Genomic DNA, 144,179 nt, shown 5'->3' with positions numbered 1-144,179 from the left:
CTGGCATGGTGGCTCATTCCTGTAATCCTAGCACTTTGGGAGGCTGAGGCGGGCAGATTGCCTGAGGTCAGGAGTTCAAGACCAGCCTGGCCAACGTGGTAAAACCTTGTCTCTACTAAAAACATAAAAATTAGCCAGCCTTGGTGGTACGCACCTGTAATGCCAGCTACTCGGGAGGCTAAGGCAGGAGAATCACTGGAACCCGGGAGGTGGAGGTTGCAGTCAGCTGAGATCACACCACTGCACTCCAGGCTGGGCAACAGAGCCAGACTCTGAAAAAAAAAAAATTTTTTTTTACCATGCTAATGGGTATGAAATGGTATGTTTCTGGGATTTTAATTTGCACTTTGCCTAATTAGCAGTAAGGTTGAGCACTTTTCCATGGCTTGATTTGAATGGCTTATGTCTTTAGGTATCTCCCTGCAGGAGATCCAAGGGGAAGTGCAAAATAGTTGGAAGTGGAATCTTTGTCCCAGCCCTCCATAGCTCCTGAAACTCTCCTAAGCCCTGGGTAAGAAATTCAGTGGCTTGAACAGCCTGGGGGAGTTGCTCTTGTGGAGGCTGAAGAGACAGAGTTAACGAAGGAGAAGGGGCCAGTTCCATCCCACCCATCCACCCACCCACCCACCGACTGGAGTCCCACACAGCACCAAGGAAGCAGGTTCAGTGTCAGAAGTCCACCCAGAGTGGGTTGGGGAACAAAGCGGGGTGAAGGAGAGCAGAAGGGATGTGTAGGTGCCTTTTCTGACAAGCTCGACTGGGCAGGAGAGTAGAAGGACAAGGAGTTGAGGGAGGTTTTCTTTCGCCATGGGGGAGGCAGAGCATCTTGATCAAGGAGTGAGGGGGAGTCAAGACATGGGAGAGGGGGCAGTTGACCATGGGAGCAAGGCTCAGGGTGTCACAGCAGGAAGGCAGAAGGAAAGGCAATGAGAGAAGGCCGGCTGGGAGGCCCGGCACGTGCTGCCATCTGATGGCTGTTGAGCACAGCGCTTGGTCCTCAGGTGCCCGTGAGGGGAAGGCACACAGGAGAGTTGAGGAAAATGAGGAAGGCTTGAAATAGTCATGGAGAGTGAGCGGGGAGTGGGGGAAGGGTTGTTCAAGAAACCCAATAAGACTGCCAGGCTCCGTCCCCAGGCACCACTTTTTGAATGCCTCTTTTAATCCCTTTTTCCAAACCCTGAAATCATGACTGTTCATTGATGGTGCAGGGAGGTCCCTCAGTGAGGATGCCTTGAAGTAAAAGATCATTGGAATCAGCTGGAAATCCCAGTGACAGTGAAGAGGGAAGACTCATCTCCCCCAGAGCCAGAGGCCACCTCTGAGCAAGAGACAGTGGGGACAGTGCCCCCGGAGTGAGGCGGGTATTTCTGAGCGTGGCAAAGGCTCTGTGGAAAACACCATAATTCCAGAGTGGAGAAGTCAGAGAATAACATAGCCAATGGTGATGGGCTTGGCTTGCTCTTTCAGTGATTTATTTTCTGTTTATTTTATAAACAAACATTTTATCATAGTCTATTTTTCCATAGACTATGTATTTATATAATAATATGGCAGAATGAAAAAAGGCAAGTGACATTTTTGTTAACTATTAGCACAAACCTCTTGCTTTTTCATGATTGCTTAAGAAAATTAATCTCGGCCTCAATATTTTTCATTACCTCCCCTTTATAGGCTTATGTATCCCGTAATGGCTGTCTCTTCTCAAGGTCGGGATTGCCCAGAGACACACAGGATTACGATGTTAAAAATAAAAATAGCTGCAGCCTTGTATCTGCACAGTGCCCTGCACTTTCTAAGCCATGTCTCCAGCCTCAGCTAATGTGGGCTTCACAACAGGCTCCTGCTCCACAAGGTGGGCAAGACAGGGTGGCATTTTTAAATTTTTTTCTTTTTAACCCTCCTTTAACAGGCAGGGAAGCTAGGGGCTGGTGAGAAGTGATTTGCAAAGACTACCCAGCTAGGGAAAGGTAGTTTCAGCTGGAATTCATCATGGCTGGCTCCCAGTGCAGGGCTGAGAGAGTCAAGGGTTAGGATCCGAGGGCAGGAAGCTGGGGCATTAGGGGTCGGGCGGTGCAGGCAGGACCCCAGGGAGCGAGCTTGCTCCAGGACACACCAGCAGCTCCTTGGGCGCTCTCCTAGCATCAGGCATTGCTAATGGCCACGACTGGGTAGGAGCAGAAAGCCTCCCCAACCTCCAGAGACAGTGGCCCCTCTCGGAACGGAAAGCTGCGGAAAGCACCATGGCTGCCAGGAGAACCAGGGGCCCTCGACATGCTCGCTTAGACATGCTCCAGGCAAAGAGCCAAAGAAAAGAATAGTGGGACCCCCACCCCCCAGAAGCCAGTCCCCTGCCCCCCAGACCTGTTCTAGTGACTCATTCCTCCCCAGGGAGTGGTCTTTGGAGGAAACGGCCACAGAGTGCCTGGGAGAAGTTTTGCAGGGACAAACCTCAGGAAGGTCCCTGGTCTCCAGGAAGGAAAAACAAAGCAAGGATTAAAATCACAACGGTTGGCAACAGCAACAATCTCCAGGGCACGTGGGTACCTGGTGAGGGACGTGCAGGAAGTACGATGAGGGGGAAGATGGTGTTTGCTTGGCTGGAATGCGGGAGCCCATTTTTCCTCTGGCCCGTGGCAGGGACAAGGCCCAGGGGGGCCTGCCTGCAACCCAAGAACAAGATCACGCAACCAACTGGCCGGAGTGATGAACCCGTCACATCCCTACCTGTGAGTACCCATGGATAAGATAACTCAGATTTTGCTTGCCCCAGGCTAAAATTTTTAAGGACTTATATTTTAGACTTCTCACTCAAAGAAAAGACTGAGGCCTGGTTCTCTTCTGTATTGAATCCCATCTTTGCAGAAAGTCACACATAAGGGAATGACACAAATGGAAACAATACAGACATTCACTCATACACTCTCATTGCCAGGGCCCACCAAACCTCATCCCAAACCCTCAAGGTTTTATCCAAACACACATTTTGGGCCACATGTGATGGTTCATGCCTGTAATCCCTGCATTCTGGGATGCTGAGGCAGGAGGATCGCTGGAGGCCAGGAGTTTGAGACTAGCCTGGGCAACATAGCAAGACTCCATCTCTTAAAAAAAAATTTTTTTTTTAATTAGCTGGGCATGGAGATGTGTGCCTTGTAGTCCCAGGTGCTCGGGAGACTGAGGAGGGAGGATCACTTGAGCCCAGGAGATTAAGGCTACAGTAAGCTGTGATTGCACTGCTGCACTCCAGCCTGGGTAACAGAGCAAGAGTCTGTGTCTAAAAATAACAAAGTAAAATTAAAATAGGCCAGGCAAGGCGGCTCACATCTATAGTCCCAGCACATTGGGAGGCCAAAGGGAGTGGATTGCTTGGGTCCAGGAGTTCAAGACCAGCCTGGACAACATGGCAAAACTCTGTCTCTACAAAACATACAAAAATTAGCTGGGCATGCTGGCATGCGCTTGTGGTCCCAGCTACTCAGCAGACTGAGGTGGGAGGATCCTTTGAGTCCAGGAGGCAGAGATTGCAGTGAGCTGAGATCGTGCCACTTGCACTCCAGTCCAGGCAACAGAGTGAGACTCTGTCTCAAAAAAAAAAAAAAAAGGCCAGGCACGGTGGCTCATGGTGGCTTACACCTGTAATGCCAGCACTTTGGGAGGCCGAGGGGAGATTAAGACCATCCTGGCTAACATGGTGAAACCCCGTTTCTACTAAAAATACAAAAAAATTAGCCAGGCATGGTGGCGGGTGCCTGTAGTCCCAGCTACTCGGGAGGCTGAGGCAGGAGAATGGCATGAACCCGGGAGGGGGAGCTTGCAGTAAGCCGAGATCGCGCCACTGCCCTCCAGCCTGGGCAACAGAGTGAGACTCCATCCCCCTGCCCTCAAAAAAAGAAAGAAAAAATTAAAATAAACACACATTTTACTCTCTCAGCACTGGCACAGTTAGGAAAAAAGAATGAACACTGGCAGTGTGGAGTCCCAGAGAAGCCACCCCCGTGACCTGCTTCTGGCTGGAGAAGAGAGTCACAAGTTGGGGTCACAGAGCACTGTGGCCGGAATGTAAGGCTCTGTCCTGCTTTACTGGGGCAAGATAACATTAGTGGACACCTGACGACAGGTATTTGCACAAGACCAGAAATGCATTCATCTCTCCCTTTGTCCCTACATTTGTTCATTTTGCCACTCTACAGGCATATGCCAATTGCCCACAGGAGCCCGACACTGTGCTGGCCACAGAGAGTTGCCAGTTACTGCTGCAGGCTCCAAAGGGCCCTCTTTTGCCCAATCCCCCTTGCAGGTATGTGTCGGACATACCTACATGCTGAGCACCATGCCAGGATGAGGAATCCAGAGACAAGGGACACATGGCTCCATCATCAAGGAGATGCCTGTAGTGGGCTAACAATCTCCATCCTTCCAGAATAGGTTGAGTTTTTGGAAATACTACAGGTTTTCTTGACATTCATTCATTCATTCATTATGTATTTCTTGAGAACCAGCGCTACTGTAAGCATGGGAATACAAAGTGGACACAACAGACATGGTCCCTGCCCTCAGGTAGCTTACACGCTGGTGGTGGGGAGACAGATGATACAATACAAGCTCACCACAGTCAGCTTATTTGCTCCAAGTAAGCAAATAGAGAAAAACATACAAAGGCAGTTTCTCATGATGCTTGCTAGGAAGACAATACGAAGAATCCGGGATGTACAACCATTGCTGAGTGAGGGAGTAACATCACTCCGGGGAGGGAGTTTGGGGTTAAAAACAGGTAAGTAAGGATCTCAGAGGCCAGGGAACAATTCATGAATCTGAAGCAGCCTGGGAAGCCACCTCCAAAGAAGCATTCTGGAGTATTCTTGGAGTAAATGTAGGGGCATCTAAGGGACTTGGAAGTGTTTGACACTCATCCTGGACAAAATGTGGAATTAATGGATTCTAAGGTATCACCTAAAGTTATTTAACTTTATATCTAAACTAGGTTTTTAAAGTAGTCTTAATTTTAGATGTGTGCATGTCTTTTCTCTCTAATTAGTTGAAAATTCCTTTAATACAAAAACCAGATGTATCTTTCCTTCTTTCTCTCCTCCCCACAGCCTCGCTCAAGTCCAGAAATCCGCTCATTCTTTCCCCATGTTCAGGCATTCATTCATTGTTTTAATCCACAGGCGCATGCCAATTACCTGCAGGTGCCTGATGCTGCATATGGCTCCAGAGCACAGATTCAGAGAGTAATAGGACACATCCTTGCCCCCACGTGGCTCGAGAGGCCAGGGGAAACAGGCTAGCATAACTACAGCTGTGACAATATGATGCACAACTGGCCCCAGAGCTGTCCCAGTCATGGAGCTTTGTTTTGGGACACACGTGGGCATGTCCCCGCCCCAGTGCTAGGACACTGCAGCAGTGACCTCTCCCTCACTTCCTTCAGGTCTCTGCTCCAATGCCCCTTTGCCATAGGGGCCTTCCCTGACCGCTCCCCTTTGCTCCCTCTCCCTTTACCCTGCCCTGTGTTTCTCCACGGTGCCATCACCTCCTGACAGCGCATTTCTTTACTGTCTTTGCAGTTCTGTGAAGCAGAGATCTTGTGCTTGGCACAGATGGTGCTCAGGAAATATTGTAGGAAGGAAGGAAGGAAGGAAGGAAGGAAGGAAGGAAGGAAGGAAGGAAGGAAGGAGGGAGGGAGGGAGGGAGGGAGGGAGGGAGGGAGGGAGGGAGGGAGGGAAAGAGAGTGAAGAAAGGGAGGAAGATACTGTGAGTCACCAACCCTGAGCAATCTGAAAAGAGCCTCCCTGGGCTGAGAAAACAGGAACAAGCAGTTTAGGCAAAAGGAACCAAAGTTAAGGAGGCTGGAAGAAACCACAGTGCAAAGTGCTAAGAATTTGGAGCAGAGAGGCAGGAGGTGAGGCCAGAGAGGTGGGTGGGGACATCTTCTGAAGGGGCTTGAGACCAGCAAAGGTGTCCTTGGGCTGTAGGAATGATCTAGAGCAGTAAAGCCGAGGACCGGGAAGAAGGCGTGCTGGAACAGAGAGAGATGGAGACTGAACAGAGGCTTGCTGGCAAGGGCCTACTTGATCTAGCAGCTTTCAGACAGTGCCAGCAGAGCAGGGAGGTAAGAGAGTCCCCAAGCAGAGGGTACAGCCGGGGTAGTGTCTGGGGAGCTTCGTGGAGGAGGTAGGTGAGCCTCGTGAAGCCCATACCAGAAGGAAAGCAGGCTTGGCATTCAGGTGGGCCCTTGGTGCACCTCAATCAGCAGGACAGTGGGAAAAGGGAGAGAGCGCGTAAGGTCCCAGAGGCAAGCTCTCTGAAGCTGGGCGCCTGCTCCTCCCATCTCTGCGTTCCAGATAAACATGCTCTTCCACCCCCACCATGGACTTATGCTAATAATCCAGCCAGGAAATTCCTGCTTAGACAGGACCCCACCTTCCAGGGCTTTACAACCAGACCTTCCTCTCATTACCTATCCCCCACCCTGGCTCCCACACCTCCTGAATTGGCCTTGAGTGGTCTCCGCCCATCCCCACCCCTGCCATGCCTGTTGCTATCTCAAGGCCAGGAGGCGTCCCAGACACAACTCAGCCCCCACCTCTCCTTAGCCTTGGAGGAACACTGGGGTTTGCTCTCTCCGGGCTCAGCAAGGCCTGGGGGAGAAGAAGGTGTGGGGGCTGGGTTTACCCCCATCTTTTTGTAGCCTTCTGGGCTGTTCTGCCCTGTCCATCCCTCCTTTTCTACCCCCACAAAGGAGAGGAGGGCAAAATTCACCCCAGGGCAGGGGTCTCTCCCTCAGGACTCCTGCCAAGAAGTAGACACCTGGAGAAAGGGCACAACCTGTCCAGAAATGAGGAAGCCCGTGGAAGCCACCCCACCCCACTTAGAGGGCCAAGGAAGACACATTATTCTTATATAGCACTGCTCCTTACAGCTCTAAAGTCACTTTCTGGTGCAAAAACATAAAAATGTATTATGTATGACTTGGTATCACATTTGATATATTTAGATAGTTTTTCAGAAAAGCAAACCAATAACACCTCACTGAGAGACAAGAAATTCCCTTTCCCCCAAATTTCCAAGTTATTTTCATAGCCTTCCCAGCTCTCCTTTGGAGAGGAGAGGCAGAGACCCCCCTGCTCCCCAGGAGCCGGGCTCTGGGGAGAGGCTGTGCAGCAGCTCTTCTGGTGCAGGCACACCCGGCCCTCGGTGGGATGTCAAATTGATTAACTTCATCATGGTCGTGAGCTCCCTAATGTTTTTCTTTGAAATGTCTCGGCTCTAAACGATCGTGACCCAAGGCAATTTACAGTTACTTCCATTTTTTTTAATGAAGTCTGATTTAATAGTCGGAATGGTTAATGGCCTCGTCTGTCACACATAATAAAACAGAGCCTAATTGTATTTTAAAAAGGCCCTTTTGGTATGAACAGAAGCAACAACTTGATTGAATTGTGAGATAGGGCTTTGGTGTGTACTAAGATGTCTTCCCAAGGGCGCCAGACACTCTCTTCCTGGGTCGCCATCTCCCCCTCTCGCCCACTCCCCACATGGTTCCTTTTACTAAAGGAATTTCATAACTCTCCCAAGCAGTCATGACCCATGGCTGTCTGCAGCCTCCTTGCAAAACCCCATCGAGGGCTCCCAGGACTTCACACACCCTCCCATAATTATAGCCCTCCAGGCCCTCCCACAGAAGCAAATGGCCTGACACCCATTTTACACTTGGGAAAATGGAGGCTGGCTGGCTAGACTTGCTGAGAGCCCCAGGGCAGGCAGTCAGTGCCTCAGTGGACCCTGTTGCCAGCTGGCACTCCCCACCCGGCCAGATGGCCTGCATGCCCTCCTCCACTGTGGCAGAATGAGGCCCATGAGCCAGGCCAGGCATCATGCAAACTATCCTCTCAGAATCACTGTGGTCAAACCCTGAATCCAAAACCCATGGAGAAACTGAGGCTGAGAGAAGTAATTTCAGAGCCCAAAGCTTCCTCCAAGGGACCTGAGTTTCAAGTTTGGGTCACTGAGCGAATAACAAACTTATCTTCCATAAAACACAAAAACAGGTTCCTCCCAATGCCCACCACCCCTGCCGCAGGAGCACCTGGGAAACCCCACAGAAGTCTGGCAGGGACTCCCCATCTTCCACCCTCGCCTGGCCTGACCACTGGAGTGTTCCAGCAGTCCCTGAGCAAGCCCAGCATGGAGCTGTGGGTGAGGTTTACCAGTTAGCCAAGGCCTGAGGGTCTGCTGCACTGCAGGTTAACACCACACTGAACGACAGTGGCTCTCCCTGGGAGGGGCAGTGAAAAGAGCATGGGACTTGGTGTCATAAGGCCACGGGTTGGTTAGCCACCAACCAGCCATGTGACCTTGGGTGGGTGCTCCCCTCTCAGAGGGCCAGCTTCCCGTCTGTAAACCTGTCCTGGCCTTTCCCCTCATTGGGCCTTTTTGAGGGTCACTGAATATAAACACTGCAGAAATTGAAATATCACACCATGACATTTCCAGCACCCTCAGCTGTGTGGTCACCTCACACATGCCCTGACTTCAGTGGGAGGCTTGCTGAGGACGAGCGAGGGGCCAGGTGGGCTCATAGAGCCAGACTGAAGCAAGGCTAGACTCCTGTGGGAGAAGCACCCAGATCAAGGGGATGGCTCAGCCCTGCCAAGGCCTGTACCCTGCAATCTTGGGAAATGAGGCCCGTCTGGACCTCCCACTCTTCATCATAAAGCCTCTTTTAAGTGCTGATGCCCAAATGAGGGGGAGTAAGGAGTATATGGGCTCCTGTCCAGTGTCTATGGCCGGAGGGACAGGTGGCTGGGAGAGGCAGCCAGGCAGGACTGCTGAGGTTCTCCTGCACTTGGCTGGGCAACAGTCCTGAAGGCCAGAGCCAGAACTGGCAAACAGTCTCTAGGGGCAGGGTCCACAGCTGTGCAGTTCTGTCTGGCTTCTCTAGTAAGGGGAAGGGGGGTCATGAGGATGGAAGCCTTCTAGCCTCTGGGCAGGAAGGTATAGGGAATTAATGGGTTCCAGTCAGACAGACCAGGTTCCAGCTTGCCCAGCTTCCAAAATAGGTGATTTGGACCTTATCCCCATCACGAATGGGTAGGCAGCAATTAGGACTTGGAGGATATGAGCAGACCACACAGGACCATCCTTACCCAAACATCAGAAACTCTTACTGGCCCAGGAACAACCTCTCTCTCTCTCTCTCTCTCTCTCTCTCTCTCTGTGTGTGTGTGTGTGTGTGTGTGTGTGTCCAGTTTAATTCAATCTGAAAAGGTCAAAAGGACAAACAAAAGCAGATACCTGAAATGTCAGGGGCAGAGGCTCTGCTGGCAAGACAAATTAAAATAAGTCCTTTCAAAAAGAAATTCTGGTGACTCTTTGTCGCCAGAAGTTCCAGCTGGACACAGGGACACGTTATCCTCAGGGACATGAGCAAGGACACGTGTAGTCCTGACTGCCCCTGGCAGCCGTCTTGTCACTATAAGAAACGAACCCAAGGATGACTCTAGCACGTCCCTTGCTTCCCTTCTTCCCCAGCTCAGGCTCCTTTAAATACACCCTCAGTTTCCTGGGCCCTCGCTTTCCCTGCTCTGCCCCTCTCAAAGCCCCAGTGCTGACTGAACTGAGTCGATCCTCCTTGCACCTGCACAGAGGCAGAGGGAAGATAGCTGGAGAAAGGCGCACAGTGGGCTGTATCAGTCAGCATGGACCATGCCACGTAACAACCAACCCCAGTCTCAGTGCCCGGCTGCTTCAAAGGTGCATCTTTCACTTGTAGAATGTGCTCACTGCACACTGGCTGTGGTTTTGCTGCTCATCGTCTTCACTCCAGTCTCTAGGATATGAAGCAGCTCTCCCTGGGATATGGCCAGTTGGGCAGGGGTTAAAGAACATGGTGAAGACATGCTGTTTCATAAAGCTTCCACTTAGACGTGACACACATCACTTCCATCCACATTTTGCTGATCAATGCAAATCTTATGCTCAAGCCTGATGTCATCAGAGAAGGAAAATATAGTTCTACTCCAGAGAGGACTGGTGAATTTTTTTGCAGAATAATAACAGTCTAGCAAACAAGCATACTGTCTTGCCTAAAAGGCGTGACCACTCACATCAAATGGGCTCTTGATGCCTTCAGGAACTCTCCTCCATTTGCCCAGTCCACTAAATTCCCAGATTCCTTGACCCCTACTTTATGCCTTCTCCACTTATCCCAAATGCCCAGCACCTCCTTCCTCATTTTCACTCTAGCTAATTAATGACTCGCTTTCGTACATCCCTGAGGAGGTAGAAGCAACCACGAGACAGCTTTCACTCACCTTGGCCACCAAGTCTACTTGCTCAGCTGTGCCTGAGTGCACGCCCTCGGCCTGCTCTCCTTTCACTGTGCTTGAAGGCTCCACGCTGCTCTCAAAGGCCCTTCCATGTATGCACTCAAGTCATCTCCTATCACCTGCTCACCGTCATCACCCCAACATCCTGACATCCTCCGTTTTCCCTTCTCCTTAGGATTGAGCATGCTGCCTCATCCCTCATCTTTAAAAACTCCTGCTTGACCAACCTCCTTCTCCAGCTGCCACCCATTTCTCTGCTCCTGTTTACAGAAAATGCCCCCTTCGAAAATCTCTGTGCTCTATCCCAAATTCCTCAGTTTCTATTCTCTCGGCTTATTCCATTCAGGGATTTTGTCCACCACCCATAGAAACTGGTCTTGTCTAGTCACCAATGACCTCCACGTTGTTAATCTAATAGTTAGTTCTTACCTTTCTCATCCACCAGCAGCATTTAGACACAGACAAATCCCATCTTCCTGAAACTTGGTCACAAGGATGGCACTGAGACCCTTTGTTCCCCTCGTATTTTGCTGGTCATTCCATTCAGTCTCCTTACTAGTTTCGACTCATCTTTCTAATCCTTAAACTTGGGAGAATCCAGGAATCTACACTCTTTTCTCCCATGCTCAGGTCCTGGGTGTGTGGCACATCAATCACACAACATTGAACACCCCTGCATCCTACAAACTTAGGTTTCAAGCCCCATCATCTCCCCAGAATTCAGATTTGCATCTTCAATTGCCTAATCAACAGTTCCTCTTGGACAAAGGTTTAAAAACATCCAAAACTCAACTCTTGATTTTAACCCACAAAACTACTACTCCCCTACTGCCCTCCAGTCTTCTGCCTCAGTTATTAGAAGCTCCATTCTTCAAGTCATTCAGGTCCAAAACCTTGAGTTTTCAATTAATCCAATTCATCAGCAAACTGTTTGCCCCACCTTCAAAATATATCCCAAATCTGACCATTTCTGCTACTACCCTGGTCCATCATCTTTCACCTGGCCTATTATTTTCCCCTGTTGGCCTTTTGCTTTATTTTTCTTTCTTTTAGAGATGGGGTCTTGCTGTGTTGCCCGTGTTGGATTCAACCTCCTGGGCTAAAGTAATCCTCCTGCCTCAGCTTCCCAAGTAGCAGAGATTACAAGTACATGCTACCACACCCAGCTTGGACTATTGCAAGCGCCATTCAACTAAGCTTCCTGGTGTTGCACTTGCCCTCTTCCAGAAGGGAGTGATTCTTTAAGAGTCACAGTCAATCCAGGCATTCCTCTTCTCAAAATCCTCCAATGGCTTCAGTACATCCAGCATCCTCACCATGGCCTCCACAGCCTGTGTGAGCTGGCCCACTGCTCCCACCTCCCCATCTTCAGCTCCCAGCACACCTCACTTGCAGCAACCCACCCATGCTGACATCCCCAACTCACCAAGCCACTCCGCCCTCTGCTGCGGTGCTTGCTTTTCCTTCAGCCTGGAAGGTTCTTCTCCCAGACACTCATGTGGCTTGCTTCCACTGGTCCCTGCCTGAATGCCATTTTATCAGAGAGGTCCTCTCTGACCATTCTATGTAAAAGAGACTCCTTAGTTCCTGTCACTTTCTACTCCTTGCCCAGCTTGATTTTTTTTACATAATTTATCACCATGTGCACTTGTTTTGTCTGTCTCTCCAAAATAGAAAGTAAATGGCAAGAGAAGTGATTTTGGTTGTTCATTGATATGACTCCAGCCCCTAGAGCAGTGCCTGACATGAAGTATTCACCGAATAAATATTCATTGAATGAACAAATGAATGGAGGATAGTGGAGCACAGAGACAGGAGTAACTCCTTTGCAATACGGGGCCTGGGCTACTTTGGGGCTTCTATTTGTAAGACATTATTATTCCTCACTATTTAGGCTATTGTAATTTTTTTTTTTACAGTTTCCATATTTCTCCTAAAATTTTCTATATCTTTATCAATTAATTCATTATTCCTTTTCTTTTTTTTTTCCTTTTTGAGACGGAGTCTTGCTCTGTTGCCCAGGCTGGTGTGCAGTGGTGTGATCTTGGCTCACTGCAACCTCTGCCTCCCAGGCTCAAGCAATTCTTGTGCCTCAGCCTCTCAAATAGCTGGGATTACAGATGTGCACCACCACACTTGGCTAATTTTTGTATTTTTAGTAGACACAGGGTTTCGCCATGTTGGCCAGGCTGGTTTTGAACTCCTGGCCTCGTGTGATCAGCCAGCGTTGGCCTCCAAAAGTACTGGGATTACAGGGATGAGCCACTGTGCCTGGCCAGTTCCTACTGATTCTTCAAAATACTTGTCAAATTTGTTTTAAAGTTCTTGTCTGATAATCCCAACATATGCAATATGTGTGTGTCTGCTTCTGTTGCCTGATGTGTGTTTTGTTTTTTACTGTGGGTCACGTCTTCCACTTTTGTTTTTTGGGTTTTTTTCTTTTTTTCCATTTCTTGTCATTTTAGATGGTACATTGGCCATTATGGAGGATTTACTGTAGAAACTCTAGGATCTCTTATCTTCTTCTGAAGAGGATGGTTCTAACAACCTTTTAAATTACTAGCAGATCATCTAGAATCTGAGACGGCTTGATTTTAATTCTATTGTGGTGAGTCTATTTCAGCTTGGTCCTTAGTCTTAGTGTGAATTGCTGAGTCCTGAGATGTGTCCTTACTCTGAAGGTGTGGGCTCTCTGAAGTTTCAATGAAGTTCTGAGATCCTTACTAAGCTCCTCTAATTTGAAAGGACTTAAATTGCCCTGGGAAGCTGAAATCTCTGCTCAGCGCTTCCAGCCTGGTAGCTATTGCTTTTCCCCTGGGAATCTTGGGAGTTTTTGACCCCCACCTACAGAGTTAAGGAGTCAGGCAAGGATTTAAAAGGAGTTTATACAGAGATTATGGGACTCCCTGCTCTATGACTTCTCTCCTCCTCAGTTTCCAGCCTCTCTAGAAGCCTCAGAACAGTAGGACTGCCACTTTCTACTTGAGTTCTATTCGCTGTGTATTGTAGGGGCTAGTGAGTACCCTCAGAAGAAAAGGTAAAAAACACCCACCGTGGTTCCTTTTTCTCAAGATTTGAATCTCCTCCAGCATATGTCTGCTTTGGGTCACTCTCCCATGCCTCTGGAGTTTATACAATTATTATTATCAGCAGAAGAGTTAGTCTGACTCAAGATACTCTGTGATTACTTAGCTGGAGGTTCACTCTTCTGGTTTTAGAGACTATCTATAATCTGACAACTCCCAAATTTATATCTACAGCCCCATTGTCTCCCTGATATCTAGACTTGTATATTCAACAGCTTCTGGAATGTCAAATAGGCATTTCAAACCATATGTACACAGAAGGAACTTCTCAATCATTTCTCTCACATTACTCCACCTACAGCCTTTGTCATCCCAATAACTTGTACCTCCATCCTTCACAACAAACTGGAAGACATGCTTGACTCCTCCTTTTCTTCACATTCAACCAATCAGCAAATTCTTAAACGCACATCCAGAATGAAATGATTTGCATACAAATAAAATGGCAGGGGGAAATAGGTGGAGTATAAATAAAATAGGTGGTGTGTAAAGATCAGCCACGAGCTGAAAATTGTTGCAGCTGGGTGATGGGTATATGGTTGTGTGATTCTATTCTCTATTTTTATGTTTAAAGTTATGAGTATCTCAAACCACTTCTCATCCTGGTCTACATCACTACCATCTTGCCTGGATTGTTGCAATAGCCTCATAACTAGGCACATAGCTTCTGTCCTTGCCCCTATATAGGTTATTCTCAATCCAGCAGCTAGAACAAAGCAGTCATTTTAAAATTAAGTCATACTGGCTGTGTGTGGTGGCTCATGCCTGTAGTCCCAGCATTTTGGGAGGCCAAGGCAGGTAGATCATTTGAGGCCAGGAGTTCGTGACCAGCCTGGCCAACATGGTGAAACCCCGTCTTTACTAAAAACACAAAAATCAGTTGGGCATGGTGGTGCATGCCTGTAATCCCAGCTACGTGGGAGGCTGAGGCACAAGAAAAGCTTGAAACTGGGAGGCAGAGATTGTAGTGAACCGAGATCATGCCACTGCACTCCAGTCTGGGCAATAGAGCGAGACTCCGTCTCAAAAATAAATAAAATAAAATTAAGTCACATTATGTCACTCTCAGCTCAAAACTCATTAAAGGCTTTGCAGCTTATTAGGAAAGCAAAGAACTTCGAATAGTCTACAAGGCTCACGGTTACCTTTCTGTCTTTATTTTACTTACTTCCCTACCCTCTTGTTCATAATTATTTTGTAGAATGTCCCCAGATTTGGCTTTTCTGATGTTTTGTCATGATTAGAACCAGGTTCTATATTTTGACAGAAAACTCACCTAAGTGATTGATGTGTATCTTCCCAGTACTTCGCATCAGGAGGCACATGCTATCTACTTGTCCCATTACTGGTGATGTTAAACTTGATCACTTCGTTAAGGAGCCTTCCACCATGTCTCTCCACTGTATAGATGTCACTTTCTCCCTTTGCAATTGATGAATAATCAGTGCAAATATCCCAATCACCAAATAACTTTCACCCAAGAGTTTTAGTGTCCATTGATCCTTGTGGAAATGGTCAAATGTGAATCAGTTATTACTATGGTAGCTACATTATGGTGACTTTTTTCCACATTTACTGGTTGGTATTATCTGTAAGGACATGATCTCTTCTCACCAAGTAGGAACTATTCTAATGGCTGAGGTTAGCGTCATGAGATAAAGTCAGAGAGATAGTGAGTCAGATCATGAGCACCTTCTGGACCATGCTAAGGGACTCTGGCTTCATTGTAAGCACAATAAGAAAGCAGTGAAGGTACTGAGCATGGGAGAAACATGATTACCTTTTGAAAAGATCAAATTTTCTTACCATTTTTCAGCTCTCAGACTGAGAGTTAATTTTTTTTTTTTTTTTTTTTTTTTGAGACAGGGTCTTCACCCCGTCTCCCAGGCTGGAGTGCAGTGGTGTGATCTCAGCTCACTGCAACCTGCAACCCCCGTCTCTCAGGCTGAAGTGATCCTTCCAATCTAGCCTCCCGAGTAGCTGGGACCACAGGTACATGCCACCATGCCCAGCTAATTTTTGTATTTATTGTCGAGATGGGGTTTCACCATGTTGCCCAGACTGATCTCAAACTCCTGTGTTGCCCCAGCAGGTCTCAAACACCTGGGCCCAAGCAATCCACTGGCCTTGGCCTCTCAAAGTGCTAAGATTACAGTCATGAGTCACAATGCCTGGCCTAGAAGAGTTAAATAAGTTTGATAATATATTGAGTTAATCAGGATATGTGGCAAGAAGGCATTCTTATTCATAACTAGTGACAGTATACACTGATACAAATTTAGGTGTCCTGTGCTACCTGGCACATTGGCTACATCTATAAGACCACCTAGGTATGTCAGTGAGCTTTGCTCTGCTCAAAGTATTTCTGACTTCTCTTTTAAAAACTATTACCAGAATTAACTTACGAACCACAAAGAAAAGTAGTCTCATTGCTTCATTTCCACCTTTATTCTTTATTACCAACACCAAACAGCACCTCAGATGGTAGTCAACTAAGTAATTCCTGTTTCCTGCAGCGGACCTAGTGAAAAACCAATGGTGCGTTAAGGCGGAGCTGAAGGAAGAATTCTCAGCAGCAGTTCTCAACAGCAGATCTCAGAAACAAGGCTGTCCTCCTCGGGCATATCTAGGGAGATGGAGGTTAAAGGGATGGAGACATTCTGTGTTGCTACGGAAAGAGGCAGTGCCTGTACTTGGGGCTCAGACAGTAAACACTCCAGTTTCTCTAGTTTCTTCTTCCCCCCCCCCCTTCCTTTATTCAGTTCCTTGAGGCATATGGCAGATGCCTGCTGGTGGTAAAGGAAAGACAGTTTTCCAGGCCACAGCAAGCAGGGTGAGGGGTGGGGATGGCATTCTATATCCCCCCAATCTGGAACTGGAACCAGGTAGAGGTGGGGATAATCTGCAGGGGGACTGCGAAGTAGACTAGCCAGTGTAGATGAATGCACTCATGCAGAGTGGCTTACCTCCCCCACCCCACCTCCTTCCTAGTGAGCTAAGGAGGACTTGGAACCAGAAAGACAATGAAGCACTCAGGTCTGTGCCAGGTCTTCCAGACTCCTCTTCCCTCCAGGTCAGAGCTCAAGAACCGGGCAGTGATTCCAATCTTATAAGAGCTTTGTTGGATGACAGCCAATGTTGAGCCTTGTCTGTCTGTAATTCTCTTTTAAATCTTCTGAGGTTTCCCCATTACTAAGCCCCCGCCCCCGACCCTCTCTTTGCCTGAAGATTAAGCTTTCAGGGAGATGTTATTTTTTTCCCACTATGTACCTGTTACTTGGGTGGAGATTTCTTTTTAATTCTCCAACCAGAAAGAACTACTCATTTCCTTTTGACTCATGGCCTGGGACACACTTTGGATACAGAGTGGGGTGGACTAACTGAGGAACCTTTTAAAGAGAAGATGCAGTATCATTTAAATGCAGAATAGACTTCTAGCCCATTTGCCAAAAGCCATCCCAAAGAGGGCTGATATGGTCTGTTAAATGCTGTAATTATAGAGTTGAAACACGTACTCTTTCAGACATGAAGTCAGAGGGCTTCTGCCATCCTGCCTGCCTAGACGAGCTGATCTGAGTACAATCACAGAGGAGCACTGGAAGATACCATAGCCCAAGTAGCTGGCCTGGGAAATGGTTTCTCAGACTGGAAAGAAGTCATCTGACCCAGGAATACTAAGAACCAAGTGAATTCCAAATTGTACACATGTGAGAAGAAACTAAATGGTGACTAACCAAGTCATTTCCCTGTCCCAAAACCTCCTGAGCCTTCTCCTTGCCCCCCTCCCACCTCTTCCCTACCACTTACCTCTCTCCCTCCTCGCACTGCACACTCACTATCCCCACTGTGCCTCTGCTCAGGCTATGCTGTCAAAGTCAAATGCTACCCACCCTCCCTGCCCACCTTACTTGCCCCCACTGGAACCCTGCAGCAGTTTATGTTACAGACTGGGCTTTCAATCACCTGATTCCACACAGCCTTATAATTGGCATTAGTGGCACCTGTGACAGCAAATCAAGGTCTTCCCAATACAGAGTATTTTTTTCCTACAGTTCCCACAAGGTTAGGCACAACATTGGTGCTTAAAAAGACTGATTGAACAACTAACATTTGACTTGGACATATAAATAAAGCCCGGGCATGGTGGCTCATGCCTGTAATCCCAACATTTTGGGAGGCCGAGGCAGGAGGATCACTTGAGCCCAGGAGTTTGAGATTAGGCTGGGCAACACAGCAAGATCCTGTCTCTGTTAAAAAAGAAAAAAGGAAATGTAAATAAAATAGCCCCATGCATCAGCAACAGTCACCACAACTGAACTGTCACACTTTTTGCACCATCTTCTGAATTCAGCATTGTCTTTCTTACACTGTGGGATGCAAATCATGGTATTCTTATGCCAAAACAACTCCTGTGCCTGTCTTGTACTCTGAAGACAGTAATTACTGGCCTTGAAGTTTTCTGTTGGCATGAGTACTATGATCCCCGAAGGAGTGGAATGCAGTAGCTACAGTTTCAACTGACACACATATGACTCTATCCCCCAAGCCCCAAATGTGCAATAAAGAAGGTAAAAAATAAGCTGTCCACTTGGCTTCCAGGAACAGCGTGGAAACCTCAGATCTTATGGCCTGCCACACTGGAAGGCCTATGCTGATTTGAAAGAAGCGATCTCTAAAATCCACAGCAATGCTTCAGTGCTCCTAAGGGGCCACTTTACTTTTATAAGCTGGGTTGGGTGAATTGGTCCTCAACCTGCATCTCCTCCAGGCCCCATCCTCACTCCAAACATATACATATTCCAAAGCTCATCAGAACCTTTGATCACAAAACAGACCATGATAGCAGCTGATCAAGATGGAACCCTATGAAAGGCAAAAAGAGCAGGGTGGAGGAAACATACCATACATTTCAAGGAAAACAACTTAAAAATTAATGAGCTCTCAGGAAAAGACGGCATCACAAGAAAATCAATCAACCTAGATCTTCTGAGCACCTGTCAGTCGATCAAGAAGCATTTATTGCATGCCTACCATATATAAAGCACTGCTGGAAACGTTGAAGCAGACACAGAGACGTAGCATATATAAAAAGCAAATGTTTGGGGAAAAGTGATTTTAGCCTCTGATCTCAAGGGGCTTGTATTAGTCCGTTCTCACACTGCTATAAAGATATACCTGAGACTGGGTAATTTATAAAGGAAAGAGGTTTAATTGACTCACAGTTCCACCTGGCTGGTGACAGTTTGGCTGTGTCCCCACCCAAATCTCATCTTGAATTGCAGCTCCCTTAATTCCCACATGTTGTGGGAGGGACCCGGTGAGAGGTAATTGAATCATGGGGATGAGTGTTTCCCGTGCTGTTCTCATAATAGTGAATAAGTCTCATGAGATCTGATGGTTTTATAAAGGGGGGGGTCCCCTACACAAGGTCTCTCTTGCCTGATGCCACGTAAGATATGTCTTGCTTCCCCTTCACCTTCTGCCATAACGGTGAGGCCTCCCCAGCCATGTAAAACTATGAGTCAATGAAACCTCTTTCTTTTATAAATTACCCAGTCTCAGGTATCTCTTTATTAGCCACGTGAGAACAGACTAATACAGCTGGGGAGGCCTCAGGAAACTTACAATTGTGGCAGAAGGGGAAGCAGGCACCTTCCTCACAAGGTGGCAGGAGAGAGTGTGAGCGTGTGAAAGTACAGGAAAAACTACCATTGATAAAACCATCAGATCCTGTGAGAATTGACTATCACGAGAACAACATGGGAGAACCACCCCCATAATACAATTACTTCCCTCCCTCAACACATAGGGATTACAATTCAAGATGAGATTTGGGTGGGGACAGAGACCCAAACCGTATCAGAGGTCATAACCTAAGTGGTGGTAATCAAATCTAAAGCACATTTTGTAGCACACACACTCACTATTCCAAGGTTTCTTTCGTGAGTGTCCGTGTCACTGTCTTCCCAGGACCCCCAAAGGAGCCTTGTGCATGTATCTCATGAACATCCAAGTACCACTTGCTGTGGCAAGCAGGCGTAACTTTCAACAGGGGTGGTTAAGGAAGACTTTGCAGAGAGGATGGAATTTAAACTGGGTTCTGGCCAGGCACGGTGACTCACACCTGTAATCCCAGCAGTTTGGGAGACCAAGGCAGGTGGACCACCTGAGGTCAGGAGTTCAAGACCAGCCTGGCCAACATGGTGAAACCCCGTCTCCACCAAAAATACAAAAATTAGCCAGTGTAGTGGCGGGCACCTGCAATCCCAGCTACTCGGGAAGCTGAGGTAGAAGAATTGCTTGAACCCAGGAGGCAGAGGTTGCAGTGAGCCAAGATTGCGCCATTGCACTCTTGCCATTGCCTGGGTGATGAGAGTAAAACTTGGTCTCAAAAATAACTAAATAATAAAAATAAATAATAAATAAAATAAGCTGGGTCCTTATTTTATTTTTAGACAGGATCTCACTCTGTCATCCAGGCTAGAGTGCAGTAGCACAATCACAGCTCACTGAAGCCTCGACTTCCTGGGCTCAAGCAATCCTCCCACCTCAGCCTCTCAAGTAGCTAGGACTACAGTTGCCTGCCACCATGCCCAGCTAATTTTTTTTTTTTTTTAGATGGAGTCTTGCACTGTCACCCAGGCTGGAATGCAGTGGTGCGATCTTGGCTCACTGCAACCTCCGCCTCCCGGTTTCATGGGATTCTCCTGCCTCAGCCTCCAAAGTAACTGGGATTACAGGCGCCTGCCACCATACCCGGCTAACTTTTTGCATTTTTAGTAGAGACGGGGTTTCACTATGTTGGCCAGACTGGTCTCAAACTCCTGATCTCATGATCCACCTGCCTCGGCCTCCCAAAGTGCTGGGATTACAGGCGTGAGCCACTGCACCTGGCCCCACCCTTTTTTGTTTGTTTGTTTTGAGAGATGGGGTCTTGCTATGTTCATCAGGCTGGAAACCTGGGTGTTGATACATTTGGAAGTGCAGAGCAAAAGCCAGATTGATTTCCAAGGCAGAACGGAGCTGAGAATTTAAAAAGAAAGTTAGACATAGATAGGCCTAATTGTAATATGATGAATGCTCTCTTACCAGTATAAACAAATTACAAAGGGAGTGATAAGAAGGGGCAATGAAGTTTGGGGAGGGAAGGAAAAGTCTGTGGTGGAGGTGATAACCTGAACTTGGCTTTGAGGAATAAACAGTTTAATATCAGGGCATCAAGAGAAGGATATTCAAGGTACTTAGGATGAGAATAGGCAAAGGCACTGAAGCCAGAAAGAGACTTGGGGCAAGAATGTCTCTGTTGGGTCAAGACTTTGACAATGTTAAAGATTCAATTTTCTTCATATATGCCCCCCTGCTGTCTTTCCAATAAAGGTAAGCCCTGAAGCCTGACAGCCACAGGAAAGGAGAGGGTGTGTACTAGAGTAACAGCACAGTTGCTACTCAGCTGTGACCCTCAGAGCCTGCCTTTTATTATTTTGATTATTCTTTGGCATCTCTAGGAAGATGACAAGTAGTCTTCAAAGTCAAGCTTTACTGAGAATGAAAAGGGAGTTCTATATTCTAAGAGCTCCATTCACATACTAAAAGCAAAGCTTGGACAATTGAACATGAGTTTTACTCTAAGCCATGGATAAGAGAAACTCATAATATGATGTGAGAAGAGTCTCTTCATTAGGTAGGAAGTGGAATGACTCCCAGGGCAGGGAGAGAAAGATTCAGAAAGGAAGAGGACATAGTAAAGAGAGAGAGAGAGATTGATTGAGATTACAATTGCCCCGTTGGGAAATAAACAGAAACTGCGGGATGGGTATGCGAGTCTTAGAGCAGCAGGGTTAGTTAACTACTTTCCTGGCATAGCCTGGGGAAGACTGCAAGCCACTCAGAAAAGTCTACTGATGACTTAGAGGCTTACCCAGTATGGCACAGGAGCACTAGCTCAGCATTAGTGGAAGGAGGTGTCTAGTCAGTCTGAGAAAATGTTGGCTTCCCAAAGCTTGAGCAAGATATTCAGTACATCCCAAAGTTTCACCATCATCCCTTCCCACCCACTCCAAAGCCCAGCAGATTAATAGTCCCATAGTTGGGAGATGGAAGCTATTTAAGGTAGAGACCTTGAGACCAAAGGCAATGGCAGAGTTGTGGTCAGCAGAAGGGCATGACAGCATGTTAATAAAAGTCAGGGACTCACTTACATTAACCAGTAGATTCAGTGACATCCAACAAAGATGGCAGGATGAGCACCAGCAGGATTGTCAAGCACCTCAGCACATGCATTAGAGAAACTGTTTCCTATGTCACATGGAGATGACTGTTCTCCTCACCCACTAAATGCCATCATGAGGAAGATAGGAAGAACCTTTGAAAAGCTGAGCATTTATCCAAAGAGTTGGTTTTAAGCCTGAGATAGGCTATTTGAATCGAAAGAGAATGTTATCTTTGATTGGCAAGTTTAAGGCCATCCACCTCTTCCCACACCCTCCCAAAACCAGATGGGATGCATGAGAAATTGATGTGAAATGAAGGAACTGTAACTTATGTATGATCCGAGTTTTAATGTGTGGGAGCTGGGAAGAGGGAAGAACATTGATAGAAAATCTGAAAGCTCACAGGGAATGTGGTCTAAAGCAGAGGTTTAAGTCCTGGCTGATAATCACTTTGGGTTTTCTGAAAATGCAGATCCCAATGCTCTAATTTCAGACCTGCTATATCAGAATCCCATAATTGAGACCAGGGAATCTGCATTTTAGAAGCTCTCCTTGTGACTACAATTTGGAAACCACTTATTTAACCACCAGTACAAAAACTGGCCTTGAATAAGACAGTACTTCCTCCAAGTCTGAGTACAGCACCCAGGGGCAATTGCAGCAAATGGAGGGGTGATTCAGTAAGGAGGGAGTGAAACTGAAAATCAACATGGTTTGTGTGAACTGGTCTCGACACACTTGGCTGTGAATAGCACGGATAGAAAGTAGTTATGGGGGTTGCAAGGACGTTGTCTCAATTTTCCTGTTTCCTGTTGTATTAACAGAGGAGGATTTACTGAGCCCATGTAGGTGCCAGAGTTTAAATTTTCAGAGGAGGAATAATTGACATACATATGAGTTCTAGAGAAGCCTTGCAGACTTACCCAGGGCTCAGAGCACACGGCTTAGTCCCGACATAAGAGACCATTTTTCCTCTGCCATTTGGCTAAGAAGCTGAGGAGAAACTGGCAGTGAGGGAGGAGGTTGAGAATGAAAGTTCTGGAGAGTCACCTAAGAGATGGTAAAGACATACCTCATGTCTTGGCTTCTAGAGCCCGGAGATAAGATCAGCTTCCCTTGAAAATGTTAGCTCCCATGCCACATTTAGTCAAGACAACAGTAACAAAAGGCTTTCTTCAGGGATGCAGTGGAAATGAGTTTGAGATAAAAAGGAATTTATTTATTTGCACCTATGTATTGTTCAGAAGTTTTAGGTCTTATGAAAAAAAGTTCTTTATAAATTATACACAATTGGGTAGCTTTAAAAAATACCAAAATATACAGTGGTCACCCTAAAACTAACACTTTTGGATAATGCACTTATAAATTGGAAAATGAGAAAAGATAGAGTCTAACTGCCTAAACAACTTATTAAAAACATTAACAAGTAATAACATATTTTAATGTAATACTGCTGATTAATTTGTCACATTTAATACATGTCCAATATATTTTCTATGTACTGTGAAAGTTTTTGGGAAAATAAAGTAACTTGGGTTGCAGAAACTACAACTTTTCACAAAGATTACCCAGAAAATACTTTTGCCTAGGCACTGCCTGTCCAACTTCAGACTGGCACCACCCTTGCTATTGATCTTTGTAACCAAGGACAATTATCTCAAAACAATTATGCAACCCTCATTTTTCTTTGAACTCTTTGTCTTCCTTTACTTCCCTGAATACACACATAGTTTATCACGACATGGGTCTTTTTTTTTTTTTTTTTTGAGACGGAGTTTTGCACTGTTGCCTGGGCTGGAGTGCAGTGGCACATCTTGGCTCACTGCAACCTCCACCTCCCAGGTTCAAGTGAGTCTCCTGCCTCAGTCTCCCAAGTAGCTGGGATTACAGGCAACCACCACCACACCCATCTAATTTTTTGTATTTTTAGTAGAGAGGGGGTTCCACTATGTTGGCCAGGCTGGGTCTCTGACTCCTGACCTCATGATCGGCTTGCCTCAGCCTCCCAAAGCGCTGGGATTACAGGCGTGAGCCACCGCACACAGCCCATGACATGCGTATTTCTACTGCAATGCTATATTCCCAAATAGAGTTTTCTTTTAGAGAGCCTCTCTGTGTTGACATAAATGGTGTTCAGCAGTAGGACCTGAAGTAGGACACATTTCAGAGGGAATTGGTGATCTCAGAACCAGTATGCAGTACTCACAGGAGCCCTTTGGGCTCTCTACTTACATAGCTTATCTGTTCTGCCCTGGTGAGTCATCTCTCAGGCGGAGGCTCCCACTTTTGGCAGAGGCGTTTTGACTTGACTTTGGAGTTGTCTTGGTTCTAAGACCACTTTCATAGAGGACTTTACATCCCTCCTGGCATGACAAAAGACTTTTTGTCTTTCCTGGCAAGTGTCCCTCTGGTTTGAGTACTCTGGATTAAAAAAAAAAATTGTTTTAGAGACAGCATCTCACCATGCTGCTGAGGTTGGTCTTGAACTCGTGGGCGCAAGAGATCATCCTGCCTCGGCATCCCAAAGTGCTGGGATTACAGGCGTTGGCCACCACGCCTGGCTGAGTACTCTGGATTCTGAGGCATGCCTTTTCTGGTGAATTTACTTTGGGTTCTTCTGTGTTATTTATTTATTTTTTAATCTGCATGACTGGGTTAAAACGTTTGGGAACACTGATTTTGGTTTTGTTTTGGTAACATGCACCTGTAAGTGATTTGGCTCTTTTCCCATTTCTGAGCATCTCCCAGAAGTGAAAATAAACATTCTAAATTTTGGGTACAGGATGGCTCGTTAAAAGTCACTAGGGCACTTGCCACCAACTAAAACACAAGTCCAAACACCTGACTTCTCTGTCAGGATTTATAGAATTTTCTTTGCTCTTAAGAGATTGAGAAGAAACAAAATGGAAATTCTCCAACATTAAGGCATGCCCGCTTTTCTGGGACTTCAGATCAGCTATGTGGCTTTTCTCATGCATGTTTTTGGATCAATGACCATTATAGAGATTAAACTCCCCAAGCTTGTTTATTCTTAGTACCCAGAGACTACAGCTATAGAGTTGACATGTAGAATCTTCTAAGTTCTCTGTTTTGTTTTTATTTTCTGCCTACTTTAAATCTGCTGAAGTTTCTGCAGGTGTTGAGATAAAACTCATTCCTTACAGCATTCCAGCCAAGACCAAAAAAAGAAAAAAAAAGGTCTTAAAGGGCCTTCAAATTAATGGCTTTACAAATTACAACAGCTCCAAGTATCCCTTTTAATGTAAATTCAGGTTTTCTTAATTACTGCTTAGGGTGATGGAACAGTTAATTAAAGGATTAATAGCCTAGAAGAACTAGATAAATATTTATAAAAATTAGGCTCTCAACCAGTTCAAAATCTTGAGCTCAGGGCAATAACACAAGGTATCTCTGGTCTAGCATAAAAATTGTTTGCCTGCTGGCCGGGCGGGGTGGCTCAAGCCTGTAATCCCAGCACTTTGGGAGGCCGAGACAGGCGGGTCACGAGGTCAGGAGATCGAGACCATCCTGGCTAACACGGTGAAACCCCGTCACTACTAAAAAATACAAAAAAACTAGCCGGGCGAGGTGGCGGGCACCTGTAGTCCCAGCTACTCGGGAGGCTGAGGCAGGAGAATGGCGTAAACCCAGGAGGCGGAGCTTGCAGTGAGCTGAGATCCGGCCACTGCACTCCAGCCTGGGCGACAAAGCGAGACTCCGTCTCCAAAAAAAAAAAAAAAAAATTGTTTGCCTGCTATGCAAAGGCCAAAAAAAACAAAACAAAACCCCCCATCCACAACTGCTAAAACGCTTCCCTGCCCGCACTGACTAGTCAAAAAAACCAGAATGGCAAATAAAAAATTCATTACTAAAAATTCAAGGCCACTTGGAGATTGTTTTTTCTTATACAATTCAGCTAGTCCTAGCTAAAAATGTAAGCATTTAAATATTTAACATTAAACTCATTTGAAACTGAAAAAAGGGAAAAAAGGGGTTGGGGAGGTGGGATGAGAGGTTTTTAAAAAATCCAAACTGCTATTTACTGAAACTTTTGGTTCACAGCCATAATAAGATTACCTATTCTATAAGTTGACCCAGTTGAGCAGGTCCCATTTTCTCAGAAATACAATTTGAATCCAGTAACTGTCTTTTATAAACCAGCAAGTCTGTATTACTATCGTATGACTAAAATTCTAAAATAAAAGCTATGTTTGTATATGTGTATGTTTAGGTGTGTTTACACATATGTACATATATTATGTTGTATGTTGTGTCTACATAGTAAAATCTGGTATAGTTGGCCACAAATCCAAGGAATTCTATTCATGTTGGCTCAGATAAATGAGGGCTAATATAAAATATATAGTAATTAACACAAATGCCTTTTAGTTCATATAACTTAAGTAAACATTTGATAAGCTGGTTTTAAAATAATTGGTAAATCAAAAATAAGTGACTTTAAAATTTTTGCCTGAATTAATATACTACTCAGTTTTATATTTGTCTCTGTTAGACATTTTAAGGTCATAAAACTATAAACTCAACTTAAAAACAGAATGATCTTTGTATAACTGTAAGTTGGACTAATTTAGTATTACTGATTTAATGAAAACAGCTGTATCCTCTGAGTTACTGGCAAAATACCCACGTATTTCATTTTTATGGTTCTTAATTGAACACGATATTCACAGGTAATAAAAATGCTTAACAGGAAAATCACTTGAAATGATTAGTTATGTCTAGTATCTGTTTTTATAAGTAATCTAAGAATAACTGTTAAAAATGAATTGGATGGGTATACATGGGATAAGCAAGGGTGAGACACGGTGGTATGCATCTATAGTTCCAGATATACTCAGGAAACGGAGGCAGAGGATTGAGTTTGAGGATGGAGTGTGTACAATTGTGCCTGTGAATAGTCACTGAACTCCAGCCTAAGTAATACAGCAAGACCTTGTCTCTAAAAAACAAACCAAAAGAATGTTTTTAAAAATAGGATGTTAATGAACTTTTCATGTATTTGAAATCTTATAAATTAACATTCATTAAATGGATCATTTCCAAATAAAATAAAAACCAATACATAAATTGTTGAAAATATTAGTTTGTTCTTGGCTTCCTAAATTATAGAAAGACTAAATATATTTGGGTCCATTAATACACAAAGTTATAAGGAAACATGTTTCTAAAAATTATAAAATGGTTCTCATCTATAAAATGCTGATATAACAGTTCAAAATTTTGCTTCCTAGGTTTTCACTAAAAATTAAGGTTAATAAGAGTTAAAATTGGAAAATAAAGAATTCCATATATAAAGTGTACTAAAAAAGATACGTTTTGATGAAAAAAGTTATAAGGTATAAAAATTGTTTTTTATTGGGAAAAAATAGTTGTTTAAATTCAGAGTTTATTAGAGGTTGTTTCAAATATGGAAACAAGACAGAAAGGAACCACTAAATAGGAGAAGAAGAGAAATATGAAGGAAGTTAATGGGTGTGAGAATGTACCTTTGGTAAGGAAGGTTACAAAGTTAACAGAATAATTCTGTATGAGTCTTGCACAGTAAATTTTTGTCCTAAAGCAGGATGACCAGTTGTTTAAGGGGAAGTATAAAACAAAGCAGAAAGTTTAAGCATGTCACTGAAGGTCTGTGCAGGTCACGAAAGGTTCATGAAGGACATATTTATGAAAGGAGTTTTGTGTGTAATTAAGTTGGCTATAGGTTAGAATGCAATCATAAGATATTAAGCTTACATATATATTTACACATATGTATACATACAATAACACAGTATATTCTATACATATGCTATGTATTTGTATATACACTATCGTGTAAATGCTATACATGCACATTATATATACACACACACACACACACACACACACACACACACACACAAATACTAAAAATTCGGTCCCCAATGTTAGAACAAGGTTCTTTTTAAGGATCTGGTCTTAATAAGATTGAAAGAGGTTTTAATTTTTTTTTTTTTTGAGACGGAGTCTTGCACTGTTACACAGGCTGGAGTGCAGCACCATTCTTTAGGCTCAACCTCCCAAGTAGCTGGGACTACAGGCGCCTACCACCACGCCGGGCTAATTTTCTGTACTTTTAGTAGAGACAGGGTTTCACCGTGTTAGCCAGGATGGTCTTGATCTCCTGACCTCATGATCCGCTCGCTTTGGCCTCCCAAAGTGCTGGGATTACAGGGTGAGCCACTACGCCTGGCCGAGGTTTTAATTTTTAATTCTAAAATCAGCCATCTTCTAAACCGTAGTTTTAATTTCTGCCATATTTCCTTCTGAGATCCGTTTAATTTCCCCTGGATTCGGGTTAGAAAGGCTTTTTTCATTTAAAATGGTCATTTCATTTCTTGAGGTAGAGTTTTCTTCTTGAAGATCTTGATTTATATCTTACAAGTTCAACCTTTGCTGTATCTTGCTGCACCTTATTTGCAAGTCACACATCATTGCCTTCAGCTTTTTCTGAAGGCAAAAAGATGTACCCTTAAGAAGGTACATCTTTTTGTTTGGCGGGGGTGATAACTCAACTTTTTCATTAGCTCCTGTAACCTTTTTTTCCTCTGGTTCTAACTCTTGCTGTTACGAATTGATACTGAAATGTTCTGTAGAAGGCCTAGAAAAAGCAATGTTTTCCTCCCGTATAACTTGATTCTGAGTTCTTGGCTTTTCTTGTTTGAATTGTTCCACGCAACCAGGACATTTCTCGTAATATTTCCAAGAGCCATGTATTCTACTCAACATACTAGCTTTCTTTGCATTCCTCTATAATAAGGCATACACTCATAACCTTGGAAATACTCTTCCTGTGTCTGATTAAATTCAAGTACCTTTTCATCAGATTCAACTTTCAGAATATCCAAATAGGCTTCCTGTAAGGAAAGGCAGTCACACTGCAAGAGGTTTTTCTTTACCATTTTGGTAACTGGCCTAAGAAAGATTTTATGTTCTATCAAGATAAATTCTTGTGTTTCAGTTTTTTTTTTTTTTTTTTTTTGCTTAGGAAAAATGAAGCTTTGAAAAGATGAAGGTTTTTAAATGTATGTAACTTTCTGTACTGCTTCTGGTCTTTTGGTTATCGTTTTTGTTAAATATTTTACAGTGACCTGTGATTCTGTTTTGAACCCTTTGACATCTTTGACAGCCTTCTCTAGGATCAAGTTCTAAATTAGGTTTTTGACTTAAAATTACCTTTGGAGTTTTCCACTCGGGCCTCTGGAAAGCCTCAGAGTATGTGTATGCCATCTGGTAGAGAAGTTAGCTAATTAGGCTTGTTTGATGTATTAAATTGTATGAAAAGCATTGTCTAATGATGTAATACTAGACACAGTTACATTTACGAGTATGTTATTGATATGAGTGTTCCAAAATTGTATAATGCCGTTAGAAATCTATCATCAGTCATAATTCTGATTATGCTGTTTGCCACAAAAATAACCAAAACTACTTGTCTATTTTTGGTTATGGTAAACTCTCATCAGATTTTTAATCATGGTTATTCTAAGTTTTTGTCATTCCCAGTTATTGCTTTTTCTCTAAAAGTATTTGCAATCAGATTCATGAAAAAGATGCTAGCACATTTTAAATACAGGTTACTAATAACTTTAATGCCAATGGACTAAATATTTTTTCAGAACTTGAATGGGTCCATGTAACTACTAGTTAAGATCAACCACAACAAAAAAGTTACATGAGACTGAGTAACTGAAGATGTTTGTAACTTTTATGTGAAGCATTATTGGTTTTTTACTTAAATGTTTTGTTTTTCATATTAAAGGAAATTATCTCATGCTATCTATAGTTTACAGCAATTTGGAATACTTTTGTGAACAAAGGTGGAAATATTTGCTTTTCCTTTCTTCTTGATTCCTCCAATTTGGAAACTGAGTATTCATTTGTTTTTGTTTTTGAGACAGAGTCTTGCTCTGTTGTCCTGGCTGGAGGGCAATGGCACGATGTTGGCTCAATGCAACTTCTGCCTCCAGGGTTCAAGCAATTCTCCTGCCTCAGCCTCCCAAGTAGCTGGGACTACAGGCATGCACCACCACGCCTAGCTAATTTTTGTATTTTTTAGAAGATACGGTGGCTGGGCGGGGAGGTTTCACCATGTTGGCCAGGCTGGTTTCAAACTCCTGACCTCAGGTGATCCACCCATCTTGGCCTCCCAAAGGGCTGGGATTACAGGCATGAGCCACTGTGCCCAGCCTATTTGTGAGTATTCTTAAGGCAATATGATTTGCTTAAGTTAAATAAAAATCTGCTCTCATTATAACAGGATACAACTGGAAACACTGGTTGTATTACCAAGACTTTGACTGAAATGTCGTATTTGATAATCTGTAGAATGCCTGGCTTCAATGTTCTCAGCATTACACTGAATTAAAAACTGTCATCTCCTGGCAGGCCCAGGAACCTTAAAACTATAGGTAAAATCTAAGTCTACCTTGATTTAGTTTCCTAGCCTCAAGGAGGTTTTTAAATCTGAGATTACTGTGACCATACTACTATTCTTGCAGACAAAATCTGATAAATTTTACAAATCTGTTTTATTCTGAGTATCTTCGGTAAAAATCTGGATAACTTTATGTTTCTGAAGGAAGCTATATGTACCTGTTATTAGATCGCAGCTCTGTACTCTGTTTTGAAACTCCTGTTATCCACCTGCAGACCGGATTTGCTCCTGAACTCTCCTAATTTCCTTCAACATTTGGCTATAACTCTCTAAGAAAAAAAAAAACAAACAAACAATTCCCATGCTCTGAGGCCTATAAGCTAAGATGTGATGAATTTTTAAAGGAGCAAGTCTCATGGTGATGTATGGGTCACACAAAAGTTCACCACACCAACCAATGCCACAGCTAGAGACATTCAAACTGCAAACCAGGACAAAAAGTTGATGATTTCAGGCTGTAGACATTTTCCCCAAGACATCAGAGCAAGAATCGTATTATAATTTGATTTATTCAATTGGTTGCCTTTAAGCCTAGATTCAGGGCTCAAAACCATTATGCAAACTGGGATTGTTACATTACTATTAATTTTACTTTGTATATTTCCTTTTTAAACTTTTTATCTGTTATTTGTCAAATTTTTTTGCAGAAGAAGTACAATTCCTAACAAATAATGCTAGAGCCCAGCACTCTGAGGGGACAACGAGAGACTAAGGAAAAAAATTTAAAAACTTAATAATAGACTCCAGGTGGACTTAGCCTGAGTGCCACTCCCTTCAAGCCTCCCTGCACTCAAAGGTGGCTAAAAGGGTTTTAACACTGACTTTTAGTTGCCAATCACTCCTGCCAATGCAGGATGCACGACCAGACCAATAATCTGGGAAAGGTCTATTCTGTCACCAAGGGACAACCAAAGCCTAACTACAAGATGACTGATCATAGATACTTTTGGAAAAATATATTGATCAAGAGAGGGAAAGGTGAAAGCTATTAGAATCAAGACGGAGTCATGTTTCCAAAAGCCCTGACAAATGGAGCCAGGGAAGTCCATGAAGAGAGGGTTCTTACACACTACCTCAAAGACCCAGAAGAAACCACGCCAGCTTGCACGAACACTATTCCCAACCTTACACAGAAAATACTTTTGCGACACCTGCCTAGAAGCTCATTGTCCAACCCCGAACTGGCAGCATCCTTGTTATTAATCCTTGTAGCCAAGAACTATTATTTCAAGAGAATTATATAATCTTTATCTGTCCTTTAAAAACCTGTCTTACTTTACCTTCCCGAATACACACAGTTTACTACAGCATGCATATTGACTTCACAATGCCCTATTCCCAAATTAACATCATTTTCTTTTAGAAAGCCTCTGTTACTTAGGTTGACAGTTATTACACCTGAAGACTAAATGCTAACTGATCAATAAAATTCTTTGGTTCTACTGTATACTTTTATTTGGGGACATCTGTTCCAAACACACTAATTATAGTACACTCACTTTTTAATATAGACAGTATACATTTTTTAAAATCACACAAAAAGTATGTCTAAAATTTTTATATTTAATTTCAAACACCAAACTTAAATAGACCAATAACACAGATCTTCCGTGGTCCACAAATCATGGTAAAAAACTTTGTTTTCATATGCCCATTATGGCTTGCTGACTGGCTTACTGCATTTTAGATTTTCCTTATGATTTTAGTAGCTTTCTCTAATGGAATGTGCTGAGTGAAGCTTCAAACATTTTCCATTGAACATACACAGATATCCAAATAAAGACTGGAAAAAATATACACCAAACAGTCATTTTCTCTGGTTGTTGGAATCTGGGTGATTTTTTAAAGTCCCATCCACTGTGCTGCCAGTAAAAGACCACAAAATATTTTTGTGTATTTACAGGAACGTGATAATCAAAAGTTGTTGTGGGACCATTCAAGATGAGTGCAGGGAAGGGAAGCCCATTTAAACATATATTCAAGGAAAAATAAATTAAGTTACCTGAACATTTGGGTAGAAATACTGAGCACTGCTATGGTCTGTCTCCCAAACTGTCCCTCAAATGCATCATGAGATTTTATCTTCATTGTGGTGGTGGTTGAGAGCTGGGGCCTAGTGGGAGATGTTTGGTTCACGGAGGCAGATACCTCATGAATGGCTTGGTGCTGCTCTTGCAATGAGTTCTCACTCTCTCAAGACTAGATTAGTCCCCATGAGTGGGCTGTTAAAAAGAGACTTGTTTGGTTGTTGTTAAAAAGTGGGTCGTTTGCACTTCTGCTTCCCCTTTGCCCTTCTCCATCAAGTTATGAACCAGCAGCAAAGCCCTTGCCAGAAGCCAGGGTCATGCCCTTGAACTTCCCAGCCTGTAGAACTGTGAGCTTTTTTCATAAGTGATCCTGCCTCAGATATCCTGTTATAGTAACATAAAACAGACTAAGGCACACAAAAGCTGAGGACTGATGTCAACTCCACTTTTAAGGGCTACCAAACACAGCCACATCACCAAAGAGAAGCTCACTTCCTGACCTCCTTAGAAGCTGAAACTTGACTCTCCGGGCAAGATAACTGTTGTCTTTTAAAAATTTCAGCATCAAAGTTAAAACATACCTTGATCAGTCAACCAAATTACTGCTAAACCAGTACTGGGAAGCTTCCTAAAGCACTCCAAGCTTCTAACAACAGCCAGCATGAAGTAAAGCAGATAGCATCTTTGCATTTAAGAAGTCAAAGAAAGGTTTTGGAAATGACATTAACGTAAATGTTCACATTAAGAGAAAAAGGTTTCCCTGAATTGAATGATTCTTTCTACTTTCTAGTGCTGGACAGGATAGGCTCAGACTTAGAGTGTTAACTTCCAGTCATGTGATAATGGCCAGGAGCAACCACAATGCTTAACCTTTAGATAGAAAACACATTCCTTTGCTTTTGTCTTCCTTATGTATGTTAGATTAGGCTTCTATTCAATCCTCTATGAGTTAAAACATTTAGAACCAAATAGGCCATTCTATTGAGACCCAGCTTGAGCACTCTTCAGCTTCTCCACATTTTCCATTATTTGCTGGCAAACTAGTACAGTAACCTGTTAAATACAAAGCAAGGGTGTGGTAGATTGACTGCATTTAAGGCTCCAATTCTTCACCCCTCCTGTGTTCTCTCCCTTGGTCTAATAACTCTGTAGTGCCTTCTCACACTGGGTTTAGCCATGTGGCTTGTTTCTGGTGAATGCTGGTTAGCATGAAGCATGCAGACGTGAAAGGGAATTATGGGATTGGGCTTGGTTGTTACTGCCTTCTACAACCTCCACAAAAACATGCTTGTTTAATGGAGGATAGGAGGCACATGGAAAAATGCCAAGTCTTTCCAGTTGAGGCCAATTCCCTCACGAACGAGGAAAGAGTACAACTGTTCCAGAGACACCTAACCAAAATCACTTATCTAATTCATAAACTCTTTATTGCTGCACACCACTGGGTTTTTGTGGTTGCTACAAGTTACTTTTGTGGCAACAATTGCTCCAGTATGTTTTATGTGACATTTATGAATTTGACATCTTACTTGCAAACTTTCTTAGAGAAAGATTTGTTAATTAGCAGAGTAACCTTCACCTGGTATTCTGTAGACTGTGCAGATTCAGTAATCCGATATTGAGTACCCATTTTGAGCTGAATGATCTCTCAAGTGCTCTCACTTAATTATCATAACTACCCTGAAAACTAACTTCATTTTAGGAAACTGGAGGAAATGAAGAACTTTAAGGCAGACTGATGAAAAGATTTATCTAAAGTCACATAAATTGGCACAGTCAGGGTCCAAACCCCAGGCCTCTGATTCTGAGTCAAATTGCATTTTCCATTACATCGGAAATGACCAAGGATTAAAATTAGCAGAATGTTATTCTGTCCAGCCATTAAAATCCAAAAAACTTTTGTTCTAAGTAGGCAATTTTCATTCCATTATCCAAGATAACTGACTGTATAAGACTGTTTGCTTCAAGCGTTCCATCCTTAGTATTCTTGTTAAAAATGGCCTTTAAGATATTGCTATTCCCAGTCAAGAAATACCCAGACAACTAAAAAGACTCAAGTCATGTAAATCATCCATTTCCCAGTTTAATCTTGAAGTGAAATTTATGTTCAATATCCCTCTCCAGCCAGTCACTATGTAAATTTTGAATTAAGACATTACTTTGTGGCAATATTGGTTAGAAAAAAAGCACATCCGCCTTTACAATGGTCACATAACAAATGCGGAAAGAGTGGCTATAAAAAAATAACGCACCCACCTTCAATCAAACGCAATCTTTTAAAGAATACAAACAAGCCAGATTCTCAGATATCTCTCCCTTTTGCAATTTTGATTCTGAAAAAAATATTTAAAGGAATCAATTAGGTATTCTAAAAGAAGGCAGTTTTCTAGGAGTTTCTTTAATTATGGGGGTTAGGCGTAGAGAGATAAAAATGGGAAGCAGTGCATAGGTAGTATGAAGTAGACATTTTGGCAAATAAAAATTGCACCGTATGACATGTCACATAGAAATTGTTAAAGACTTTGAATCCTAAAATTTAGTTTACTAAATGTAGCTTTTTATATTTTATATATTTTACCAACAAATAATTATGTTAAATTTAAGCATCTGAATCCTGAAACGATAAAGAACAGGAAAATAATGACTAAGCTAATAACTACACCTTCGGAGTATAAAATGTTGTCAGTGGTTTTCATTTTAGAATTAAAAATTTGAATTTCCCTTTGCCTACAAGTGTTAAGTAACTTGCAACAGCAAATTCCCCCATTAACAACTTCAAAGCATAGCAAGAATCCACAGTGGTTTACAGGCCACTAATTCTTTCACAGATGAAAGCATTCAATTATCTCTATAAAATTCAATTCCTTAGAATATGTGTTTGTGATTGACAATATACATTTTTAAATGTGGTGATAACACATGCTATTATTCATGATTTAAAAGTTGAAACTTTGATTTAACATGATTTAAAAGAAGTAACTTGTGGTTCTTGGGTAAAACACACACTAATATGTTTTTTTCAATATAAAAGAGCAACCTAGACATTCCTATAAAACATTTTTATTCCAGGTGGTAAGCTAGGCTTAAATTTTCACTTTTCAGCCAAGTGCGATGGTTCACGTCTGTCATTCCAGCACTTTGGAAGGCCGAGGCAGGCAAATCACCTGAGGTCAGGAGTTCAAGACCAGCCTGGCAAACATGGTGAAACCCCGTCTCCACTAAACATACAAAAAGTAGCCACGCATGGTGGTGTGCACCTGTAATCCTGGCTACTCAGGAGACTAAGGCAGGAGAATCACTTGAACCTGGGAGGAGGAGGCTGCAGTGAGCCAAGATTGCGCCATTACACCCCAGTCTGGGCAACAGAGCAAGACTCTCCGTCTCAAAAAAAAAAAAAAATCATTTTTCCCACAGCAGCACATTTTTAAACAGCAAACCATTTAGAAGTGAGTCATCGTTTGTATTAAAACCTTATTTACATGGTACTTATATTTTAAGTAGTTTGATCAGATACTGCCACAATATAGTTTAGAGATAAGGCCTCTCATGAAGGAAAACTTTACAACATTTAAAATCAGAGCAAATGAATTTCTTAAGTTCATGATATGTACTCTCAATGGAGAATCGCTGTTGGGCAGTGGTTAAGGCCTCTGATTTACTACTTATCAGAAAAATCCACATACACACAAAACTCTGCTAAAATTCCAATGGCTTCTCTAGATGAATAATCTTTGGCTGTGAGCAAAAAAGTTAACTACGTTTCACTTAATACACATACACACACACACACACACACATACATACACACACACTAGGGTGTATATGCAGCAACTTCCTCATCCTCATTCCACATGTAGCCCATTCTTGGCTGGGTTATGGCTTGTAATCTCAGAACCACTGCCCCCAAAATGACTGCTCAGTAGCACAATCTCACTGTAAACTATGGAACCCAAACTATACAGCTATCCTTGGCTTTTAACTCCAAGCTATCTAGGCCTTGTGATTTTATGTGGGCTTCACAGCAGAACCTACCCAGCTTGTGGTTATCGATTTTCTGCTCACCACGTAAGCAGTAGCTCAGTAATACTGTCCAGTTTTCATGCATATCCAGACACACAGGTGAGAGTTCTGTTCCAAGATCTCATTTTGACCTCCTTCAAAGGTCTTCTCCAGCTCTCCAAATTGAATGTATTCTTCAACCCGGGGCTTAAACTGTACTCTGCCCATCTTCTTCCTGGACCAAACTGTTCAGAAGTTAACTTCTTTTTCTTGTCATCACATCTCCTTCCTAAACTACTTTAGAACTTAAGTAATTTTATTTTCACGTAACACTTAGAAAGGTGCAGAGGCAGCCAACAAAACTACTGAAGACAGACTGTAAAAACTGGCAAATCTCCATCTCAAATTCCATTTATTCTATAACCAATAAAGTCATGCAGCTTGGACTGGGGCACAGTAATACATTCTGTTCTCATGTAGCTTCCTAAAGAGCTTGCTTAGTCTATTGTTCATTTATCACTGAACCTGTTATCTGCTATGTCTGATTCAATGTTCTTGCCTTCTATTAATGTCATTTTAAGAATTACTGCATGTCTCACTATGGCAAAATAGCATGACATTTGTTTTACAAAATCAGTTAAACCAATTCTACAAATATTTCCATACCCATTTATAGCAGCAGAAGATAATTTTTATGTGCAAATTAGCTTTTTGGGTTTTTCTATTCCTATATTTGTAAACTTGTAATTTTTAGGTTGGGCTTACTGTATATTTTGATGAAAAGGGTGACTCTGTCAAAGGGGAAGCTAGATAACTGTATGTTGCAAACATGTTCATGAACACATTCTTCATCCAAACTTAGACAAACCTGGAGCTTACAATAATTGCATTGGATGACATCAGTTTGATACTGATATGCCTGCTTCCTGCACTAAGAGGCTTTCAATCTATTTTGAAGAGGGAAAAAATATGTCAAGTGGGGAGAAGCCCAAACACAGACCTTAATACTTCTCTCATACTCTTCAGCCACTTGATGAACATGTGGAATTATGGATGCTAGGGCCATTAGAAAAATCTCCTGATACAGATCAGTGTCACTACTTCAAGCTAAGCCGTGGCAGGCAATGCAAGGGTGAGGTGACAATGTAGAAGGATCTCCTCTAGTTATCCCTCAATGTTGTTGTTCAATGTTGGGAGGTCCCTTTTAGATTGTTTATATAGTGGCAGGTGGTAGCAATTATAGTAAATCTTCTTGGGTTTCCTCGTAATAAACAAGTGTTGATAAAACTGTACCAGTCCCAGGGCTATCCAATGCCATGCAGAATAGTGTATTTTAGCATTTGAGGTCCCTTTTTGTTGCATACTAAAGCATGTTTAAAATGGTTTGCAGAAAACAGTCTGCTAACCAGAAAAATACTGATTCATCCACAGAACTGAATTCTTGCAAGGCACAGAGGAAGAGTGGCTGACCTAAATATTTCTCATTTTTAAAATTATTTCATATGATTATATGAGATTATATCTTATCTAGCATTTTTCAATGGAGCCTTAAAAATGTTATTTTGTTAAAAATATATTTTAGCAAATTTCAACTCTGAAGATTTTTTTTTACAGCATAGATCTTATGTATTAGAGCACTAATGTGGCATAGGCAAACTCTAAAATAAATAAAAATGTATAAATAGCACTGTGCAGTGTGTGGTGTGTGCCTGTTATGGGGCAATATTAAGTAGTATAAATTTATCTGCCGGGGGATAGGATAATCTTTTACATAACACCAAATTAAAAAAACAAAAACATGCACTCTTAAAATCATAACGTCCATATGTGAAATACACTTTTTTTGGTTTCCATATAATTTAGGGAGTGAACACCAAAATGTAATCCCATATAAAAAAAGATCAGTTTAAATAAAAATTAGAACAATTAAAAATTAGTCCCATAGTAACATGGTAAATAACTCAAATGGCTTTCTTTTAATGCTAGGAAAACTGTCCACCTTTCAACGGTGACAGGGCTGTTAACACAGGTAAGAGCAAACAAGGTAAAAAGTGAAAGCACATACAGATGATGCACACAAATATATATAAAAACTGACCAGAAATCACAGGACATGTCAGCAATGTTTTCTTAAGCAGAACTTTTTTTGTACTTTAAATAGACTAAAATATTTGGTGTAGGTGGGGGAAGGACAGCAGTATTCAACAATCTTAACTTGAAAACCAGCTGTAATAAAGCCTCAGCTCATTGTTTAATAAAAATAAAAAAGGAACCACATCATACTTTTGACAGTAATAGAACAAAAGCTTACAAAGAACATATTTAATATCTCCATCACAGTGCACCAAGGATGCAGCCACTGAGGACTATCAGAGGGAAACAAGGAACAGGGTCTGCATCCATCATATTGCGTTACAAAATTAATGCCATCAGAGAAAAAAATCTCACCTCACGTGCTCAGTGTTCTAGCTGGTAAGCACCTTATGAGTATGAGGCTAGAATTGAGAGAAACTGCTCAGTCTGCATCAGGACACCCAATTCCTTCACTTGCCATTGGCTGATGCATTTAATCATTTCAACACAACATTCACGGAGAAATACACCACCACATTCTGGCTTCTTGAGCAGGACAGACTGGGAAATGCAGTAGACGCCAGAGCATCAAAGGCCACGTATTTCCTCACAAGAAATCTGCAACTACAATTGGTTTCCTTTTACTATGAAAAATGTAAATTTCAGATTAAGTTTAACCCCGTAAGGACACATGATTTGTACTTACATATACACATAGGTTCAGAAGAACTTACTATCTAGTTGGCCTCTTCTCTGTTTCATTAAAACATCAGTTACCTTTGCTGGATCACGAAGTGTGAGTCTCACCACCATGCTGGTACCTTCAGCGATTACCTGTGTTATAAATCTCATGTTCCATTCACAGTAGTAAGTGCCAATAAGTATCAGAAATGTTGACAGTCATAGTGCAGCTGAGTTTAGAAGCAACTATGACAACATAAGGAAGTGAGGGTAAGTCACGAGAACACCTAAGGTGGTCAGCTCCTTCAGGTGTGCCTGGGACTTGCTTGGGTTTAGCACTGAAAAGTCCCACATCTGGGGAAACCCTCAGTCCCAGGCACATACTCACTCTTTCCTTAATATCACTAGAGAAAAGGTAAGAACTTTCAAGGGCATGAGGCTACCTTTAAGGGCATCAGTCCCCAAAATATTTTTACATCACTAGCTAATGGCTAGTTCCTCCAAGCTTGCTAAAAGGCTAGGAAGTCCAGAAATACCTTACTTAAAGGTGTTAACTTTAAGAAGAGTTTGCAGTAATCAAGCAAATTAGTGAGCAGTGTATAAAAGCTCACTCTTGAAACCTGTTTTCAGACATATCTTCTAAAGGTTCTCCTAGCTTTGTCCGGTTCTATAGTATTATACTGTATTCTCTTTTTGCAATTAATCCAGTTTTGTATGTCTTTTTTTTTTTTTTTAGGTGAAAATATTCTATGCCAACTGTTTTCCACAGTCTTGCATTATATATTGAAACAAAGACTGCCAGCTGGAGAGACAGCCCTCTGATTACAAAGGCCCAGAATGTTACTTTTAACTGTGCTCCACCAGGAGGTCTGGCCTTGGGAAAAGATGGTGAAAGTAATATTCTCAGATATGAACATTTTTTATTCTGCCTACAATGCTGTGATCTAGTTCAACAACTGCAGAACTGTTTTCATCTTAATCTCTGTAGTTTTTCTTTCTTTACTCTTTTGTATAAAAGGTTAGTGGCACAGCTTCACTATCACTAATAAAAAGATACAAGTATGCCTTTAAAGTCAGGGTTGGAAAAGCAAAAATGAGGCGTGAGGTTAAACTGGTCTAAGAAAGTACTAATTTGGGTTCTGCATTTTGTCAAACAGTTAAAGGTTTTTTAAAAAATTCAAAACTCATGCATGTTACCTACTTGTTACGTGTGAATTATTTCTCACAATTTTAATTAATCTGTGTGTATATCAGTTATATAAAGGAATGGATTTCCACATTCTTAAAGCAGGAACCTATATTCACCAGAAAAGGACCCTATTGTTTCTCACCAAATTTTGTTTCAGCTTGAACAATTCAACACTGGAAATAGTAAGAGTGGCAAACAAATGTTTTCTTAGGGACTTACTGAGAAAAGAAAAACCTTACTGGAAGAACAAAGACTTAGTAAAATTTCTATTGCTACAGACAAATGCTAAAAACCAACTTTACAATAACAGCATTATAAAGGGTAGAACTTAATACAGAACCAGAAATATGGCAAGTTACCTAGTAATTAACATTGTAAAATAGTCAAAAACTTCAAAGCCACAGAGAAAGGAAAACAATTATGAAATGGAAAATATATAATATTTAAGTATTTTTATAATTCTAAGACTTCACTTTTGTCCTTAAATCAATATATTACGGATTTCATTGTTCAATAAATTACCATCTTTAATTAAAAATAAGAAGTAAATCAAAGAGCATATTTTGGAGCAACTAAGAGCTGTTACTTTTTGGAGGGTAAAAGAGTATTTTTCTTGAAAATTTTTTGAAGAAAAATCTAAAAGCCCTCTATGTTGAGTTAATATACCTTTCTGACCCCCATCATCAATGGCATTATTCCTCCAAGGGACTCTTAACATCTAAGCAACAGTGAAGTTCTGGGTCCATTATGGATCTCATGGCACCAAACCAACTGACACTGAAGTCAAGTTAATATACTCCAGCGAGATCACCTGTGGGTCAAAGATGGCCCAGAGAATCTTGGAAAATCCATTTATGTTGAGCAAAGCTCTGAATCACCTTCAATCAGGCTGTCAAATACAGAAAAATTTGGTCTTGTAGTAGTATTTCCCAGGGTAACTTAAGCAACAAACTTACACCAGAGGAAGAATTAAAGAGGGAGCAATCTAGTATTATCAACAAAAACAACAAAGTTAACCCTAATTTAGTACATCCCAGAGTCCACTGGATGTATAATAATTTAGTAATGGGGTATATGACAGAGCTTTCTTTGATGATAACGAATTCTGGCTGTGATTCTGTTACCAAGTTGCCAAAAAATGGTATACTAACTGAACTGCCAAATGGCAGATTAAGAAAATTAATGTATTCCGATGGTCTGTCCATGAAAGGAAAATGTATACAGACAAATTAAGAACATTTTACCAAGATCTGAGATTCAAACAATGGAACAATTGTTTTAACACTGTTAGAATGACCCCAACTGTTAGTTTGTCTATGAATGTATACATATATATAAATTCATACACACACATTATTTCATACTTAAAAAGACTGAGGCAGTTCTGCTATATATAGTTAGCTACAATATCCAAGATAAAACAATTCCTACTCAAAAAATTACATGAACACACGAGATAAGTTCTTATCATAAATGCTCTCATGAGGCTATCTAGTATAGCTCATGTTTCCTGGTTCTAACGCTCAAAACACAGGAATTCCACTCTAAGAGATAATTTGCCCCTCAATCCCCACATACAAAGTGTAGTCTAAACAAACAAAATGGTAATAAAAAATTGAAAAGGAAGATATAAAAAGAACTCAATAGCAGGATTCTGACTACCTCTGAAGACCACACACTATCATTATTCCTGATTGTCTTAAATACAACAATCCAACATGCCCCAAGATGGAAATTTGGCATCGTAGGGAAAACATTGGCTACGACTGTCAGAACTAAGTTCGTAATCTTAAACATAATTTATGCCATTTGCCAGTCACAAAGACATTTACTGAACAGAATTTTTGAGCCATCTGTAAAATTAAAATGATTGAATCAATTTGAAAAGCAATCTTCATGATGAAGAAATTAGGACTCTAGGTATGAAAAGCACGTTTCTTTTTTGTTAATAAATTCAAAGGAGAGAAACATTCTGATATATACAGATAAAAACATGGCTAACAAGAAAGAGGGTAACCAGCAAGTACTACCTGGATGTGTAATGTCAGGAGGAAAGGAAGAATAAAATTCAGGTAATTAATAGATTTAGCAAAGTAAAGTACATGAAAGGAAGAAATGTTTGATATGTCTAAATATCAATGCCTTAGATCAGAGTAAGAAAAAAAGTCATTCATTGTTCGTGTACACAGATTAGATATCTAAAGAGATACTTGGTGGGCAGGGGCTTGGGATGGAGGGCGCAAATTGGAATGTTCAGCTTTTAAAGCAAAGACTGTACATGAAGACATATTTTAAGTACAGTGAAGATTGTCTTGTGTTACTTTATATCCCACCATAAACCTACCCCACCCTCAGACTAAGAGGGTATCCAACGCTGAATAAATGCTGAAAATATTTAGTAGTTAAAGAAAAAAGAGAAGGATCTTAAAGGTATATATGGGAAGCTTTTGGAAGAGGTAGAGAATCCAGTGGCTTATATATTCTCTTCTATTTGATTTCAACTAGCAAGAGACTAAAATTGATGTTTGTTTTATCTTCAAAGTCTTAGTTTTAAACTGACAAGGGCACAAAAAAAGTGAAATTAAAATAATTTTAACAAAAGGGAAAGCGTTTGACAGTGTTTAAAAGACAGACAAATCAAGCAAAACTGAATGTGGCTTAAGGTAAAAAATACAACTAGGTATTAAACAATTTGTAAAACCTTACAAAGAAAATTTAACTTTCAAGAAAAATTAGGTAGATTTCCTTCTGGCAGTGACAGGTCCTGAGGGAAAAAACATAACCTCTACAAGACCAAGCACAGCTCAAGGGTCAGGGCCCCATCCTAGTCATCTTTTTATTATTCAATATCTACCACAGCGGCTGGGCAAACAACAGGCATCAATAAATGTTTACTGACTGAATGTGTATTATAAGGTATCATCAGTATAACCGATATAGCTCAAATCTAATCATGAAAGCTTCGTTAAAGTAGGATAAAAAGAGCACAATCAGTGGTATTCCAGAAGGTAGGCCTAAATCCAATCATATTTTCTAATCTCAACCAGTGGCTATAAAGACTTTCTGAGCTTCTTTTTAAAGCAATGAAACTCTTTCCAAAAGAAACCCCATGCAGTACTTCAATACAGAATAAAGATGCCACTGGCTAGACCAAAGTCAATGGGAACTCCAACAGCCTCCCCTAAGCCAGCCCCCAAGGTGTCTCTGTGGAACCTACTGGAAAAACTACTGCTCATCTTAAAAATGTGATAGAAAGCATACTCATTCAGTTCTGAGGTCATCACACCTAGAAAATTATCAGTACTGTGAAGAACAAATCCTAAGTAATGTTGCAAATTTAAATAAAGAAAAAAATTCAACAAAGAGGAGATTCTATCACTTAGAAAAATGAAAACCACACTTATAAATGTGGGGGAGGGGCAGAAAACAAAAAAACTTAGGCCACAGTAGTTAAAATACAAAAAACATCATCTCATTAAAAAACATTAAACATATTCACACAAATGTAATTACGACCATGAAGTAAACTGCTCGACAGGTATAACTGTTCAATAGGTGTTTTCGAAGAGTCCCAATTTCACACTGTATAGAAAAATCGCACCAGAACTGTAGAGACGTGCTCCACTATTGAAATAGCATGTAGGCACGGCTTCACTTAACACAGTAATGCAAGAGTAACCGCCAAGATCAGGACCTTCTGCCACTTTCAGAGTTGTTTTCTGCCCCTACAACTGATCCCTAACACTATTACAAGTTCCCAAGTAAGTAAAAGAAGGGCAGAGGCTCCACTGAGTATCTCCTACAGGCCTGATAGTGGTATTACCTAGGATATTTACTCTGCTCACAAGATGGGTAGTAGAAGACATAATTACTGGACAGCACGAAGTCTAGAAGCAAGCAGCAGGGCACTAAAATAGTGAGAGTTTACACAACAAAAGCTTGTTAAATTAAGTAGTATGTGGTACAAATGCAATTTTTACAGCAAAGGTTGAGGAAGAAGATATACTAGTGAGAATGACATGAAGCAGATCACAAAATAAGGCCACCTTCAAAATATTATAAACTATAGAATCATTCTGATCTTCAAGTTTGGATTTATAGAGGTTTCTGTATAAAGCATTAATACCTAATCACAAGTTTCCTTTAGTGTGAACCTTTTTGCGTTTGAAGGTATTTTCTTTGCCAGGAATGCTTGCCTCCCCTGGCTCATCACTTGGCTAGGTTCTTCAATGTCAGGTATTAGCTCATGTATCCTTTCCTTAGAGGCTTTCCTTGATGTCCTACCTGAAGCATCCCATCTGTTATTCTCCAGTACAGTACCCTGTTTATCTCCTTCATAGACAAGTAAGATGATTAAGGGTTAGTGTAACTGCTGTCTCAGCAAAGGCAGGAACTGTAGTTGTCTTGTTCACCTTTACCCAAAGACTAAGAAAGTTCCTGGTACAAACAGGTGAACAATAAATATTTGTTGAAAGAATAAAAAATTACTATACCAAATTTACATAAATACATACACATACACACAAATATAGGAAAATGGGGAGTACACGATAGAAAACCACCAAATGTTGAAAGTATTGAAAAATGATACCTGTAGAGATAGGTGAATATGATTTCAAAGAACAATTACCAAAGATAGCTTCAAAAATATGAAAATTTATGAAAAGACGACCAGGAGTGGTTATTTTCCATTTCTACTAAGATGCAAACAAAAAGAAATGTTTAAACTGCAATGAGTCAATATTAGATGTCATAATTATTTGCTGCAGAATGAACTACCAACAGAGTTTTAGAAATCTCCTCTCACTACAGAGTATGAAATATGGTCACAACCACAAAACCAGGATCAGTTAAGGACAGCTCAGACTACAGGTAACTTATAAGCTAAAAAACTTGCTAAATAAATGGCTTTTCCCCCAATTTTTAAAATTCTGAATTCATAATTATGTGTAGAATAACAATCAATTTATAAATTGAATACAACATACTTTAAAAACAGATGGCCTGTATCTGCTGATCGTACCTCTGCATCACTTTTCTAGGTATTTTGCAGAAACAATTACATTTACAAAACGTCCATTTCATAATACAATCTGGTAACTAAACCAAATCAAGCTACTCGAAGAGCAGAAGGTCTGCTGTTGAAATATTTTAAAATACCTTTTGAAAAATGGGTATTTAAAGATTCGCTTTTTAAAAAAGGGATATGTATATGGAAGTAATTCCAGCATATCCCTGAAAATAATTATACTGCCACCTATGCATTTTTTATGAGGTGGAAGGATAAATCAACAGACTGCTAGATTACACAAGTCAATTATTCCTGTTGAAACTTGGGCGTAAGACAAAGGGACTTTCTCCATATGAATTCTTACTGTACCCCAGAATTAACTGGTGCCAGCAGTATCAGTGCAACTATTACTGGTGATGATGTCATGCTATGCTGTTTTGATTATGAGGATAAAAATGGGAATGGAAAAAAGAGGCTTGGAAAGGTTTTCAGTATGGTTTCCTCATAATAAGATTTAGCACTTAAAAACAAACAAACAAACAAACAAACAAACAAAAAACACAAAAAGAATGACTGTTTAAGCCCCACTGAACACATTAAGGTCAAGGATTTCAAAAGTTAATCCACTTTTCTTCCCCCAAGAGTTTATTTTTGGTAAAAGGCAGAAAAATTAGTTTTTCTACAAGGAAAATCTGCTTCTAAATAATTTGAAAATCTTGATATATATTATATATTAAAAAAGACACACAAAAATAACAGAGAAGTGGGAATAACAGATTAGGTACTGTAACTTTATAAAGGTTTGCCTAGATCAAGAAGCAGCGCACACACACCTCATCTATGCAAACTAAAAATGTATATAAACAGCACAATACTGTGATACTGGATCATGATACATTACCTGTACACATAACTACTACTGTTATTAATAAACCTTTGGGACACTCAATTTTATGCCCAATAAGACATCATTAAGTCTTTAAAATCTTCTCTTCCTCTTTAATGGGAGAGTATTTCTAGACACTAATTTTCCCATCTAATATTCAAATATAGGAAACAGATTCCACAAGGTGCTTTAATTGATGAGACCTCAAGTGCTGTTTTCTCTCTTGAACTTTTGGATAGTAAACAGTCCATAGGGACCACACACAATACTATGACAGAAGAGTTGTTACATTAAGTCTTTTCATGGGACTTGATTGGTGAAGCTTTATGACATGCTTGAGCAACGCACTGAAGGGGATCCCATCTGAGTTAATACTTTGTCCAACCACTGTAGAGGTCCATTCAGATGAAGTTCAATCCAGCAAGGAGTACTTGTTACCGTCTGCCTTCTGTTTAAAAGAATACAGGAAAATGGTTATGAAATTCAAGTCCACAGGCAGGGAAAATGGCTATGTTTAGGTACACTGCATTAAAAATTTAGAGAAATTAAAAGGTTGTGTATATAATTTTGGACACGATTATTTCAAAAAATGGCTGATCCTCAAAGTACTTCTGACGATCTGGTTTTAGAAGTGATTTACAAGAACATTTTTTTCTCATCAAACTAAAATTAATAAGGTGATCTTATTATTCACCATCATCCAAAATGGAACACCTGAGAGAGAATGTAGATACTATTAATATCAGGCCAGGGCCAGACGTGGTGGCTCACAACTGTAATCAAAGCACTTTGGGAGGACGAGGCGGGCGGATCACAAGGTCAAGAGACTAAAACCATCCTGGCCAACATGGTGAAATCCCGTCTTTACTAAAAATACAAAAATTAGCTGGGCATGGTGGCGCGTGCCTGTAGTCCCAGCTACTCAGGCGGCTGAGACAGGACAGTCACTTGAACCCAGGAGGCAGAGGTTGCAGTGAGCCGAGATCATGCCACTGCACTTTAGCCTGGAGACAGAGCGAGACTTCGTCTTGAGGGGTAAAAAAAAAAAAAAAAATCAGGCCAAAAGGAGAGGCGTGAATAAGGATTGTCCAAGCAAACGAAGACATACAGTCACTGTACTTATCAAAACAACCACAGAATAGTAGATACTCAAACATCAAATGGAATCTAAATAAAAGTATACCAAAGCAAAAACAAAATTTTGGCCCAAGCTAAACCCATACCACAGAGTGTTAAAAGCTGGAATTCAACTTTCCCTGCCAAAGCCAATGAACACTCCTCTTAGCAACACCATTCGGGCTGTTCATAGTGCTTCAACAAAAGGGGCAACTCTATGGGAATTACAAATTATTCAAACACATCCTGTCACTTCCATCCATTGATTTTAGTTCCATCTTATTTGCTATACAGAATAAGTCAATAAATCCACTTGCTTCTATAAACTAACAGCCCTTCAAATATAAGAAAAGCCCATTATCAACTCTTCATCTCCAAGCAACACATGTTCAATATAATTTAAAACTGTACTTCCAAGGATGTCATTTTCTGAGGCAGATGGCATCAGTGCCCCACTATACCCTTCAGATTTTTCAGTGTGCTCTAGGCAACTTCCAAATGCAGGTATCTTCATTTCTGTGCCCAGGAACTTCTCTGATATACCAAAAAAGGCTAGAGGTGCCAGGAAATTAACATCCCCAGGAGCAGCTCTCAACCAAGGAAACAGAAATTGACATTTACATGCCCCGCAGTTCTGTTCCCCTGGGGAGGATAATTCTGTAGACTGTTTACTATTTCCCAAAGTTTCCCCAAGGGTGTCAGTTCTAGTGACCCACCCACTGTGGTAGGTGGCTTAACAATGGTCCTGGCTGCCCTTTTCTCCCCTGTCCCACTTCCCTTTCAGGAATAAGTCATAATCCAGGTCACTCAAGGGGAGTAGGTTTAAAAAGGCTGCCACACAGATATATTTCTTGATTAAATATGAATTCTTCATACATCTAAATTCCCTGTTTACTACATTTCCTAATTTTTAAGCTAACAACCAAGATGGCATTAAAGAAATTTAAAAAACATAGTTTTAGAAACCTAAATATTAAGTCTATTTCCTCAGCTCCAGAATGATTAAAGACAGTAAGTCCCTGGTAGCTACCCACATATCCACAGATAGATGGGTATTTGCCACTTTGATTTGTAAATGTTAGAGGAAACCACTTGATCTTCCAAAGTCAGATGTACCTGACTCCCAAGACTCACAAAAACATACTGCGTATTACTGCTTCTGTAATTACAGATTTTACTTTATCTCTGAGTTAAAGAATAGCAGAGTCCACAGTGAATGAAGAAGGGCAGTATCTTTACCAAGTAAAACTGCTCTTAGCAGAAGATCTATAGATACACATGGAATTCTCTCTGTAAGTCACTCTTATTTCCACTAAATTCCTATCATATTTTGCCTTATTCTAACCTTTTGAAGAAAAAAGTCTGACCTGAAATCTTATTAGACAATATAATTGAAATCCAATTTTGCTATCAACTCAAGTCTAAAGCTTTAAGAAAACGGCATTCACCATTCTCTACAGGTAACAACATCTCAAAAGGGTAATAATCAAAACAGAACTATAGCAAAATCATAAAATGACTCTACCAATATAACTCAGAAAAATTAGTGACAAGTCTTCATTTTGATATAAATACATAACATATATTTTAAAATGTATTCAACAAGTACACCTCACTCTCAAAGTCAGATTTCTGACAAAACTTAAGTTAGACAACCAAGTTCAAAACAAATCAATTTGGAAGAGACCAAATTGCCAGAAGCAGCAGGAATACAATCACTATATTACATGAAGATTTCTTAAGCAAGCATACGGAGAAAACAATACAAATTGAAGACTAAGTATTTTATTTTACTTAATTCCTACTCTTAAATATGGTAAAGTAGTCTTCCCTCTCTTTGATGTGAAATCCAATCTACTGTTTATCAATAATCTATTTTATCCACTGATGACAAATTAGTTTTTGTAAAACTTAAATATATAATTGTTACTACTATCCTTATAGAAGAGGTTAAGAGTCCAGGGGAACTATCTTCCAATCCCATCTCAACCACTTATAATGTAACCTTGGGTAAATTACCAGCTTTCTATGCCTATTTACAAATATGTATTAGTTTGAACCATTTGTTACCTGCAAGGATGGCAATTTCATATATTTCAACCTTACAAAGAATGAATTGACAACAGAAATAGTAATTTTTAGATACTACACTTAAAACAGCACAATGCCTGTCACATTAGCAAGTATTCCTCCTATTTCTGAATGAAGTTCCTCCTCTTAACCTACATTCAGTTTGTCTTAATTTATTTGTCCAGCCTTATTTTTTCTATTCTCCAAACTGAATTGCTATGCTATCCTCAAGATTATCACTTCCCAACTCTGCCCACCCCATTTATGACTACTGAAATCCAACGCATCTTTTACAACTGGATCCCGTGCCATCAAGTTTTTCTTGAGCACTGTGTGCAAACATATCTCCTTCCATAAACTAACATAACTCTTCATATACACCCCTTTTATGGTATTTAACACTCTGCATTATCTTAAAATGCATGCCCGTGCATGTTTTAATGATATCTTCCATGATGGCAGCTCAGTAATTTGCAATAGTTTTTAATTTGGAGGCCTCCAACCTTATTTTACATAAAGATCAGCTGACTCTAACCTCAATGAAAATAGATACAAATGAACTCCAGAATATGCAAAAACGGAATGAAACATAATTACATTGTGGAAATTTAAGAACCAAATATGTATTTCATACCGGTATTCTGCTCCCCACCCTTTCACAAAACTCATTCTTATGGTGCACATTCTAGTTAGCTGGTAGACGGCTTCAAAACCCTGATTAACAGACTGAGCCAGAAGAGCAGCAAATTCCTGGTTGTTGAAGATCTTCAGATTACAGCCTATGATAAAAAAGGTAAAAGAAACTGTCAAAAGAGTATCACTACTAAAAATTTTAAAAGGGTTACAAGTTTTAGAATATGAGCATGCAATCATCTACCAATTCCTAAGATTAGCAACTAGAAAAACTAAGCAAGTTGACATGATAGGTTTATTTACATTATTGAATGCATACCTGGTGGAATTTTACACACTGTTGCAGGGTGCCAACCGTATCTCTGATTACAATTGGGGCTCTGCACAAAGATTGCACTATCACTTAGGCACTCAGCAAAAACTTCCCCACCTATGTAATATAAGCGCACTCCTCTTCCTGAAACAAAATACAAAGGAGATTAGTTTTGTAACATTTACTATTTCCGTGTGACTTTAGAAGCATTTTCTTAGGAAAATTCTAAAATGATATAAGGTATTTCGAGGATCTTTTTCACAGATAATGTCTTTCTGAAGTCTAACTTTAAATATACTACTGTATATTTCTCCAAGAATACTATTTCACCAAGAATACTATATATTTCTCCAAGAATATTCTAGGTTTTATTGATTTTAAAATACATGTGTATCGAAAGTATTTAAACAATGTAGAAGAAGTACACAGATAGTAAAATAGTTTCATACAAATGGTATATATTATTTTAAAATAAGTAAAAGATTGAGTTAATTTTTGAAGGAATTCACTGTTTGGAGAAATATATCTTCGTTACAACTGTATTTTCTTAAAGATCCCACTAACGTTAAGAAAAAAGATACAAAAACATCAAGAGGTTAAGAGTCATTTCCCATTTTGAAAACTATATATTACGGTGGAAACCAAGCCTCTAGATGTATAAGCATGATTAAGTGAGAAAAAATTCTACTGGGAGATTTTTAATATACTTCTTTCAGAGTATGACAGATCACAGATGCAAAATAATATGAGATATAAGAATTTAAAAAAAAAAATTGTGAGAGGCAGAATTCTAACACGGCACCTAAGAGTCTCAGCCCTGAGATGCACATACATTCTCTATTAATCAAACACTAGGTGCTGCTGTTAAGGAATTTTCCAGATGTAATTAAGGCAGCAGATCAGTTAACCTTAAGAAAGGGAGATTATATTTGGTGGGCCTGACTCAATCAGGCAATCCTTTAAAAGGGACTAGACTGTCATAGGGTAGTGATGCAAAGCATGAGAAGTATTCAACACAAGAGGCATTCTCCATCGCTGACTTTGAAGATGGATGGCACCACGTGACAAGGAATTCAGGTGGCATCTAGGAGCTGAATTCTGCCACAACCATGTGGGCTTAGAAGAGGACCTCAAGCTCCAGATAAGAACACAGGCCAGCTAATATCTCAATCTTCGCCTTGTTAAACCTTGAAAAGACCGCCTAACCCATGACTGGACTCCCGACCCATAGAAACTGTGAGGTAAAAAATTGGTGTTTTAGGCCACTGAGTTTGCGGTAATTTGTTACACAGTAAAGAAAACTAATAAAACAACTAACATTCCAGATTTAATAAATACAGAACCTGGTACGCTGGTTCTGTTAAGACTATGGAATATTTGTAAAATAGTTATGCATGTGGTCATTGGAAAAACATTAAGTCCAAAAGTAGAGATTTTTCAGGCTATATTCCCTTATCAAAATCACCTATAAAACTAGAAATCAAAAATTAAAAAAAATCTAATAATGACAGCAATCTAAAACTTTGGAGGGAGAAGAGAATAGGGCAGGAAAAAACCCATTAAATTTTTTTGCAGAACCCCAAATAAGACACAAAAACAAAAAACTATTTTAGTTAAAGCACCTACAGTGCCACTGGGTATCTTAATAAGACTATCCAAATTTATACATCAAGCAAGATTTGAGAACTTCCACATGGAACCAAGTAATAGATCTTCTAGTCATTATCATTTTGCAGTATCAAAATCAGCCTTTGATAACCAGCATTACTTCTCACAGGAGGTGATGGTTAATCAGAAAAAAAAAACAGAAGCAAACTATTGTTAAAATAAGTTACTTTAAGGTGATGAGAATGATGTTCAATTATGAATGGCTCTCACACTTTTTCACTTCATTGTTAAGGAAATACTGAGCACCCCAAGAGCTTTTGTTTATGTGAATATTATGGAAAATGACCATATTAGATATAAAAACTGAGATTTAAAAAACTCATTTAAAAATCAAATAATAAATCCATTACATATTAACATAAACAATGTTTATGAAAAACAGCTGTATTTCCAAAGCAAAAAAAAACAGTGGCCACATTTCACCCTTTTGCAAATCTCTTTAATGTCTAGTGTAACAGAATTGGAGTCTCACTATCAAATCTACATTTCATCTCCTGCAAAATCATACGTATGTAGGCTCTAGAATACTCCACTGTGCACTCATGAGAGAATGAGAGTAAAAATGGCAAACAGCATTTCGGTACTACTGTGAAAATAGCTTTGACCTCACAAACTAGCTGAAAGGGTTTCTGGGACTACCCGAAGTCCGCAGACCACATTTTGAGATGTCCCTGAATTATATTTTGAACTATATTAAACGCAGTTCTTGTTTTAGATATCTCATTTCAGATGAACAGCAAGCAGATTTCATTTAATATATAAACTCACCAAAGGGGAAAAAACCTGGAAGCTATATAAAGGAACTGAAAAAAAAAAAACAAAAAAAAAAAAACATACCTATATGCCTTCTTGTCATTTCTACTGTGGCATTTCGGTTAACATTGGAGAGTAAACCTAAGCAGAACCTCTCTGAATTTGATGGATCTGTAAAGCCATCTACAGTGAGTGAGGGTTGTGATGCATGGAAGGTTTCTCCAACCCTCTGATTTAATTCATAATATGCTATTGAACACCAAAATGCAGGTTCTGAGTAAGTAACTGGCTGTAAGTCTGAAAAAGAAAAAAATAAAAATAAAAAATAAATAAAAGGAAGAAATGTGTGAACAATTCAAGCCAAAATTAGACTGAATATAATCATCTTTACATGCTCTATGCCAGCCTGCACTGGCAAAAGCTCAGGAAGTAGACATAATCGGTTTCCATAGATCATACCAGATTTTCAATATTTTTCACCCAAAACTCCAGTTTCATATATCATACCAGATTTTTTCAAATTTCCCCCATGTCATTAAATAACTTTTTGTTGGATTCTTTGTTTTACCAGTAGTTTTAGTCTAGCTCCTGTTCAAATACAAAACAATCATAGGCAAAGTCAGTCAACTTGCCATACTTGGTGCATTTCTAAAGCACATAAAAAAGCTAACGTGGGGTAAGATAAAGCCGATGCAAAGATTAACGAGTCAAAAGCCACACAAAGAAAAATAGACATAATAAAAGGATACAAAATATAACATATTTTTACATTTGTCTATTTTAACATCAAATTCTTGGTGAGATACCCTAGCTACAAAAAGAGAAAATCCACTCACACATGAGAACCAGAAAGCAGTAACACACAAAGATCATGCAAGTGGAAACAGACCATAGAGTCAAAAGACTACTTATTTCACTGGAAAACTATGTATTTAGCTTCTGCAATTTTGACTAAAACATAGGAATACTGCAAAAGAAAAAAACCTCATAATTGTGTAAAATTCCAAACATATAACAACCCAAGAGAAATTGTGAAATAGCAGGGTAAAATGAGAGCAAAAATAATAATAGTAATACAGAAATGTATATATAGTCATCCCTTGTCATTTGCAGGGGATTGGTTCTAGGACCGGCTCCTCCTAACTAAAAACCCTCAGATGTTCAAGTCCCTGACATAAAAGGGCATAGTATTTGCATGTAACTTAAATTCACGTCATCCTGTATACTTTAAATCATCTCTAGATTACTTATAATACCTAACAATGTAAATACTATACAAATAGTTGTTATACTGTATTTTAAAATTTGGGCCCAGCACGGTGGCTCACGTATGTAATCCCAGCACTTTAAGAGGACGAGGTGGGTGGATCGTTTGAGGCCAGGAGTTTGAGACCAGCCTGGGCAACATAGTGAAACCCCGTTTCTACTAAAAATACAAAAATTAGCTGGGTGTGGCAGCATGCACCTGTAGTCCCAGCTACTCAGGAGGCTGAGGCAGAGAACTGCTTGAATCCAGGAGACAGAGGTTGCAGTGAGCCAAGATCGCGCCACTGCACTCTAGCCTGGGCGACAGAGCGAGACTCTGTCTCAAAAAATAAATAAAATTAAATAAACAAAATTTGTATTAGTTTTTATTGTTATATTGTTATTTTCATTTTTTCCCGAGTATTTTCAGTCTGCAGTTGGTTGAATCTGTAGGTTGAACTCATGGTTATGAAGGGACCATACACATACACATTTGTACATATACACGCACACTCTCATACATATATAACCCCCATACTACATATACATATTTTTGTCAATGTGTATATATATGTAATACCATACCTGTTAATTGCTACATCATAAAACATAACCATAAAAATCTAGCCATAATAGGTTACATAATTTTCTATGAGGAATACGATTTCAATAATAAAAAGATTATACCTATTTCTTATGTGTGTCAGCAGAAAATACTTTTAATAATTTTGAGGGATGGCATCAATATTCTTTTTAAAAAGCACTATTGTAAACCACACACATAATTATTTGGTTATTCATTAGGATCCTTTTCTCCGATATATAAAAAATAACTCCTAGAGAAGATTTTTATTATTAAGTACGTGATACAGTATAAACATGATGAGGGGAACGTATTTGCAACTTACCCAAGCTATGATTAACAGGGGAAAGAGTAGTAGGAGATAGTTCTGCTGGAGAGCCTAAAACAAAAGGATTTAATTTAAAAATAAATGAAGTATTTCCAGAACTTCTGATCAAGTAATCATAAAACTGGTTTTATCTGGTAATAATTATCAACAATAATACAAAGATAATTTAAATACCAAGAATTCAGGATATATAGTGCTTAAATTTAATTTGTGGGGGGTGGGTGGGAGAAAAGGTGGGGGGTTCCTGTATAAAAGGTGCAACAGTTTTGGCTTGCAGCCCACCAGTTCATCTTCCCAAAGATACTTAATGTTGACAGTTCCTTAGGTATCTTTCCAAAATATTCTATGAACCACATAAGCAAATACATTTTTGTTCTGTGTCCTTTCTTTTCATACACAAGAGGTAACCATTTTTGATCTTCTATATTATTCTACCAGATTGTTCACAATGTGTTATTAGTCATATAACATTGGGATCCCATATTGATGGATATTCAGGCTATTTTCAATCTTTTGCTACAAGAACCAACGCTTTAAGATTGCAATAACTAATCTTGACCATTCTGCATGCTTCCAATAACATCTGAAGGATACATTCTTAAAGAAACTGCCAGGTCGAAAGGTTTGTGCACTTGCAATTTTGATAGATTTGGGTAAAATTATCATTCATCAAGGTTGTACCAGTTTACATTCCCAGTCAGAACATAGTAAAGGGATGCCTGTGGTGTTATTGCTTCTAGATGAAAACATGGTCACAAGTACAGTTTTAATTTTGAGTAGCTTTACACATGTTTACACTGTATTTCCTTTCCGTAATAGCCTATTCTTTTTTTTTTCTGTGATGTTGATCATTTTCTTATTGATCATTCGAAAGCTCTTTATATATATTAGGGATACAAGACTTCTTATGGTATGAGTTACAAATATTTAGTCATTGGTCTTATGACTCTTAATCCTAATTTTGATCATGTAGCACTAAAAAAAAAAACCCTTCTACATGATTTATCAATCATCTTTGGGTTACTGTCACACTTTGGGATAAAACAGTGATGATGGTGGGTATCTTACTCTTGACTTTAGAGTAATGTTTCTACCATTTTTCCCATTAAGCATGGCATTGGCTTTGAGGCTGACAGCAATGAAATACTTATTTAGGATTTTTGCATCAATAGTCTCAAGCAATATGAGCCTGAAAATTTACATGAGTGCTATGTTTGTAAGGCTTTGTGGTCAATGTTATTACAATCTAGCAATTTTATCCTCTGAAAAGGTTTAAACAGTATTATAACAGCATATTCTTCAAAAGTTTGGTAGAATTCTTCTGTGAAATCATTTATAGTTAGTAACTTTCTAGGGTTTACTATGAGACATTATTATATGAAGGGTGACTTGTTCAGATAGCTCTATTTTCTGGAGTCAGTTTCGGTAAATTACACTTTCTTAGAAAATGATGTTTTTTCTTTTGGGTAAACAGGCTAAATCTAATCAAGAAAGTAAGGGGGCACAAATATACAAAATAAGAACCACCAGAGACAACAGATGAAAAATCAAGGTGCGACTAGTCTGCTCAATTCCATGCAACTCAATTTTAAAACACATTTGCTGTAAGCGTTGTTAAATAATCTTATTAAAAATATAAAAAATGTTTTATGATCATCATTCTCTACACGTTTAGGGAAAGTTACCTAAAAGAGCATGACCCAAGCTTCAAATGTATACCAAGAGCATAACTGTAGAATAAGATAGGTCAGGCCAGGTACAGTGGCTCACGCCTGTAATCCCAGCACTTTGGGAGACTGAGGTGGGTGGATCACAAGGTCAGGAGTTTGAGACCAGCCTGGCCAACACAGTGAAACCCCTGAAAACACACTGAAAACACAAAACTTAGTCGGGCGTGGTGGTGCACACCTGTAATCCCAGCTACTCGGAAGGCTAAGGCAGAAGAATCGCTTGAATCCAGGAGGTGGAGGTTGCAGTGAGCTGAGGATATCCCACTGCACTCCAGCCTGGGCAACAGAGCGAGACTCTGTCTCAAGAGAAAAAAAAAAAAAAAGAGTAACATAGGTCAGACTGTCTTACACACCTCCTCCCTACCACACACCATTATAACCATGACATAAAATACCAGGCAATAAAGGTGAAACAGCAGCCCTAGATAAATAAATGAATCAGAAACAGAGAAGAGATGCTTATTTTTTACAAGACAGAACAGTCTTCCACAACATAATTATGCTCCTTTTTTCTCAGTTTGAAAAATCTGTTGGCAAGTCACAACAGGTACAACTAAGAAAGGTCAAAATATATTTGGAACAATAAGCTAAAATTCACTGCTGTTTCCTGAAGCCAATATAAAATAAACAAAGCCACTATTAGAAATGGAGGAAACCGCACAATTATTAATATCTTTTAACTGTTTACTCCTCTATTAAACACTTAGAAATGACCAGTAGGATCATTTAAATTAACAGGCGTTCAGTCAGATGGGGTAAGTTAGAATTACAGATTACAAAAAAGACAAATTTTACAAACTTAAAATAAGCTAGCAATTAATAGAAGCCTTTAAAAAAAATTTTTTAAAAACCCAGAGGCAAGTAACTAATGATTAGCCTATGACTTATTCATACATAAATGCTGTTACTGAAACCTCGCCGACCACAGGCCTTCCACTTAGGAGAAATATAAATATCCTATTTGAGATCCACTGTGAATTAGCAGTGTCTACTTACAGCTAAACCATCCAGAGAAATCCCTGTGCATGTATCTTCGCATACAAATTTACAGATATTTGTGGGATACATTTTTCAAATCTTTGACAAATTAACAAATGTCAAATGAAATGTGTTAAACTTTTATAAGTGCCAAAATACCCTCTCAAAAATGTTTCATCTCATCAAGAATTTAAAAGCTAGTGTTTCTTCACACTGTGTCACTACATGTTGACATCTGCCAATATGATAGGTTTTAAGGGAGCAATTTTTTAATTTCTTGTTTTTGTTGTAAATAGTGTATTCCTGTTCTTTTAGCCAATTCTATTAACTATCTTTTTCTTCTTGATTTGTAAGTTTTTAAACTTAAAAATCAGTTCTTTGACTTGTCATCTATTTGCAAATACCCAGGATTTTTTAAAAAAAATCTGTTATATCTTTTAAGGTGACATTAAATTGTTTTAATTTTTAAAATATACTATTTTTTTAGAGTAGTTTCAAGATCACGGCAAAACTGAACAGAAGTTTCGTACAAAGAGCTCCACATGACCCCTGCCCTGCTTCCCCAAATTCCCTATCAACATCCGCAAACCACAATGGTCCATTTGTTATAATAATGAACCTACACCACATTATTACCAAAAGTCCATAATTTACATTAGGGCTCACTATGTTATACATTTTCTGGGTTTTGACAAACGTATAATGATGTGTATCCATTTACAGTATCAAACAGAGTAGTTTTACTGCCCTGTAAATGCCCTGTGCTCCACCTAGTCCTCTTTCCCTCCCACAAAGCCTCAGTAACCACTTATCTTTCTACTGTCTCCATAGTTCTGCCTTCTCCAGAATGTCATATATAGTAAGTCTTCATTTAACATCTTCCACAGGTTTTTTGGAACCCGACTTAAGCAAGATAACTACAACAAAACCAAATTTCCCCAATCATCAACATTGTAATGAAATGACATTACTTGAGGACCTATTGTACATTACTTGGATGTATCAGTTTATTTATCTAGTCACCTATTAAAGACATCTTGGTTGCTTCCAAGTTTTGGAAATTATAAATAAAGCTACTATGAACATCCATCTGCAGGTTTTTGTGTAGACCTAAGTTTTCAATTCATTTGGGTAAATACCAAGGAGAAGCAAGACTGCTAAACCATATGGTAAGAATATGGTTAGTTTTGTAAGAAATCACCAAACTATCTTCCAAAGTGGCTATACCATTTTTCATTCTGACCAGCAATAAATGAGTGTGCCTGTTGCTCCCCATCCTCACCACACCAGCACTGATGAACTCCCTCAGCTTTTGTTTGTCTGAGAAATTTTTTATTTCTCCTTCATTCTTGAAGGACAGCTTTACTGATTATAGTATTCTCGGTTGGCAGGGGTACTTTTTTTTTAAACGAGGTCTCACTCTGTCACCCAGGTTGGAGGGCAGTGACACAATCTTGGCTTACTATTACAATCTCCACCTCCTAGTCTCAAGCAATTTTCCCACCTCAGCCTCCTGAGTAGCTGGGACCACAGGTGCGTACCAATACATCCAGCTAATTTCAGTTTTGTTTTTTAATTCTTTCAGCACTTTAAATACACCACTCATCTCTCCTGGCCTGCAAACTTTTCTGCTGAAAAATCTGACTGACTAATGAAGACTCCCTTGTTACGTGGCACACTGCTTTTTCTCTTGCTGCTTTTATTCACAATAGCAAAGATACAGAAAACAACCCAAGTGTCCCATCAACAGATGAACGAATAAACAAATGGTGGGTTACACACACAATTGAATGTTATTCTGCCTTAAAAAGGGAGATCCTACCACTTCTGGCATGGATGAATCTGGAAGACACCATGCTAAGGGAAATGAGGTAGACACAGAATAAGAAACATGACATAATATCATATGTGGGTTTTTTTTTTTTAAGCCAAATACATAGAAAAATAATAAAATAGTGATTACAGGTTAGGGGAAAACTGGGGGATTATAGGTCAAAGGGTATAAAGTTGCAGATACGTAAGATATGCCCAGAGATTTAATGTACAACCTGAGGACTACAGTTACAATATTGTGTTGTATACTGGAAATTTACTGAGTCGATATTAGGTACTCTTATCACACACATAAAAAGGTAACTATGTGAGATGATGGATTTAGTTGACTACAATAACCACTTCACGACATACACCAAATATCACGTTATATACCTTAAACATACACAATAAAAATGTACGTTTTAAAAAGTCTAATTTACTGAATACAGACCACAAGTGTTCACAAACCTTCCAGAAAACTGGGAATCATCCTGGGTTGCTTCTTCAACCTTATCCCAAATATGATCACTAGTCATATTCTAAGCCTCGGCAATATGTATCAAAAGCACCCATTTATCCCCCATGTCACCTAAAACCAGCCAGAGATACAGTGTAGTAAACAAGAACAGGAACTCTAGAATCTGACATCCTACTGAATTTCTCTGTCATTTTCTAGCTATTTTTTAATAGGTTCGTGACAGCATTTTTTTAAAATTTCTGGTAAAAGTTGAACCTTTTAAAATTTTAATTTTTTGCTAGATGCAATTATATGTAATGCTTAAGTTTTCCTGTTTTGCCTATGCTATCTAATTTTTTATAATGAACATCCATTTGTTGTATAATTCGAAATGCTGTATCATAATCTTATGTGTAGAACACTGTTTAACTTTTATGTGACATAGAATAATGGTAGAAATAAGAGATTAAGCTTCCCTGCCAAAGTGAGACAACATTATAATTGTCAAATTCAGCTTATGAAATATATAATGCATGAATGACCATTTTCTCATTTCTTGTTTTAAAAAACTTAATCCCCAATGTGATAGCATCTTAGGTTTTATATATTTCCAAATTTTCTATGAGCATAATTCTGTTCATAACGAGAAAAAAGGCTGCTTTTGTTTTTATTAGAAACTCCTACAGAGTTCCCCTTATACTTAGTATGTAGAAGACTGGGGAAAATCTTTGCTTCTGAAATAGCAGTAAGAAAATAGTGGATAAACAAACAAAAAATCCTATTTTTCTTTAAAGTTATCATATAGATATAGATCCAAGTAAGTCCGTATGAACTAATTTAAAGAGAGGGATGAGCTCCTCTTTGGTTAACAGAATGGTAATCACTTTCACTACTGACAGCAACTGCCAAGTCAGGACACAGGCAAAGGACTGCGCTTGCCAAAGGAGAAGCCAACTAAAATTTCAAAAGGCCATGCACAGATGACGGGAATCTAAGAAGCTGTAAGCACAGAGCTCCTCTTCACCAGTCGGTTCCAATACATGTCTTTAGCTGAGTACATAGTAGCACAGGAAGTCTTGGGCAAGGCTGGAAAGAAATGAGAATATGCAGTCTTGCCATTTTCATATCTGAAAGTCCTGATAAGGTAGGGAACTGACCCTCCCTGAAACCTGAGTGATGTCATATTAAAGCACCAAATTATCACCTTTCCAACTCAAATCCTAAGGGCAGGGAAAGAATCAGCTCTTCAACTTAGCAACTGGAGAGAGAAAAGAGTTGGTCTTTCCAAAGACAGTGTATCTATTTTAGCCTCTAATATTATTTTATATACAACACCCACTATCCAATTAAAAAACAAGAGATATTCAAAGATGGAGGGGGGAAGAATGACCCATAATCAAGAGATAAAACAGTCAACAAAAGCAGGCCATGTTACATATTAACTGGACATAAATTATCAAAGACTTTAAAATGGAAATTATATACCTAAAAAATAAATGATCTGAAATGAAAAATTCATTTAATTGGATTAAAAGAAGACCCAAAGTCAGGGTCACATACATATTATCACTTGATTTTCAATGAAGGAGCCAATGTAAATCAATGGAGAAAGGAGAGTCTCTACAAAATAGTGCTAAAACAACTGAAGGAAATGTCCTGTAGTTAAAGGAATAAAAAGCATCAAAAAGGAGCAAAAGTGGTAAATATGTAAGTAAATGTAACACTCCTTTTTATCCCTTCTAATTTTCTTTAAAAATCAACTTGATATCAAAAGCAAAAATAGCCAGGCGCAGTGGCTCACGCCTGTAATCCCAGCACTTTGGGAGGCTGAAGTGGGCGGATCACGATGTCAGGAGATCGAGACCATCCTGGCTAACATGGTGAAACCCCGTCTCTACTAAAAATACAAAAACAAACAAACAAACAAACAAAACCACACAAAAAAATTAGCCAGCCGTGGTGGCAGGCACCTGTAGTCCCAGCTACTCGGGAGGTTGAGGCAGGAGAATGGCACGAACCCAGGAGGTGGAGCTTGCAGTGAGCCAAGATCACACCACTGCATTCCAGTCTGGGCAACAGAGGGAGACTCCATCTCAAAAAAAAAAAAAAAAAAAAGGCAAAAATAACACTGTACTTTGGGGTTTATACATTTTTATTAAGTAAAATATATGTCAATAATAGTACAAACAACAGAAGTGGATGAATGAAATTAGAGTGGTGTAAAGTTCTTAAATTTTACGTGACATTGTAAAATATTACAACTTAAGTAATCTTCTAGGTATAACACGATAAGTACAATGTAATCACAAGAATGCCAACTGAGAAAATAATACTGTGTTATTGGTAAAAAGCCAAGAGAGTAAACAGAATGAAACAAAAATTATTTGATTAGTCTAAAAGGCAGGAAAACAAACAGATAAACAAAAACCAGAGAGAACAAACAATTGCAAAATGGTAGCCTAAACCCAGTATCAATAATTCCTCTAAATATAAGTGAACTCAATTTTCCAACTAAAAGACAAAAATTGTTAGATTAAATGAAACCAAAAATATGCTGGCCACAAGAAACACACTATAAATATAAAGATTCGGATAGACTGAAACAATTAAAAATATATCATGTAACCGGAGGTAAGAAAGAAGATATGGTGATGTTAATATGAAATGCATTTTATAATTAGGGTAAATTCATTAGGAAGATGTAGTAATTCTAAATGTATTATCTTCTAATTACAGAGGTTAAAGATACATGAAGCAAAAACTGACAGGACTAAAGGCAGAAACAGATGACTCTAAAATCAGAGCTGAAGATTTTAACACCAATCATAACTGACAAAATACGGAGATTTTTTAAAAAATCATAAAGAATTAAGAAGATTTAAACACCATCAACCACCTGGACCTAAATGACATTTGGAACACTATAGTATATACATTCTTTCCAACTATATATGGGACTCTTATCAAGATAAGTTACATGTTGTAGCATAAAATAATTCTCATAAATTTCCAAGGACTAAAGTCACACACACTATATGTTGGACTATAACAGAATTAAATTAAAAATCAATGAAGTATCTAGAAAATCCTCACACTCCTAAGAAAAACCCAAACTTCTAAATAACTCATGAGTCAAGAAGAATTAGAAAATAATTAAGTGATAATTAAAAAACAACAAAAACTTTGTAATATAGAGCTAACATAAAGCTTAGAGGGAAAATTATAGCTTTAAATGCTTACATTATAAACAAATCAATGATCTAAATGTATACCACAAGAGGACAGAAAAAGAGCAGATTAAATGAAAAGTAAGTAGACAAAAAGATGATGAATACAAACAAAACAGAAAAGAGACAAAGACAAAAATGAACAAGACAAAAAATTGGTCCTTTGAGACTACTGATAAATCCCTTGCAAGACGTTCTAATAAAAAATTAAAAAGTCAAATTACTAACATTATAAATTTTAAAATGGATCTCACATACACGAAAGGAATAACAAATATCAGAAATAACTTTGTATCAATAAATTCTCCAGCCTGGGCAACCTGGTGAAATCCCATCTCTACATAAAACACAAACATTAACCAGGTTCAGTAGCATGCTCCTGTGGTCCCAGCTCCGCAGGAGGCTATAATGGGGAAGACTGCCTGAGCCTGGGAGGTTGAGGCTGCAGTGAGCCAACCAGGCCACTGCACTCCAGCCTGGGCAACAAAGTGAGATCCTGTCTCAATTAATCAATCCTACAACTTAGATGAAATGAACACATTTCTAACAAAATACAAGTTTATCAAATACATACACAAAATTAAAAATGTAAACAATCCTCAATTTAAAAAACGCTTTCCTACAAGAGATGGTTTCTCTGGTAAAATCTCTTTTTTCTGAATACAAGGTCTCACTGTTGCCCAGGCTGGAGTGCAGCGGCACAAACGTGGCTCAATGCAACCTCAACCTCCTGGGCTCAAGTGACCCTCCCACCTTAGCCTCTAAAGTAGCTGGGACCACAGGTGAATGCCACTACCCCTGGCTAATTAAAAAAAAAAATTTTTTTTTGTAGAGATGGCGTCTTGCTTTGTTCCCTAGTTTGGTCTTGACCTCCTGTGCTCAAGCAATTCTCCAGCCTTGGCCTCCTAAAGTGCTAGGATTACAGGCAAGAACCACCATGCCCAGCCCTATCAAAAATTTAAGAAAGAAATAATGCCAACCTTAAAGAAACACTTTCAGAAAACAGGAGAAAGCCCTTTCCTACACATTTTATGATATTAAAACTAATGAACACACAACAAGGGGAAAAACCCTACAGACCAATCTCTCATAAACATAGATGGAAAAATTCTCAAAAATAAAACAATTGAAATCCATGAAACTATATGATCCCCTTTATAAATGCAGAAAAAACACTGGACAAAATCCAACAGCCATTCATAAAAGACACTTAAAACATGAAGAACAAAAAGGAAAAAGAACTTCCTCAATCAGATACAATCTCCAAAATATCCACAATTAACATCATATTTAAAGGGGGAATTGCGAAATGTATTCTTCCTATAATCAGAACAATGCAAAAATGTCCATTCTTATAAATTCAACAGTTTACTGTAGGTCTTAGGACAGAAAAAGAAAAAAGCATAAAGACGGGGGAAAAAAAGAAAAACTGTCAGTCGGGCACCGTGGCTCATGCCTGTAATCCCAGCACTTTGAGAGGCCGAGGCGGGTGGATCACCCGAGTTTGGGAGTTTGCAATCAGCCTGACCAACATGGAGAAACCCCATCTCTACTAAAAATACAAAAAATTAGCTGGGGGAGGGGGTGCATGCCTGTAATCCCAGCTACTCAGGAGGATCGCTTGAACCTGGGAGGCGGAGGTTACAATGAACCGAGATCGTGCCACTGCACTCCAGCCTGGGCAACAAGAGTGAAACTCCGTCTCAAAAAAAAAAAAAAAAAAGAAAAAAGAAAAACGGTCCTTATCAACAGATGACATGGTTGTGTATGCAGAAAACCTCAAGAATCTACAGAATTCTAGAACCAAAAAGTCAATTTAACAAGAATACAGGAGAAAAGATTAATATGCAAAAATCAAGTACTTCCCATATCCTAGGAACAACTGGAAAATAAAATGTAACAAAAATGTGTATAACAGCACTGAAAGTATAAAATACTAAAAAATTCATCTAATGAAAGACATGCTATATACATCTACATAAAAAACTGTTTAACACATGGCAGAGAAAAGGCATTGTTATTAAGACTTTTATCCTGAAGTTGTCAAACCTGACTCCTCATTTTTGACAAAAATCTTACTTTCCTATTTTATAGAGATGATCCTAAACAACAAAGGTCAAGTGCTTCTGTGTCTGGATCTCAAGTCTTCACTTTCCTTCAAATTTTTGTGCAATCCACTATCTTCCTTTTTCTTAATGGTTAACTCCTCCTAACATTTTCTTTAACTACATTCATACAGTGCTTATTACAGGTTAGGAACACATAGATGCCTTATAAATATAAGACCTGTTAATACTCTATGAGTTAAATGCTATTATTGTCCCTATTTTACAGATTTAAAAACTAGGCTACCTAGCTAGTATATGGAAGAGGAACATTTCAAACTCAAGTAGTCAAGCTCAGAGTCTCACTATGCTATTTTGATTATATGCATTTGGTTAAGAAAAGCAGTCTTGTAAGTGGAGTGTATGTGAACACTGTCTAGGAGTACACAAAACTACTAGTTTACAAAAAGAAAAAATTAAAACGTATTTTCTATTTAATCTCATCTTTCAATTTCTAATTTTTGTATATATTTTAAAATGTACATGAAGTGCCTGTATATAACTTACAAATAATTAAATATACATACTAGTAGGATACTCTCAAAATCTTAATACTCACTGTATCAGCTTCCTAGGGCTTGCTCTAACAAAACACCACAAACTGGGTGGTTTAAAACAACAGAAATTTATTTTCTCAGAGCTTTGGAAGACCTAAGTCCCAAGTCAAGGTGTCGGCAAAGCCATGCTCTCTCAAAGGCTCAAGGGGAGAATCTGTTCCATGCCTTTCTCTTAAGCTTTTGGGTTTCCCAACTATCCTAGGAATTGCTCAGCTTGCAGGTGCTAACTCCAGTTACCTGCCTCCATCTTCATATGGCACATTCCTCCCTATCTCTTAAAGACACCAGTCATATAGAATTAGGGCCCATCGCATTTCAGTATGACTTCATCTTAAACAATTACCTTTACAAAGATGCTACTTCCAAACAAGGCCATATTCTGAGGCATGGGAGGTCAGGACCTCATTTTATCTTCTGGGACACAGGCAGATTAAAAAACCCTTTAAGTCTCTTTGTATATCTTGGACCAAGCACAGTGTATGTAGAAGATACAAAACTGAATTGTGAGTTACGAAATCCACATCTTACGATCTATTATGTTCTATTTCTCTATATACCTGTTAGAATAAATATGTTCATAAAAATCATGACTTGAAAAGGGACTGATTATACAGTATTACAGAGGTTAATCAAACTTCTAAATTTCTTACGACGTCCAGCCTGATCTCTAATGTCCACAAGACTATAAAGGAAGAATAAAGTCTTGATCAGAGAAATCTCAATTTAAAAAAAAGAAAAAAGTAACAAGTGCTTGTCCATATAATTACTTATTATGCCTAATTTATCCTCTGGTTGCCCCTTTAAAATTTTTTCAATTCATTTTTTTTCCCAGCAGGTTATGGAAGATGAATTTAATTATGTCCTTCCCTCTGGAAGGTATGAACCAGAGTTAGAGAGGTGGCCAACTTTGTTCTAAATTGGAGCCCTGCATCAGTCAGAATTGTGTTTCCTGTCATGGCCCCGAGAGAGAAACTGATATTGGTTAAGAGGCTGGCAGCCAAACCAACTGTTGGCATCTCATGAATCACATATTCCCATTGTCATACAGTAATTTTAAACATGTCATCCAGAAAGCCAGTAACATTGCTCCACTGAAACAGAAATATTAGGTTGGGTTCAAAGTTAGCCCCAACACTGCAATTATTTTAGCTGACTGATTCAGTTTGTTCTCCATTTTTGACTTTGATTCATTTATCATACATAACCAATACTCATATTTGTGGTTTCAGTTATATTGTTGAATAGGTGTCTGTGCACTAATTAGAATCCCTGCAGCCTTTTTTTCCTGGCTTCTTTCACTTAACATACTGCTTTCAAGGTCCATCCATGTTGCCACACTTCATGCTGTACTATCATGTACTATCATGTACTATCATGTACTATCATGTACTATCATGTACCACATGTACCACAGTAGTTCATGCTGTACTATCATGTACCACACTTCATGCTGTACTATCATGAAGTACAGCATGAAGTACTGAATTATTCATGGCTAATTCATGAAGCATGAATTATTCATGGCTGAATAATTCTACTGCAGAAACATATCTCATGTTATTTATCCATTCATCATTTGATGGACATCTGAGTTGTTTCTAACTTTGAATATTAAGAATAACGCCTGCATAAACAGTCATGTACAAGTTTTTGAGTAGACATGTTTTCAATTCACTTGGGTACATAGCTGGCCACAATATGTTAACTCTATATTTAACTTTTTGAGGAACAGCAAACTTTTCCAAAGTGCTGAACCATTTAACATTCCTACCAGCAATACATGAGGACTTCAATTTCTCCACATCCTCACCAACATTTGTTATTGTCCTTTTTTTGATTATAGCCATCTAGTAGGTGTGAGGTAGCATCTCATTGTGGCTTATGACATTCAGTATCTTTTCTTATCATTCACTTTTAAATGTCACAGTAACAGCTGTCCATCACAGGCAAAAAAGAATATTACTGCTTCAAGAAGAAAGTTGACATCTAATTTCAGCAAACATATGTGGAAAGTCAAATATCATGTGCATTAAGATATTTGCATTAAGATGTATAACATGTCATTTCCAATGTTCATTAGATTATCTACCTTTCTTAGTTATCTGGTACTCGTAAAGACCCAAATGTATGATTAGCTACAGCAGAAACTTCTTTACCTGGGAGTCTAAAAAACAGATTTAAACAACAGAATTATTGTAACCCCTCCTTCCCCCACCAACGTTAATCCATTTAAAAATTAATTTAGATTATCATAACCAAGAATGCATTAGTGTTGAGATGTGGACAAAGATGATGGTATAATCTATCAGGCTGTAATATTAAGGTGTCCAATAGTTAAGATACAGATAGAGTGAAATGAATCAAACTGGACAATTACAATGACATCAAAGTGATTTCACTGATAATTTATTAGTTCTGCTGAGTTATACATTTTATTACATAAGACATGATTTAAAGCTTTAATTTTTTTCTTCATCACTGTTTGGAGTTGATAGTTAAGTATAAGAAATTAATCTACTATAATTCAAAACTCACTATTAGGTTAAAAAAAGCAGTGAAAAGCTGTTCCTCATCCTTCACCCCCAAATTCCTCTGAAAATCTCTTATTTGAGTAATTATGGTCTTGTATCATGGAGAGATACTTAGTCATAGGGTTAACTAAAACTTTCAACAGAAGCAAATATTTAAAAAGAAATAAAAGCATGTGCATGTTTTCAAATTTTCATTTACTCTAATTAAAAAATAATTATTCTGCAGAGTACCATACGTTAATTTTTCAGGGACAACATGGACCCCTTTGGTAGTTCAGGTATGTTAAATCAAGATAGAAGATCATCTTTTTTGGTATGTTTCTCAACTTCTCTAAGAGTAACATCTTTTTTGAGTTTTAAACAAAACAAGAAATGTGTATCTAATAACTGAGGAATTTTCAAAGACTTTTTTTTTACCTGTGTCCATACTTTGATTCAACTGTTGGTCACTTGTTTCTCCATCTTCACTGATGTATCCAGGAGGTGGCGTTTCTACAAAAGTGTAAAATAAATGAAGCACAGCTGCAACATAATCTCACTACCTTTTCTCCCAGCTACCAATGAATCACTCCAAATAACAAATAACAACATTATATAACATTATTACAGAAAGTAATATTGCATACTGAAGGTGTATAATTCAGGATCTTGTCCAAATTTTGCAGTGAATCCTTAACATCTACTTTTAATAAAATCCTACTCTCTGGACATATACATTATTTACATATCTCGCTCATTCCTGTATGTACATATTCTGTGACAAGAGCCAAAAATGTAACTTCAAAAATGCCCCAGATCTGAATCAGTAGGCTGCAAAACCACTAATAACTACAATTTTTTGTTGTTGTTGTTTAATCTAATGAACATCGTTATTTTATGAGTACTTAGAAAATAAAAAACACACACAAGATTTTGGATTATAAAAGTATTAAATAATACAGCTTACAACTTATACTAAGTTCTATAGGGTAAAATATGGTAGTATGGTTCCAGATTGGTCCAGACTGAATTCTACCTAAAAAGTATATTTCTCCAAGGATTCCCAACTGGTAAAGTCTAAGTGTTTGAAGCAAAAAATTCAATTCAAATATAGACTACTGTATAAAGAGGTAAAATGCTCCCCGAAAATAAACTTTAGGATTCTAACATGTTATTTCCACCATGTTGTCTGAATAAAACATTTATATTCAGAAAGGCATCTGAATAGCTGAAAACACTGCATGTAAAATAAAAACATGTATACAATTACATCAACTGTAATTCCAAGGAGGAAAAATAAGTTCAAAAGAGTTTCATCAGTTCAACATTTACACTGCTGAACACTTCTGAGCAACTCAAGATAACACAGACACATATCCAAACAGAATTTTAAAATTATCAAAAGACAGAGGCCAGGCACCATGGTTCACACCTGTAATCCCAGCACTTTGGGAGGCCGAAGTAGGCGGATCACCTGAGGTCGGGAGTTCGAGACCAGCCTGACCAACATGGAGAAACCCGTCTCTACTAAAAAAAAAAAAAAAAAGAAAATACACTATTAGCCGGGTGTGGTGGCGCATGCCTGTAATCCCAGTTACTAGGGAGGCTGAGGCAGGAGAATCATTGAACCCAGGAGGTGGAGGTTGTGTTGAGCTGAGATCACACCATTGTACTCTGGCCTGGGCAAGGAGCGAAACTCCATCTCAAAAAACAAAAAACAAAAAACAAAAAAAAAAGGAGAGAGGGAAGATACAGGTTAAGGGTCTCCTTCAATAACCTTTTACAATATCTATTCAATAAGCTAACCACAAACTTTAAGTATCAAACTTTTCATTTAAGTGTCAGTACCCCAAAATTTTTAATACAAAAATTCTAAGAATAAACTAGCTTCATATATGCAAACAATAAAGAACATAAAAATAAGTGTATATATCATTACGTATATTTTAAAAGTTAAAGCTAATAAAGTTAAATGGTGCTAAGCTTTTTGAGTTTAACCAGTATCTCAAAGATCTAATCAGAAAGAAATGCTGAACCTTAAAATACGTTATCTTACTGCACTTTTTCCATTGTAATAAATAATAAAGCTATTAGCATTTTTGAGAAAACGTTAAAATGTATTTTAAGTGGAATAAAACATGAATCCTTTGGTTTTGCTGTTGCTTGAAACTGGATAAAGCCCCACTGTCCAGAAAAGCAAATGGGTATAATCCACTTCTGATTTTCTACTTTATAAAATACTCAAATCTAAATAATTAAAAGAATAAAAAAGACAGGAAAAATGAGCCCAAACATCTTCACGAGTGAAAGCCACTAAACATTTTGGTGAATATCCTTCCAAATAATTACTGGATATGCATGCTGTAAGACTGCATGCTTATACCTAAGGTTAGTACTGTTGGCTGAAAAACGGTAATCTCCACACTAACGACTTAAAATGCCTCCCTTTCCCCACACCAACGTTCACTAAACTCCACTCCCTTTCCTACCTGGCAACTGCCCTGTTTCATAGTCCCACGTTTTCCCTCATCCTAGTATATCACACTATACCCCACCTTCTCCCTCTCTTAACTTCAGTAAGTTTGTATTTCCTAGCAACCCAAAAAGCAGCTTTAAATCCTCTTCTGGAATAAAACAGTAATCAAACTAAAACAATCAAAAACCACTTCCCATCTGTAAAACTAGCTATTAAAAAAAAAAACTTATCTTTCTTAGTTATCTTTTCTTATCTTTCTTTTTTTCTTCCTTACATTTTAAAAATTATCTTCAATGCGGCCGGGCGCGGTGGCTCAAGCCTGTAATCCCAGCACTTTGGGAGGCCGAGACGGGCGGATCACGAAGTCAGGAGATCAAGACCATCCTGGCTAACATAGTGAAACCCCGTCTCTACTAAAAAAATACAAAAAACGAGCCGGGTGAGGTGGTGGGCGCCTGTAGTCCCAGCTACTCAGGAGGCTGAGGCAGGAGAATGGCATGAACCCGGGAGGCGGAGCTTGCAGTGAGCTGAGATCCGGCCACTGCACTCCAGCCTGGGCAACAGAGCGAGACTCCGTCTCAAAAAAAAAAAAAAAAAAAAAAAAATTATCTTCAATGCATAAGCATTATTTCCATGATGGATACATGAAAGAAATAATTGTTTAAATGTATTAAAACTGTATTTTAAAAATTTTGTAAATGCTCTTAAGTTCCTTACATATTTTTAGTGTATAAAATAAGAGTGGAATAGAAGAATATTACAAAAGGAAGAAAGAAATCAAGACACGATAGCTTAATCTAATCCTCATCCTAACATCATGCTGTTTCTGCTAGGGAGAAAAATCAATCAAACAAAACAAAAAGGAAAACATACAAGAAAAGTAACAAAATATTAGTCGTTCTCCCAAAAAAAAACCATAAAAAACGGAAAGGCCAGATATCGTATCGTGGAGTATTACTGGATCACACAATACATCAGAACAAAATTTGAGAACCATGTAGCTGAATTCATTTTTCATCAGGAATCACTAAGATGCAGACGAAACATAATGAAAAGAGGTTTTCTGATGTTCAGTATAATATGTAAGTGCTGCTACGTCTACAGAACTAAGTATTATATTTCTTATAGAAATGTTACATTTCTGTTAAATATTACGAAGTTACCTAAGAAAAAGTGATCACTGGGTGGATTTTCAGTTACATGTGTTTCAGGGGTACTTTTTTCCTACATCATTTGTTTTGCTTACATTCTGCATCTCGCTTAGCTTCAACAACTAAGATAAACTTACTAAGATCTTTTCTTTTCTGCTTCTCACAGTACTTTGATTAAAGTCACTGCAAAAGAAAATGAAATATAAAGTAAAACTCTTCTCCAAACAAGTTTAATGTACTAGGCTTATACATTTCACAAAATAATCACCCAACAAATCCGATTTTTCTATTAAAAACTCAAAAGCATTTTTAAAAAAGTGAAACCACAATTCACTAATACTTCAATGCTTATGAACAACATTTGTATCTATCCAAGTTTTAGAAGATTCAGAAGTCAAACATACCTGGAATATAATTACTCTGTGGCTCAATTCCTGCTGGGAAGTTAGTGTTTTCTGGAATGGAGTGAGTATAGTCATCCAGAGGCGGAAGTTCTGTTAGGATCTCAGTGTGTCGGGGCACTAATACTGGAGGCAAAACTGAAAAAGTTCAAGAAAGCCTAGTTATGGCAAAGAGCAAAGGGGAGTGGGGGAACCTTTTTTAAAGTTTCAACAAGAAGAAGAGAAGTTGCAGCTTAATTTTTAAAGTTAGGGTCTGACAAATCTGATTACGGCTTTAACTTATGTAGTCTATTATCCAAATTTCCAAGTTCTAATTTATCTCAAACTTTTGGAAACAATGTGATCCTGGTAATACATTACCATAAAAGTTCATAAATCCCCATTGGAAAAATTAACATTGTCTTTATCTGTACAATCAGATATAGAAAAATTTCCAAAAATACAGCTACTGCTATATTTTTTAATAGTTTCAGGTAGACAGCTAACTAAATGAAGTCTTATTACAAGCTTTACTAAACAGCGTATATACAAATGATGTCATTAAAGTACTTCTAAAAGCACTCCAAGTGCAAAATGCTTGAAAATAAGTTACTGCAGCAGGGACATGTAGAAGCACATCAGCACAGCTCTAAGCAGACTGCCAATCTACAGGATTTCCTGGATATGCACTTTCATGCCAAATCACATGCTACTCCAAGAAACAGACACATCTTTCCAAGATACGTTTTCCCATTAAAAATTTTTAAAAATAAAAAAAATTTTAATTACCACCAAATAATATGCACAATTTAAGGTAATTTATTAGAATTTACACTAAAATTTTCCTGGGTCACAAGATTACTTAAATATACTTAAGTTCAGGCATTTAACTCAAAACCAAGAAAAAAACTTGCATTGTTCCTACCTGGTGTCTCAACTCTCTGATAGTGGTAAGGGTTTACACATACTTCATCCTTTTTAAGATTAAAAGCATATTCGCAGTTTTCAATTGCCTTGAGTTCATGATGACTGTGAAGGTCAGGCCAGCGCCATAATCGGCAATATATAACATGTGGCAATCCTTTTCGATGGGATACCTGGAGACGACCATCAAGAGACCTATCGGGAAGCAAGGGGAAAACAAAGGAGGGAACTTTAAAAAAAAAAAAAAAGTGTAGTCGAATGGGCTAAATTAGTACAGCAAAAGCATAAAGAAAAGAATGACAGCCATTTAGTTAGTTTTAGTGAGAATCAAGAAGAAAAATGTACTATTTAATGGATCTGATAAAAGTATGCAGCAGCACTAGCAGATGTTTGTCATAAATACGTCACATAAATGACTCAAATGCCAATGAAAGGCTAACTACTTGGGAAAAACTGATTTTTTAAAAAAATAGAGTTTATGCAGTTACACTTGAAAAACTTCGTTAACTTCTATGTTTAGAAAATCAAACTCATTTTGGAGATGCTTCTAAGGGTATTAATTCTGGAGGTGACTGAATAGTCAAAAAAGGAACTAGTGTGAAGAATGATAAATACCAACAATGATGTGATAGTAACTTCCTCAGACTACTACAACTCATTACCCAGTTGTGACTGTTTTGAGAACTGAGGTATATATATGTAGTTCACAAATAAATGTGGATGGTGATGAATATGATGAGATGAAATGAACAAATACCATATACGCAAAAAAGAGAATGAAGTGATTTTAAAAAGTAACATAAAAATGAGTTAACCTACTGTTAATTGTAATAAAAGGGGTTCATTAAATATGTATTTATTAGTATAAAGATGAGATTTTGGTAACAAGAAATTTAGCAAAACTGATCATGTATCTACTTAAAAATTAGGCCAACAACAGATTATAATCTGATCTCAAGCTAAAATATATATATAGTTATCAAAATTCTTATTCTTTAGGGGATACAGCAATTTAAAGAAGATTCAAACTAGAATTGCATTGATTAAAACATCAGCTGAAACATTTAATATATTTTTTATACTGGCAAGCAGATATTTTAAATGCTATGCCTTATTTTACATTAAGGAAACATCCTAGGCAAAATTACACTAAGCAACCCCATATAGGTCTTTCAAAATATACCCCCCTCCCACAAGATCTCTAGGATTCAACAGAGGGCAGAATATTCACCTGGTTTGTTCAGAGAAGCTGTAAAGGCCTGTTGTATCCCACTGATCTATCGTATTTGGTGTACTCAGTCCCCAAATTTCAGAGCAAGTGCTGTGCATAAATTGAAAAACAAAAAATTGATGTGAACATGGAAGCATGGTTATTCAAAATACCATGATGTAAAACATGGAGAATGTACAGAATACTTCCTTCACCCAGAAAATATACAATTGCTTCACTTTTTCACAGGCATGTAGTGCTGGTTACTATATTTTCTATATGAAGGAAGCCAATAAAATGGAACATGTGACTCCAGATAAGTCATGATTATGTTTCTAAAATGTGAACACCAATGCCCTCTAGCTCAATGAATCATACCTATAATGCCCTTACCACTTTCCTCTATTCAAAAGATCTAAAACCTCTGCCATCAGCTTTACTAACAGTGCTTCATTTTATAATCCAATTTTTAAAAAAAATATCTAAAAACAGATGTCATCTGATTTTAATATAGAAAAAAATCCCCATAAAAATAGACATACATTCACAGTTAAGATTTTCAGGTTATTTGGTCATGATACTTTTAAGTTTTACTGAAAATTATGTTGCTCTCTTATCTCTAGAATAAACAAAGAAATAGACTTTGAAGTCATTCTAATTTAGTATACCACCTTAAAATTTTTCTCCCACATTTCCCTCGAGAATATGGACAGCTCAGAGTTAATTCTCCCTTTTTCCCTACCTCTACTTCATTTCGAAGTAACTTCTGGTCAGTGGGAGAAGGGAAAGAGAATTTAAAAGGAAGTTCTGGAATGGAACTTTGACAGCCAGTGTCTCAAGTACTAAGTTGTACTTTTCTGAAAAGTCCATTTCTCACATATTACAAAATCATCAAAACCTCAATGCGGAGAAAGAAGTATTTCAAAACATCTTTTGAAGATAAACCAAGCAATTGATTAAATTTCAAATTTACACATTGTTAGTGAGCTTAACTGGATCAACAGTTCAAAGGGCAATGGTGAGAAATGCTGGCTTCCTGTGGCCAGGCAACAGAACCACCTGGTATCCTTGGCTTTAGTGCTACAGGTGCTGTCACATAGCTATCAGGCTGCAGGAACACGTCATGCCCTGCTTTGGGGGCTACAGTGACTGGACAGTTCACAATAAAACCTGTTCAGAAATTTTCCAGCACCTCATTGAAGTATTTTACAGATTCTCTTGCTTTTTCAGGCTGCAAAATTTACCAGACTATAAAAGTCAGAAAAAGCCAGGTAAATTAAGGCTTAGACCTTTTCCTTTTTTCCAATGATATACTGATTTAAAAACCATGACATTAATGGTTTATTTAAAAGATATTTGTCAAATATCTATTGGAAACATATAGCACAATGTAGTTTAAATCACAATAGAATCACCTAAATTCTACAGACTTGCAAGTCTCAGTTTATGAAAGAAATGGTATACAGCAGACTCTTCTTTGAAAATAATTAACAAAAGTGTAGTGCAAGAGGCTATTCTGCTCTGCTATCAGAACATTTCACTCCAGTTATTCTGGGACTGACATGAGAACCAGAATCTAAAATAGAGCATGAAGTTTAATTTGTACTTTATTTAATCCTTGAAAGGAATCAGAGAAGAATAAACAGTAATTGTTAAGAACTTGCAATCAATCTAGAGGCAGGCAGATCTAGACCCCAACCCTAATTTGGTCACTTTCCAACTGCTGCCATAGGATATATTTAAGCCTCAGTTCCATCATTATCATGCCTAACAAAAAAAAAGGTTTATTTTAAAATATCAAATTTGCATCTAGCTAGTAAAATCATTACCTGTTTACATAATAAAAAATATTTTTTAAAATAAACCAATTTATAATAAAACATAGAGCCCTCTGTATCCAAGGGTTCCACATCCTTGGATTCAACCAACTGCGGATCAAAAAGTAACAAAAATAAATTTTAAAAACTAAAAAAAAATACAATTGAAAAATACAAAATTTAAAAACTATATGGTACAACAACTATTTATACAGCATTTATATTGTATTACATATTATGCATAATATAGAGATGACTTAAAGCAGGAGTCTCAGAGGCCACAGACTGATACCGGTTCACGGCCTGTTAGGAACCAGGATGCACAGCAGGAAGTGAGCAGCAAAGGAGAGACCGTTACCACCTGAGCTCTGCCTCCTGGAAGATCAGTAGTGGCATTAGATTCTCATAGGAATGAGAACCCTATTGTGAAATACACATGCGAGGGCTTTAGGTTGGGCACTCCTTAAGAGAATCTAACTAATGCCTGCTGATCTGAGATGGAATGGCTTTATCCCAAAACCACTGCCACACCGCCACGGTGGAAAAATTGTCTTTCATGAATCTGGCTTCTGGTGCCAAAACAGTTGGGAACAGCTGATTTAAAGTATGAGAAAATACGTGTAGGTTATACGCAAATACAATGCCATTTTATTTTTAAAATAAGGCTTACTGCAGCCTTGACCTCCCAGCCTCAAGTAGTTCTCCCGCCTCAGCCTCCTAAGTAGCTGGGACTTAGGCGTGTGTCACCACAGTTGGCTAATCTTAACACTTTTTGTAGAGACAAAGTCTCACTGTGATACCAGGGATGGTCTTGAAGTCCTGGACTCAAGTGATCCTTCCACCTCAGCCTCTCAAAGTGTGGGATTACAGAAGTGAGTCAACATGCCCAGCCTTACAATGCTATTTTTATATCAGAGACTTGAGCATCCACTAATTCTGGTATGAGTGAAAAATCCTAGAACCAATCCCCCTTAGATAGTGAGAGTTGTATAAAGCAGCATCTAGATAAATGTAATTATAATTGTCAAACTACACAAAGAAACATTTTAAACATAACTAAAGAACACAAAAGTGCACTGAGCAAAAAGAAAAACATATGACCCTACACAGGAAGATACCATCATAGAGGTATTAATTCTACCAAATTTATATATTTGATGCAATCTCAATAAAAATAAATGCTTTAAAAATCCAGGTATTAGTCCAAATACTATAATAAGCCAAAATAAATAAGTATGACCAGAAAAATTCTAACAAAGAAAAGACTTGTCCTACCAGATTCTGAAGCACATTACAAATTCTCAATAATTAAAACAGTATGCAATTAGTAAAAGAATACACAAAACAGAATGGAGGTTCTACTTCCAGTAATGGCAGAGCAGCCTCAATTAGGCTAACTTTCCTTCAGATAACAATGATAAACTCTGAACAAAATATAATAATCAACTATTTGAAAACAGTGGAGACAGATCAAAAACAGACAAAAGCTGTAGAGAGGTCCACCCGTTAAAGCTGCAAACTGTACTGGATGAGAGCTGCATTTCTGTGGCTGTGTACCCAAGGGCACTCCCCAGTCACAGCTAGGCAGGGCAACTAGAATTCAAACAGAACACTGCAGGGGGTTTGTTTTTAGAAAACTGCAGTTTTACTGACCTAGAATCAGAGGACACATTTGGGGCTGCCAGAGAGTTTGAAAAAAGAAGGAAGATACCCTGTAAAGAAAGAGGCACAAGGGAAAAACATCAAAATGTGACTGTGAACTCTGCCCAAACTCAACTTTGCTCAAAGATACTTTTTAAAAGCTAAGTATATAGAGATACAGCATATTCACAGATGAGTCAATATTAAGATGTCCATCTGCCCTCATTCCCTAATGAATTGTTGCCGATTTGTTTTATATCTATTACAGTCACCATTTCAGCAAAAATATTTTTGTAGCAACTGACAAGCTGATCTAAAATGCATATGGAAATACTAAGGATCCTGAGTAGCAAAATAATCTTGAAAAAGAATTACTGACCCATGGATGAATCTTGGGAATATAGTGATCAAAAGAAGCTGAACAGTAAAGTATCTACACTGAATGATTCCACTTACATGAAGTTCTAGAAGTGGCAAAACAAATTCAAAGTGAAAAATTTCAAACAGTGGTTGTTTCCAGAAGAACCACTAGGAAAGAGTATGAAAGAACTTTCTGGATGATTGAAACGTTCTTTATCTTAAAACACTGGTATATGCATTTGCTGAATCTAAGTAAATCGAATATATAATTTGTGCACTTCACCATGTGAAAATTTTACCTGAAAAAGGAAAAACACAGAAGAACACAAAGAAAAGTAAAAACCAAAACAGAAAAAGTCCCAACAAAAAATTCATAGGACAATTTAGCATATGATGAAGGCACCCTATGAATTGATATGGAAAGGTCTAAAACATGCTACTTCCTGTATTAAAAAAGGACAGGTAAAAAGATCTGTAATTACTCACTAATATATGCATAAAGACACACATACATCATGAACAGTAGTTACGTGAGGTGCAGACAGAGTGGGGAGAGGTTCCAATGTATGTTTGTGTATATGCATGCTTGTAGGTGTATATACATACATAAACATACGTATTTTTGAGCCATGTGAATGTACTGCCTTTCACCAAAATTGTAAAAATAAAACAAGAAAATATTGCCAGAGAATTAAATGCAAATCAACATCTTCCCGACACTTCTATAAAAAGATACGGTTCTAAAACATCAGAGGCACATTACTTCCTATACTGCATCATCTAAAGCACAGTTTGGGCATTATAACAACAGACAAATAGTAACATGCCAGCCTGAGCCCTGATCATTCTTTTCTCACACAATGTCCTTTCTGTCTCACATGAACCTTTGGTACCAATTTTCTTCCATGTGCATTTATGTTAACTGCCCCTTCCTAGCCACCTTTTAACTTTACTACTAATTCTTTAATATGTCTAGCAAACCAGGTCAATTTTTAAGATGCCTTTTGGTAGGTTTTAATCAGGCAGTTTTAATCACCCACTCTTCCTTAAAGATTCTGTCTAACCACAATGTATTTCCCCGCAACACCCTGAGCTCTCAAAGGCCTTTGTGTACCAAACCCAGCAAACAACATATTTGATGACCCAACTGGTATTTTCATAGTACAAAAAGTGGATTATAATATTCCTAGTCACATTAAATTATAACATTCTAAATAACACTGGTGAAAAACTGTATCTCCCAGGTTTTCATTTTGTTAATAAAAAGTGTAAGTTATAACTTGCAGGTATGGCCAGTTTCTAAAAAAATATTAAAAAAAACAAATGCAGGAAAAATTTTAGAGAACTAGCACTGATTGTAACAACTATATAAAAAGCCTTTTATACATTCAATAACTTTCACTAATCTAAGATTATCTACTTTAAAATGCAACATTATTTGTGTAACACTTGAAAATCCTCTTTCAATTTTATTTATAAGGGGCATCTCAAAGTGAAAAAAATGTGCATCTTACAAATATTTGATGACAATTATCTTCATAGGCTAGCTACTTTATATCAAGTACTGTGTAAGACAAAATGGATTATCGACCTCAAAGTAACCTGCAAGTTGTGTAAAACTAGTATCCATCACCTATTAAACTGATGTTAATTGGAAGATTGTGGGTTATATAACGGAGTATAAATTTGTCTTTCGGTTAGCGTATGTTTGCATTCAAGTACGTTTCTATACATTTAATATTAAAGGAAGTCCACAAGAAATGTCTGTACATTACTCAAATGTGAAAAACATAAACCTGTACAACATCAGGCTGTTTACAAAGTACTAAGGATAGAAAACAGGTCTGAAAATGTTAAACTAAGACTACTTGCTATGTGAAATCAACAATATAACCTAAAGAGATTATTAAGTTATAACAATGATAGCAATATCCCAAACACATTGGCTCAACATTTCCTAAGCTTATTTGACCATCTAACGTCAGAATATTCTTAAAACTCTTATGTACTGAAAAATATCAGCAAAAATTGGTCTCATAAATTCTGCCTGAACAAATTTGATATTGCTTACTAACAAATTAATGTGAAATATTACAATATGTTGAAATAAGATGTAACAGACCATTAACTACAATGATGTCCCTGCATTAATATGCAAATGAACAATCATACGTATATTAGTATCTCATGCAAAGTCCCAAAGTTCTTTGCATTGAACAGTTTCCTAAAAACAGATTATCCCCCAACAACTGTGTAATGTTCTTGCTTATATATTCAGCTTGAATGAAAAAGATGTGGGGAGGAGAGGTAAAACAGCTATTAAAGTCATAAATAAACTAAAATAGCAACTACATTTGTTGGCATACAGTATATTAATCACTAAACTAACAGGATGACTTGGTAGTAAACCTGATAGAAATCCTTATCAAATTTCCCTAGTAACAACTTTTACAGTAAGTATTTCAGTAAAACAAAGATTTTCTTCATCTAAGAATAAGCTAACTTTTGAAAACTGAAGTTAAAATTTAATATCTAGTGTACAATTTACAAAGTACACACTTGCCTAAATATATACACATCTAAATTAACATTTTGCACTTTGTTCCAATCATCCAGATACTACATGTTTGTGTCAATTAATATACTACTTTTTTGCATTAAGGATATAGATATTTATTCACATCCTTGTTATGGAGAAAGAAAAGAGAAGCAGTGAGAAGCTGAAGAAAACACTCGTATCACAGAATCTCGTAACCCTTTAAACCAGTTTTACTGTTCCTACCATATCTGTAAGATTTAGTGCTGCAGTTAGACAATCAATATCGAAAGTAATAAACCCCACTGTTTTACTCATTTGTTATTTTTCATGATCTTCTTGCCTAAACAGTGTTTTTTTTGTTTTTTTTTTTTAAGAAATCAAAAGGGGTAACAACCTAAGTTGTCACCTTGGTAAGATTAAAGCATGCTGAACACTCAGTAAAATTAATTAGCAGAATATTATCAACAAAAGGAACTTTCCTGAGGTTCCAGCTCGTTCAATACAGACTTCTAGGGGAATAATCTGTAACTATGCATCCATAATTATTTCTACTGAAAATAATCCTTTCATTTTTATATGTGACTTAAGACTAAAAGTTTAAACAGCTCAGGAATGAAGAGTTAATCACTGTAATAATTTTTCTAAGTCTCCATAATTACAAGTACTATGTGTGGCTGTGTATTTTATCTTCACTACAAATATAATTGAAAGACACAAAATAGACTGTAGTATTCAACTACAAATGTTTAAATGTTATTTATTTATCACATCACTGAAAACAATGTGACTACTTTGATTAAATTTAAATTCTTAATCAATGATTAAGAATGATGGCCTTTTATTTGCCTCAGAATCCAGTCTCTTCCCTATATTGTTTGCAAAATGTAGACAATCCTGATTGAGAAACAAGTAGGTGCAAATGATTTTTAAAGTTGCTGTATTACAGATGCAAAAAACTGTATCTCTTGAAAACCTGAGATATTCCTGAATAAAAACTGAAAATACAAAAGAAATATAGTAAGAAATTTATTTCAAAAAGGTTGAATCATCAACAATAGCTGATAAGTGCTCACATTCCTTCATAATTAAGGCATAATTGGGCAGTAATTAAATCTGGAGACAGTTTAACAGGGTCCTTAACTGACTTAAACCTTCACTCTGTAGAAAATGTTTTTCGATTTTATCTTGTAGCAATGAAATAGTAACCATTCAAAAACAGGGTCACCAAATGCGCATCCCAGTATGTCAGGGTTTCATTCTAAGTTTCAAATCAGAACAGAACATGTCTACATTCCAGATACCCAAACTGTACACAGCTCTAAGTAGAGCTCATCACACAACGCTGTGGTACTGTCATTTGTATAATTTTACAAGAACACACACAAAACAGAATTTTAAAAAATAAACTAATGCCAAGTCTTCCTAATCAATAACATAGTTAAGTCCAATAATATGTCCAGATATGTCACGAATAGCTTTATTCCAAGGTCTTTGATGCTCATATAGTAAGTACAATTTTAACAACTAATTCTATCACAAAAGTTTGCAGAAAGCTCTGTAGAGCTGGATCCCTACACGTTCTTAAGAATCAAGCAAATAGCCTGGGCAACAAAGTGAGACCCCATCTCTACAATTAGCCAGGCAAGGTGGCAAGTGCCTGCGGTCCCAGCTACTTGGGAGGCTGAGGCAGGACAACGGTTTGAGTTCAGGAGTTTCAGGCCACAGTGAGCTATGACGCACTACTGCACTCCAGCCTGGGTAACAGTGAGATCCCATCTTTTTTTAAAAAAAAAAAAAAAAAAAAAAAAGAATCAAGCAAACTTTTGGAGAGGAACACCTCAGAAAAGAAAAACTCAACAGTTTCCAAGTATTTACTCCAACTTCTCAGATACTTCCATGAACAAGCTTTCCATCTTCTCCTGAGTTCTGTATTACAAAAAATTTCAAGCATCCATTAAAGTTATGCGTAAGCACCCTACATATTCATCAGCTAGATTCTGCAATTTGGATTTGTTTTCCTTTGCTCTGTCATCTATCTACTTAACCTCTCTATCCATCTCTTACTTTTTGGAACATTAAAAATAAGGTTGTACCTGGGCAGCCTGGACAACATGGTCAAACCCCATCTCTACCAAAAATCCAAAATATTAGCTGGGTGTGCTGGTGCACACCTGTGCTCCTAGTACTCAGGAGGCCAAGGCTTGAGCCCAGCAGGTGGAGGCTGCAGTGAAACTGCACCACTGCACTCACTCCACCTTGGATGACAGAGCTAGACCCTGTCTGAGAGAGAGAAAAAAAAAAGTTGCAGATACCACAAATCTAGACACTTAAGAATGCACATAAGTAGAGTTCGCGGTTCCTTTTTTCTTTAGGTGAAATTTACACAGCATGAGACACGTATCTTAATGGTACCATTTGAGTTTTCTCAGATGCATAGATTGTACACTTCTCAACCCTGTCAAGATCATCACCCATGTCCCTTTCTCAATGTCTGGCATCCATGCCCCCATCCCCAGAGGCAACCACTAATCTGATCTTTTCACCACAGGTGTCGTGTCTTCTGGAAAGTCTATGAATGGAATATGATACATATTCACTTGGGTCTAGCTTTTTTGACTCAGCATGATTTTGAGATTCATCCATGTTAATGTATATGATGTGTGTGTGTGTAGTTGTTTTCCATTACTTGAACAAGCACAATTTGTTTAGTCATTCTTACACTGATGGACACCTGACCTGTTGCCAGGTTTTAATTATTGTGAATAAAGTTGCCATGAATATTCAAGAAAGTATATGTCATTTTATAGAAATATGATTTCTTTTTTCTCGCGTAAATACCCAGAAATGAAAATCTTGAGTCAGTGGGTAGATGCGTGTTTAGCTTTTCAATAAATCGCCAGATATTTTTCCAGAGCGGAAGTATGATTTTACAGTCCTCCTTCTTTCAACGTACGAGAGCTCCTGGTTATTCCAAAGCCTCATCAACATTTGGTGTGGTCAGTCTTTAATTACAGGTAGTCTGATGATTGTGCAGTGGTGTTTCACTATGGTTTCAATTTTCATTTTCCTGAAGCCTACTGATATTACACACTTTTCCACTTCTTTACTGGACCTTTATCTTCAGTGAAGTAGCCAACTACTGTCCATTTTAAAATTAGGCTATCTTTCCATTACTGAGTTACAGAAATCTTTACAAATTCTAGATTCAATCCTTTCAGAAATGTTTTGCAAATATTTTCTCCCACTCTGACTTATTTTTTAACAATGGATTTTCATAAGATGCTTTGTATACTGATGGAGTCTAACTTTGCAGCTTTCATGGTCACTGCATTCTACATACTTTAAACAATTCTGTTTACCCCCAAGTCACAAATATATTCTCCTATATTTTATTGCTTTATAGTTTTAGCTTTAATTAGGACTACAATTTATCCAGAATTATTTTTTTTCCACTAGTATAAGGTGGAGTCATGTTCATTCTTCCATATGGATATTCAGCTGTTCCAGCACTATTTGTTGAAAGACTTTCCTTTCCCTACTGGGTTGCTTTGGCAACCTTGCTGAAAATCAAATAGGCACACAGTGTTTATCTATTTGGGGCTATCTTATTTGTTTTTATGTATCACACTGTACAGATTACTATGGCTTCAAGGTGACTCTTGAAGTCATAATTTAAGTACTCTAACTTATTACTGTGTTTTCCAATTCACAAGGGTATCGATCAGTTTACTGCATGGTAATTCCAACTTGTAGGTCTTCTGGGGTTGGTCTCCTCATGTTAAAGGGTCACATTTTGTTTGTTCTTTGTATGTTAAGTAATTTAGGATTGTATGCTAGACACACTGTGAATTTTATCTGATGGAAGTTAGAGGTTCTGTTACTGTCTTCCAAAAAGTCTTCGTTTTTGTTTCACCAGAAAATTAACCTGGTTGTATTCAAACCACAAACTCTGCCATGGAGCAATTCAAATCAGGCTGATTATTTGGCTGTACTGTCTACCGCACACATGTGGGGTCAGCAGGTGATTTTGGCAAAGTTTGTAGGCAGAATCCAGGGCTCTCTTTCTGAAACTCTCCTTGCTGATATTCACTCCTCACTCTCCAGTAACTGTGATTCTCCCAAGTCCTACCTATGGTGCTTCAAGGCCAGAAAGACTTGGTTTTGTATTGGAATTTTAGCTACCCTGTACACTTTACGTGGACAAAAGCTGTACAACAGAAAATTCGCCTGCGCCATTTCCTTCTTCCAAGTGTCAATGCCCTCTAAAACATGCCTATTTTTGTTTATTCTCCAGTACTTCATGTTATTTTTAGAATTTTGTGCAGTTTGTTATTGAGGGAGTGTCAGTCTGGTAAGAGCATACCTGGCCAAATGAGAATCACAACTCCCTCTTCATTTGTTTAATTTCTCTCAGCAAGGTTTTGACATTTTAAGCAGAGGTCGTGTGTGTGTGTGTTTAATGTATTCCTAAGTAGTTGAGTACTGACGCTACTATTCATGAATTTTCTTAACACCCCTATTTGTCTGCTGCTAGTATTAACAAAAATACAATTGATTTTTAGACACTGAACCTATAAATTTGCAGCCTTGCTAAATTTACTCATTTGCTTTGGCGGCTATATTTATAGACTCCTTAGGATTTCATAAATAAATAAGCATGTCATCTACAAATAGAATTTTAAAACATTCCTTCAGATCTTTAAACCTTTTATCTTTTGTTTTCCCGACTCACTGCACTTGCTAGGTCTTCTATTAAAATAATAAAGACACAAGAGTAGACATCCTTGTCTTGTTCTTGGGGGAAAACACAGTATTTCATGATTAAGTATATCCTTAGCTGTTGGTGTTTCTTAAATACCCTTTATCAGACTGAGAAAGTATCTTCGTTTCTCATTTGCTGGAAGTGCTTATCATGAATGGATGATGAATTTTGTCAAACGCTTTTGATCAAGTGAGGTGATCTTACAGTTTTCCTCCTTGGTTAATGCAATGAATTACCTAGTTTTGCTTTGTTTTTGGTTTTGTTTTGTTTCTGCCAGACAGGGTCTTGCTTTTTCACCCAAACTGGAGTGTGGTGGCGTGATCACTGTTCACTGCAGGTTCAACCTCCCAGGCCGAAGTAATCCTCCCACCTCAGCCTTCCAAATAATTGAAACCATAGGAATGCACTATTATGCCTGACTTTTTTTTTTTTTTGCAGTGGAGATGGAGTCTTATGCTGCCTAGGCTGGTCTCAAACTCCTTAACTCTCAAGCAATCCTCCTGCCTTGGCCTCCCAAAGTGTTGGGATTAGAGGCATGAGCCATCGCATCTGGACTGATTAATTTTTCTTTTTTGCAGGGTATGGGACAAGGTCCCAATGTCTCATGCAGGCTGGAGTGCATTGGTGCAATCATAGCTCACTTCAGCCTTGAACCCCTGGGCTCAAGTGATCCTCCTGCCTCAGCCTCTGAGTAGCTGAAACCACAGGGGCATGCCACCATGCCTGGGTGGGTAATTTTATCTGTCTATAGAAATGAGGTCTTGCCTTGTTGCCCAGGCTGGTCTTGAACTCCTAGGCTTAAAGCAATCCCCCTGCCTTGGCCTCCCAAAGTGCTGGGATTACAGGTATGAGCCACTGCGCCTGGCTCACACTGATTAATTTTTGAAAGTTATAAACTAACCCTGCATTGTTGGAATATATAGAACTCAATTATGATGTATTCTTTTCTCATGTATGTTAGCGATATATTCATCTTTAACTTTTCTTTTAGTCACATCTTTGTCAGGTTTTGGTTTCAGGGTTATGTGAACCTCATAAAACAGCATTTTTCTGAGTTTATTCTGTCTATAAGATTGGTGATATTTGTTGCACAAATGCTTACATTTACCAGTAAAACCATGTGGGCCTGAAGTTTCCTTTGCAGGAAAGTTTTTGACTATGAAGTCAACTTCTTTCATTGTTATAGGGCTACCCAGATCTTGTATTTCTTCATGCATCAGCTGGGGGTAATCTAAATTTCATCATTACATTTAGTCATCAAATTTAATGGCATAAAATTGTTTATAATAATTGCTTATAATATTTTTACTGTCTGTAGGACCTACCACGACAATTCTTCCATCAGTACTAATATAGGTCATTTGTGATTGTGGGCTCTCTGTCTTTTTCTCGATCAGTCTAATAAGCATTTATCTTTCCAAAGAACCCGCTTTTGGCTTTCTCTACTAGCCACTGATTTCTACTCTTTATTTTTATTATTTCTTCCTTCTACTTACTATTTTATCTTTTTAGGTAACTTTCTTTCCTAGCAGATTATTTAAAACTATAAAATTTTCCATTAGGCACTCTTTCAGCTACATCCCACATATGTGATATGCTGTATTTTCATTATAATTTGGTTTAAATATATATTTTACCTCATTTTTCCCCTAAATAAACCGTAAGTCAGAATTTTAAGGTTTAATTTCCATTTCTTAACAGATGTCTTATTGGTATTAATTTCTTATTCTATTGTTGGCGAGAAGATACTTTGGATTTCAATCTTTTAAAATTGACTGAGAATTGTGCCCTGTAAACAGTCTCCTGGTGAGGTTACCATGAACACTTGAAACGCTTGTATTTCTACTCATGTTAGGTTTAGTAGTCTATAAATACCACGTAGGTAGTTAATAATGTAACTTAAAACTTCTATGTCTTTACTGATTTTTTTGTTCTAATTGAACTCTCCAATTGTGGATTTGTGATTCTGTACCGTTAATTCTACTCAGTTTTGTTGCATGTATTTTTAAGTTCCTTTATTAAGCAGATATAATTTATTGTTATGACACCCTGATGTTGGTGATTTAGAGATGTCACTTTACAATCTTCTGACTCTGTTGCTGATCACCTGTCATTCGTATGTTGCATGCCATTTTTCACCAGCAGCTTTAAGACTCCCTCTTTCATTAGTTTGACCATGATACATCTAAGTGTGGTTTTCTTCTTATTTATGCTGTTTGAGTTGAATAAGAAATCCGACTCCATTTCTGATATTTGACTGCTGATAGGTTTTAAGCCCCACCATTTCCTCTTCCCCTTCTGCCTCGAATCTGGGCAAGCTGGTAAGAAAGCCCAGGTGCTCCACCTGTTGATACTAGGGAAATTTCAAACCAGGCAAGTCTCAGAATATGTAGTGTAAAAACCAGCTCACAGCCCCATTCCCTAATCACCATAAAACCCAAGCCAGTCTCCTATCACTGCTCTCTCAAGTCATTTTTGGACCAACTTGGAAGCCTGCCATGCTCTACCCAGAAAGCATCATTATGTGAGTAATAAACCTTTTCATGCCCTCTTGGTGCATGTAATATAGGTGACATCATTAGTTTCACACCAAAATCAAATTTTATATATAAAACCCCATCCCACATATAGTTCACACTTATAAGCACCACCTATGTACTAAGCTCTTACACATATTAAACTGCTTAATCCTTCAACAATGCCATGAATGAAGCATTGTTGTCCCCATTTGACAAATGAGGTAAGGGAAGCACAGAGACAAAGTAACATGTCTAAGGTCCTACAGCCAGCAAGTGGTAGAAACAGAGGCCACATTCTGAATTACTAACATTACTCCGCCCCATATATAGTTACTAAAAAGAAACAAGTAATATAAACATAGCAAATCAAAACTAAAACAGTAACACTGGTATAATATCCCAGGTAGGTAAAACATTTACATAACATGTTTAATTATAAAAACTGAAGATTTCACCGTAAGAGGTATTTTCTCAGGAAAGAAAATTTCTTTGGACAAGTAAATTGAGAGAGCCCCTTCCAAATTAAAATAAGCAGCTTAGGTTTCCAAATATTAATAACTAAATAAAAAATAGAGGGAGACAACAGAACTTCCATAATCACACTCCTATAAGTCACATAGTCCTATGAGAATAAAATTGACACGTCTACTCATCTTTGATATAGTATAGCCTTTCTTAGAAGAAGGACCAGGTGATGATTAAAAAAAACTTTCTCAATATTTTCTACCTCCACCTCCAAATGCTGTATTAAAAACTCTACTCCGAGATACTGCTTCATATTTCTGCTGCCTCTGAAAAACAAAATATCTCCCATGCATAAAATAGTCTCTACTATTGAAAAGATTTAAATATCAATTCTAAAAATGGTCGAAGTATTTCAAACCCTTCCAAATACAAACTTTTTACTTAAAAAAAAAATAAGCTAACACTGAAAGGGTTCAGGTACATTTACTTTAATAACATAGCTTATCGATTTTCTAGATTTAGTCATATTTTTATATATGTGTGTGTGTATATATGTGTGTGTGTGTATATATACTTTCCCCCCCAAGACAGTCTCTGTCACCCAGGCTGGAGCACAGTGGCACTATCTTGGCTCACTGAAACCTCCACCTCCTGGGTTCAAGCAATTCTCATGCCTCAGCCTCTTGGATAGCTGGAATTACGCCACCTGGCCCAGCTAATTTTTGTATGTTTAGTAGACACAGGATTTCACCATGCTGGCCAGGCTGGTCTCGGAACTCATGACCTCAAGTTATCCACCTGTCGCAGCCTCCCAAAGTGCTGGGATTACAGGCATGAGCCACTGTGTCTGGCCAATATATACTGTTTTTAACAATTAAAATAGTATCGTAAATGACAAAATAAATATAAAATATAAGTAACAAGTCATTCTAATAATAAAATAAGTGCATAAAATCTGGAATACATGGTTGGTCTCTGTATCTGTGCATTCCACATCCACGGATAGAAAGTACTAGAGGAAAAACTATATAAAATAGCAATACAACAATAAAGAATACAGGCTGGGCATGGTGACTCACACTTGTAATCCCAGCACTTTGGGAGGCTGAGGCAGGCAGATTGCTTGAGCCCAGGAGTTCAAGATCAGACCTGGCAACATGATGAAACCCTGTCTCTACCAAAAATACAAAAATTAGCCTAGCATGGTGGCACGCACTTGTAGTCCCAGGTATTCAAGAGGGTGAGGTGAGAGGATCACCTCAGCCCAGGTAGCAGAGATAGCAGTAAGCCAAGATTGCACTACTGCACTCCACTGGGCAACAGAGCCAGATGCTGTCTCCCTGCCACCTCCAAAACAAAGTTTGTGGGGTGGAAGTACATAGGTTATATGCGAATACTATGAGATTTTATATAAGAGACTTGAGTGTCTCCAGATTTTGGAGATATGGGGTATCCCAAGGATACCAAGGGATGACTGTATATCAAATATAAAGCAATGATTGCAATACAGAATGTGATTCCATGAAATTCAACTTTTTAAGTTATATAACGCTTTTATAACACTTGACTTTGATGGTAAAATGTTTTTATAATCTGACAATTTTTGAAAATTAGCATCCCACAAAATAAAAACTCAAATTTGTACAGCACTCTGAATGTGATAAACTGCTTTTATGCATAGAGGTTTATGTTTAGATAACATGTTAAAATGTTTAGGCAAATGTTTAAGCACATAGATTAATGTTTTATACTTGTGGATGCAAATTATATAAGGCATCATATAAAAATTACAGGAAAACCCTTTTAAATTACTTAACTTCATTATAAATTTTTGTTCAGTATCTCTCAATTTCCCTATCATCCTAAATAAAAATATAACCTTCTTTCACTGCCCCCAATCCCCACTGTCCTAGCAAATTTCAGAGAAATTATATAGCCATAAAGATAAGCAAAGTTCTAAAAGACAAAAGGCTGGGGTGAAGGATTTAGTGAGAAGTCTCCTTACATATTTCAGTTCTAATTTAAGTATTATTAGTGATCACAGTTTCATAAGAGCACCAAGAGCATTTCATAGCACTTCCCATAATAACCCAAAGACAGAATTGAAAGTTGGATTCTGAGAGTAAAGACTAACCTACCGCTTCACGGAAAACGATGATGATAATAGAAGAAATCTGTAGTTGTGACATGTATTTGAAAATAAAACATCACTGGCTAATTTAACCGGTATCACGATTATATGCAAAAAAAAAAAAAAAAAAAAAGCTTTTATTTCATGCAGACACACGTAACATCCCTTTTTTCTCTCCACATATTCTCCCTGTCCCCAGCAACCACTAAATTTGGAATTCTCAGTTTTCAAAAGGAGGATACAGACAGCTCATGAAACAAGCTAGACTTAGTGAGCTCCCTCCCGCCACCACTCTAGTCATTGCTCTCCAACAAGCTCTTCTCAAGCTGCTTTTATCCCGTCTACACAAAATCTCAAAAAGATTTCAACACTTTCCAGTCATGTCCAGATATCTGTATTAACAGCAAATGTTTTCAGAAATTAAAAATCCAGCCAGAGCAAAGCCAAAATCTCACTATCTCATTAATTCTTTTCACGCTACCTCTTCCAATACTCTCCATCTATTATTCTTAAGGCCCCTCCCGGTTCTGAAATAGCAGGAAGAGGGAGTCTGAGAGAAAAGGGGCACAATCTTATGTGGCTGGCTGGACTGTGATCTGCTGTGACAGTAATGTGATGGAGTCCTGTGGAGGCTGGAAGTCTAAATGCAGACTCTCTCACCTACAGTTAGTTCCTGATGCAGGAACTTCTCAGGCTGGCCTGCTTGGATCACTGCGACCCTCCAACCAAGTATGGCCTCTTGATCCTTTCAAGGGACGCCAACTTCAACTATTATGTCTTACTAAAGTCTACTTAGTCCATGGGGGTAATTCTTCCAGCTTTGACCCATCGAACTCTGACAAAGTGCTGGCCACTCCCATTGTGCCCTTTCTTCATTCTACTGATACAGGGGCAGCTCCGGCCTTTATCTCACTTTCTAGGCTTTTTCAGACAGAAGTCAAGTACCAGTCTATTTTTCTGTCAAACCTCAGCAGACACTGTCAAACTGAGAAGTTCTTGTCAAGTCCTTCAAATTGGATTAACAAAAGGGAGAAATACCTTAACATGTACTACTCTCGCCAAAAATCTTTTCACTATGGGGTCCTTTCTCCTGAACTCATCATCTTTATACAGCCTAGAGGTGAGTAACAGGTTTTAACCGTATAACTGCTTGACTCAGGGTATCTTTTCTGCAATCATGAATGCCATAGCACCTCAATTTTGAATGTAGGTTATTGGCAATCTACTGTTCTCAGATTTGGGGTAAATATCAGATTTGGTAAATACCAAAACAGATCCTATTATAACATTCTGCTACAGTTCCACTTCCAGGTAAAATATAAGCAGGTCACAGCAGTCCAATGTTCTTACTAGAGCGGAAAAAAAAGAAGGGAAAAAAAAAAAAAAAAACACTTGCTCAAAAGGCAATGGAGAGCTATCAAACTAATGAGATCCAGCTGAACTAAAACTGCAACAAAGCAGCTTTCTAGGTGAACTGACAAATGCCTATCACTTCCTCCCCTGGGGTCATGTGCAGATTCTAGGTGCAGGCTGAAGGCTTGGTCTGAGAAAGAACCTTTGAGGAATAAAACAGTAGAACTTTTGACAGTCACATGAGTATTGCCCCTCAAGACACTCATCAGATCTTAAAGCTGAGGCTAAAGAGCTCATACTTTGAAAGTCACCTCATACTTCGAAAAAGTAGAAGTGAATTTCCCAGTGTTTCAGGGGTTAGGTGACAGTCTAACAAGCTTTCAATCAAAATCCCTGGAAAGCTTTGTTTGCAGAAAGGGTATAATCCAGTGGCAGACTAAACCAAATTAAAATGGCAGTCTAGCCCCACCCAGCTCAATTGCTAATTAGATTAAGGTGAGCATCCTCTCTATCTACCTGGTAAAGGTAGGAAAGGTCAAATACTCTGGGGAAAGCATTGTTTGCAAGATCTTTATGGGTGAACTTTACATAATGTACACAATATATGGCATACAATAAATACTGTATGACATGAAAATGCAGGAAAATTTGAGAAAGGAAAGAATGGACAATAACAGAAGCAGACCAACAGATGATCCAGACATTAGAACTGCCATACAGAAGACTTTAAAGTAACTATTATAAATATATTAAGGAAATAGACAAAATAGATGGAGAATTTCAACAGATTTGGGATCTGTAATATCAAAGGAACATACCATAACTGAAGGATATAATATTTGAAAGTAAGAACTTACGTAGGCTTAACAGACTGAATACAGCACAAAAACAGGACCAGTAAACTCAAAAGTAGATCAACAGAAAATATCTAAATTGAAAAAGAAAAGAAAAAAAAGGAAATGAAAACAACAGATTGTACGAGACGTTTTGATTTTAGCCCAAGCACAAGAGAAGATTTAAAGCAAGATATCCTAAACTGCTGTTTTACTATTATCTCACCTCTCCACAGTCCATGTATGGGTACTGTCTATCTCAGGCACTTTGGATAGTGATACATTTACTTACATTGCCAGTGAGGACCACACAGGCCTGGAAGGACTCTACCACAAGACAGGAAGGGGAAGGAGTAAACAGTATGGTTTTTCCCCGGAATGTAGTCACATAAAAATGGCCTGGGTATGACATTTTGGGCTGGATGGTAAATACTTTAAAAAAAAAAAAAAACCTGGGTATCCTTGAATGGTTCCAGATAAGGCTGGAAACAGCCAGGTCCTGTGGCTCACGCCTGTAATCCCAGAACTTTGGGAGGCCAAGGCGGGCAGATCACAAGGTCAGGAGATCGAGACCATCCTGGCTAACATGGTGAAGCTCCGTCTCTACTAAAAATACAAAAAATGAGCTGGGCATGGTGGTGGGTGCCTGTAGTCCCAGCTACTCAGTAGGCTGAGGCAGGAGAATGACGTGAACCCGGGAGGTGGAGCTTGCAGTGAGGCGAGATCACACCACTGCACTCCAGCCTGAGTGACAGAGCGAGACTCCATCTGAAAAAAAAAAAGACTGGAAACAGACCAAGGATGTTGGGAAAACAAAAGATTATTGTAATTTTTAAAATGTCTATTTTAGCGAGGTTGACTCTCTTTCCTGATGCTAATATGTTGATTTAATAGCACAAGAAAAGTGGGTATATTATTCATTGCATCAAGTGTTACATGATAAAATTACAGAAATTGATTAATTTGGGTATAATTCAGTAATTTTTATAAAGGGCAAAAGTCTTAGGGCAGGTAGGTATTTTCCCTGGTAAGGTAAGTGATAAAAATGTACCATTTAAGAAGCTATCATATACACAAGGGACTTTGAATACCAGGGTCCTGGAGTAGGAGCCCCCTCAAAATACCTAACTGTAAATGCAGGCACCAGACAAGGTCCAGGGTTTAGCAAAAAGCCTTCCAAAGTGTGTTTCCCATGATACTCGACCTCATTACAAATGCTTTCACATTTATAAACAGTGTATGACAAACTGGATGCTAAGGCTGATAAGAGGTTCCTATTCCCCATAACCTCAAAGTTCTAATTCATATTTATAAAGTTTTGCTGTTCTGACTTTATCCACAAATTTTATACATTTAATAAACTAAATTATACATCATGAAATGTTGCCTGGCAAAAACTTTTTCTAAGCAGAGACAATACATTTTAATGTCTACAATGTAATGTGAGTTCTCTTGAAAAACAAAAATGGAAAGAAAACGAAGACCTAGAATATCTGAATATTAGCAATAGATCATATTCCTAGCTATAATGTTTTATAGCTTATGAAGCTCATTTACATTATTTCAATGGACCCAAAAGTCATACTGTGAAAGTACTCAGATAGCACTACTGCCTTTCACAGCTGTGAATAGTAAAAAGTACAGATTCCCCAGGATCTACACTCATCAATACTGAAGAAGCTGACACAAAAACAGGTTATCAAACTTGAAATTCAGAGTTCCCTCCACCATAGTGCTTCATACATATTACGATACAGTCAGACACACACACACGCCTATGTATGAATGAGAAGAAAGAATTATCCTATTACGAAAAAGCACTCGCTTAAAAATGGAAGAATACCACAGACTGAGTTCAAAAACACTTCTCTTTAGCTATTCCTGGTTACCTAAAGAAGCCAAAGGGTATGAACATGAAGTTAGAAATAAAATATGACAGTTTTTTTAATTAGAATTGCTCTATTCCAAGACAGTCTGCATAAAGTTACCAATTACTCTGATGTTTAAAAGTCTGTAAGAGGTGGCCGGGCATGGTGGCTCATGCCTGTAATCCCAGCACTTTGGAAGGCCGAGGCGGGCGGATCATCTGAGGTCAGGAGTTCGAAACCAGCCTGACCAACATGGAGAAACCCTGTCTCTACTAAAAAACACAAAATCAGGCAGGCATGGTGGTGCATGCCTGTAATCCCAGCTACTCGGGAGGCTGAGGCAGGAGAATTGCTTGAATCTGGGAGGCAGAGGTCGCAGTGAACCGAGATTGTGCCATTGCACTCCAGCCTGGGCAATGAGAGAGAAACTCTGTCTCAAAAAAAAAAGTTTGTAAGAGGCAAAACAAAATCCAAATGTTAATGGCAGCATTAAAAAGAAACATCCTGGAAGGATACATGAGGCACTAGTATACAATATTCACTACAGAGGAAAACTGGGTGACAAACGAACTGGGGTGGGAGGGAGACTGATTTTTCCACTGTATAATCACGGTTGATTTTTCAGTTATGTACATGCTACTTTATGTTTTTAAGCAACTTTTTTTTTTTTTTTTAAAGGGACAGCCTCTCACTATGTTGCCTGGTAAGGAGTGCAGTGGCTGTTCACAGATGTAATCACCACACACTGCAGCCTGGAACTTCTGGGCTCAAGTGACCCTCCTGCCTCAACCTCCCAAGCAGCTGGGGCTACAGGTGCACACCACCACGTCTGGCTAGTAATATACTTTTTGAAAGAAAAAATAGTCATAAACATACAAATATCAAAAGAGAAAGCTAAAAAAATAGAAATGCCCTTTAACAGAAAAAACTGACTTCAAAGAAAAGAGACAAGAATAGTCTTGTCATAAAAAGGCAAGAATCAAATTGCTCAGAAGTCCTATTTAAACATTTAATTGTGCTGACTATAAAAATGATACACTTTTACATATAAATATTAGGAAAAAAACTACAGGACTTTTCTGGGTCATCCATACTCATTTGGTATGACCAATCAAAAATTTGGTCAATTAATCTCTAAAAGTTTCATAATTAAGTGTCAACATTTTTAGAAGTATGCTTTATCGAGCTAACAAAACTCATTTCTAATTTGTTAATATACATAGTGAATTTTATAGAAAGCCCTTTCTAGATCCATGAGGATCATAAAGTGCTTCTTAAACATGATTATGTGGTATCTTATACTAACAGATTTCCTGTAGTTGTCATCCTTGAATGTCAACAATAAACATTACCTAGTCATTTTTGTGTGTGTGTGTGTCTGTGAGACGGAGTTTCGCTCTTGTCGCCCAGGCTGCAGTGCATTGGCTCAATCTAGGCTCACTGCAACCTGTGCCTCCTGGGTTCAAGCAATTCTCCTGCCTCAGCCTCCCGAGTAGCTGGGATTACAGGCGCACACGACCACATCCAGCTAGTTTTTGTATTTTCAGTAGAGACGGGGTTTTGCCAAGGCCAGGCTAGTATTAAACTCCTGACCTCAGGTGATCTGCCTGCCTCGGCCTCCCAAAGTGCTGGGATTACAGGCGTGAGTCACTGTGCCTAGTTATGTTTTTGTGGTTTTGTTTTTAATAAACCACTGAATTCTAGTTTCTGATACTTTATGACTTTTGCATCTATGTTTATAAGAGAGTGGTATAAACTTGTCTTCTGCTATCCTTGTTTAATTGTGGTATAAAAAGTGTTCTTTATTAGAGTTAAAGAAACTAAAGGTTAGGACTGGGTTTTTTTCTAATTCATATTAAAAACAATACAGATTCCAATGGACTGGTGGAAACAAAGAAAAAATGATACTGAAATGAACATCAGAAATCTGACAATATTCTGGTTATTTCCTTAGGATGAAAGATCAAAAATATGATTACATGGTCAGAGTACCACCTTAGGAAAGTCCTTTTAATTTATGCTTATGGAAATAAATTTTGCATTCCTATACATTTATGAATAATCAGTATTATAATAGCCATTTTAGACCCCATAGTCCTTACTTTTAACTTTACAGAACTCCACCCCTTACTTATAACTTTACAGAATGTTTAACACTTCAAAGTCCCTTACTTTTAACTTTACAGAACTCCATCCCTACTGCAATTTCAATTTTGCTTTATTGTGGATAATAATATATTGACAGCTTTTTCCTTATGTCTGATTCAACTGCCATTCTGACTTCATGACCAAGTGGTCTCCCATTCCTCGAACTCAAAAATGCTTGAGATGAAAAAGCTTCCTGAAATTTTTTATTATTTAGCTCACTGCAGCTTTTATTGAGGTTAAGCTCTACCTATAAATTACTCTGTGTCACCATAGAAAATGGTGGGAAGGAAGCAACAGTGACATATCTATAACTACAGCTTCTAAACTGCCAGAGGCAACAAGAGTAATGAGATGAAGGGAGTGGGAGGTACACAAAGCCAGGACTATGTTTCTGTCCTAACTTTAACCCCACTCTAATATTAAGGGGCTGAGAGTAGAGAGGAGGAACTGTTCAGTAAACATTTCAACAGAAAACATTTGCCATTTCTTAAAATTAAGCAATTTGTTTCCTGTTCTTCATTAGTTGAACTGAGTTGTATTTTTTGGCTTATAAAACTATAAAGGCACTTTATTAACATTTTATTTGAAATTCTGAGTAAACGTGCTTACAAATCCATTGTGTATCACATTTTGAATAATTCTGTTTAAGCTAAGGTTTAGATTTATCCATAACAGACCTTTTTCCATGCCGCTTCCCATCTTTTACACTCTACATATAAATGAGCTCCCTGAATTCCAACTAAATTTCTTACATTTAAGAATATTTAGCTGTTAAGAAATGACTAATAATGTGACACAATTTAATTGTTCTACTACTAAAAATAAGCTTTATAAAATATATGGCACCAAGCTACAGTGTATAAAAAGTTAAAATTTTTTTGATAGACCATGATCAATAACAAATCTCCATTTTTGCAACATCTAAAAAAACCACCAAATTAGGCAAATTTCTATGCTTCAAGGAAACTTTAATAGTGAAAAACAAGATAATGGAGAACTATCACTTCAACTTCATTAATCAGGTGAAAGGGCAGAAAAAAATGTTTTTAATGATGAAGCAGCTCTAGAATATGAGCTCTCAGAGATCTCTATCTCCATAAGAGGCTGTAAAAAGAATGGGAAATAAGGAAAAGAGCTATGACTAAGGTTACCTCCTCCACAGGTTAAATACCAGCAATGGCCAATTTTAGTACTGTTGTACCTCCCTAAAAGATTAGACTCTCTCAGGCTCTGCTCTGTGGATAACCTCACTGCAATGGCAACTTGAGCCTTATTGAAGTTGTGCAAAAACATGGCTCTATCTCTGCCTGTATCACACAGCTCCCTTCGATCAAGTGATACCAGTCTCCTGGCCTCCATTCTTGACAGCCTCATAAGGAGTTTTCTCACTGCAACCTACGGTGCACTTCAAATTAATCTGACTTCTGAGCCTTCAGACCCTAAGGCACTTAATGGCCCCAATCTCACCAGTCACCCTCAGGTTAAGTGTGAACTCTGGCACAGCATGCAGTGACACCTTACTACCTACACACACTCTGGCCATTTGCTATCCCTTACTTTAAACTCTAAGGACACCCAACTTGTTTGGAACACTTCACCAATCCTCCCCAACCTGCCAATCTCCACACCACCACACCACATGTGATGAAACAGGCTTCTAATTCCTCCTTTACCCTGCTCAACTCAAAAGCACCAGTATTCCTCCAGAAGGAAACTTTCCACAAGCCTCCTCTGGATATAGCCCAAAGCATACTTCTTTTATAACATCTACCAAGCCTTATTAAACCATCTTTTTCTTTTTTTTAAGTTTATCTCCCTTACTAGAAAGTAAGTAGTTTAAAAGCAAACACTGTATCTTAACTCCAGTGAGGAGGAGCATATCAGGCATGTAGTGGGCATATGATAAATGGTTACCTAACTGAAATCCCACACACTACACAATGAAGAATGAAATACAGCTGGACTTCTCAGCCCATTCACCAGGAAGTCCTCAGTTCCACTTCTAAAACCCAGGCCAAATCTGTTTACTTCGTGTGCTAGCACAGCCACCACGCCAGTCCAGTCTCTTATCACCTTGCATTTAGATTCCTCACAGTCTCCTCATTTTCCTGCTTCCATCTACCCTACTACACACATACCACTCTTCAGCAGCCAGAAAAATCTTTGTAAAAATGTGTAAGATCCTCTTTAAAATCCATCAGAATAAATTTACTTGCATCCTGTTATATTTAGACTAACATTCAAACTCTCACCACACCCTAGGATGCCCTCCATAAGCTTTGGGCAAGTCTTGTCCTCCATCTACACAGGGCTCCTTTTAAATACTCTAATACAAGAAGCTCACCTCAGTGTCTTCACCCTGGCTCTTCCCTCTGCCTAGAAGACTCTTCCCTCAGTTGGCTGCTGCTTCTCGAAGCTCTGCGCAAGCATCACAATCCAACCCAAAGGAGCTTTTTAATTCTTCATTCTATCATATCACCGCATTTGGTTGTCTTCTTTGCACTCATTACCATATCAAATTATAATTAATTTGTTTACTTGTTTATTGTGTATTTCTATCCCTTAGGAAGGCAGGAGTTTTGTGTTTTGTTAGTCACTGTATCCCCCATATGTCTAGAAACAGTGCCTCTACACAGCAAACACTCAATAAGCATTTGTAAAACAAATGAACAAACCAAAAAAAGCAATCTTTAAGATATACATAAAACAAGTAAGGGAAAGAAATGGATGGTCTACCAAACAAGGCAAGAAACATTCTGCTGTTAGTATTTGTAACCAGACAGGGTGTACTGGTGTTATTGGGATCTGTTATCTACAAGCATCAAAAGTGTACTTCCCAAAGTTCAAAGTCAAATAGAATGGTTTCACATGCTATATGCTAGCCCACGTTATGACACTGCAAACAATCATTTTAGAGAATTCTAACATTTCTTAACACTCCCCCCAAAACCTGTAATGTACACAAGTAGTAAAACATATTTTAAAACATGTGCCACTTTATTAAAAAGCAATACTTATGACAGTGGTACTTATCTGTAAATGATTAAATTTATCCTCAGAAAACTTCAGACTTTTAAAGTAACAGGTCCTCCTAACCTAAGAGGCAGGTCTTTAAGACAGGTTCTGACTAATGCCTACCACATACAAGAAGCCACCTACCACACTATTCTTTCTTGGAAGTAACGCTGCAACGCAAAGAAAAACGATATAAAATTCTAACACACTATTCTTTCTTGGAAGTAATGCTGCAACGCAAAGAAAAACGATATAAAATTCTAACACACTATTCTTTCTTGGAAGTAATGCTGCAACGCAAAGAAAAACGATATAAAATTCTAACACACTATTCTTTCTTGGAAGTAATGCTGTAACGCAAAGAAAAACCATATAAAATTCATTAAAAAGTGAGCAGCCTCTTTTCACCTCTGACTGATGAACGTTTTGACCAACGGAGGAGAAAACTATAGGCTGCTACTATGTTAGTGATAGAAAAAGCTTCAATTCTTTATTCAAGTATCATTCAATCACAGAAATAAGGAAAACATACAAATTTAGGCAATGAAGATAATAAATCTAAGTATCTTATTTAGCTTGATTAAACCTTCTCACTATTCAAGAAAATAATTTATAAAACAAGTCAGCTAGTAAAAACAATTTATACAAGGTTAAAAACAGTCGTATTTTAATCATCACTTTTTTACAGGCAACTTGAAAGGAACACAAATTCAGTAACTTTCCTTCAGATTCCTTGACACAATTTGATCAAACTTGGGATCTAACGAAACTTACCTTGGTATGGTAACACATTTAGTATTACAGTTTTGCGTGGTGATGGCTTTCTCAAGCTCATCTAATCGTCCTGTTTTCTTAAGCTTCTTCACCAGACTTTTCACTGCTTTCTCACACCACTTTTCTTCCTGCCCATTCTGCTCTCCTCCACCTGCTCCTCCAGACCCACCAGCTGACTTCTTCCATCCCAGCAGTCTCTTCACAACTGGCGGAGTGAATGGCAAGATGGACGACATGTTCTTACCAAAGGCAGCAAGCCACGCTAGGAAAACAGCCTCTTGTATCGAACCTAGCAAAGATATTGAAAGGATAATGTAGAGACTAACTTGAACATCAAACATCAAGTAATAATTTCAACTTATCATAGAAAGCAAACTGCAAAACGAGACAGAAATTCAAATTATGACTTTCCCAACAGACTTCTCCACCCATGAAAATGTTATCTTTATGAATTTAAATGAATTATGGAAACAAACTCTTCTAAAAACAAGAATGTTATAAGGACGCCTCTTGTGGGAAAATACAGTAATTTTGCAAGTAAAATCAGATACTTTTAACGATTTTTCACTACCAATACTGTTTTAAACTCTTAATAGTGTCAATTAAAATATTTTCACAAAAAAAGGTTTTCTCACTTTTTAGAACTTCAATCTACTCTCAAAAGACTATACAAAAATACATTGAAAATCTGTAAGCCCACTCTCCCCCAGGTTTTAAACTTTCATAACTATCAGGAGGCAAAATCTACAGTTACAAGAAGGGAAAATGCATCAAGTGTGAAGTAATCAAGAATAAAGAAAAAACCATGGCAAACAGAGTCTGTGGAGAAAAGCTGTTGTCTGGTTTCACCTGCCCTTGAGAGAAATTTTTTAACACATATTTTTTTCATTTTCATCTAAATAACAATTTGCATAGTGAGTAAAGTCAGATCATTTCTCTTCCTAATTTAAGGAATTGTATCTTGTCTTTTCTCTTCCATAGGAATTATTTTTATTAAGCTGTTTTGTCTATTCAGCGTCATTTTACAAATATAAACATGTGTACACACAGTTATCCACATTCCCACCACCTTATTCCTGTACAAAAGTAGCATAATAATCCTTGATTTTGTATATCTTGAATTTTTTTTTTTTTTTGCTTAATTCTCTGTAGGTCATTCCTTATCAGTTCACAGAGAATTTAGAAAGCACCATCCCCTCAATTTTCTAGACTCCACTACTAATACTGATAAGTACTACGTAACTTTTATTCCTGATCCTTTAATTGGGGCTTAAAAACTTTTTCGCTCCAGAAGCTCTTAATATCTCCTCTGTGATTCTGAAACTTCATAATGTTCTAAGAGGGTATGCAGTGTTTATTCTTTTTCTGATCAACTGTTCTGAGCACTTAATTGATACTACAATTCTAAGAGTTTTATTTTTTATTATTTCTTTAATTATTTTCTTCCCTATTTTCCCTGTAGTCTCTCATGGAAGTTAAGACTTCAGCCTTACTAGTATTGCTCTATCAGTTAAGACATTTCTACATGTGATTCACATTCCAAGATCTGGGTAACCTCTCCTTTTACTGCTGTTTCCTTTCTCATGCCTTAGCTCTTACGCTTTTCTTTTCTTTCCTTTGCCTTCAATTTTAGTGAGATGTAGGATAAAGGAAAACACGTGTTCAATTTGTCATATTTAATAAAGGTCCCAAAAGCATCCTTTTTAGAAAGTAAAGAGGTCTCTAGTCTTCACATCACACACCCCAAATACTGAAATGGTAGTTTTCAAAGTGCATCTTTATGAAAACAATGATGCTTACATTTTCATTAGTTTGTTCCTTAATAATCATAATGATCAGACAATAGTTTTTAAACTCACTTTGCACATATTTTTAACGTTAAAGAAAATCCTAACACAAGATGCAAATTTATTTCCCATCAAAGAACTGGCTAATTTTCATAGATTATATGCTAAGATTCATTTCCAATGTACACAAACTGCATTCCTGCTCTAAACTCTCCATAATTCCATTATTTTGGTTTGTACCACATGGAAGAATAATTTTTTTTTAAATATTCCCTCTTCTCAGGATAGTCAATGACTAGTGAAGACGACTGACATGATCAAAATACACATGACAAATAAGAGAAATTGCAATGGGAATTACAGGTACACAAAGAAACACCACCTAACTTTGCATTAGGTGTCAGGAAAGGTTTTCCTGAGGAAACATTTGCACTTCCTTGGCAGCTTGCCATTTATTCATTCCTTCTTGCATTCAACAATTTTCTTTTACTCTTCTTTTTTTTTTTTGGCCCATCTATTGTGCCTGTATTTACCTGTTTATTCTCAAATCCTATCTATGTTACTCATCTGCAGACTACACTTCTGAGCTGGGGTGGATAGAAGAAGAGAAACCCTTTGTAGCAAGGTATTGGCAGCGGGGAATGGAGAAGCGGTAAATTTCTAAGGGCACAGAGATCAACCAGCAGAGAATTGCAATACACAAAAGGAAAGAATAGATAATTAGGGAGACAGAAGGAACAGAGTTGATAAAGAAAAAGTTACAAATTACAGGTTCTTGCTTGAAAAACCAGTTGAATGAAAATACAATTGGCCAAAATATGAGGTATTTGGGGAACATAAGTGTTGTGTTAGTCAAGCTACATTTGCTGTGACTATGAAACTCCAGGAGGTGCCCAATAAGCAGGTAGAAACAAAGGTCTGAGGCTTAGCACAGAGATCAAATTGGTCACGTGGTAATGAAATGCTGGTATATGGGAGAGCTCAGAAACCGCCAAGTTAAGTGAAAAAAATTTCTAAAAAATACATATAAAGGAGTTACCAAACGGAGGAAAAATGTGGATGATTAGGGAGAAAGGTGTCATGAATGCAAAGGACAATTTATAGCAATACAACATGATAACCCAACTTTTAAGTGCCAACGCTAGGATATGAATCAAGCAGCATGATGCCAGAGAACAAGTACTTAATTGTGTCAATATACTGTGTTGCACATAACAATCTGGAGCTAATCTGGAGACCTATATAGAGCCATTAAAGGCTGAGCTCTTTATACAATCAACGGAGCTATCTGTGCCTGACAAATTAGTCCATTAGACAGCATTAGAATAACACATTTAGCTCCAACTCCTTTCTCAATCTACAAATCATTTAACTAGTCTTTCAGTCTCCATCTTCTTTCTTTGATGCAAACAGCTTTCTAAAATGCATACTGCATGTCACCCTACTACTAAAAATCCTTCAATATTTGCAAAAAATAATAGTAAAATGACTTAATATGCTTTAAGAACACACAGTGTAATGCTTCAAAGAACAGATTCTGAAGCCAGTTGGCCAAGTTCAAATCCCAAGGATGACACTTACTAGCTGCATGGCAACCTCTATACACCTCAGTTTTCTCAGCTGTAAAACAGGGATAACAGTACCTATCTTAAAGCCAATATAACAACCTCTATAAAAATGTAATATGAGCCACATATGTACTTTAAGTTTTCTAGTGACATTTTTAAAAGTAAAAGGAAACAGGTGGCATTTTAATGATGTATTTAACCCAACATATCCAAAATGCCATCGTTTCAACATGCAATCAATATAAAAAAAAATTTCATACTAAGTTTATAAAATCTGTTGAGTACTTTACACTTACAGGACAACTCAACTAGGACTAGCCACATTTCAACTACTCAATAGTGACACAAAGCTATTGCCTACCCATATTGAATGGTCCAGCCCTAACTACTCAAAATTTCTGCCTACTCTCCCTATCCCATATTCTCTATAAACTGTTCATAAACACCTCTATTTAACAACTGTAGGATCCGTAGTAATGTGACATTTTTCATTCCTAATATTTAAATTTATGTTCTCTCTCCCCCTCCCCATCCTCTTTTGATCAGTTTTGCTAAGTGGTCAATTACATTAATCTTTTCAAAGAACCAACTTTTTCTTAGCTTTGTCAATTTTCTCTATGTAGGAATTACTTTCTATTCACTAATTTCTGCTCTTGTCTTCATTATTTCCTTACTTCTACTGTCTTTAGGTTTGATTTCCTATTCCTTTTCTACCTCCTTAAAAAAGCTTTCTTTTCCAATGCATAGATTTAAGGCTATAAATTTCATCTTAGCATTTCAGCAGCAGCATTCCAGATCATTGTAGTTCATCTTCATTTTCAATCAGTTTAAAATATTTTCTAATAGCCATCATAATTTCTTCTTTGAGCCATATGTTCTTCATAAGCATAGTATTTTATTTCCAGGCAGCTGGGAATTTTCTAGTTGTTTTTTGTTATTTTTATTTACTATAATACAAACAACATATTCAATTATTAAAATCAATGATATTTGTTGAGGCTTTGTTTATGGCCCCAGATTATGGTCAATTCTAATACAATTTCCATGTGCAAGGGAAAAGATGGTTAATACCAACATTAATAGTTTCAATGTTCTACATATGACAATTAGATCAAGCCTGCTAATTGTGATGTATGTACGTCCTATATACCTGCATCCACTGTGATGGCATATTTGTCTGTTTCTTTCAGTTCAAAATAAAATTTTTGGTTTATAGATGTCCGGGCTGTTTTACTGGGTACAGATTAAGGATTGTGATAACTCTGGTGGATCAATCCGCTTACACTATAAAATGTAGTTCTCTTTTTCTACTAGTGTTTATTGTATTAAAGTCTCCTTTGCCTGATTAGTACAGCCACACTTATTTCCTTCAGTTAGCATTTGGATGGTATATCCTTTCCCAACATTTTCTCTCAATCTTTCTAGGTACTTATATTTAGGTAATTATTATTTGTCCAGTCTGATAATTTTTGCCATTTACTTGGAATATTTAGCTCATTTCCATGTAATGTAATTGCTAATTTAGTTGTCTGCTTGTTTTATATTTTCTTTCTTGTCTTTTGAATTTATCACATATTCTATATCCAATTTTTGTCTGTATTCATTTGTTACATTCTTTTCTTTTAGTGGTTACCCTAGATACTTCCTTATTCATCCTTCACTTAACACAATTTCATAAATATACTTTTACTACTTCCTCTATAATGCCAGAATCATAGAACGCTGCTGAGAAGCAGTTTTGCTATGAACGAGACTACCTCTGGTTTGTCCCTGTTCCTAGGATGAGACTCTGCTGAGCTTTTATTTCAAAAGCTAGTAGATGCTTATCTTTGAGGTACCTAGATACTATTAGAATTGCTTTGTTTTAAAGAGATTTCTGGTTTAGCTCTCTAGCCTAAGCAGCTTCAGAATTTAGCAAATGTCTACGGGGAAGAAACTGGGTGTGCTGAAAATCATCAGTGTGTATTCACCACTTCCTCAAACGCTTTCAACTCTCACCTATTGTTCTCAAGTCGTTTCCCTTAGAGAATCTTTATCTCAACACCACAGGACTAGAAAATATCCCAATCTCCTTTTCTGAGATTCTGGTTTATCTCTTCCACCCAGTTGAACTACGGAATTTAGCGAATATATTGAGGGGGTTCTCTGTGTTTAAAGACCCCTCATATTTCCAATCTGCCACTCAGGCTGCAGCCCAAAGGCCTCCTCTAGTCTGGACCCAGGAAAAACAACGATCAGCTGCAGACCTCTCCCAGCTCACTTGTGAAAGGTACTCCCCCAGGTTGCAAAATTTTGCTTTCTTTAATCATTTTTACACTCACTGTTCTCTATCTAAATATATAAATGTTGTAAATTACCTGGCTTTTCTAGTTGTTTTATTAAGAGTCTTGGACTACCAAGAACTACTACATCCTATCCCCCAAAATAATCTCATTCCATTTTAGTAAGTATTTTACAACTATAAATCTGTGAGTTGAAATAATTTTACGACTTTATTTCACAAGATCACGTACCACTTGAGGACAGAGATGGAGAGTTAAGATTTGAGAAGAATGGGAAAAATTTAGAAACCTAGCCCTGAGAAAAATCAACCAGAATGAAACAACAGAAAATGTGTCAGGTATATATTATCAGACTATATATTTTAAAGTATTCCACAGAAGGAATTCCACTTCTGATTAGGATGTAGAAAGTTACAACAGAGCATCACTTTCATTCTAATAATCAAAACTAGCCAGATAAGCTACAAAATCATGGTCTCTCTGAGCCAGAGAGTTAAGGATACAAAGTAGCCTAAGTAGAACTAAATTCCAAAGTGTAGAGCCTTGAGAGAAGAGAGGCTGCATGGATGGTCTCTTTCCTGGTGGAGTGGCTAATGAGGAATAATCCTGCCATGAATGAAAGTAAGAAGAAACCAGCCTACATGTGCACTGACATGACATATTAAATTGCAAGGATCCCACAGAGCAAGACTGCATCCATCCCAACCACTCATTCCCACAGGTTTCCACTAAGTACTTGCAAAAGTATGTCAAAGGTTGGACACGGCTGGAAAGCTGAGGGAGATCCCTTAAGGAGCTTAAGATCTCCCACAAATGCAAACAATCTACCCTCTCAATGGGGGGTGGTGGGGAGGGACAGGCAAGAAAGGTGAGAAAAAGATGATCCCACGAGACTCTAGACATTGAGCTGCCAAGGGCTGGGGTAGGACAGAAGAGATGAGAAAAACTTTCACCCAGATACTCAGGACATTGACCCACCAAGGCTGAAATGAGCAGTGAACTTCAAGACAAGGTAGGATTGCTAAAAGAAACCTCTGGAAGGTATTAAGAGCAGAAAGATCTCTCACTGGGCACAAAAGCCTGGAGACAGCAATAGAGAAAGAGGGGGTGGGGGGAGAGAAAGAAAGTAAGAATGACCAAGAAATTGATAGCTGAGCTATAGAGAAATCTCTCATGGTTCAGAAAGCTGATGGCTCAGCTATAAACCAAAATGAGATCCAAAATCACACTTGGACAACACAAGAAATGATGGACCATTTTCTAAAGGTAAATATTATTTACTTCCATCTCCATTGTTTTTATACAAATGTTCAGCATTCATTCAAAAATTACAAGATACAGGAAGTAGCAAACAGTCAAAACATGAATAAAATCAGATAACTATAATAAAAATTCTAAAGAAGCTGATGGAACAGATGGCAACATGAATAATGAAAAAATTTCATCACAGACATCAAAGTTACAAAAGAGGATCACAGGAAAATGTTAAAAATGAAAAATACAGTATTAGAAATTAAAGATATCATTAGATGGGCTTAACAGAAATAAGCATGAACCTGCAGACAGGCCAAATTAAAGTATGCAAATTAAAATACAAAGAGGGAAAACACAGTGTAGGGAAAAAACTCAGAATATCCAAAACCAAATGTCAGTTGGGTTTAATTGGAGTGCCAGAGGAAGATGAAAGAGAATGGAGAACAAAAAAATGTATGAAGAGACAATGGTCACAGACTTTTCAAGAGATGACAGATACTAACCCACATATGGAAAGATAACACATTCATGGTCAACCTGCTGAATATTAAAGATAAAAGTAAGGATGAAAAGCCGGGCTAGGACAACAGTTAAGAATTCCTGGGAGCCCCAGACAGAAAAGAGAATTTGCACTCATTCGCAAGCTCTTTTCCAAGGGCCTCAACTGAGTGCTCTTGAAAAAAGGCAGAAAATGGGAGAGAGCTCCTTCCTCTCCACTCGGTGGCATCTCGTATAAAGCAAATGCCTTCAACTATGACGGGAGATGCAGGAAAGTCTACCAAACCCAAAGGCAAGCAAAGATCCCCTGCCTCAAGGGGAAAAGTAGAGCAAAAGACATGTGCTGTTGAGTTGGGGGATGTGTGGAGCACAACTTACTCACCCATCTCCCACACACAAACATACCTTTCACTCTGTAACAATAACCACCACATTCTACTGCCAGGGGAAGCGAGGAAACATTGCTACCACCAGTCCCAGACAAAGGTACACAGATGCTGAGCAATGAGAAACGACAGCTGTCTGATATTTAAAAAGGGACAACAAACTGGCTTGGACCCAAGATCCCGTACTAATACATAGCAAAGGTCTGTTACTACTAGATGCAAAAACCCTTAACAAAATATTAGCAAATCACATCCAGCAACATAAGAGAAAAGGTCATCATCACCAAGCAGGATTTATCCCAAGGAGAAAAACTGGTTTAGCATTCAAAAATCAAGCACCTCATTTATAGTACAAAGGAGAAAACACACCTATGATTCTCTCAAATGAGCAAGAAAAAAGGTATTTGAAAATGTTAATTCAACACTCATCTATAATTTAAAACTCCCAGCAACACTAAAAGAACGTTCTTCAATCTGAAAAGGACATCTATTAAAAACCTAGAGCTAGCATCATATGTCATGAAGAAACATTAAATCTCTCCCTTACAACTGGGAATAAGACAAGGATATCCACGGTTACCCTTTCTATTCAGTAATGCATTGGATGTTCTAGCCAGGACAACTAGGCAACAAAGAAAAGATAGACTGGAAAGAAATAAATAAAACTGACTTTATTCTACAGTGATATGACTGTCTCCATGGAAAAGTACATGGAATCTACAAAAACACTGGAATTAGTAAATTTAGCAAGGTTTCAAGATAAAGGGTCAAGAGGCAAATTCAACATACAAAAACTATTTCTACCTACAAGCAAAAACATTTGGAAAATGAAATTTCAAGAAATATGCTTGAAACAACAGATATTTTCTACATATCTAAAGAAAGATACTCAAGATCTCAACACTAAGAATTACAAAATATTGCTAAGAAAAATGAAAAACACTGAACAAAGAGAGACCATGTTCATAGACTGGAAGACTCATATTGCTTAAATGTCCATTCTTTCCAATTTGATATATGGATTCAATGCAATCCCTACCAAAATTCCAGCAGAGTTAAGAAAGTCATACGATGTAAAATTCATATGGAAACAAAAAAAAAACTAGAATAACCAAATCATTCTTGAAAAACAAAATTGGAGGCCTCATACCACCTTATTTCAAAGTTTACTAAAAAGATTTAGTAATCAAGAGTATACAGTAAGCACAAGAAAAAAAGATCAGTGGAACAGAACAAGTCTAGAAATAGACCCACACATATACAGTCAACTCATTTTCCAGTAAAGCACAACAAGGTCAATATAGTTTGCAACAACTTTTCAACATGGAAAATAATAAGCCTCAACCACAAGTGCATACCATCTTCAGCGGGAAAACAGAATCTTAAGCTCTTAGAGGAAAACACAGAATACATTCATGACCTTAAAACATAAAAAGCATTAACCATAAAAGAAATACAGGTTGAGTCAGGCATGGTGGCTCACAGCCGTAATCCCAGCACTTTGGGAGGCCAAAATAGGTGAACTGCTTGAGCTCAAGAGTTCAAGATCAGCCTGGGCAGCATGGCAAGATCCCATCTCTACTAAAAAACAAAAAAATAGCTGGGCATGGTGCGTGCCTGTGCTCCCAGTTACTCAGGAGGCTGAGGTGGGAGGATCATTTGAGCACAGGGATGTGGAGGCTGCAGTGAGCCAAGATCACTCCACTGCACTCCAGGCTGAGGCAGAGCAAGACCCTGTCTCAAGAAAAAGAAACAAAGGAAAAAAAAAAGAGAAAGAAAGAAAAAGAAATACAGGCCAAGCATCCCAAATCTGAAAACTGAAATCTAAAATGCTCCAAAATCTGAAACTTCTTGAGTACCAACATGACACCCAAAAAACAATGGTCATTGTAGTATACAACTATAATGCAAATATTCTAAAAATTGGAAAATACCTGAACCACTTCTAGTCCCAAGCATTTTGGATAAGGGATACTGTGTATATAATGTAAACCATCAAAATTTAAAAATCACAGAAAAAGATAACCTCAGCTTTTTTGTTAAACAGAAAAAGAACAAATTACAGACATCTCATAAAAGAGGATACAGGAGCACATTAAGAGGTATTTAGTATCACCAATCATCAAGAAAACGCAAATTAAAACCATAATGCAATACCATTTCACACCATCTAGAATGGTTTAAAAATTTTCTGACACTACTAAATGTTGGTGAGGATGTGGAGTGTATTAGTATACCATTGCTGCTGTAACAAATAATCACAATCACAGCACAAATTTAGCAAAATCAGTTTCAACGAAGTCACAGTGTTGGCAGGACTGATCCTCCTGGAGTGTCTGAGAAGTTTGTCCTTGCCTTTTTCAGCTTCCAGTGGTTACCTATAGTCCTTAGCTTGTGCTCCCTTCCCCACCTTCAGAGCATATCACTCCAATCTCTGCTTACATTGTCACACTGCCTTCTCTTCTGCATTCAAATCTCCCTCTACAGCCTTCTAATAAGAGCTCTTGGCATTCCATATAAAGCCCACCCAGATAATCCAGGATAATCCCCCATCTCAAGATCCTTAACTTAATCACATCTGTAAAGTCTCTTTTGTCATATAAAACAACATTCACAGGTTCTTGGGATTAGAACCTGAATATCTTTGGAGACCATGATTCAGCCTACCACATCAAGCAACTAGAACATTCATATTCCACCGAAATGGAAGTATAAAATGGTACAGCACACTTGGAAAACCGTCAAGTTCCAAAAAGTTAAACATAGATCTACCCTGTATCACACATTCAGGAAAAATAAATATATATGTCCACAAAAAGAAACCTGTACAAGAATGTTCATAGTAGCCATGTTAATAATAGCCCAAAACTAAAAACAGTCAAAATACCAAAAGAAAACAAAAAATTATAGTGTACTCATAAAAAGGAACACTGCTCAGGAACAAATATGAATGAGTTTATACACTCCACAACATGGATCAGTCTCAAAAACATGCTGGGCAAAAGACAAAAAAATATAGACTGATTTCATCCATGGCTTCCTACAACAGGCAAAACTAATCTAATGACAAGTCAAAATGATCGTCTCATAGGCACTGAGGAAGAGAAGTGGAAATGTTTGGACAGAAGCACAAAGTACCTTTCTAGGGTGATAAAAGTGTTCTCTATCTTTGTTTTATTCCCTCGCTCCTGTAAATCCACTGAACTCCTGAATGTTTTCTATCTTGTTTGAGAGGTAATCACACGTGAGTACAAATTACCAAAACTTACAGAACTGGCCAGGCCCAGTGGCTCACACCTATAATCCCAGCACTTTGGGAGGCTGAGGCGGACAGATGGCTTGAGTTCTGGAGTTCAAGACCAGCCTGGGCAACATGGCGAAACCCTTTCTCTACAAAAAATACAGAAAAAAATTAGCCATGTGCATGTCTATAGTCCTAGCTACTTGAAAGGATCACCTGAGCCCAGGAGGCAGAGGTTGCACTGAGCCGAGATCGTCCCACTACACTCCAGCAGCCTGGGCGACAGTGAGACTATCTCAAAAACACTCACAGAACTGAACATTTAAAGTTTGTGCTTTCACGTATGTTTACTGCGGCACTATTCACAATAGCAAAGACTTGGAATCAACCCAAATGTCCATCAGTGACAGACTGGATTAAGAAAATGTGGCACATATACACCATGGAATACTATGCAGCCATAAAAAAGGATGAGTTTGTGTCCTTTGTAGGGACATGGATGCAGCTGGAAACCATCATTCTTAGCAAACTATCACAAGAACAGAAAACCAAACACCACATGTTCTCACTTATAGGTGGGAACTGAACAATGAGATCACTTGGACTCGGGAAGGGGAACATCACACACCGGGGCCTATCATGGGGAAGGGGGAGGGGGGAGGGATTGCATTGGGAGTTATACCTGATGTAAATGACGAGTTGATGGGTGCTGACGAGTTGATGGGTGCAGCACACCAACATGGCACAAGTATACATATGTAACAAACCTGCACGTTATGCACATGTACCCTAGAACTTAAAGTATAATAATAATAATAAATTAATTTTAAAAAAAAGAAAGCAAACTAAATAAGACTTGAAAACTACAAAAAAAGAAATAAAAAAAAATAAAATAAAAACTTTTAATGATGGGAAAAATAAAAAAAATTAAAAAATAAAGTTTGTGCTTTTTAGCAATGTAAATTACAATTCAAAAAAATTAAAAAGGTGCTGGACGAACATATTAAGAAGTTCCTAAATAAACTAAACAGACTTCTTTACTGAAGAACTTCTCAAAAGCTTCAACATGTCAACACACATTGTAAATTTCAGAAGACAGGAGGTTGCAAGTGACCAAAGATGTAAGCTTAGAAGGGTCTATGCAGAAGTGTACATGCAGATAGCCTCTGCAAGTACATGTAGGCAAATGTTCGCGGATGGAGGGTGGAAGGGGTATTGTTTTAAGGACAAAAACTGAGAGCCCAAATGACAGCCAACACAAGCTTACATGAGGCACTGACAAAATGGTTGTTCTAACAGCTATACAATTGATCCTTGGATAACATGGGTTTAAACTGTATAGGTCCACTTATACACAGATTTTATTCAAGAAACACTGCAAAATGTCTTGGAGATCTGAGACAATCTGAAAAAAAACTCAGAAAAACCAGGTAGCCTAGAAACACTGAAAAAAACTAAGAAAAGGTATGTTATAAATGCATAAAAGATATGTAGATACTAGCCTATCATTTACCACCATGAAATACAAAAATCTACTATAAAAAGTTAAAATTGATCAAAACTTACACAAACACAGACCATACGTGGAGCCATTTACAGTCAAGAGAAATGTAAACATTCAGATGAAGTATTAAATCGTAACTACACAAGATTAATGGTAGTACATACTGCACTACTGTAATAATTTCATCGCCACCTCCTGTTGCTATCACGGTGAGCGGAAGTATCGCGGGTATCCACTGAGTGGGGCTAATCATGTCTGCATGAGCAGTTCTTCTCTCCAGTAAATTGAGTATCACGGTAAAAAGTGATCTCTCACATAGATCATGTAATTTTCACCATGTGTAGTGCAAGACCACAAGCCTTGACTAACACCATGAGATCTACATGATGTACCACTAGTGATGCTGAAAGTGCTCCCAAGAAGCAGAGAAAAACCATGACATTACAAGAAAAACTCCAACTGCTTGGTATGTACCGCAGACTGAGGTCTGCAGCTGCAGTTGCCCGCCATTTCAAGATAAATGAATCCAGTGTAAGAACTACTGTTTAAAAAAAAAGAAATTTGTGAAGCTGTCACTGCAGCTACGCCAGCAGGTGTGAAGACCTTGCACCTTCTGTGAAACAACTTTTTATCTTATATTGAAAATGCAGGTTTTATGTGGGTACAGGATTGCTATAAAGAAAGGCATACCTATAGACTATCATATGGTTTGAGAAAAAGCGCAGTCATTATATGACAACTTAAAGCAAAATTAAAGTGAAGGATCTAAAGCTGGAAAATTTAATGAAAGCAAAAGATGTCTGAGAATTTAGAAAGAGGCGTGGCTTAAGAAATGTCAAGATAACAGGAAAGGAGCTTCTGCCAACCAAAGTAGATGAGTTCCCAGGTACCATTAAGAAAATCATTGAGAAAGAGTGTCTGCCTGAACAGGATTTTAATGCAGACACAAGTGCTCTATTCTAGGGGGAAAAATGCCACAAAGGACATTTATTAGCAAAAAGAGAAGCAAGTACCAGGATTTGAGGTAGGAAAGGACAGGCTAACTCTACTGTTTTGTGCAAATACAGTCAGGCTTATGATTAGGACTGCCCTTCTCTATAAGGCTGCTGACCTCCAATCCTTGAAGGGAAAAGATAAACACCAGCTGCCACAACAAAAAGGCCAGGGCAGCCAGAGCCCTTTTTCTGGATTTGTTCCACCAATGCTTTGTCCCTGAAGTCAAGTACCCTGCCAGTAAAGGACTGCCTTTTAAAGTTCTTTTGATATTGGACAATGCCCCTAGTAACCCATAACCCCATGATTCCAACACCAAATGCGTCAAAGTTATCTACTTGTCCCAGAGGACATTAATAACATCTCTAAATCAGCCTCTACATTAGGGAGTCGTAAGGACCTTTAAGGCTTATTACACACAGTACTCCATGGAAAAGACTGTCAATGCTACGAAAAAGAACTCTGATAGAGTGTCACCAAAGTGTGGAAGGATTACGCCATTGAAGATGCCATTGCTGTTATAGAAAAAAGCCACGAAAGTCATCAAGTCCAAAATGACACATTCCTACTGGAGAAAACAGTGTACAGATATGCCTGACTTCACAGGATTTACACCAGAGCCTATCAAGGAAATCATGAGAGACTGTGGATATGGCAAAAAAAAAAAAAAGGGGGGGGGGAGGGGGGAGTGAAGGGCTTCAAGATACGGATCTTTTTAGAAAAATTCAAGGGCTAACAGACACCACATCAGAGGAATTAACAGAAGACAACATAATGGAGATCAGTGCTTCTAAATCAGCTCCAGATGAGGAAGAACATGCAGAAGAAGCAGTGCCAGAAAACAAATGACATAGGACAATCTAGCTATATATATATATGGTTTCAGTTATTCAAGGCTGCTTTTGACTTATAACACAGATTCTTCTATGCCATGGGCACTGAAACTAAAGCAAAAGGTGTAAGGAGGATTGGTACCACACAAACATTTTCAGAGAAATGAAAATGCAAAAAAGTCAGGCAAAAATTACTTATTTTCATAAAGTTACACTGAATGTGCCTGACTCCTAGTCTGCCTCTTCCACCTGTGAGACAGCATGACCAACTACTCCTCAGCCTACTCAGAGTGAAGACAATGAGGATGAAGACCTTCATGATGATCCACTTCCACTAAGTGAATAGTATATGTATTTTCTCTTCCTTATGATTTTCTTAGTTTCTTTTCTCTAGCTTAAAGAACACAGTTTATCATGCATGTGACATACAAAATATGGGTCAATCAACTGTTTATGTATTGGTAAGGCTTCCAGTCAACAGTAGGTAATAAGCCTTAAGAGAGTCAAAAGTTATATACAGATTCTTCACTGTGCAGAAGGACAGCATCCCAACTACCTCATTGTTCAAGGGTCAACTGTATATTTACTAAAAAAGAAACTAAGTAAAAGCTCAAAAAAGAACTTCAAATGATCAAAAGAATGTTCTCAAAAAAGTCCTCAAACTGAAGATATTCAGCCCTTGGTATAATTTGTTAGAAAATATAATGGCCCTAACTGCCGGATGTGGTGACTCACGCCTGTAATTCCAGCACTTTGGGAGGCCAAGGCGGGGGCTGAGGCCAGTGGATCACGAGGTCAGGAGTTCAAAACCAGCCTGACCAACATGGTGAAACCCCGTCTCTACTAAAAACACAAAACTTAGCTGGGCATGGTGGCAAGTGCCCGTATTCCCAACTACTCAGGAGGCTGAGGCAGGAGAACCCGGGAGGCAGAGGTTGCAGTGGGCCAAGACCACACCGCTGCACTCCAGCCTGGGCAACAGAGCGAGACTCCATCTCAAAAAAAAAAAAAAAAAAAAAAAAAAAAAGAAAATAATGGCCATAACCTAATATAATCATACTCACACCCCTCAAAACAGAAAAAAAATTAATGCGTCCTCAAGCTCAATTCAGGAGACTGGTCTCAAGGCCTCCCTCCAGGAAGAGGCAACATAGCATGCCAACCCTTTTTAGGGATGTATGGAACGCCACAGAACAATACTGCATCGGCAACCCTGGGGGTCCAACTAGGGTTCAAACACTAAAAATTTGAAAGGAGTCAATAATAGGATTATGTACCTTTCTTTAGCAATATAGTAGAAATGGTGGGAAAGTGAGGTTTGCGCATAACTAGGGAATTGTAATGCAAATAAAAGAGCAACAGTGAACTTAACAGTAGCCCAGTTAAACTGTAATATGACACACAAATAAGCACTGTAGTATGTAACTTGATAAAATAAAGCAAATACACAAAACTCCATCAAACACACGTAATAATCTACCAACTAAAAACCTGGGACTATTGGGCAGCAAAAAGTGTACCTGGCTACCTTTGGCCCCGTTGGAATCCTACTCTGTGCCACAAAATATGCTCTAGAGGAGCCAACTACAGACACTGTAGTATGCAGCACAGTTTTATCCTAGCACAGAGAACAGGATTAATTTAACCTTTGGAAAGGAAAGGTGTCACTGAAGTTGACACCAGAGCACAAGTATTAAGAGAGAGAGTACACCAGGTGGGAAGTTCAGCATGTTTTCTAAAGACAGGAAATGTTCTAGGAGAGATGAAAAATTTAGGTTATCACTAAAATATGGTGCACAGGAAGCACTGTGGTAGAAGATGAGGGGAAAATAAGACCAGTGCAGATTAAAAAGCTGAAGACAGAAATTACTGCTAATGATAGGAGTATTACTTCATTTATTTCAGTGACAATCTGCATTTTGCTGATCTACTGGATGTGCAGTTTAGGGAAAAGGATTGAAACACAACTAATGTGACCAACTACCTAATGTAACTGAGTAGCATGTAATGGTACATTAATCACTATTTGGAATGAGGAAAGAGAAACAACCCTGAAGGCTAAAGGGTCAGTTTTATACATGCCTTTATGTAAGTAACTACGTTCATCACATGGCCAGGAGGCAGCATAAAATACAGTAGACTCGGGAGATAGCAATCAATGTACAAGCAAGGGTGTGTGCCGGGGCTAGGCTGAGACAACTGGTGTCTTGAAGAAAAGCAGAGCGGCCAATCTCTAGGCTTGGTTTCTGAGGACTGTCCAGGCCTGTTCCAGCTCCACAATTATATCCTCAGAACAAAACCTCTTTTTGAGTTAACATGAGTAATATCTCTGTTCCTTGCGAAAAACTGATAGAAAAAGCAAAATTTAAGAAGAATCTCTCTAGAATATCTATATCTTTTGTTCAATTACTCCATTCATAAGAATTTAGCTTAAAAAAATGAATAAAAAATGAAGCTTCTGTATAAACAGCAAAAATAAAAGTGATTTCCAGCATTAGGAGGAATGAGAGTAAATTGTTTCTGTAACACTTTCTTTTGAGACGGAGTTTCACTCTTGTTGCCCAGGCTGGAGTGCAATGGCGTGACCTGACTCACTGCAACCTCCGCCTCCTGGGTTCAAGCAATTCTCCTGCCTCAACCTCTGGAGTAGCTGGGATTACAGGCAGGTGCCAACGCGCCGGGCTAATTTTTTGTATTTTTAGTAGAGACGGGGTTTCACCATATTGGCCGGGCTGGTCTCGGACTCCAGACCTCTCAGATGATCCATCTGCCTCAGCCTCCCAAAGCGCAGGGATTACAGGCATGAGCCACCGTGCCCAGCTTCTGTTACACTTTTGTCAGGAGAAATGTTTCTTATGAGTTAAGCTGTATTCCTAAAAGTTTCCTATAAAACCTTTACAGTATTTTTTCTTCACTGAAATGAAACTACCTTAAGTTAAGCCTATTCTAGGTCATCTGAATGGCCACATGACCTAGTACTGCCACGTGATTTCAGTGTCCCATGTCTTCCAAGAGGAGTTAAAACCATTTTGGAACTAAGTGAACACTTAAAGTTACCAGCCTTACCTTTGCATGTCTCAGTAACCACAGCTGGCTGACATCTGTCTAATATCTCTGGAAAATTTTAAAATTATGTAATAAAATAGCATTTGTTGTTAAGTAATGCTGATAATACATCTCAGTTAAACTTTTATTTTAAAAACTGAAGTATTTTTAGCCAATATTTTTGAAGTGTAAATAGACTGAATGTAGGTTGACAAGGAACAGATAACGATGTGTTCCAGGTTAAAAACAAATGAAACACAAAAAAGAAAACTAGACTTATGATCAAGTTGCCATCAAAATATGAATGAGTCATTTACAGAATATACAGATTTCCTTCAATGGTGTGGCAGCAAATTCTCTACTGAAATAAATGTTCAACATCTGCAGAACTGAAATCTAAGTTCAGACACTAATTCTAATTCCAGCAATAAGTGATACTTACATAATGCAGATTTCAGAAGAACACAAAGACTTTATCTTTACAGTTGAACAAGTCAGCTTACCAAATGATATCTTAGTAAAATTAGGATTCTAAGATTACTCACCGAAAAGTTTCAATAAGGTAAGAGGTCTAATTATCCTGAACTTGTAGTAAAGCCTTCAAGTTATTAACTCCATACTGAAGGTTGACAAATAGCATTCTCTGCACATTTAATTAAACAGTACATATTCTTTGCAGAGTCCTCAATTATGTGGTCCTTTTCTTACTGTTTTTATTCTGACATAACTCTATCACTGAGTATGTATTACAAAAAAATCTCTAAATCCTTAGAATGACTTTTCATTTTATATTGTCTTTTGGAACACATAAAGTTATATTTTAATTAAAAATCTTTTATGGCACTACCTTGCCTCTTTTCAAAGAAATCTTGCTCTGCCTCTAAATATGGTAGGAAACATTTACTGAGTGCTTAAGACTAACAGTCCAGTAAGCAAGAATTCCAAATCCTAAGAACCAACTGGGGTAGGTACTATTATTTACAAATGAGGAATGTGAGGCACAAATAAATACCCCAAAGCAATACAGAGAATCCCCTCTAGATATTCTTATGGACACTTCAGTTTTACTTTTCAAATAAAGTTTCTAAAAGAAAGATCAGAAATTTGGTTTTAAGAGGTGAGACAGTGATCTAACCATCTCTCATAAGGACAGCCTGTGTATTCAAGTTTACCTTTCGCTAAGTCATAATGCTACTTCTGTCGCATAGCAAATTCATACTAAATAAAGTACTGATCGCACACTTTCTATTCTGTTATTTGTTCACACTTAACATCAATGTAAAAGAATATTAATTACTACTGCTTTCTAGTTAGTCTTGATATTTGCCAGGGTGATCCTCCTTCCTTACTTTTCAGATGTGTAGTATTGCTGGTTACTTTAAGTTTAGCATGTTCTACAAAAATCCTATAGGATTTTGACTGGAAGTGCAATGAATTTATATTAGTTTATGGAAAACATATTTATGATATCAAGTACTCCTACTATGCAAATGAATATTTCCATTTATTTATTATCTATTGATAAGCTGCATAATTTTCTCCATAAAAAAACTTACATCTTGTTAAATTTCCTTATTTCTCCAGGTATCTTGGTTTTTATTGTAAATGGAGACTTATATTATACAAAAATATCATACCGAACACTCTTGTACTTTCCATCTAGCTGTCATATCTTAGCATTTTGCAGTACTTGATCAGATATAAGAAATAAGACAAGATATGGATACAGCTAAAGCCCCCTATGTATTCCTTTTTGATACCATTTCCCTCCCCCTTGCTTCTCAGAGATAATCACTATCCCCATGTTCCCCCATGGTCATTTAACAGTTTTGCTACATATTGTATCCATACAATACAGTTCTGTACATTTTATAAACTTATATGAAAGTTTGATACTGTTCAGTACATGCTGATACATATATAATCCTAAATCCTAAGTTCATTCATTTTAGCTGTCACATGGAATTCCATTTTATGACTAGCACAGTTCATTGTCCATTCACTCTGGATGACCAGTTAAGTTTCCAATTTTCCTCTCTCACAACCTGCTATGAATACGCTGGCATATATCATTTTATACTATGTAAAAGCTCTTCTAGGGCAGAAGCTTTCAAACTTTTTAACCAAAAAAAGTCCCACAGTGAAAAGTACATTTTACACTGCAAGCTAGTATATACACACACTTAGCTAGATGAGACATTTCACCATACGCTGCACTCCACAATTTCTCTAAACTGAGGGTCGTGAGCCATGAGTGAGCACGAAATCAATAATTCTAACAAATGTTTACACTCACGTAACCACCATCCCAGACAAGACAACATTTCCAGCATCTCAGATGTCTCCTTATGTTCCTCTTCAGTCAATCCACCCTCCCCATCCCAGGCAACTACTGACTTCTATCACTGAGTATTAATTTTACCTGTTCTAGAAATTCATATAGATGGAATTATGCTGTCAGTACTCTGTGTTTTTTTAACACTTTCAGAAGTTCTCTTGTATTCGTTTTCTAAGAATTTTTGTCACGAACAAACACTAAATGTTATCATATGCTTTCCCGTTGTCCAAAGTTATATGACTTTTCTCCTTTAATGTGTTAACATGATGAATTTCATTTACGAGTTTTCTAATGTTTAATCATCACTGCATTCCTGAGACAAATCCTAACTAGTTATGGTATTTTTGTTTTGAGTAAATGCTAACATTTTACAAACTACAATTTTTATTGCCATGTTCGTTGGTGAGAATGCAGCCTATATCCCCTTCTCACACTATCTGGTTGGGGTATCAAGATTATAGTAGCCTTGCAAAGTAATTTTTCTGTAACATTTTGTATAAGATTTAATTCCTCATGTTTGGTTGCACTTGTCCATATGGGGTTTTCATTTGTAGTCTGGTGTTTTCCTTGAGGACTTAAAATTTTATATTGGTACAGGTATATTTATTTTGTTTTGTTTTGAGAAAGAATCTCACTCTGTTGCCGAGGCTAGAGTGCAGTGGCACAATCTTGTCTCACTGCAACCTCTGCCTCCTGGGTTCAAGTGATTCTCCTGCCTCAGTCACCTGATTAGCTGGGATTACAGGCGCCTGAAACGACGCTTTGCTAATTTTTGTATTTTTGATAGAGATGGGGTTTCACCATGTTGGCCAGGCTGGTCTCGAACTGCTGACTTCAAGTGATCCACCCACCTCAGTCTCCCGAAGTGGTAGTCACCACGCCCAGTCTGGTATATTTCCAACATGACTTTATTTTATTTATTTATTTATTTTTTTGAGACAGCGTATTGCTCTGTCGCCCAGGCTGGAGTGCAGTGGCACTATCTCAGCTCACTGCAAGCTTCGCCTCCCAGGTTCACACCATTCTCCTGCCTCAGCCTCCCAAGTAGCTAGGACTACAGGCACCCGCCACCAGGCCCGGCTGATTTTTTTTGTATTTTTAGTAGAGACGGGGTTTCATCGTGTTAGCCAGAATGGTCTCGATCTCCTGACCTCGTGATCCGCCCACCTCAGCCTCCTAAAAGTGCTGGGATTACAGGCGAGAGCCACCGTGCCCGGCCGACTTTTAAGTTTTTAAATCATAATCTAGTGAAGTTTCTAATTCTTATTAAGCCAACTGTGTAATTTATTTTGCTAGAAATTGTCCACTTTACCTGTTTCCAAATTTAAAGAAATAAAACTGTTCACAGTATTCTTGCAGTTTTAAAATCTCAATTTGTCTGCAGTTACACCACCTCTTCATTTCCAATACATTTGTCCATTTTTTTTCCTCCTCTATCAATCTTGGCACTCTTTTCAACTTAGTTACATACACTAAACCAAAGGTACTATTTTTGTTGTTGTTGTTGAGATGGAGTCTCGCCCTGTCGCCCTGGCTAGAGTGCAGTGGTGCGATCTCAGCTCACTGCAACCTTTGCCTCATGGGTTCAAGCGATTCTCCTTACAGAATGTATCTCCTGTAATTGTTGGGTGCTTGCTAATTGTACTCTTCTAATCCTTTATAACCTTGTAGTTTTTTAAATCTACTTACCTACCTTTTCATAAATTACTGAGAGATACATTAAAATTTTCTACTACGATTACAGATTTGATTTATCCCCGTAATTCTTCCAATTCTTCTTTGCTTTTAAACTATGTCATCATACTTTTAGGAGTATCTTCACTTGTAAAATACAGCTGGCTGGATTTTTTAAATTTTTGATCTCCTTTAGCCAGCAAGTTTAATCTGAAATTACGTATTGAGTTTATGGAGATACTTGAGCTTATTTTCTACCATCTTATTTTGTGTTTTCTAATATCTATCCATTTTTCTTTACTTTTTTCTTCTTCCCTGCCTTATATTAGAGTGATCAAATTCTCTTCATTTGCACCCCTCATCCCCACTGACTTGGAGTTACACATTATTCTATTTCAATTCTTTTGGAGAGTTATCGGTAAAAAATTTTTCATGGAAAACTTTAACTTATCATTGCATTGCAGGTGAAAACAGTCTATTAAAAACCATAATAAAGAATTTTTTTTTTAAGAGATGGGTTCTCCCTACGTTGCCCAGGCTTTAACTCCTGGACTCAAGCGATCCTCCTGCCTCAGCCTCCCAAAGTGCTAGGATTACAGGCATGAGCCACCACGCCCGTCCAAGGGAATTTTTAAAAAGCAGAAACCTCATGATAGGGAGAAGAGGTAAGGAGAAAACAGAAGCAAACTTTTAATGGCTGGAAAATGGGTGAGTAGTAATTGAACAGATCAGAAACTACTAACTCTAGACTAGCTGTAGGGAAAGCTGAAAACAAACGATTAACACAGAAATCCTCAAAATGTTAAGGAACCAACAGCAAGTCACGGCAAGAACTGAGGGCCAGGCGGGGGAAGGAGTAATAGGTGGTACTTGTTAGAGCTTTGTAGAAAAGAATTCAGTTCTTAGATTTGCGCCCCTTACTGTCTCTGGTTAACTAATCCTCTGCCTCAACGTTTACTTTCTGCAAAGGGGAAAACAACAATCTCTGGACTAGGAGATGGCCTGGGTATAAATAGAAAGAAAAGAGCGTGTCAATGAACATAAGCACACTATGCTAAATGTCAACTCCCAAACCCCTTCCTCCACTGGGTTCTGGCTCCCAAATACTAGCAGCCAGACCTCCGCCCAGTTATTCAGATCAAAAGACTTCACCAGGGTACCCGACCAAGCCAGGAGGAAAGGCACACAGATGCTAATACTGGGAGTTTACCAACAAACAGCCTGCTCAGATCCCTCTCCATTGAAACTGAAAGGAGACAAGTTTCACCCACACGTTCAGTTTTTGATCAGCTTTTTAGATCCCCACTTCTTAAGAATTAACTTTATCTGAGGAAAAACGTCAAACAAAACCAGAAAAAAATCAGCTTCAAGAAAAGACTACATAGAGAAAGAAAACATTTTTAAAACATCAGTATGGCCAGAGAAACAAGACTCAGCAACCCTGAAGAAAGAGCAGCATGCTCTCAAACGCAGCATTCAGAGACCTGACCAGCTTTTGCGTAGCTTGATAGCTCATGACAGCAGAAATAGGGGGGAAAAATCAATAGAAGTGCTAGAAGATAAAGTAGAAGAAATCTTCCAGAAATGAGAAAAGAAAGACGGGAAACAGTAGAGAAAAAGCGAAAAAAATTGGAAGGCTGGTTCCAGAGGTCCAATGTCCCAACAGCAATTCCAAATACAGAGATGCAGAGTAGGGGAGTCAAACAGATAAATTAAGAAAAAGCCCCTGAACTGAAAGATGGGAGTTTCCAGATGGAAAGGGCCCATCAAGACCCCAGTAAAATAAATGAAAACAAACCTACATGAAGGCCCATTGTAGCGAAACCAGAATGAGAAGGACAAAAAAAGGGCCTGAAGTTTCCAAGGAGGGGAAAAAATAAAAAGGTTATACAGAAAACAATCAAAACGGCTTTGGTTTTGTCAACAGTACACTAAATAAAGTCAAGAGAGCAATGGCTTCGTAATCCTGGACTTCATAATTTTTCAAAAAAAAAAAAATTCCAACCTAGACTTATGTTACCCAGAACAAAGGCATTTTCAGACATGCAATATCTCCAAGTATTTACCGCCCCCGCCCCTCCCTCCCCGCGCCAACACCCTCTCCAGGAAGGTCCTGAAGAATATGTCTCATCAAAACGAGATACTAGTAAAACAAAAAGGAATACGATCTACACTTGAGCCCAGGAGTGCAAGGCTGTAGTGAGCCATGATCACCCTACTACACTCCAACTGGACAACAGAGTGTGACCTTGTCTCAAAAAATACACACACACACACACACACACACACACACACATACATATACGCACACATAAAGAAACAACGGGAGATCTAACAAAGAAGAGAAAATGAAGGCAATCCCTAATATGCTGGTGAGGGGGAATCTCAGGATGACTGCTGTGTACTAGGTGTAGAGGCAACCAGTGCAAATCGGAGCAAGTTAAAAAAAGACGAAGCCAAAACAATGGCATCTTCTCTCCAAAATGAACACCGTAAATGTCAATGGAAGCATAACCTTCACTGATGAGAGCTATAATGACAAATGGATAACGGTGATTGATGGGGCCATAAAGAACAGTTTTTAACCACTCTTTACTAACATCTCAGCAGATTTCTGATTCCAAAGATTACAATGCAAAAGAAAAAAATTTTAAATAAGAGGAATTCTTATATTTGTACATATTTATATATGTATGGATTTATTTAGACCAGTGCTATTCAACAGAAACAGGATGCAAACCATATACTGTTAAATTTTCTATCAGCCATATTTAAAAAGTGAAAACAGGTGTGCTTTAGTCAGTTCAGGCTGCTATAACAAAGTACTATTGACTATGTGGCTTATAAACAACAGAAATTTATTTCTCACAGTTCCGGGGGCTGCAAGTCCGAGATCAGGGTATCAGCATGGTTAGGTTCCAAGTAAGGGCCCTCTTCTGGGTTGCAGACTGCCGCTTTTTTCAGGTTTCTACACATGGAGGACAGAATGCTAACAAGGGTCTCTTTCATGAAGGCACTAATCCCGTTCATGAGGGCTCATTATCTCCCAAAGATCCCATTTCCTGATGCCATCACAACAGGAATTACAAGATGAAATAATTTAATAATTTTACTAATTTAACCCAATATATCCAAAATACTATTTCAATTTGCAATCGGTATTAAAAACCACTGAAATATTTAACATTCTGTTTTTGTACTGTTAGAAAATTAGTGTGTATTTAACGCTTGTGGTCCATCTCAATTCCAAGAGTTCAATAGCCACATGTGACTAGTAGCTATCATACTGGACAGAGCAACTCTAGAAGGATAAATGAGAAGCTAGTAACAGTGATTACATTTCTGGAAAGCACAACTGGGCACCGGGAGATAGGAGATGTGAAGGAGACTTACTTTTCTCAGTATTTATAGGAGATGTGAAGGAGACTTACTTTTCTCAGTATTTACTATTCTGTTCTCTTTCACTTTTATACCATGTGCATGTGTTATTCGAAAAAATGAATGAAACACATTCTCCAAAATAAATTACAAATGTAGATATTCTTTGAACTACTCCTAGCAATCTATCTTACAGACAAACCTGCAAAGGAGCAAAATGCTATATAAATGAAGTTACTTGTTGTTGCATTGTTTTTAATACCACAAAACTGGAAATCATCTAAACGTTCAACAGAGGACTGATGATATATTCACACATCTGGCCAGGCACAGTGGCTCACGCCTGTGATCCCAAAACTTTGAGATTGGCAACTGTATGGCAAAGAACAGACCGGTAAAGAGACTCTTCACTGCGTATCCCTGAATTTTGGATTGCAGTCATGTATTACGTATATAAAAATTCACTATTCCACATGCAGCTATAGATCTGTTTTCATTGACCCTGCCTTGCTTTGCTGTGATATTTAAGTCCATTGAAAGCCTGTTTTTCCAGTTCCTCCATAGAGAGGTCTGAGGCTTCTTTCTCCCAGAAGCCCTAGATGTTTCAATGATATGAGAACACTTTTTATTTTTTAATTTTTTTAAGCACACAGTTTCCAGAGTTCTGTCTCCTTTCATTGAATGGTATTATAATCTCAGCCCCAGCTACTGAATCTTATCTCTAGTAAATGCCCCACAGCCAGACTGTCCTTAAAGTTGACTGATTTTTCTAAGTTTCTAGAACCTGGGCACTTTCTCTCCCCCTTTAAGATAACCTATATACGTAAGAGAAAACTTGTTTTATATTTTATCCAACATTTTCATCTGTTTACAATAGGAAGAATGGGCCTAACTTGTGTCTGTCTCATTTTAAGAAATTTAGATAAAGACAGTATAATAACAGCAAACACTGAAGAAGGTATGATCATTGAGAAAAGACTGCTAAACTTGGCAGTTCATCTGGAAGGCCAGTAGGAAGGGAAATGTGAAAAAGAATGGTTAAAAAAAATTTCACAAAGTTGAAGTCAAGGACAGATAGTGATTAAATGTAGAATGCAAATGTAGATTGCACTTTTAAAATGTATGGAGGGAAGAGAAATTTCAAATCTTCAAACTGCAGGGAAATACAAAATATTCCCCAAATACCTATGTGAATTTTTATTTCAAAAGAAAACCAAAGTTAATTATTTCAACATAACATACTTTAAACATGATGGTGCTGCCTCATCTACAACATCTAAGGTCCCACTAGAAATAATATAAAATCACTGTACAGTCAATCCTCCTTATCTGTGGGTTCCAAATACATGGATTAAACCAACCATGGATAAAAAATGTTCAGGAAAAAACTGTGACTGTACTGAACATGTACAGACTTTTTCTCATCATTTCTAAAACAATACAGAATAACAACTATTTACATTGTATTAGATATTAAGTAATCTAGAGACAATTTAAGAATAACAATAAAACGTGCATAAAACAAATTCTACACCATTTTATATAAGGGACTTCAGCATTCTCAGATTCTGGTCCCTGCAGGAGGGTCCTGGAAGCAATCCTCTATGGAGACCCAGATTTTTAGCAATGTATGTTCAAACATACTACAAGGCAGAGAAAAAAACAGCAGAATTTTAGTCAAATAAATAATTCATTAGTAACTGGGATAACAGAAAACCTCAAAAAAATTAAAATACATAAAAGCCAATTTTTTAAAAACAGATTTTTCAATTATCACTATAACTATGTTCTTTCCAAAGCGTAAGCTAGTAAGGAAAGACACTGCCAACTGGAAACCTAGGTTGGCCCTCATGGAGAATGATGGGTGATTTCTTTTAAACAAAAGCAAACAGAAAACATTGATGTGTTCAACTTTATGGACTGTCAAACCTAATGCAAGCTTGAATTTAATTCAAGAAAATTATTATTTTAGTAAAAGTTCACATGAAATAGGGACTGCTGTGTAAAGAGACTACCTATTTGTTTTTGTTTGTTTTGTTTTGTTTTTGTTTTTACCTAGGAGTTATATTCCTATCACCTATAATGAGTTTTGTGGAATCCACAACTCTATAATCAACTTGTAAACATATAACTTACATATTGGTTTATCACTCTCAGATTATTAAAAAAAAAAAAAAAAAAAAAAACCACCTATGACAACACTACACAGGCCCAGACTCAAATCAGCACAAATATAAAGTACTAGTACTCCAATTGCTCTTCAAATTCCCAAAGTCTATCCTGACCCTCTTCTGAAGCAACAACTAATACCACGTCAAATCACGTGAGTGGGGTCCTCAGGCCGTAAAAGTTCAATTAAAGGAAAGTCTAGAGTAGTGCCATCCAACACAACTTTATACAATGATGTAAATGTCCCTGGGCATCTGTGCTGTCTAATACAGTAGCCATCAGCTGCATATGGCTATCTAAATTTAATCTAAATTTAACGTTCAGTTTCTCAGTCACAGCAGCCACATTTCAAGTGCTGAACAGTCACATGTGGCTGGCAGCTACCTGTTAAGATAGAGCAGGTCTACAGCAAAAATTTCTCCAAGACCTACTGTTCAGTGGTGCTTCAAAGGCTTCCTAGTAGTGAGGATGAGAGGAAAACTGATCAGGCAGGACGTCAACAACTGCCTATTCTTCCTTCTACAAAACAGCTTTACTCCTTTTATCTGCTTTACATTTTGAAATCCTGCGTATTTCTCTCTCAAGGCTTTCTAGTTGCTGCTGTGTGCGCAGGTGTGTGCATGTTTTAAGTCTGACTACTCCTGGTTTAGAGCAGAAATGGCCAATGCACAACCTCAGGCCAAAGCTGGACCCCCCTGATAACTAAAACATTAAAAAAAAAAAAATGTTTAATTGATCAGCTAAAATGAACTACAACCTAACTGCCTATTAAGAACGTTAGGCTGGGCGCAGTGGCTCACGCATGTAATACCGACACTTTGGGAGGCCGAGGCGGGCGGATCACCTGAGGTCAGGAGTTCGAGACCAGCTTGACCAACATGGTGAAACCCCGTCTCTATTAAAAATACAAAATTAGCAGGGAATGGTGGCGCATGCCTGTAATCCCAGCTACTTGGGAGGCTGACGCAGGAGAACTGCTTGAACTTGGGAGGTGGAGGTTGCAGTGAGCCAAGATCGCACCATTGCACTCCAGCCTGGGCAACGAGCAAAACTCCGTCTCCAAAAAAAAAAAAAAAAAGAGAGAGAATTTTAAAAGCTGATCTCAATAAGGAAAATTTGCATTCACTGCCACAGATAAAGTATCTCTAGTCAACAAAAAAGTTTCAATAGTTCATTCAAGTCAAGGGAGAAGACTCATGGGCCCAGCTTCCACAGCATCATTTATGAGGATTTTATACAGGGGACTCTGCAAAAAAGATTCACCACCCCACGTTTTCTCTTTTTTTTTTTTTTTTTTTTTTGATATGGAGTCTCACCCTGTCTCCCAGGCTGGAGTGCAGTGACAGGATCTCAGCTCACTGCAACCTCGGCCTCCCGGTTCAAGCAAGTCTCCTACCTCGGCCTCCCGAGCAGCTGGGACTACAGGTACCCGCCACCACACCCAGCTCATTTTTGCATTTTTAGTAGAGACAGGGTTTCACCATGTTGGCCAGGCTGGTCTCAAACTCCTGACCTCAAAGTGATCTGCCCGCCTCGGCCTCCCAAAGTGCTGGGATTACAGGCGTGAGCCATTGCCTACGGCCTCACCACTCCACATTCTGAAATGAAAGATGTGATGAGGATGGAACATTTCCTTGACATTTACAAGACCTTAACCATTATGTCTTTATAGAATTTCTGGAAGTAGCTGAAGCAGCATATGAAAATGTAGTTTACTTTTAAATATAGGCAAACTATAAGATCACAGATTTACTATGCTACTTCCTCAGATCAAGAGTCTTTTTTGACTTAAGAGACTCAAACTAATGAACAGATGGAACACCAGTGGTTCACTCAAGATTATTCTTACTGAATATATTAAATGTAAAACTACATCCCCCTTTCCCACAAAATGAGGGAAGGTATGACATTGTACATTATTCAAGGAAATGCACATTTTTACATTAAGGTAGACATGTGTACTAAAGAGAAGTAACTAAAGTCTATCCTCACTTTCCACTACTCTACAGCCTTGAGGTCAATGTAAAACCAGATTTTGAAAAATGACAGGGCTACCTAGGAGAATTAATGACAATTTCACAGTAAATTTACAAACTTTGATAAGAATTAATCACATTAGAATTTCTATTTTCTTAAGAGTGCAAATCTAAAGATACACCAAGCACCTGTCCTATCAATGTGCCTCAGTTACAAATAAGAGGAACCCACAGAGCCAAGGAGAACCATTCACACTGTACAATGTGAGGCAAGCACAGAAGACACAGAATTGCCCTAATATTTCTGGCTATCTGACCAAACTAAAGGCAGTGTCTAAATCCACCTGGCTTGGAAAAATTACATTCTTCCTACATGAAATTGCTGAACTGAAGCTGAGAGCTATCTTTCAGATGTAAATCTAGAATCAACATTGAATTATGTCCTAACTGAATACATCACAATTACACCAACCTGAAAAAAAGGATCAAAATTGATCAGGGACAAGCAATAAGCCTCTATGCATTTTTAAACCAAAAAGGCTAGTACTTTTTTTTGTACTACTGCTAAAAAAAAAAATCCGATTTTTAAAAACAGCCAAGGCTACACATTACAAGGTCACCAATAATTATCTGATGGTGTAGATGTTTTAAAAAGTAACCCTGAGGTAAGGTTAGAAGAAATGAGATCAAAAAACTTATCAATGCTAATACTGGGCAGAAGTATTATCAATGCTAATACTGGGCAGACATTACAAGAGTCAAGAAACCCTCAACAGAGAGACTGGCCAACTATTCACTCTTGCTTTATCCTAGAAATCTCGAGCATACTCTGTCTCAACGCACAGTGAAAAGCATACGCTACTGTCAAAGCACAAGTGAAATTTTATGATACTTCTGTATTCTGACAAAAAAAAATTACTTACTCTGAAGAAAGGGGGTGGGTGCTACCACACTGAGACAGCCTTTCTTTACTGCTGGCTACCCTTTCAGCTTAGAATCTGAATGGCTGTCTGAATGGCAAAACAAATGAAAAACATCTTGGTCATAACAGGTACTGTGGATCTTTCATGAAATAAACCATAAGTTATAGCACAATCTTCAACCCCTTTAAGAACATTTCTTAATCATCCTGAGTGACAATCTAAAGTATATTATGTAGATTACTGCACTCTTAAAAAGATTTTCCCAAACATGATTTAAGCTAATTGATGAACATTCATTACTATGCTTTCAGGTCTGGTCCTGCACTCAATGGCCCCAGACATGCTAGTCAGGCTTTGACTATTTTTGTGTCTTGTAGATTATCTCTGTTATCCTCACCGGGCTGTTATCTGTTTTTTTCTTACAAGAGACACTAGGCTAACATCCTATTACCCAGCCCCCACCACACCCCCTGTAAACCTCCCACAGTACCCATAATCTACTTGTTTCTAATCTAGTGCAGGTTTAGAAGCCAGATAAGTTTGCTTGTTAGAAACACTTTAAGTAAATGCCAATGCGTTCTTATTAAAGGGCTCCAAGGCTTTAAGCTATCGACTGGGACAATTTGGCTATCCCAGGCCTTTGTTGTTCATTGTCTGCTTCTCATATACATTTTATAATAGGTCAATAATAATAGTGTGAGCAAATCATTTGGATTAGAAAAAGCCCAAGTAACAAACCCACAACTACAAGAGAGGAAGAAATCATTTGAGAGGACCCTTATGTCTCAGGCAATGTTCTAGGTACTTTAATTGTGATCACTGAATAAGGAAGGGGTTATTACTTCCATTTTCTGTCAGAAAACCAACGGTCAGGGGTTAAGCAGTAAATTGCCCAATATTGTAACTGAGAAACAAAATATTAGCCTATGGCTCTCTGATTCCAAAACCCACTACACGAGACTGCTGTCCAATCCTGAGTCTCGGTTTAACTACCTGTTTTTACACTTTATTCCTGATCCTTCCACTGGAACCTGAGTTATTCAACTTTGCTTTCTTTCCTTAACCAGTTTCTGTAACTAAAGGGCAATAAGTGATCAAATTAAGGTCAGATGAAGCTTAGCTCTACAAGTGTACATCTGTTCAGCAATAAACACGTTTCTGAAAGACTGGTTGTATCTTCAGTTTGTATAAGCTGTGTAAAACTGGTGACAATTGTTCCCAGTGACACTGAGTTAACACTTCACATCTTCCCTAGTGCTATCCGTTACATGTGATAGGAAGCAAGGCAAGCATACTTTAGGAATGGCTCAGTAATGCATGTGCCCCTGATTTGTACACTAACAACTGTCTTACTCTGAACACTGGAGAATTGGGCAAAGGACATGAGTTTCCACTTTTCTAACTCCATTAAGGAACAGGGGTGTACTTGTTTGCTGGTAAGATACTTTATTGCCTAGTCCAGAGCCTGACACACAGAGAAAGCTGTTTATTGCTACTTGCTCAATACAAGTTATTTGTTGAAAATAAATGCACAACCTCTCCTAAACTGGTTTTAAATTCTTTACGTTTCACATTTTCTGACATACCTTTGGAATACTTAGTGGAAAACATCTTACCTCTTACAGAAACTATGGGCCTAAAAATGACTCTTCTACACCCATCAAAAGGCTAGGAATCTAAAAGACATGTCCCCCTCCACCCTCTAAAAATGACTCTTTGTCCCAAGAATATGAATAAATCTCCATCTGCCAGGCTGCACTAAATACAGCTTTTATATGCATTACAAAAACACCTGTATTTAAAGCTGCTACAAAAGGAGGTTTTTGGAGCCCTAAAGCACAAAACCAACAGAATCAAAACCAAAAAAGAATAAGGAAAGTCTTTTAAAACTGACAGTATTTGCAAAATGTAAAAATTCAATAGGTCTTTGCCCAACAGTTTACACAGCTAAACTGAGCTTTTCCATTCACATATATTCCCCCAAAGGTGAAGTAACCAGATTATAGCAACATGATTCTAATATTTACAATGTGAAAATGAAAAGGTGACAACCACCTCTGGCCATCTTGAAGTAGAATAGAAACAACCTTTGTTTCTATCAAAGAGAAGTTTTGTTGAAATACACAAAACCATCCCCAATATTCCTACACCAGAGTTAAAACACATACCAAGCCTGGTAAGTCACAAACAACAAGAAATTACCCTGCACAGTTTCTTAAAAGACTATTATTTCACGAAGCGTACAGACTGTGTAGAGACATGACCACTTATGACTAAGTAAACGTAGGTTACAACCTTGAAAAACCAAACTTTTGTTGAACACCTACAATGCTTGTGGCCGCACTTAAGAAGGTGTGGCTAAGTATAAAAACCAAGCTCTAAGAGCATTTTCTTACTAAAACCCCCAAAATCAACGTTTCCAATCACGTTACATTAAACCTGGCCAGTGAACTGCCTTGAACTCAATTAAATCCAATAGAATTTAGTATTTATAGTAAAAGTGGGTACACTCTTTACAAATGCCAAAAGATGTGAACTATTTATATTTACTACCAAAGCTCAGTTTACGGCAAAGGGTAAGGAACTTTAAAAATAAAAGTATTACTTTTGAATTTAATATAAACGTCTGCTAAATGACCTTCTGGCAGAGGAAATTCTTTAAATATCTTGTATGGGTTTTCCGAAGGCAAACTTTTTAAAAACCCTCAAACTATGGTATATTTATGAAGCTCATTTTAAATTATTTCTTCCATCTCTGCTTCACTAATTCATGTATTAAAACTGTTGAAACTCCATTTAACAATTTAACTTCTCTGTAAGATAGAAACTTTTTTAACGGGGGTTAAAGTAGAATAGCAAATTTTCAGCATAAGAGCAAATTTATTATTAGGCTAAAGGAAAACATCCTATCAGCGATTCATTCATACGAAACTATCAGGTTCAATTCATATGAAGTCAGAAGAGAGAAAAAGAATTTTGGAAATTCACATCGCAAAGATATTTCTAAAAAGATGTAACTATTCCAAGTTATTTACTTATTAACAATTATTTTACACATGACATTTTAAAAGTTTCACACACCCAAATTTAAGATAGTCCAAATTGTAACAAACAAGACATGACTTTGATAGAAAATGCTGCTTGCAAACTCGTTTTCCCTGGAGATTTCTTTTTAAAAGATATGGTTGACAATACACTGGTGGTATTTTGCTTTTAAAGTGTTATGAGGAAGGAATAACAAAACCAACCCAGGTATTTTCTGTTTAGGATCAAAAGGAAATCGTAAGGATAAATAAAAGACAAAAAAGGGCCTGACCCAAGGACAGTATCCCCCTCCAAGAGAACAAAGTAAGTTGCAATTTTGAAAACCAAGTTTGAAATAAAAGAAATCACTTCGAGGGCTTTTCCAAAAGCGGGTGATAAAAACTAATAGGCTCCACCCGCAGAACTTTCACAAGTGAGTGAAGGATGATCACAGTTATCAGCTGTGTGCGTGTTTGTGAGTACACACAAGCCATGGAAAACCCGAGACTACTATGGTTAACAAAGGTTACCGGACCAAAAAAAAAAAAAGTGGAGGCAAAGTATTACGCGCCCCTAACAAGGCTTCCCCACAACTCCTGAAACAAGAGCTCTGGCCCTTCGGCTTTAAAAATCAGAACCACAAACTATGGAGTGTTAGAGCCGCGAGGGGAAGGGACGCAGGCAGCCCCCACCCCCGCCAGGCTGGGCGGCAGCGCCGGGCCGCCGAGCACCGTACCTCCCCGGCTCTCTGGCCCCGAACCCGCACGCCCGGGCCGGCGCACCCACAGCCCCCGAACTCACCACACCCCAGCCCCCACCCGCCGCGGCCATGTGACACAGCCCATCGCCCGGGCCGCGGACGCACGCAAACACACCCCTAGCCGGAGGCCCGCGGGCGCTCAGGCTTTACCTGCACGGTGGCGCCAGGTCCCGCCCCGTCAGATCCAGGGGGTCCGGGACCTTTTGTTCCTTCCTCTTCCGATGGGATGGAGGGGGCTGGGAGGGGAACAGGGGAATGGGCGATTGGAGGCGGAACTGAAAACACTCCCGGCCGCCGTCTTCCCGCCCCGCCCCCAGGCCCGGGCCCGGCCGCTTGCCCCGGCGCGCGGGAGGGTAGAGGGTAGAGGGAGGGTAGAGGGAGGGGAGGGAGGGGAGGGGAGGGGAGGGGACGGAGCCTGGCCGCCGCCCGCGGGGAAGGAGGGGGTGAGGACGCGCGCGCCCGCGCTGCCCCTCCTCCCCTCAGGCGCGCGTCCGCAGCCCTACCGGCCGCCCGCACGGCCGCGCCCTCCACCGCCAGCCCACCTCCGCTTCCGCCCTCCGCCCTCGGCCGCCGGCCGCCGCGGCGCCACGCACCCACCTCCCGGCGGCTGGCGGGCTGCTGGCTGGCGAGCTGCTCCTCCGCCGCCGCGGCCGCGCGGGTAGACCCGCCTGCCACCCTGGGCCGCGGGCCCCGCCGATTCGCCAGCGCAGCCCCGGGGCTGGCACCCTGCCGCCCGCTGATTGGCGCCTCCAGCCGCCCGTTAGGGCGCGAGGCACGCCGGCCGAAAGCCGCGCGGGGCGGGCACGGAAGACGGAGGGAGCGGAGGAGGAAAGGAACGAGGCCGAGGGCCGCGGGCAGGGCCGGGGGGCGAGCAGGGCGCGGGGAGTCGCCGGCCACCGCCTCCCCACCTCCCTTTGCCTACGGCCCGCCCCGCCTCCCGGCCGGACCGGCGGCGCCCGCAGCCAATCAGCACGCGGGGAGCTCGGGGTGTGAGCCGCGCATCGGGGGCCTCGAATCGGAAGGGAGACGTCGCTCGCTGATTGGTCCCGCCTCCCCAGTCTAGCGTGAGGCGAGGCGAGGCGGGGCGCGGCCGGGCGGGGCTGGACGCCCGCGGTTTCGCTTGAGTTGGACTCCTGCGCGCTCCCACCGGAGTTCGGGGGCGGCGGGGGAAAGGCCTGCGCCCTGCCGCGCGGGAAGACGATTCCCGGCGACCGCCCGATCCCTCGCCAGCGTCGTGGGGTAGGGCCTGTGGGGGCCTGCCGCTTCGTCCACAGTCCGTCGTGAGGCCGGCAGCGGACACGTGCTCATCCCACTGGGAGGCCCCGGGCAGCCCGGAGGACGCGCCTAGGAGAGAAAGGGGGTTTGGGAGAAGCCCGAGGACCCGTCCCGCGACTGGGCGCGCCCTATGCAAATGAATGGGCGGGGCCCTCGTGCTGCTGAACGAGGGTAGGTTCGCGATGTAAATAAGCCCAGAGGTGGAGTCTTTGGAGAGCACTTAGGGCCCGGGTAGGGGATGCCAGATCTAAGTGTTTAACCTAAATCTTGGTTCCGTCTTCAGTAAAAATGATATCAATAATCCACGTCCCGAAGGGTCTGTGAAGTCTAAAAGAAAGGCATGTCATAATGTCCTCTAATGGCTGGGATATCTTCCCTTCCTCTTTTCTCCCGTTGCGGCGTTTAGGCCCCAGCTTGGGCATCTGCCCTACAGGAGGCAGCAAGGCCCTAAACTTACCACAGACCAGGGCATAACCGCACCCAGGGAAAACCTTGTTGCTTTTACCCTTAGGAGCACCCAGGTCTCTGCTGACAAAATATTGAGCCCAACTAATCACATCAGGTGTTTACTATGCACCCACTGTGACACAGGCAGGGAGTACCGTAGAACTAAAGTTGAAAAGAAACTTAGGTCTCACACAGGTGCCAGAGACAAGACTAGAACACGGTTTTTTTGGGGGTGCCTGTCCAGTAATTCATTCTCATGTATGGCTTACTTTATAGATATAATTGGGGACTTCAGATAAGCGGGAAAGAAGCACTAGCAATACAAATCAGTAATCAGAAAGTACCAAATGAGCACTCCAAACAATAAGAGTTTTTGAAGTATACTCTTTCTTCTGAGAAATGAACGTGTCCCAGAGGAGGGTGCCTTCAGATGGACCTTAAGATGTGGCCATCCCCTGAGTCATACAAGTTTTCCAGATGTCCTTTGAAAATCTCTGTCCTTTCCACCGTCTCTCGAGGAACTTTTCTCACGGGAAAGTTGCGATGAAGAGCATAAACCCAGGAGTCAGGCACATTGTAGCTTTGAGTACCACTCTGTTCCAGATCTGTAATCTTTGGCAAATGGAACTCACCTGCAACGATACCTACTTAAATATAGTTGTGTGATGATTAAATAATAAATATGAAAGTAAATAGCATAGGGCTTTGAAGTTCAAGGAAAGTCGGTGATCATTAACTTCTCTTCTGTTGCTTGCAAACATTTATGTTAAGACGAACCTACTCAGCAGAAATTCTTCCTCCAAAAATTCCCTTCCAGGGTGGTTTCTTCCATTATTAGTTTAGAGATAGCTCTACTAACCCCTTAATGAAAATGGTTTGTGAAGGAGACCCAGGAAGCCAATTGGTGGAGCTGTCCCACCTCCTCTGCCTTGTTTCCTCTTTCCAGAGCCACTAGGGAGGCGGGTCTAGGGCAAAGGCTGTTCAACTTACAAGTAGGAAGGCTGTTTCTGGTTTTTGGTCTGTCTTACTGCTAAGACAAGTCAACAGTTGTAATATGAAGTAGCATATTAAAAGCTACCCTGGTCACACAAGTATTTTCTCCTATGTGAACAAGGTGGGGATTTGGGTGTCCACCTGAGTAGTAGGAATAGGAACAAAAGCAGGTCTGGCTGGGATTCCAGAATGTACTCCTAGTGTGCGAGTTAGGTACTTTGAGGTTACACTAATTAAGTGGGTAGTATGCCTGAGGTCTAAGTTAGACCATTTATCCAAAGTCTCAGACTTTGGGTCCATAACTCTTCCATTTAGGAAGCCTTCCAGGATGTATAATTGAGGAAGAGCGAGGAGGGACAATCTGGCTACCAATGCAGTCCCCAAGGGGCTTAGAAATGGGAGCATGCCTACTGTCCCCTCTGCTAGAAATGCATCTAAACCAAAGTGGGTCAAGACAGAAACTGAAGGCACATAAAGCAGGGATTGCCATGGCAACAAACAGCTTGGAAATCCACTAGGGTACCTCAAGATCTATCAGTAAGTCCCTATTGTATAAATTAGATTGAATGAGTCTTATTTTTATATGGATAGAGACCAAGTTTAACCCTTCATTAAACATGACACTGCAAAATCACATCTAAATCAATTCAGAATCCAATTCAAAAGTAGTTAAGTGCACTAGAAAGACATAAGAAAAATGATAATGGTGGTTTCTTCTGGAAAGAGCCTGAGGGTCATAAGTGGAAAATTTAAATTTCATCATTATTTCTTTTGTAGTTTGATTTTTTTGAAAAAGCTCACTGCCTTGGTTCAGACTTCATTTTCTTTCATTGGAAGCATTGCTTTAGCTCTTCAGCTGGTCTTCTTGTCTCTACTCTTGCTCCCTTCCAATTCATCCTCCTTCCTGCTGCCAGAATTTTTTTAATAGCATATTTTCTAAATGTAAATCTGATATCACTACCTTGATTGATAGTGTCCTTCTTCCAGTTTTTTTTTTTTTCCGGGATAAAATCAAGACTATTTAGCATAACCTAAAAAAGATCTTTAATGATCCATCCCAGGCCAGTCTCTGTAGCGTCACATCTCAACACTCCCCACCTTGCTCCCTTTTCCCCAGCCAGACTGAACTCCTGACAGTTTCCCTAATCACCATGTTCTCTCATTCCCCAGTGCCTGTGCTGTGCTCTCAGTTCTGCTGAAAGCACTTGCCCTATGCTGCCTGACCAACCTCTGCTCATCCTTCGAAGCTCTGTATAGAGCTTCAGTACCCTCATTCGTTCATTGATCTCTCTATCCGTACAAAGACACACAGAGACACGCACACACACACACAGTCGTGATCTTTCAAAAAACAACTCATTCTCTCCTCTCTGGTCAATTTTTAAAGCCCTTTCTGGCTTCCCCAGCCCAAAGCTATACCATTCACGTATGAATTTTCTCTCATACCTACAGTAATATACATACCATTACTTCATTATGATTAATATATTGATCCATTCATTTAGTCTTGAGCAGTTTTTTTTTAAGCTTCTCCTGTGTATATATGTATTGTCTCCCCATCTAGATTGTAAATTCCTGAAGGACAAGGACAACTTATTCTCACTTGTCTTCTCCTACCCTTACCAAAATACTAATTGAAGAAAGATGAAATACAGCATTTGTATAAAAGAAAAACATGCCACAGGTCTGAAAACATTCTACACAGCTTTGCGCCCATTCTTCCGGTTTATAGTGGCCCTCCATACAACTGTTGGGTCTCTTTTCAACATCATTTGCTCATCCTAGTGGGATTAAATTGCAGTGAGCATTACTACATCTTAAGGAAAGATCCAGTTATTTGCAACTGAGAGGATACTGATTAAATGAGATAAGTAAAAATTTTAAAGAACAAATGTGTGGAGTTACTTTTATTGTAAATGATAAGGAAGAAATCCAACACCAGCTAGATTTTCATATTGATACAGTGAAATTTCAGGTTCCAAATGAATTTATGTTGCAGATTTGAACATATGCAGCCCCCCAACACACAATCCTTATTCACATTAGTTTTTGCTAAAAAGAAAAAGTATTTCACATCTGATAGAATATGCAAGAGACAGGAATAAGGCATATCTGAGGAAAAAACTTGAAATTTAACAAGTGTTCATCAGGTATCTGTCATGCACCTACCACAGAAGCATTGACTGATCATGGTGGAAAATTCTCACTCTTTGGCCAAAGTCACTTGAAATAAGACAGGTAGGATTTTTTGTGATTAAAGAGAGAAAGAGATTAAAAGAGAAGTTGGCTCTGATAAAGACGAAAATATATGGCAAAACAAATTATATTTCTCATCATTCTCCAGGCATCGTAGTATTCTATTTCTTATCTCTACACTTAAATGGATAAATAATGATTAGAAGACTAGATCATTGGATAACCCAGTGACTGTTCAAATATTACTTGGAAAATTACAATACAATTCCAATGCAATGAGCTCTCCCATAAAGGCATTTAAATATCTGAGATCTACATATTTTGGAAAAAGAATAAAAGAGGCCAGTGTCTAAACCCTGAAAGAACAATATCCAAATTGTTTGAAGTTCTGTTGTGAGGGGAGATTATTTGGTAGTCATATGCCAACAATAGGGCCTTATGCTTTCATTATAATTGTCTGTGGGTGAGAATATTGACTGAGCCAGGCTGCTGCTAGGCAGGAAAGTGTATGAAGGTATAATACTCTTGGAAAATTTCAAGCTTATTAGCATAATTGCTCTGATGAAAACTGAAGAGCTTACTTAACATAGCTGACTAGAGTAGACAATAGATGCATAAGCAGTGTCCTAATTATTGAATTAATGAGTCCCAATTGTTTGTCCTTACTGTAAACGGTCCTTGATATGAAACAGACATTTGCTGAAGGAGTCTGACAATTGTGTTAGCTGACAAGTGGCCAGAATGTAATTAATGGTGGGAGAGAGCCAATTACTACTGGGTCCTAAAGACTTCACTGGTGAGTTTCAAGGAAAAATTATATAGCTATACAGTGGTTTCATATCAACTCTTCTTTGCTTTTGTAAACTCATGGAGCCTGATTCAGTGCTCTTATTTTGCAGTTGAGGAAACTGAAGCTGAGGCTTCCTTCTCCAAAGTCCTGTGACCACTTAGTGCCATGCATTGTGCATGTAGTATCTGCCTTTTCTGCTCTGGCACTGCCCACTGACTCTTCTTCATGTTCCTGGTCTGCATGCACACCCATGCTGCAAAACAACACTTCTGAACCTTTGCCGCTCTACAAAACTTCAAGTTCCCATTACTTTGTAAGCATATGTCCTCACCAACTATTTCGTGGTGAAAATAGAGGCAAATTTCCTACCCACGCCTGAACCCCCAATGATGGACAGATGTACCCGTCTCCAGACCGACCCTTCCAGCCATTTTCCTCAAAAGCCTTGCCTATCCCTCTGGATAAGCTTTTTCCTCCACTTACTGTCTGTTCCCTTGACCACCCTGTCCAGGGTGGTCATACATACACACGTCCCTCCCAACATACACATGTCACACTCTATCACATCACCTTTAAAATTTTTTCTTTAAAAACTTATTATGTAGAATCATCACGTCCACTTACTCTGTACTGAATTGTTACTTGTCACCCCTTAACACTTAATGTAAGCTCTAAAAGAACAGGAAATATGTCTGTTTTGTTCACCATAGTATCCCTAATTCAAGCATACATGGAGGCACTCAATAAATATTTTTGAATGGATGAATAATTTTCACTCAAGTTCACTCAAACTCAGCATATCCAACTGGAAATGATCATCTCCTTCTGTTTTCCTGTCTGTGTATGTCTTAGCCCAGTTCCCTAGAAAACAAACCTGATGCAAGGATTAAGTATTGATGCTTTTTTTTTAGAAGGTATAATCCCAGGGCAACAGTATGAGGGAAAAGACAAGAAAAATGGGGAACAAGGTACAGCAATGCATTACTGTGCTAAACACTACTCCATGAAAAGCCTTAAAGAAATACAGCCTGTCTCTTGGGCAGGTGCAGCCACTTGGCCATACAGGACATCTCCAGACAGGCAGTATGGAGAAATCACACCATGAAACAATGTGAAGAAGGAAGGAATTTTTTCCTGTGTCTCCTGTCTCCTGTTGGTCATAGCTTGTCTTTCAGGGAGTAAAAATTTTCTCACTTCCCAGTTGGGTTATCCATTTTCTTTGACAGTCACTCAGAAAGCCAGGTCCCACGCCCTGGAGTTCAGAAATGGTGGGAGGAAACTGGGTATGTGGCTGGTTGACCTCAGGCAGTTAAACCACAAGGGACTTAACTAAGTCTCTAGTGGTAGCAGGTGAAACAGAAGAAGAGGTCAAGGGTCCCAGAGATGGTAAGGCCCAGAAAATCTGAGAAGACTTGTAAATTAAGGCTGACATAGAGTAATCATTACTACTGCAAAGGTAGGACCAGGTTTATTTTATCCACTTCATGATACACAGCACCTACCACACTATGTGCTAATTAAACTTCTGTTGAATAAATTCCTGCATAAATTACACCACCACCTGCCGGATCTACTCAAACAGAAACCTTGGAGTCATCCATGGTCTTCCTTCTTTCTTAATTCCTGCATATCAAAGACAAAATTTCCGTTGGTTCTACCTTTTTAATGTGTCTCAGATCAGTGCCTCCTCTCCAAGCTCACTGCCTCGATTCAGACTTCACTGTCTTTCATTGGAAGCATTGCTTTAGCTCCTCAGCTGGTCTTCTTGTCTCTACTCTTGCTCCCTTCCAATTCATCCTCCTTCCTGCTGCCAGAATTTTTTTAATAGCATATTTTCTAAATGTAAATCTGATATCACTACCTTGATTGATAGTGTCCTTATTCCTGTTTTTTTTCCAAGATAGAATCAAGACTTTAGCATAACCCAAAGATCTTTAATGATCCATCCCAGGCCAGTCTCTGTAGCATCACATCTCAACACTCCCTACCTTGCTCCCTTTTCCCCAGCCAGACTGAACTCCTGACAGTTTCCTTAATCACCATGTTCTCTCATTCACCAGTGCCTGTGCTGTGCTCTTTGTTCTGCTAGAAAGCACTTGCCCTCTGCTGCCTGACCAACCTCTGCTCATCCTTCGAAGCTCTGTATAGAGCTTCAGTACCCTCATTCATTCATTGATCTCTCTATTCATACATACAAAGACAGACAGACACACACACACACACACACACACACACACACAGCCATTCAGTGTTTATTGTAACAGCCAGGGTTCTTAGTTGCAAGCAACAGAGAAATTGATGTTGGCTGACTTAAGGAGAAAGAGAATTTGGTGAAAGGATATTGGGTGACTGACACAATTGCTGGGAAGGCTGCAGAAACAGGCTCAGACAATAAGCAGAAACAAGGAAGGCTAGGCAATAGCCAGGAAGACAGCCAAGACACAGGACCACATACTGGGGGAGGAAGGCAACCATCACTGGCACCACCATTCCACACAGGATGCCATGGGCTTCACTTCCAAGTCAGTGTCACTGGGCACTACCCACCATTCGCTCCCCACCACTCTCACTATCAGCACTGTTGTTCCTGGCAACCAGATGTCACTGCAGTGCCTGTTACTGCCACCAGAATTGTTTCTGCACCACCTGTATTTTGCATTACTGTCTCTGAAGCCCAGGGCAGATCCATTAGGTCAACCAAGCTTAGCCTATGTCGCATGCTCTACTTGCAGGCAGGGTTGAGAAAGTAAGGAGCTAACATTTTGGTAGGCTTCTATATTACATTGGGGATCCGCTTCTCTCCAGTAATCCTCAGATAATTATCTAAACAAAATAAAGGGGGCCAGGTTCTGGGGAGCCCCTAAATGACAAATGTCCACTATGTTCTCAAAATTGCTCAACAAATAAATTGTGCATCTACCTGAGCCAAGTTGTCTTCGAGGCACCAGGGATACAAAAATGAACAAAGTGACCACTTCATACCCACTAAGATGGCTATGATCAAAAAGGCAGAAAATAACCAGTGTTCCTAACGATGTGGAGAAATTGGAATCTTCATATATTGCTGGCGAGAATATAAAATGGTGCAGTCATTCTGAAAAGCAATCTGGTAGTATTAATACCTCCAAAGATTAAACAGAGTAACCACATGATCCAGCAATTCCACTTCTAGGTATTTACCCAAGGGAAATAGCAACATATATCCACCCAAAGACGTGTACACAAATGTTCATGGCATTCATAATACCGTGAAGTAGAAACATCCCACATGCCCACCAACTGATCGATGGTAAAAAGTGGCACATCTATACAATGGAATATTATTCAGCCATGAAAAGTAATGAAGTATTGAGACATGCTGCCATATGGATGAATAGTGAAACTTGAACCATTATGCTAAGTGAAAGAAGCCAGTCACAAAGGTCACATACTGTGTGATTCCATTGTATGTAACATCCAGAATGAGCAAATCTATAAAGATAGAAAGTGGATTTGTGTTTGGCAAGGTCTGGGAGTGGAGGTGGGGAAGGGGAGTGACAGCTCATGGGTACAGGGTTTCTTTCTGTGATAATGAAATGCTGTAAAATTAGATTGCAGTGATGATTGTATAGTTCTGTGAATATACTAAAAACCATTAACTCATTTACTTTTTTTTTTTTTTTTTGCCATGCCACGAAGTGTGTTTTATTTTCATTATTCATACAAATAATTTTCTATAATATTCCAGGGCAAACCAGAGAATTTGGCAGTCCGATTGGGGGGGTCCCTTCAGAGACCCACAGGCTGGTGGCATCGGCGTGGAGTGCCCAGGTTCACAGTGCAGCTTGTGGCTCGTGTCCCTCTTGCAGGTAGCTCTTCCTCCACATCACGACTGGGGTCTCGAAGATGACGGGGGTAGGAAATCCTCCAGGATTTTAGGAAATTTCACTCCGCTTCTCCTGCTCAATGGTCTCTTTGGTTGGCAGGGTGTTCTCCTGCGTCTCCGTTTTCTTCAGCTTGGCCTTATCGAAGCTGGCGATTTCCCCCATGTCTGGTTTGTCTGCCATTTTCTTAAAACAATCCGTGTAGTCGGGTTCCGAGCCCATGATCCTGGTGCTCCCACTCGCGTTGCTGCAGCAAGAGACCAACTCATTTACTTTAAATGAGTGAATTGTGTGCTATGTGAGTGATGTCTTAATAAAGCTCTTTATAAAAAAAAAATGTAATAAAAAAAGCCTCCTTTTCCTCAAGGAACTGACGAGCTTGTGGGACAGCAGAGTTAAGAAGGTGGCTGCCAGTGGCCGCTGGTCATGCCTGTAATCCTAGAGCTTTGGGAGGCCTGGAAGGATCACTTGAGGCCAGGAGTTAAATAACAGCCTAGGTAATGTAGTAGGACCCTGTCTCTACAAAAGCTGTATTTAAAAAAAGAGTTAACAAGGAAAT

General features: G+C 38.9%; 1 protein-coding gene, 1 long non-coding RNA gene and 1 pseudogene across 18 annotated transcripts; all 3 read right to left on the bottom strand.

The window, feature by feature from the left end:
* Positions 1 to 7,309: 7,309 nt before the first annotated feature.
* On the bottom strand, positions 7,310 to 36,364 carry LOC106994498 (uncharacterized). The gene is made up of 3 exons (XR_013408161.1): positions 36,163 to 36,364; positions 34,387 to 34,463; positions 7,310 to 24,048 (listed from the first exon to the last, which is right to left on the bottom strand). It is a non-coding gene; the product is annotated as an uncharacterized LOC106994498 (long non-coding RNA).
* A 9,346-nt stretch (positions 36,365 to 45,710) lies between these two features.
* On the bottom strand, positions 45,711 to 143,881 carry SMAD2 (SMAD family member 2). 16 transcript variants are annotated; one of them, XM_077974573.1, is made up of 14 exons: positions 134,654 to 143,881; positions 134,207 to 134,292; positions 111,468 to 111,588; positions 100,424 to 100,712; positions 77,669 to 77,727; positions 74,220 to 74,309; positions 72,990 to 73,183; positions 72,089 to 72,223; positions 68,496 to 68,570; positions 54,676 to 54,729; positions 52,607 to 52,819; positions 50,108 to 50,245; positions 49,790 to 49,934; positions 45,711 to 46,417 (listed from the first exon to the last, which is right to left on the bottom strand). In XM_077974573.1, exons 4-14 carry the CDS (start codon positions 100,439 to 100,441, stop codon positions 46,294 to 46,296), a joined length of 1,245 nt encoding a protein of 414 aa, XP_077830699.1. In that variant the 5' UTR covers positions 100,442 to 100,712; positions 111,468 to 111,588; positions 134,207 to 134,292; positions 134,654 to 143,881; the 3' UTR covers positions 45,711 to 46,293. The 16 variants fall into 16 exon arrangements, with proteins under 16 accessions (XP_077830699.1, XP_077830691.1, XP_077830697.1 ...); XM_077974565.1 differs by lacking the exon at positions 77,669 to 77,727 and having other exon boundaries at positions 134,599 to 143,881; XM_077974571.1 differs by lacking the exon at positions 111,468 to 111,588 and having other exon boundaries at positions 134,599 to 143,881.
* LOC144336398 (thymosin beta-10 pseudogene) lies at positions 141,432 to 143,881 on the bottom strand (annotated as a pseudogene). Its single transcript, XR_013408160.1, has one exon. The product of XR_013408160.1 is annotated as a thymosin beta-10 pseudogene (transcript).
* Positions 143,882 to 144,179: the final 298 nt, after the last annotated feature.

This window comes from Macaca mulatta, chromosome 18 (assembly GCF_049350105.2).
Source record: "Macaca mulatta isolate MMU2019108-1 chromosome 18, T2T-MMU8v2.0, whole genome shotgun sequence".
In the NCBI taxonomy this organism is placed as follows: Eukaryota; Metazoa; Chordata; class Mammalia; order Primates; family Cercopithecidae; genus Macaca; species Macaca mulatta.
Note: the sequence above shows the minus strand (reverse complement) of the source record. Positions and strands in the feature narration are given on the sequence as shown.

Excerpts from the sequence above, each read along its gene's own strand:
- SMAD2 (XM_077974565.1), bottom strand. The coding sequence starts at position 100,659 with ATGTCGTCCATCTTGCCATTCACTCCGCCAGTTGTGAAGAGACTGCTG. Across the intron at positions 73,184-74,219 it reads AGCTTCTCTGAACAAACCAG|GTCTCTTGATGGTCGTCTCC; the intron begins GTGAATATTCTG and ends GCTTCCCGATAG. Across the intron at positions 49,935-50,107 it reads AGTGTGTAAAATTCCACCAG|GCTGTAATCTGAAGATCTTC; the intron begins GTATGCATTCAA and ends TTTTTATCATAG.